Consider the following 109,906-nt stretch of genomic DNA (forward strand, 5'->3'; position numbering starts at 1 on the left):
AACCTAACCTAACCTAACCTAACCTAACCTAACCTAACCTAACCTAACCTAACCTAACCTAACCTAACCTAACCTAACCTAACCTAACCTAACCTAACCTAACCTAACCTAACCTAACCTAACCTAACCTAACCTAACCTAACCTAACCTAACCTAACCTAACCTAACCTAACCTAACCTAACCTAACCTAACCTAACCTAACCTAACCTAACCTAACCTAACCTAACCTAACCTAACCTAACCTAACCTAACCTAACCTAACCTAACCTAACCTAACCTAACCTAACCTAACCTAACCTAACCTAACCTAACCTAACCTAACCTAACCTAACCTAACCTAACCTAACCTAACCTAACCTAACCTAACCTAACCTAACCTAACCTAACCTAACCTAACCTAACCTAACCTAACCTAACCTAACCTAACCTAACCTAACCTAACCTAACCTAACCTAACCTAACCTAACCTAACCTAACCTAACCTAACCTAACCTAACCTAACCTAACCTAACCTAACCTAACCTAACCTAACCTAACCTAACCTAACCTAACCTAACCTAACCTAACCTAACCTAACCTAACCTAACCTAACCTAACCTAACCTAACCTAACCTAACCTAACCTAACCTAACCTAACCTAACCTAACCTAACCTAACCTAACCTAACCTAACCTAACCTAACCTAACCTAACCTAACCTAACCTAACCTAACCTAACCTAACCTAACCTAACCTAACCTAACCTAACCTAACCTAACCTAACCTAACCTAACCTAACCTAACCTAACCTAACCTAACCTAACCTAACCTAACCTAACCTAACCTAACCTAACCTAACCTAACCTAACCTAACCTAACCTAACCTAACCTAACCTAACCTAACCTAACCTAACCTAACCTAACCTAACCTAACCTAACCTAACCTAACCTAACCTAACCTAACCTAACCTAACCTAACCTAACCTAACCTAACCTAACCTAACCTAACCTAACCTAACCTAACCTAACCTAACCTAACCTAACCTAACCTAACCTAACCTAACCTAACCTAACCTAACCTAACCTAACCTAACCTAACCTAACCTAACCTAACCTAACCTAACCTAACCTAACCTAACCTAACCTAACCTAACCTAACCTAACCTAACCTAACCTAACCTAACCTAACCTAACCTAACCTAACCTAACCTAACCTAACCTAACCTAACCTAACCTAACCTAACCTAACCTAACCTAACCTAACCTAACCTAACCTAACCTAACCTAACCTAACCTAACCTAACCTAACCTAACCTAACCTAACCTAACCTAACCTAACCTAACCTAACCTAACCTAACCTAACCTAACCTAACCTAACCTAACCTAACCTAACCTAACCTAACCTAACCTAACCTAACCTAACCTAACCTAACCTAACCTAACCTAACCTAACCTAACCTAACCTAACCTAACCTAACCTAACCTAACCTAACCTAACCTAACCTAACCTAACCTAACCTAACCTAACCTAACCTAACCTAACCTAACCTAACCTAACCTAACCTAACCTAACCTAACCTAACCTAACCTAACCTAACCTAACCTAACCTAACCTAACCTAACCTAACCTAACCTAACCTAACCTAACCTAACCTAACCTAACCTAACCTAACCTAACCTAACCTAACCTAACCTAACCTAACCTAACCTAACCTAACCTAACCTAACCTAACCTAACCTAACCTAACCTAACCTAACCTAACCTAACCTAACCTAACCTAACCTAACCTAACCTAACCTAACCTAACCTAACCTAACCTAACCTAACCTAACCTAACCTAACCTAACCTAACCTAACCTAACCTAACCTAACCTAACCTAACCTAACCTAACCTAACCTAACCTAACCTAACCTAACCTAACCTAACCTAACCTAACCTAACCTAACCTAACCTAACCTAACCTAACCTAACCTAACCTAACCTAACCAGTCTGGGTCGAGCCCGCGTCGCGAACGCACGCGTCCGCAGCTCCCGAGGCCAAAAAACCGCTAAGTTATGACCAAAAAATCATAAGTTATTCAAAAATTGTCGTAGAAAGTTGTGTTATATATCAAAAGAAGCGCGCTGAACTCAACTAAGTGCCTGTGAAAAAACTGTGAAAATCTGTTTAGTGAAAGTGCCAAAAAACTGTGAAAAACTGTATTTTTAGTAGAGAAATTGACTCAAATAGTTTAAATAAGTGTTTAAAAATATTAAATCTCAGTGTATCGAGCTGATTTATCACACATTTATAGTCAGTAAGTTTATTTACATATATATCAAAAAATTGTGGAAATCGGACTATTATTTACCGAGTTATTAGACATTAACCTTCAAAATAGTGAAAAAGTGCAACTTTTAGACTAGTTTTTCGCGTGCGACGGGCAAATAAGATCTGTAACCCCCCATTTTTATTTTATCAACCTGTGAACATAGTGGCCCTGCACGTTTTGGCAAAGTTTCAGAATTTTTGGACTCTCCGTTCTTTAGTTATTAGCATTTTTAGTGTAGTTTGACCTTGAATGACCTTTGGGTCATTTTCCAAACGGAGAAGTGTAGTGTTGTGTGATATACATCATTCGATGCGCCTGGATGATACCTTTAAGAATCTGATTTTTAATTGAAAATCCAGCCGGAAAATCGCGAGATATTCGGGAAAAACTCGAAAATGGACACAGTGCATCAAAAACTTTAACTTTAAAGGTCTGTCATAAATCATTTAAATCGATAACCCTATATTTTTATATTTTTTACGTAAAGACAATTTAATCAAGAACATTTGTGCAAAATTTCATAATTTTCAGACCACAAATTAAAAAGTTATTGAGAATATACCAATAGACTGCATAGTGAAATTTTGTAAAATTCAATTAGTGTACCTAAGAAACTCTAAATAACCCACTTATATACTAGTGACATTCTTGAAACTCTCCCAATATCATTTTTTCGGCCTACTCAACCATTTAAAGAAAACAGTTTTAAAATCCGACCCAAAACAAAAAAGTGAAATTTCGAATTTATTTACGTAAATCAATCTCCATACAATTGTTGTTGTAAACTTAACATTAAGTAATAACGGCATGCAATAGCTCAAAAGAGGCGCCCTTTCGAGAGGAATAATTTAGAGACTTTAGTTTTTGGAATTTTAGTGTTAATTTTAATATTAATTTAATTTTAATTTATATTTTATAATTTTGATTTAAATTTTAAAAATTATTTTTGTTTTTGCTTTCTGTTATTTTATTCTGTACCCTGTTTAGTTTATAATTAGGTTTACATAATTGACGTTGTATATAACGTTATATATTTTATTGTTGATAAAAATTTATTAGTTTTAAATTTAATTTTATTTTTTATTGCTGCAGTTTAATATAATTTATTTTAATTTAAAATGGATTACAAGCGGATGTTTCAAACGCCGCCCAGTAACAGTAAAAAGACTACGTCTCAGCCTACTTCGGAGGCTGGGACGAGTAACCAGAGGGTACAGAAAATAATTAATCCCGGCTCTGGAGACGCGGATGTCGCAGAGAGTAGGTGCAGCACTCCAGACTCTGTTGCACAAATTTTAGAGATGACTCTCGATGGGGAACTAGACCTCGATCTAGATCTGGAACGCCCCACAACTCCCCCTAAAACAAAAGGTAAGTGTAGGTCGAAGGCTTCGAGAGTCGCGAGGCCCCTCCCTGCTGTTGCTGCGGAGGCGAAGGATATCCACAAGATGTATGCTGTCGTCCATAAACTGACTCAGGCCATTGTTTTTGCAATAGAGGAACACAAAAGTGTTACCTCTGAAAATAAAAAATTCATAGTACAGGCCGCTCAGGAGATAAGACTCGCGACAGACATTTATATGGAGGCTGTGCTGGAACCAGGGGATTCGAACCCGACACCTGTGGCCACAGCTCCAACAGATACACCCCCCACACCCCCAATAGCACCCCCAGTGGTCGATAGCACACTGAAAGTGGATATTGTGGCAGCAGTTAGGGAGGAGATGTCGAAATTTAAATCTGAGCTGCAGTCGTTAAGTACAGTTCACACACCCGCCACACATTTTGAAATAGCTGCAGATAAACCCCAGACACCCCCAGCAAAACCACCAAAAAATAGTTACAAGCCTGCTTTAGTAATCACACCCATTGAAAACACTAATAATAGACAAGACACAATTAAAAAATTCAAAAACAGTATCACATTCCGTAACAAATCATATGCACCCACTAGAGTACAAACTATTAAAAACAACAAATTAAGGGTTGAATTTCTTAACGAATCTCATTGCAAAGAAACCCTTGAACACCTTAAGGACTCAGATACAGTTACCGCGGAACCCGCCAAGAAGCTAAGACCTATGCTTATCCTAAAGGGAATATCCTCTGATGTTCCTCTTGATGACATTTCAAAAATAATTGTACAACAAAATCCGACAATTAAAGAACTTGTAAACTCAGAAAATGATCTCAAACTCCGGTTTAGGCGGAACAATAATCGAAATGTTAACTTGTATAATGCTGTTTTAATTGTCAGTCCAGTCGTATGGCGGGAAGCTAACCGACTGGGCCGGCTAAACATAGACCATCAGCAGGTTTATGTTGGTGACTTTTCACCCTTCATGCAGTGCTACAGGTGTCTGCAGTTCGGACACATCAGTAAAAACTGTGTGTCCGACTGCAGGCCCTGTTCACACTGCGCCGACGTAAATCATCAGCACTCTGTTTGTCCTAATTTAGCCATTAAATCCACCCCTAAATGTTATAATTGCGAAAAATTTAATCATAAAACCAATAGTAATTTAAATTGTGAACATTCTGCCATGTCTTATTCTTGTCCTACTGTAATTTATATGCAGAATCAAGTTAAAAATAAAATCGATTACGGTTCCTACTGAACACCAAATGCGCCTTCTATTTATATATAAAATCGAAAAAATTAATATAATTGTTATAATTTTAGTTAGAAAATTTATACACAATTGCTATTTAAAACAAGATGTAATTGTGTCTCAAACAATAAGTTACTTAAAATATCTTTATAAATATATATAGTATTAAGTTTATGGTTTTTATAAATATGTTTAGTTGTAAAATATATGTTTCTATAAATATGTTTAGTTTTTAAATTTGTTTTTATAAATATGTATAGTTTTAATGTTATGGTTTATAGTTTTATTGATATTTGTGCAAATTTTGTTATTATAGTTTAAGCTAAGAAAATTAAAGTATTTCACTGTAAAAAGATATGTATACAAAAAAAAAAATATAAATAAATAAAAATACATAAAAAATATACAAAATAATATACAAAAAAAAAAAAAAAAAAAAGATATTAAAATAATATATAAAAAGATATATACGAAAAATATACAAGAAATATGCAAAAAAGATATTAAAATATTGTAAAAGAAAAAAAGATATGTATATAAAAAATATTATATATAAATACATACATATAGATATAAAAATATATAGATAATTTATAGTCTAAGTACATGTAAATAATTTTAAGTAAGAAAATCGTCATGTAAAACAAGTTATAACAAAAAAGTTATTAGTATTTTAAATATAATTTGTTTAAGAAGTGTCCTAATTGTTTATGTTATGTCATAGTTTTATTTTTTGTTATAACTACAAAATATGTGGAAAACAAAAGTCCTTTTTTTTTTATACGAAGTGTCTCAATTTTCGAATGTTAAATAAATGATTTGTGTCTCAAGCTTAATTTGAAGTCCTAAGATAAAGTAATATATAAATAGTAAAAGTTATTAAAAGTTCCCTAAGTCCATCAGGTCAACTCAATCGACCCCGGCCGCCTGTATCCATTAGCGAGGACTGCGGTCGTGAGAGTTGACTGGATATCAGTAATATAATTTCAAGTCTAGGGCTTCAACACCCAAAAAAAAAAAAAAAAAAAACCTAACCTAACCTAACCTAACCTAACCTAACCTAACCTAGTCTGGGTCGAGCCCGCGTCGCGAACGCACGCGTCCGCAGCTCCCGAGGCCAAAAAACCGCTAAGTTATGACCAAAAAATCATAAGTTTCTCAAAAATTACCGTAGAAAGTTGTGAAATATATCAAAAGAAGCGCGCTGAACTCACGGAAGTGCCTGTGAAAAAATTGTGAAAATCCGATAAGTGAAAGTGCCGAAAAACTGTAAAAAACTGTATTTTTAGTGGAGAAATTGACTCAAATAGTGTAATTAAGTGTTTTAAAAATATTAGATTTTAGTGTATCGAGCTGAGTTATCACATATTTATAGACAGTAAGTTTATCTACATTTACACACAAAAATCTTTAAAATCCGACTTATATTTACCGAGTTACATTACATTTAACTTCAAAATAGTGAAAAAGTGCACCTAAAAGACTAGTTTTTCGCGTGCGGCTCGGTAATAAGATCTACAACCCCCCATTTTTATTTTTCGAACCTGTGCATAAAGTGGCCATACACGTTTTGGCAAAGTTTTAGAATTTTTGAACTCTCCGTTTTGTAGTTATTAGCGATTTTATAGACATTTGACCTTGAATGACCTTTGGGTCATTTTCTAAACGGAGATGTGCCCGTTTATGTGATATACATAGTTCGATGCGCCTGGACGAGACCTGCAAGAATCTGTTTTTTAATTGAAAATCCAGCCAGAAAATCTCGAGATATCTGGGAAAAACTCGGAAAATGGACACTGTGTATCAATAACTAGAACTTTAAAGGTTAGTTACAGGAAATCTAGATCGAAAACCCTACATTTTTATATTTTTTACCTATAGACAATTTAATCAAGAACAAGTTTGCAAAGTTTTAGAATTTTCGGTCTATAAACAAAAAAGTTATTAAGAAGATACCAAGTGACTCCATAGTGTAATTCTGTTAAATTTTATTAGTAAATCTTAGATACCTTAAAATAAGTACTTATACACCAGTTACATTGTCGAAACTTTCCCAATATCATTTTTTATACCTATACAACCTTTTGGAAAATACAGCTCTTCAATCCGACGTAAAATAAAAAAGTGAATTTTCGAATATTTTTACGTAAACCGTTCTCCATACAATAGTTAATGTACTTTTATCTTAATGTAAATATAGCTTGTAATAGTTTGTAAGAATTGCCCTTTCGAGAGGTAAAATTTGGTGACTGTATTTTATAGTATATTAGCATTAATTTTAGTTTATTATTTTATTATTAATATTATAAAATTATTATTTTTTTTTTGCAAATTTTTACTTTTCAGATTTAGTGTAATATAAAGTTATCTTGGCTTTTGTTGTATTCCAATGTAAATAAAATTAATTAGTTTTAAATTTTAACTGTTTCTAAGCTTGTTTATATTTTTAAATTTAATTTATTTTTATTTTTATTTTTATTGCTCTCATATTTGAATTTTAAAAATGGATTACAAGCGTATGTTTGCAACGCCGCCAAGTAACAATAAAAAGACCTCGACTCAGCCTTCCTCGGAGGCCGTGACGAGTAGCCAGAGGGAAAATAAAACTCAAAACCCAGGCTCTGGAGTTGCTGAGGCCACAGAGAGCAGGTGCAGCACTCCAGATTCAGTCGCTCAGTTATTAGAAATGTCTCTCGACGGGGAACTTGACCTCCTCGACATAGAACCCCCCAAAACTCCACCTAAAGCTAAAAATAAGTCTAGGTCGAAGGCTTCGAGAGTCGCGAGGCCCCTCCCTGCTGTCGCTGTGGAAGCGAAGGATATCCACTCAATGTACGCTGTCATCCACAAACTTACTCAGGGCATAATGTTTGCAATAGAGGAACACAAAAGTGTTACCTCTGAAAATAAAAAATTTATAGTACAAGCCGCTCAGGAGATTAGACTAGCCACAGACATTTATATGGAGGCTGTGATGGAACCAGGGGATTCGAACCCAACACCTGTGGTCACAGCTCCTACAGTTACACCCCCCACCCCCCCAATAGCACCACCAGTGGTAGATAGCACACTGAGAGAGGATATTGTGGCAACAGTTAGGGAGGAGCTATCGAAATTCAAAAATGAGCTGCAATCGTTAAGTGCAGTCCACACACCCCCCACATATTGCGAAATAGCTGCAATTAATCCCCAGCCACCCTTAGTGAAACCTCCAAAACCTAGATACAAGCCCGCATTAGTTATTACCCCTAAAGAACAGACTGACAACAAACAGGATACAATGAAAAAATTTAAAAACAGCATTACCTTCCGCAACAAATCGTATGCACCCACTAAAGTCCAATCTATTAAAAACAATAAATTAAGGGTGGAATTTCTAAACGAATCACACTGTAATGAGACCCTCGAACTTCTCAAGGCGTCTGAAATAGTAACCGCGGAACCCGCCAAGAAACTTCGACCTATGCTTATTCTAAAGGGAATATCAACTGATGTTTCCCTTGATGATTTAGCCACAATAGTTAAACAACAAAATCCATCAATTAATACACTTTTAAATGAAGAAAATGATTTCAAATTCAGGTTTCAACGTAATAATAATCGTAATATTAACTTATATAATGCCGTTTTTATCGTTAGTCCGGTCGTGTGGCGAGAAGCTATCCGACTGGGCCGACTAAATATAGACCACCAGCAGGTGTATGTTGGTGACTTCTCACCTTTCATGCAGTGTTACAAGTGTCTGCAGTTTGGGCACATCAGTAAAAACTGTGTGTCCGACTGCGGGCCTTGTTCACACTGCGCTGATGTGAGCCATCAACATTCTGTTTGCCCCAATCTAGTTAATAAAACCACCCCTACATGCTTCAATTGTCTAAAATTTAATAATAAAACCAATAGTAGTCTTAATTGTGAACACTCCGCTATGTCATATTCTTGCCCAACTGTTATTTACATGCAAAATCAAGTTAAAAATAAAATTGATTATGGTTCCTACTGAACACCAAATGCGCCTTCAATTGTATATATATTTGCATAAATAATTATAATATTGTTATAATTTTAGTTAATAAATGTACATAAAATTGGATTTAATACTAGCTATAATTGTGTCTCAAAATATAATGTTATTAAAAATGATTATAAATATGTATAGTATTAAATTTATGGTTTATTAATATGTTTTGGTTTTAAAATTTATGTTTATACAAATATGTTTAGTTTAAATTTATGTCTTTATAAATAAGTATAGTCTTAAGTTCACAGTTCATAGTTCTATTAAAAGAAATGTAAATTAGTTGTAAAAAGATATATATAACATAAATATATAAAAATATAAATAAAAAACACATACAAAAAATATAAAAATATACAAAAAAGATAAAAAATATACAAAAAAGAAAAGATATTAAAAAATTATATAAAAAGATATATACAAAAAAATATATAAGATTAAAAAATATACAAAAAAGATATCAAAAATATTGTATAAAAAGATATATATATATATATAAAAGAAAAAATATATAAATACATACATATAGATATAAAAATATATAGATAATTTATAGCTCAAGTTAATTGTAAATAATTTTAAGTTAGAAAATAGTATGTTCAAATAGTTATATCAAAAAAAAAAAAAAGTTTTGTGTATTTTTAATATTAATTGTTTAAGTAGTGTCTTAATTTTTTATGTTATATAAAAGTTATTTTCATTTCGTTAAACGAAATATTATGTGAACAACAAAATTTCTTTGTAAAAAAGTGTTTTAATTCCTGTATGTTATATTAAAGATTTGTGTCTCAGAATTACTTTGAAGTCCTAAGATAAAGTTAAATAAAAATCAGTTAAGTCATTCAAATTTTCGTAAGTCCATCAGGTCAGCTCGATCGACCCCGGCCGCCCGTATCCATTAGCGAGGACTGCGGTCGTGAGAGTTGTCTGGATATTTGTAATATAAATTCAAGTCTAGGGCTTCAACACCCCAAAAAAAAAAAAAAAAAAAAAAAAAAAAAAAAAAAAAAAAAAAAAACCTAACCTAACCTAACCTAACCTAACCTAACCTAACCTAACCTAACCTAACCTAACCTAACCTAACCTAACCTAACCTAACCTAACCTAACCTAACCTAACCTAACCTAACCTAACCTAACCTAACCTAACCTAAACCTTAACCTTAACCTAAACCTAAACCTAAACCTAAACCTAAACCTAAACCTAAACCTAAACCTAAACCTAAACCTAAACCTAAACCTAAACCTAAACCTAAACCTAAACCTAAACCTAAACCTAAACCTAAACCTAAACCTAAACCTAAACCTAAACCTAAACCTAAACCTAAACCTAAACCTAAACCTAAACCTAAACCTAAACCTAAACCTAAACCTAAACCTAAACCTAAACCTAAACCTAAACCTAAACCTAAACCTAAACCTAAACCTAAACCTAAACCTAAACCTAAACCTAAACCTAAACCTAAACCTAAACCTAAACCTAAACCTAAACCTAAACCTAAACCTAAACCTAAACCTAAACCTAAACCTAAACCTAAACCTAAACCTAAACCTAAACCTAAACCTAAACCTAAACCTAAACCTAAACCTAAACCTAAACCTAAACCTAAACCTAAACCTTAACCTTAACCTAAACCTAAACCTAAACCTAAACCTAAACCTAAACCTAAACCTAAACCTAAACCTAAACCTAAACCTAAACCTAAACCTAAACCTAAACCTAAACCTAAACCTAAACCTAAACCTAAACCTAAACCTAAACCTAAACCTAAACCTAAACCTAAACCTAAACCTAAACCTAAACAGAAACAGAAACAGAAACAGAAACAAATACATATACAAAAAATGTTTCAATATAACATGAAAATTTTACTAATTAAAAAAATATATGATAAACAAAAAAATTATGGGCAATTTCGATTAAAACATTTGTTGAGCTTAATAGTAATTAAAATAAAAAAATATCTATTAAATTTAATTTATAGTTTTGTAATTTTTTTTTTATGTAATAAAATTATTAAAGTATTTCGTATTATTTATTATAATTATTGATTCATTGCCATCTATTATCATAATATGGAAGTTATTGGTATCCGTTCAAGTATGCGAGAGCGATATTGCAAATAGTTCAGTTTTTATATACAAGATGGCGCATTGGAGATGTTTATTTTATATTACGCAATATAATTAAAGTTGACAGCTGTCAAACACTGGTGTTTTATTCGATGATGTCTTTAGTAAATAAAATTAAATGTATTTTAATTCCATTATATGAAAAATTTAAGACTATCACGTCTTAAATTATTATTGAAGTGAAGCTTAAAGTTAAGTGTACTTAGTGCATTGTTTAAGTATGTTAAAATATTCTATACAGAAAAATCTTTATTTTATCTGTATAGAATATAGATACTTCTATAAGATTAGAGTTAGTAATCATTGTATATTTTAAAGTGAATAATGTTCATAATGTTTACTTCTGATGAAAATCATAATAATTTTGTACATTTTTTAGAGTATTCACTGATGAGGTCAGATTTATTAGAACTACAGCATTCTCAGCATGATAGGACATTATCCAGGTATTTAAATGCTTAAAATAATCACGGAATGTTTCTTGCAAGGTAAAAGTAACTTTGTTGATAATTCTTTGTCTGTTATTCATAAACTATCAAAATATTTATTTTACATTGAAGTTAGTCCATTAGAATCATATTAATGTAATTATCAAGAATGCCTGCCTTCTCATCATTATGGCTAAAATATGTATAGCTATATGAAAATAGGTTTATATTGTTTAGTGTTGAATGTTTACATTATTATAAAAAAATCTAAAATAAGAAATGACAAATTTTAAAATATATTAAATATTTCTTTTTTTTCTTTAGGCTTCATCCCGAGAATCATTGTTACAATAATAAGAAAAAGGTAATAAAAAGAATAATAAGAAGATTATTCAATATTTGTTCGATTTAAATATTTACTTTATTTTGAAATGCTATATTAAATAATAATATTATTAAATAATTCCTTTAATAATTTTGAATACTATAAAGATGTTGTACTTTGTCATTACCCAAGTTTTAATATTGTTTTGTATATTATTGTAAAAATCTTTGTTAACTTGTTAACTTAATAAGAAACATTCATATTCATCAAACTTAATGTATTAGTAAAAATTACTTTGAATTTATTTTGTTTTAAAATGTAATAGTATTTTTAAAGCATAAACATTGTACAATTTGTAGAAATAAAGCCTCACACTGTCGGTCTTTTATTTACCTACGACACTACGTCTTGCGTCATACGTCACTACGTCGCACAAGTGTCAAACAAGTGGCGAGTGGCGACATCTGTAGAACTCTATAGTCTTTGGAAATTGTCTCTATTGAGATAGGTTATAGAAATACTAAAATAAAAAGAGTACACTACACAAGAGGTTACGCGCTATTTCAAACAAATAATATCCAAGTCCGTTGTATAATACCTGGTTTGGATCAATCTGTTATTATAACATTTAAGATTCTTTATTAATTTATAGTTAGGAGACTTCTGTGCTACAATATGTCAACTGTCAAATATAGTTCTGCAATGTCAAAATGCCCGCTCTTTTCATTTGTTATTAAAAGTTACTAATTTAAGCCAGAAGGGGTCAGGGATCACTCACTAACACTACTGTGACTATGTGAATGTGGGCTGGACGACGGTTCCCCTTCCCACATTCTTTCTTCCTGTCCTAAATTAATTCACCCTTATATGATGTTCTTCCTTATAAAGTTCCCCGTCCTCTTAGTGTTCAATGTTTGTTAATGCTTGTGTTTAGTCCTCTATGTAAATTTTTATGTAAATATAATAGATATAATAATATTAAACTATAAATTAACATATTTGTAAAATACTATTTACTACTACTTACTACTACTCATGTTCATGTATATATTTATTTTATGATTTTTTATTTTATAGGTGAAGGCAGCACTTTAACTGGACTCTTTTTGACATGCATTGTCCTATTGTGTAATATAATCTCTTTTTTACCGTACAATCTCCTTTCTGTGTTCTCCATACAACGTGACATTGGCGAAGTGAATAGTGCTCAACTGGCACGCTCGAAGCGCCATAAATAAAGAACCGAACCAAACCGTAAGCCAGAAGGCACATTTGGCCCTCGCTTATGTGAGGTTACACGTGTTGTAGTGGATGGGATTTGTTAGTAGGTCGTTAATAGATGATTATTAGCAAATTATAAAGTAATTTAAATGTTTTAATTAATAAATATTGTGAATTGGTTAAAAGTACTGCTATAATTAACACTGAGTAAATACCTTTTATGTGTTTTCGAATGTTGTTGGTGTTTTATACAAGTTTCTAGTATTAGTGTTGTATAGTTTTCTTTTCATATTTCACTTCTGAAACCTAATTATATATTTTTTTTATATGTGTATTTGCCTTGCAGGATATTTTAATTTCAGAAGTTTATTATATTTTTCTATAAATGTATTTAATTTAATATATTTCTTTAATTTATTATGCAATGACATCTTAATATTTTGTTCAACATATGAATCTTTATTGTAACGCGCCACCCGGCCACCCGGCAACCCGGCTAGCGGCTAGGCGAGCTGGCGGCAGAATGACGTGCGCTTAGAATGTAATTAACATTATTATTGTTGAAATATAGCATTTGGAAGTGAATAGGTGTTTGGTTTTCTACTCTTTTCTTTATATTATTTATATATTTTATTTATTAATCCACCAACATTTGTTTACTTCAATACATAATAAACGATACACAGTACATGGACCTAAGATAATAAACTCCTAAACGTAGGCACAAAATAAGTAAAAAAGTAAATTTTTGAGTTTCTTGCTGGCTCTTCTCAGCAGAACTGCCTTCCGAACCGGCTGTAGCGTTCTGTTTATATGTTTATTCGACGATTCAAAAGTGCTTGTAATAGTCTACTTGAATAAATAGAAATCAATTTTTGATATTGCATATTTGTTGTCGATACATCGGGCTATTCCCAGTAATTCTACCGAGTAGTCCTACCAGTAACAAATATTACTTGTACCTACCTACTACCTGTGTGCCGCGTATAGAGGTGTTAACTAAGTATTAGTGACCGACCGCAGGTTCACTTTCGGCCAAACATCGTAGGTTCGACCATAGTTTCGGTTTCGGTCAAAATACGGCCGAACCTTCGGCCAAACCGAAACTAAGTACCTACTTGTTAGGCGTCACTCTGCTAATTATCGTGATCCATGAGTTATAACTCAGTTTATGAATTTCAAATTATAAAAATAAAATAATTTATAACAAATGCGTGTAAATCTTGCGTGGAAAGGTTTTCAAAGTTGCGTATCTACGTCCCAAAAGTACTTTAAATTTGATTTCTTTGTAACAAAAACATTTTTTTAAAAGTATTATCGCTCTAGTAGCCTCTATCGCTTCGGAAATGATGGAGGGATAAGAGCGTGGTTTCTTTTTTTCATTTATTTATGTACCACACAAGAAAGAAAGAACAGAAAACTTATTACAACAGAAAGAATGTGTACAATGGATAACTTATCTCTAATATAAATCTCTAATATATATTAATTCTTGTCTTTTTTGAACAAAAGTTATTTCAAATTCAGATGTTAATTTGAGAGCCCATTTTACTAGTTGAAATATCACTTACTTTATATTGAATGAAGGAGGACAAAACGTTTTTAAGATATTTGGTTTAAATTTTTCTATGTAAAATTTGGAGAAATAAAATTGTTTAACAGTCATTTTAGCATGGTAGCTTAAAGTAAATATCGTAAAAAACTAATGTGCTGATTCCTAGAAAAGTTACTTACATACTTAACTTCACGCTTTACCCCTAACGGAGTAGTCGGAGAGAACACGTCGTCGTCAGTCGTACCGAGTGGACGTATCGCCGTATTGCGTTACTAATAAATTTACAAATGATTGTTGTTTAATAATCAACCCAGTGATATTTCCAATAAGTTTCTATTTTGAGTGCATAATTGTTCTGTGAATAAAGCCGTTACGATCCTGTGCAGGACTCACGCGCTGCTTCACACTGCGCCCGCAACCAGCCTTCACCCCCGCGAAAGGAGCACCGCTGCCGCAAGTGCCGCAAGTGCCGCAAGTGCCGCAAGTGCCGCAAGTGCCGCAAGTGTACGCACACAAGTCAATATGAGTATTGTATTAAAGACGCCTCCTAAAAAAATGCACACTCCGATAGGTGTCGGTGGATCGCAACCGGATCTTTCCAAGCTAAGCGATCCTAGTATGGATATGCCTTCGAATGTGACTCAACGCGGTAAACGCAAATGGACCAATGATTGTCAATGTACTAACGAGCTTACAAATATGCGATCAGAGATGACCCGCATTGGCTCATTACTAGAAAAATATGTCAGCTCAAACGAACAAATGTTGAAAAATGTTCAAGAAAATATTTCAGATATAAAATCGCAAATTACCGACTTGAAAAATACTACCGAGCAGAGTATAAATGGTATGAGGGAGAAAGTGGACGGCGCTATTGCTCAGATCAATGAAATTTAAAAAAGAAAGAGTTTATCCACCACCGCCATGCGCTCGGAACAAAACGAAATGAAAATTACTATGACAAAACTAAATGAATCCATTACTATTGATGTTTTAGATATCATCGCCTCCGTTGGCATAGACGTTCCTAAACCAGTAAGCATTTTCAGAGTTGGTAAATATAACCCCAAAAAAGCCCGCATGCTCAAGGTATGTTTTGACAAGCAAGAGCATGCCAAGACGTTACTTCAGCATAAAGATAAGATCTCTAGTCACATTAAAATATACTCGGATCAAACTCCTACACAAAAGAAGTTTCTCCAAAATCTTAAAGAAGATTTTAAAAGACGCGAAGAGAAAGGAGAAACTGGTTTGACTATAAAATATAGAAACGGAACACCAACAATAATAAACGCCTCACAAAAAAAAACTAAACACTGTCACTTTTGCGAACGAATCTAACTTTAACACATACTCAGTACTAAATACCTATCAAGACTTTCCTGTAAATAAAGCCCGCTTAACCTTTCTCTACCTAAACACTCGGAGTATACGAAAAAAGGGTAAATTCGATGAGCTAAAATGTATCATTCATGCAATTCCAAATACTATACAAGCCATACTATTAACAGAAACTTGGATAACTACAGAGACGCAAACGCATCAACTTCAACTTCCTAACTACACACATTACTATAATATAAGAAATGATTCACTTGGTGGTGGAGTGTCCACATACATTCATAATGACTTAAAGCATAGCTTATCAGAGAGTAAATACGTTGGAGGAAATAACTTTTTATGGATAAAACTGGAAAAATATGGCCTGGAATTGGGAGTTGTTTACAATCCTGGAAACACGAACGACAGTTTCTTTGAAGAATATGAATCGCAATTGTATCGTAGACGTAGAGCAATAGTATTTGGAGATTTCAACATTGATTTTCTAAGGAAAGATAGTAAAACTAAAAAATATAAGGAATTGCTTAAAGGATCTGGACACAAAATTATTAATAAAATAAAAAATACTCACTGCACAAGGGATTGCGATACTAGAAAATCAATAATAGATCATGTAAGCACTAATCTAATGGAAGATACTTTTAATATGATAATAATTAACTCTTCACTATCCGACCATAAGCAAATCTATGTGGAAATAAATAAGACAAAGCCACCACCAAAAACATATTATCAATATGATGCTATAGACTATAAAGAATTTTATAATAAAGTGGAAGAATACATGCCAAAATTAATCAAAGACAACTATACAGAACTAGAAAATGCAATAAAACTATGTCTAAATACTAGCAAAGTACAAAAAACAAAGATACAAAATACTCCGCGGGATGATTGGATTAACAAAGAGGTAATTACTCAGATTAATGAAAGAAATATTTTATGGGCGAAATACAAACAAAATTCAAATGACGATACGTTAGAAGTTGATTTTATCAAGAAAAGACAATATGTATCTAAATTAATTCAAGAAACAAGAGATCGGTATCACTTCAAAGAGTTTATTAAATGCAGTACCAAACCAAAGAAGACGTGGAAATTAGTTAATACCTTAGCTAATAACAAATTTGCACAAAATAGTTTTCCCTCTAAGCTGGAAGTTAATACTCAGTTGGAGACAGATCCAAATATTATATGTCAAATGCTTAACGAATATTTTGCGAATATTGGGCCACAACTGGCTAACCAAATCCCTAAACATTACCACGACAACTATCATCATACTGTGCCGAGAACCACGTTTTCATCAAGTACTATATCATCATTTGAGCCATGTACTGAAAAAGAAATCTTAGATATTATTAGCAGACTTGACTCAAATTGTAGTGTTGGTGTGGACGGTATAAGTACTAAAGCTATTAAATCTGTGAAACATTTATCATCACAGGGTGTCGGTTTTTCCGACATTTTTTTAAATCAATATAATATGAAAAATACATGACACAGATTTTTTTTTATATTTTTCTCATAACTGTCACGACTTGGTCTATCACCTGTTTTCGTTTTATCGTTGTCTCCTGGGACACCCTGTATATACAGCATTTGCAATTTTATTCAAAAATATTTTAATGGGACGATCCATACTAATCTTACGTTCACTAAAACAAGATAAGTCACCGAGCGCAGTAGCCGGCGCGCTAGCTTCCTCGTCCTTCCTCGTTAAACACCGCACGAACTACGGCAAAACTATCGTAACTACTCACGGGGCGCGGCTGTATAACGAAATACCCTCACATATTAAAAATATTACTTCATTCCATACATTCAAAAAAAAATTATCTGGATATTTACTAAACAAAATGTAGATTTAAATAAGCTAAATTTTGGCTAACCTTTAACTTTTAATAAATAAATTATTTACCTTAAAACTAGGAAGTGAGACGTGTAGTTATTGTGATATTTATTTGTATACCTTTTATTTTTGGATAATTAATATATTGTAACGTTGCTATGTATAAACACTGTTACAGTATATTTAGTATTTTGTATTTTTATTTGTTTATTTATTCTTTAACTTTACAGACTAGCTAAAAAAAAAATATTTTATGTATTAACTTTTTAGTAACAGCTATTAAATTATACCGACTAACGTAAATTATTACTTTTATCTTTACTTTACTATTGTCTGAAATAGATTAAATGACTATTGTCTTGATGGTAAATCCTAAGATATTGTTGTTAAGTTGTTATACGCACTAATATTAAAGTAACGACGATGCCTGACTTATATTATAATAGATATTAAGTTAAATTATGTTATTGCATAAGTGACATTGTGTCTTTTTCGATAATAAAGTTTCTTAAACCTTAACACAGCGTCAAACGGTTAACATACCTCTTTCGCCTCGTCCACTGTCATCAACCTCTTCATACATGCCCTCCGGGAGATCTTCATGCTTTTTACGTGACCTTCCTCCAGTATCTTTGATACTGTGTTTTCGGCGGTCAACCGAGGTCTCCCCCTACTCTTACCACTTACTTTTCCATCATAAATCTTTTTTCCCATTCTTTCATTACTCATTCATTCGACTTGCCAGAGCACCTTCTTCTTTATTCTCACTGTGACATCCTCGCTAGTACCTACCATTCTGTGTATCTCTTCATTGCGAATTCGATCAGCTACGCTGATTCCGCATATCCTGCGAATGGATCGCATCTTCACGGCATTAATCTTTCTTTCATTCTTCTTCTGTAATACCCACGTTTCGCTGCCGTATAACAACGTCATTACCAACACTGCATTGTGTACGGTGAAACGCGCAGCTGTACTGACGTTTCGCCGTCTCATCAATGCAGCTAAGGCTCCGTTAACTCTGTTACAGGCAGCAATATACTTTTCCACATCCTTCTCGTATCTACCATCTCTACTGAACATACTTCTCAAATATACCACTCATTCATTTGTTCCTATATCTTACCATTCACACTGACATTGCATTACGTCCTCTCCTCATTTCTTTCAAATACCAGAACCTTTGTCGTACTCGCATTTAGACGTAGACCATTATTTTCATATCCTTCTTTGAGAGTGGTGACCAACGCCTGCAACTCGCATTCTGATGATGCAATGAGCACTGCATCAACAGGCAATTAAAATAATATATAAAATTGATAGAATTGCCAAATTGACAATTGACATTTGTCTGACACAAAAACTTTTAACTATTTATAAAAATAAATTACATAAAAGTACCTTTGAATTTTATAACAACAGATAACAATATAGGGTAACAATATATCGATACCAACGCTATCGACTGTTTCATATTATCTTTAATTATACTGTATACCTTGTTTCAGTCGGACACTACTAAGTATGCGACATAGCTAGGATGAGGTAATCAGGATCGTTACTAAACAAAACAACTACCAAGATTAAAGATTTATTTGTACTGAAAATATTAAAAAATACGTAATATTCAAGATAAAGGGACTTTTAAATCGAAGACTTCTCGTAATAAAAATATTTATAGATATAAATTAATTCTATGTATTTATACTACGTGATCACAACGACATTTATAATAATATCTACAAAAGAAAAAAACAATATTGGTCGAGAGTGAGGACTCGACTGTGAAAATTATTGTCAGGGACAGGGCTAGAAGATATTAACCGACTTTACGTAAATTATCGATCAGAAACATCTTGCATAGAGAAGTCTCGCCGCATGCGGTACCGCGCCAGGGGAGGCCGCGTGGGCGGCGCCCGCAGCGCCAGGGGCTCCTCCGCCGGCGCAGGCGGGGGCTCCGCTGGGGGCCCCGCGGCCGCCGCCGCCAGCACGTCGCCGCGCTCCAGGGACCACTGCCGGCGCAGGATGCGCGCTCCTGATGTGCTCCATCTTTTTGTATTAAAAAGTTTACATATAAAACTTTTCTTAACTTTAAATTCTGAGTGGGCCTAATTATTAATTGCGGTCTTACCGGTCCGATAGTCTTGGTGTATCAAGGATACCGGCGACAGTTGATACCGAGGAACGTAAATATCGACAACGTGGTAAACTTGGGGGTGGAGGACTACTCTCAGCGGAAGCAGCTCCGGATCGTTGCCAAGCTGCAACATACAATACTCGGATATATATAAAGTTACTTAAAGTATATTTACTGACAAATGAAGATACCTAAACACTTTTAATAATATACCAAATTTGTCAACAGACGGCGATGGGTCAGAACGTTGCCTTTCGACGGATTGAGTAGCAGATACGGAACGTGCGTTGTTTCCAGTTGTTGACTCACTCGAGTCAAGATCGTCTTCTGCTTCTGCTTCAAATAATACTTCTTCCGATCTATCGAAGTAAGTTGATATTACACGTTTGCATAATATAGCTATTTTAAGATAATTGTAAAGTAGTTTAATATAGAAAGTAGTGTAATAACAAATAATTACTCCAGAGGCGGTGGTGTCGGTAGATATTTGTCAAAACCGTCTTTCCCCAGTAGCCAGTAGGTGTGCATGGCCCCCTTGCCCTTGACCTGCGTGAGCCCGCGCGAGCGCAGGCGGTACCCCCCGGCGGCGATGAGTCGCTCCGCCGTCGCCCCCGATACCTGGATGCGCCACGCTGCCCCTGCGCCCATTATACTCCTGATCAAAATTAAGGATGCAATTCCAATAGTGTAGGAAACCCGAAGTAAATATAACAATGTGCATATCTTATTACAATGGATAATAATTAAAAATAACTAAGGGATTATTATAATAATATGAAATGTTCATACCAGTAGACTCCATACGAGAGGCGGTGTTGACGGTGTCGCCGAACAGGCAGTAGCGCGGCATGGTGAGGCCCACCACTCCGGCGCAGCAGGCGCCTGTGTGCAGGCCTATGCGCAGGTGCAGGGGGGTCGCGGGCAGATGTCGGATGCGGAACCGTCCAGCGAGGTGCAGGAGATGTAGCGCCATGGTGGCAATATTCTCAGCATGGTCGGAACAACGGATTGGCAAACCGCCCACTACCATATAAGCGTCGCCAATCGTTTCCACCTTTGTATACATATGGTATGTTAATCATAGTAAGATACCGAGTTCATCTTGTATAATGGACATAAATACTTATAAAACTAATGAAATTACCTTGTAAACTCGATATTGTTCAATCGCTGCATCAAAAGTGGTATATAGATCATTGAGCAGGTCCACAACTTGCACGGGCGTGGAGCGCGCGGCCAGCGAGGTGAACCCGACGATGTCGCTGAAGTAGATCGATACTTCTTCGAACTCTTCTGGCTCCACACGAAGGCCCATCATTAAACGTTCGGCTACTGACCTGCGGTTACAAGAACATCTACCATATTCTAATATAGTTACCTACTTGTTAACTTATTATTCAAAACATGAATATCATTTAGTTTCTTCATAAATAATATATTCTTACCTTGGTAACATTCTGTTTAATAATTGTTCCGTTTTTTTCTTCTCCATGTCGAGCTGTTCAGTTCGTTCCTTAATTAATTCTTCTAAATTATTGCTATATTTTTCTAACATTTCGAACATGGAATCGACAATATTAACTTTTCTGTAAAATATGATTCTTGTATGAAAGGTAAACAACATAGTAAATGTATGTATATAAAGTAGAAATGCTGATATTGATTTAGAGAGACAATCGCAATTTAGGAAAGTATTCACATTTGCTACAACGTAGTACATACCGCCCACGATGCATGTGACGGAAGACCTCATAGAGACGATTAAAATCAGGCCTTAAGTCAGGCTGCTCACTCCAGCACTGTCGCATCACGCTGACAGCCTCCGGCGGCGCCGCGCCCATGGAGACGGACGGCCGTATTAGAGGTGGCGGGTGTGATAATTTATCCAAAATTTCTACAAACATGTTGTATGGAAGTCAAATGTGGTCTAGACATTACGAAAACTCTAAATTTGGTTTGTCTTCAGAATGTGACGCACCAATACCAATGCTAGCACAATACTAGTAATAAGCCCTTATTTAAAGTACCTATTATACCTACAGTATATACTTTGAGGCCAGTCGTGGCGCAGGGGCACTCGCCTGCGACTGTAAACGCAACAGGTTGTGGATTTGGTTCCCACTTGAGGGAATATTTTCATATTCTCACTTAACATGCAAATTCTCCAGAATTCGGCAGAAACTGGGGAACGGAAGTGTCTTAACACTAGTGTATGGTAGGCACCATGCCATGTGCGGAATAGAGCGTGAAGCTAAGATAACCATACCTTCAGGTGTAAGAGAAAGCATACAGTATGGTTCACCGCGCACGATCACTTCTTGCATTATAATAGCAAATGAATATACATCTCCCGGTTGCGTGCCTCCTGGAACTGTCGAAGAACTTGTCTCGCGAAGGATTTCAGGTGCGGTCCACAGTAAATCTAAACATGTAATAATTAGTTGACAACCGTTACTAAATATTTTTGTTTCCCCGATCGCGTTAGACAAAGTTTAAATTTAAATATCCACATCGTAAATTTAGGAAAATTAGCAATCTTGCCCTCAGGGACCGAAATGCTCTTTACGTAACCTTCCTTTAGTAATATCTGATACGATACTGTGTTCTAGGAGGTTGACTGGAGTCTCCCCTTTGCTTTTCTTACTCTTGCTACTCACACTTGTTTTTTAAATCTCTTTTACCGTTCATTCGACTCATTATCTCGACGTAGGTACCTATCCAGAACCAGCTGAGCACATCTGTCTTCACTGTGACACTCTCACACATAGTACCTGCCGTTTTGTGTATAATTATCACGTTTTTGACATTTACGTACCTATTTACAAGAAAATAATTTAAACAATAATAATCAATCAAGGTCTTAATTTCGTTCTCTCTAGATACGCAATTTGGCATGTTTCGTTATACAAATAAGCGTATTAACAATAAACATAAACATTCCATACCTACGTGCTGAAGTTAAGCTTTTTAAATTAAAGCTGCGGATTTTCTATGGAGCACATTCCATTTGATGGTGTTCACATGGTGAAGTGAATGCTAACTAGGAACTTATAACTTAATTAAAACTAAAGTGCACATAATTACCGCGTGCAGCTCGAGGTGGATAAGGCAGTGCTTGAGCCGAAGCAAACGCAGGAAGGCCGTAGTCCGTAATACGCAACACCCAACGAGAGTCGACGACGCAGTTGCGCGACGAGAGCCGGGCGTGCACGCGCACGGGCGACGCGTGCAGGTAGCGCATGCCGCGAACTAAGTCAGTCAGCAGGGAGAGCCGGAACGTCCAGTCAAGTCGTATGTCGTCAGCTACGAGGACGTCTTCTAGAGAGCCACGGCCACATGCTTCAAACACTAATGCGGGTCGAACTTCTGTTAAGCAACCTATATAAAGCACAGAAGTTACATTGTCATAAAACTCTATTGAGTATCTACGAGTATATATCTGAGTCATCAACCATATCTAATGTATTTACCTATGAACGGGTTTAGATTTTCGTGGCGAAGACTTTGCATCACTAACAATATGTCGATAGTTTTCCGACGTAGCTCGAGTGCTGCAGCTGGTAAGTATTTCATTTGGACGGGGTCGCCCTAAACAAAGCGTACAATATTAAGTTCCAATTGCGTTGAAAATTAGTAGTAAATAAATAACTATTATTTAAATCATACCTTGTACCTGGTGCGATTGTCGGGTGCTAAACGCGTGACGCTACACGTAGAAGATGGCGCAGATTGGCCAAGTGGCTCCGGCCGTTTCAGTAAGTCTGGCCGCTCTGGTTCTGGTCCAGCAAATTCATGGAGTTGTTGAAGCAAAGAAATCATAGTCTCCATTCCTTCGCCTACTCTGCGACGATCATCTGCTGGAAATTGGAATTCAGCAGCAGCGAGAACAGGGACAGCACGCGGTCTTCGAGGGGTATGCCGGTTAGCGGCACGTTTAACAAATGTTGCTCCTATTACGACCGTCGCACACATTACACACGCCGCACACAATACAACGACAGCTAGTTGCACCACCTGAACACTGTATACAGCTTCAGCATCGTCAGTGTTCTCCATTACGTGGGTCGCACCCCATAGTTTTAATTCTAACTCACCAGGTGTGTCAATAGTTACTGTGGTCGCCCATTCTTCAGATTTGTCTAACAACCGCGTTGAAGAAGTCATGAAGGTAGCCATGCGTCTCCATTTTAGGGTTCTATTTATTTCGTCAATTTTGAATAGAAAATAATTGCTATGAAAAATATCGACTCTTGTGGATTCGGCTTTTATGTATAATGACGCAGATTTAACTAAGTCAGCGTATAAGTCACGGGGAGACGACGGAGTTTTGAAAATATCATCACTTAGCATAAATATACGACTAGTTAGCGCCAGCTCCAAAGGCGCCACATCAATGTACAGCTCGTCAGCTTCACCTGTGTTGTTGTGCTGGAAGTCTCGTTTGCTACCTTGTGCGTCATTGCGCATCTCATGTTTATTTGCAATTTGATTCAGGTTCACTGTTGACTTTAATGGAAACATTTTTTGTAAAGTGTTGTTGACTTTGTGGGACTCTTTTGCACGATCTTCTATGGACATAGTCGCTTTAATTAAATTGTTTCTATATTGAAAATAGTCGGATATGAACTCTGGTAACTCTGAGACTGTTGTCGATTGTAATTTATCTTGTAAATCAACAAGTGGCGTAGTAGTTTCAGACATATTGTTTAAATGCAAAGTTTTAAGTTCCTGTGTTTTAGTAAATTTTAAAAGCAATATTTCAGCTCGGTTTAAATTTTGCGCTATTTTACGCACAGCAATAGACAAATCACAAACTATGATGACTGAAAAGAGTACAAACATGATTTTATGTTAATAAAAAAATAAAATATTGGTAAAATATGTTCTTGTAGTAGGATTTACCTTGCGGATGGAAACTAGAGATAGTTGAGGCTAAAGTCATATATCTCACAAGTACGCCAGCGACTGCCAGCGCGTGCTCCACCTTCAGTAGGGCCGCGCTACACTCGCTGTCGTCCGGGGTCGACAGCAGCAGTGCATTCCGCCATGCAAGGATGTTGGCTATCTCCGCAACAATAGCGCTGCGCGCGCGCGCGGCCTCGCACCCCGCAGGATGCGGGCGGCGCAGCGCGCGCGCCGCCGTCGCGATGCCGTTACAGATTAAAGTGCTGGGTCTCCCATTTGCCACCACACCACCACCGGCTTCTAGTACGCTTAGGGCGTTACGAATCACAGCAGTTGTTCGATTAATTCCACAAGTATCTACAATCATACATTGAAGTGCTAGTTAGGTATAAATCGTCTCCAAAAAAATAATTTTTAAAATACCGTATTTACCTTCGTAATTGAGTAAGCGATAGGGGCGAGATAGTTTCGGTATCTGAATAGAAGTATATTGCTTCCATTGAGTTTCAGAATAAAGCGATGGGTCCTTTGTGTCACAGCCGGAGTGCGCTACGAGCAGAAGCGGCGTGGTGGAGTCGCCGATGGGCTGCAGGGGCACGGCTCGAGCGGTGAGGGCCAGAAGGGTGACTGCCAGCAGAGCGGCGGCGGCCTGCAGGCGCGGGGGCGGAGGCCGGGCCCGCATGGCGCGCGGTCACGTGACCGCCGACATGCTCCGCCGCACCGCTCACTCGCCTGACCGCTCACCGCCTCGCCGCCTCGCCGCGTCAGATCAAACAGTTGCCTCTTGTTCCGTGAATAAGCCGATCGATAACTGACCGGTGCCCTACGGATATACGAATATATCAAAACTTAACAATTACTTTGCAGTTCCGCAGCGTCCCTATTTGGTTAAGTATTTATTAATGCTACTTACAATTACATAATGTATATTTATGATATATTGGAAATATTGATATACTAATGCAAACTAACAAGACGTGCATCTTTTATAATTTATTATTATTGTTTGTATGATGTGTAAATATTGTTTATTTGCGTAATAACGTTAGTCTACTTAACTGTTCCTATTACAACATATTTGTTTTCAAATTGAAAGTGTGATGCGATGCTAACTTTAAATCTTTTTTACGTTATCTTCTAGTGTAGCCTCTATTTTTGTACGTTACATGCGTATTTACTATCATTTCAAAAGCGCTGCAGTTTCTACGTCTTATAGATAAATATGGAGTTATTTACCAGTCAATAAGTTCGAATAGAAAAGTAGGTCGTGCAACACGTTATAAATGAGTTCACACATTTACTTCCGACATAATAAGAGAGATAGAGTGTTTTATCCACTTGGCGGCTCTCAACATTGAAAGTAGCATTATCGAGGCGCAAACAGCAGGAAAGACAAGTTAGCGTGTTAGCTGGAGGCGACAGCGACAGCGCCCGCGGTCGGGCTGGAGGCGGCCGGCAGCGTCGCGCGGCGGGCGCCCACTGGGGCGGCGCGGCTGCGCGGCCGGCGCGCGGTCCCTTGCTGTACGAGTATAGACTGTCTTAACGTGGATCCCAAAGTCAATAAGAGAAAACATTTACAAAAAATATTTTTTAAAATATACATATGGGTATGATAAATATAAAAAGGGGTTTATTAAAACAAAAATACAACATAATATTTGTATATAAAAAATCCAAATCTACAAAGATTAATAAAATATAGAATGTTGTTTAAACTCAAAAAACCCACCAAAAAACCAAACGTACGTCAACGTAGTTGGAATTGATTTTGTATTTTTTTTAATTTAAACCAACTATGTGATTGCACCTGTACTGTATTACACCGTAAAATATTATAACCAATTAATATTATTTCTTATTTACGAAAAACACCATTTTGCTTTGTAGGTGATAAGTGGTAACAGAGTATGGGTTCTAATCGCTCGTTTCCCTGCTCGGGGGCAGGCAGGCTGCAGGCAGCAGGGCCCCGCCGGCGACGGCCTCGATGCGCGGCCGGTCGAGGCGCAGGGCGGCGCGGCGCTCCGAGGCGCGGAGGTCGCGCACGCCGAGGCGCACGTAGAAGCGGAGCGCCGCGGCGTTGCTCTCCAACACGTGCCAGTCTATGCGGTGGACGCCTGCTTCTAAAGCCATCTAAAAATTAAATTTTCAAAGTGCTGTACGTAATATATAAAGCTGTTAGACACTAATTTCTCTATTTATATTTCACTTAGATGTATAATAATAAAGTTATCATAAACAGAAATATAACAATATTGGATATCACATTTCTAAACAACCATCGCTTACAGTTAGCCAGTTTTGACTAAACAACAATGGCTAAGTATGTGTGTAAGCGTGTAGGTTTATCTATTCTCATACTGTTCCTCTCGATACCCGTCAAAAGCAATAAAAAGATATATATTTTAAGCTTATAAATATATTTGTAATACTAAACCTACCTTCGGTTGTCGTGTAACATACTAGTAACATGATACAAGTCGAGCTGCTCTACCTTACAAAGCTCCTGCATCAGCTTGCGAGCAATCCCGTGCCGGCGCGCGTCGGGCTCCACGTACAGGTCCTCGACGTAGAAGGCGTGCCGCGTCCAGCTCGAGTAAGCGCGGTTGCACAGCGCGTACGCGACCAGCCGCCCGCCCTGCTCCGCCACCAGACCGAAAAACCACGAGGGAGAGCTGTTGAAGCCATCGTCTATGATATCTGTGTGAAATTCGTAAGATTACCACATATAATCATTACTTTTTACTACTATTACAAAATATATCGTTTGACAATAAAGCATTATATTTGATTTTACGAAACTTGAATTGCATATATAGAAGTGCGTAAAACAATTACTAAAAACAGTTTTAAATATTGTGAAGAGGTAATAAGTTATTTAAATAATTATTTCATATCTAATGCATACGTGTTCATGTGTTGATACATTTACTGGTTTTTATAATATGAAAAACAAGACTTGCCTTGGACGCTGAGCTTTGGGCCATCAGGCATTCCTTCAAACGCTGCAAGATCCTACACATAAATATTACATTTTTTTTTTATTTTTAAACAATATTTTAAATGTAAATCATGATAAACAAACAAACATATTAAAATGTCATAAGACATTTTTAATAACAATCCGCTTACTTTAAAACAAAAAAGAAACCTATATTTGTTATTATCACATATTTGTTATCTGCATGTAGAGCAAGTACGTCAAAGTGACAAGTGGTGACAAGTGGTGACAAGTGGTGACAAGCGTCTCGAACTCACGTGTATCATGCGGTGCACGGCGGCCGCGTCCTCGCGCCGCATCGCGCGCACCACCACCGCCTCGGGGTGCTCGGGCGCCTCCACATCACATGCGTTACTTACAGATACAGACATTGCCAAACAAACAGAATTACAAATATTTAAACAGATACTATTTTCAAGAAACTTGTGAGTGACTCTCTACTGTATCCTTCGCAGCCGTGAACTGACCAGAACCACGTCGTATTGCAACGTAACTAGAGGTGCCTCGTGCTGAACACAGATGTCGCTAAATAGATGATCATTCACATATTTACATTTATTAAAAGTAATTTGAGAAACGATAGAAATTACTTAATTATTATTTCATTATAATGTTTTTGTAGTACTATTGAACACGAAATATGACAAGTGTATAATTATTTCACATTGACATTATAAAGGGTCAAAAGAAATCTATCGGATTTATAACCATTTCATAAATACAGCTGATTTGAAATTATTGAGGTTTTTTTCTCTAAAAATTATTATCTATATACTCTAAAAATATTTTTTACTTATTTATAAACTATAATTTACTAAATTATAGTTTATAAATAAGTAAAAAATAAGCTCCATCTATTTTTCTTAACCCAATGGTTTTCTTTGATGACGCAGCGAGGATGCTCAAATGAAAGAGTTAGATGGCGCTAGTAGTCACGGGAAAGCTCATATAGATCATGAAACTATGGTAGTAATCCAAATTACACACATATTAAATAAACTTCCTCCAAAGAAATAAATGGTAAGTTTAGTCGCGTTTGTCCAGCACAGGCCGAGAAATCGCATATTGTTTACAAATGTTATCTTTATATCCCAATATGAATCCGAAACTTTAATGTCACATACATATTATTCATAGATGGCGCTGATGATAGCGCGACGTTATCTACGTCCTTATTGCGATATGCAAGCAAACGCAAGTCAGTTACGGATACTTCACTTCTAAAGCACATTTATGACGCGTGGGGGAAAAGTCACAGAAATACAAACAAAGTAAACTATAGAACCCAAACCTAGCTACGTCTAGGTACCAGCTAGCTGCCTAGAACAATTACTCGTAGTGTTGTAGACGATATCTTATCTATGAGTATATTGATGTTTATTGATGAAACCGGAAATGAAGCACTGATTATGAAACTTTTCGAAAAAGTATGGCCCAACTCTCAAAGTTTGGTCGCGAAGCGGAAGAATGTCTTACAATAACTCGCGCCAGTTTAAATTAGCAATAAACCGCCATTGCTTCCTTTTGTCACTTAAACTTGTATTGCCATCATCGTCCTGTCCTTGGTGGTTAGACCTTTGGCTCTCATGTCCTGCATCACGACATACAACCACCGCTTGTGCGTCCGGGTGGTCTAACTCCGGGGACAGACATAGCAAGGCACTTCCATCCGACATAGTTCCTAGGTCGGCGCGCAAAATGGCTATACTTTCTCAGGAGACACTCTTGGAGCTTATCCACTGGGACACGGATCCCAAGACTGCCTCGAATGAATGTGTTACGTATGCGGTCAGACCGCGTGACACCGTAAATCGACCTCAGTATCTTCATTTTCGTGACGTGAAGCTTCTGATATGGACAACCTTGGCTGCCGTATAAACTAACCGGTTGGACGATGCTCTAGTATATATATCAGCTCCTAGACCTTGGTCCAGAGCGAAGCGAAGACATGAAAATATAAATAAATATTTCATTTCATGACATTGTTATATAGCATTATTTACAGTACTGTCAGCGTATTACTCCCATAGTAATTGGGGACGAGCACCGAGACCGAGGGGTATATCACTCCTGGCTTCATTTGTTGTGAGCGAGGTTAGAAAGCAGTACTTGCACTTGCACTTGCACTTGCAGTCACTGTACTCTCAACTGGAACACGATAATAAAAGCAGGGAATGTTATTGTGTTTCACTAACAATACTTCCTCCTACTTCACACCAAATAGCGGTCAAAGCATTGATTTTATTTTTATTTATATAAAATTCAAATAACAAGTGAATTGAAAATTTAAAAATAAATCTATAACGTGAATTGAAGGTCAGCTTCACCAGTGTGAGTGAGTGTGAGTGCCCGGCCTGCAAGCGGGACAGTTCCCGCGTGCCCGTAGGCACTGCCACTGTAGGCAAAGAGAATCTAATGTTAAGACATTTCAAATTCAAATATTGTTATTTCTTTTCAGAGTAAATGCGTGTTGAGTGGCGTAACATGATGGCGCGATGATGTAGATGTAGATGATGATGATGATGATGATGATGATGTCTGGTTGCCAGAGGTTAGTAGTAGGAGGATAGTTCAATGTCCCGAGCGTTGCGGGTCACGTCAGACGCTGAGCCACTGCGCCACGACGGCCTCACTAGCATTTATTTTATGTTTTGTTTAGCTTCACGCTGTATCCCGCACACAGAGGGAAGTGTGAGCGGACGTAGTGTCGAGACACTCCTTTCTCCGTTTTCCGCCAATTTCTGGAGGCATTACGTATTGAATGGCGGAACTAAACGCTGCACTTTGCCTCGACACCAGAGCGAAGAAGTGAAAATATTTCATATTTAATTTCCCCTAGTGGACATCGAACCCACAAGTAGTCGTGTTGACAGTCCCACGCTTGTGCAGGGGCACAAGTGTGTGTCTGTAAACGCGGTTGGTTATGGCTTCGATCCCCAGTGCCGGCGTTGTCTCCAGTACCTACTCTCCTTACGAAGAGCAAACAGGGTATTTTTCCCTTTTTAGAGAAATACGAAATATTAATGATTTTTTAAAAAAAAAAACTTTTTGTTATATTTTTCACTTCAATAATTGATTTTCTTAAACACAGAACATAAAGTAAAATAAAAAAATATTAAAAAAACAAAAACCCGAGTGCACAAAACTATAAACAATATAGGTAAACAAGCCCAATAGTTTATTTGCATTAACAGATTAATTTAAGCTAATGATAAGCATGATATATCTTTATTAAATTCTCTTATTGAGCTCTTGAATTTGATATCCATATTATGGTATTCGAAAGTCCAATGGCGTCCCACATACGCGCGAAAAACATAACCCTTCCTTCTTCCGACTTCTAAGTCAGGAAACAGAGCCTAAAGGAACTATTAAAATCCAAGAGGTGTAGTTCAGATTAGCAACGGACGTAGACAGAGTTACCTCACGGGTAATGAAATATAGAGGTGATTGAATGCGGCAGGCCAAGCGTCTTAGACTTGCTTGGCGTATGTGCAACTTATAATACATAAATAAATAATATAAACAACTTTGTATAAGGATATTCACAGATGGAGCTATCAGCTTACTTAGCTTGGGTACCTTGGACTCTGTTATACGGCAGCGAAACATGGGAATTATAGAAGAAGAATAATAGAGAGTAGATATATTTCATGTTCCCGAGTGGGAATGGAACCACAGCCGCCGCGTTTACAGTTGCACCCCATTATATAATAGTAGAGCATGTGGAACAACACACAAATTGTATATAATAATTAATCAACCCACCACAAGCATAAACGCAACAGGTTGTGGATTCGATTTCCACACGAGGATATTAAATATTTAATATTATATATTTCAGCGCTCTGGTAACAAGGCAAAACCGCGGAGTTGAGTTCCGCTTCTCAACACGCAATACTCTGAAGGTATTGCGTGTCAGGTATTCATTTCTTATATTCAGGTCGGATTTAAGTTTTTCTGCTTTACAAGTAAGTAGTGATGATGTTGGATCGAGGTGCGCGCGGCGAGGGTGTCGCTGGCGGCGCGCGTACGTCACGCGGCGGCGGAGGACGGCCGCGGGCGCCGGACTCGCGCGCCGTCCTCCGCCGCGCGCGCACCGTGCCGAGTGCCAGACGTGCTCGCTAAGCACCGCGGCATGTGCCAACCTGCCACTGCTCACCTGCACGCCCCCAGCCCCCTGCTGCACCACCACCACCAGAACCGCCTCCGCCGGCCATGGCGGCCACCAAGACTGAGTACCATTTCGGTAAGTCCCACCGCGCGCCGGCTACGGCTGCGGCTCCCGACTACTGTACTTACTTATTTACGATAATATCTAATCGTTTTCTAATTGGAAACTTGGAATGGTTTGGTTTGGTTTACTTCACATAAAATCCTAACGGATATCAGATTCTATTGTTGTGTACTTAGTACATTAAACATTTTAAAAAATACGAATGAACATATATTTATTTAATAGCCGTTAGGTTCTGTCGATTATGAAAGTATGTTTCCACTCTTGACGCGTTGTTGATCTCATGAACCATGATCATTTTAAACTGCTCTCCCTACCCGTCGTTGCTCCGGCGCACAGGCTGGTTCGTGGAGGCTACGACACAGAACGACGTATCAGGTAAGCAGGCAGGAGGCAGGAGGCAGGAGGCAGGAGGCAGGAGCCGGCGAGTGGCGCCCGCAGACACGCGGGAGCCGCAACGCTTTATCTTCGAGCGATTAGATAAAGCAAAATCGCTCAAACTGAGCTCGCGGCAGTAGGCACTTAGGCAGTCGCGCGCGCTGCCCGCGAGCCGCGCCCGGCACGGGCTTCCTTGTTATTGTTAGCGAGTGTTGACCGCGGCCCGCGACACCTGGACACCGCGAGACCGCGACACCGGTGACCTCCTTTGCGCTGCACCTGTGCCGCGGCGCGTTATCGGTCTAATGCCATTTTAATTGCCTTAGTTACTTTAGTTTTCAATGTGAAAACGTCAACATGAAGAAATTAGAAGAAATGAAAGTGGTTTCCGGAGCAAATACACCTAAATCGGTGAGTAGCTCAGCTCGCAGACAGCGCGGCCGTCGCTGGCAGCACCACCCCTGTGCCACAGTGCTCTTATTCGATATACGCCGACGTGGTCGTGGAGTAAGAACTCAATCACACATATACATATGTTAATATAAAATTATAGATAGGTACTTCGATAGTAAGGTAGATCTAAATACATTTAAGTTGTAGGTAATTAGAACAATACAATTGTGGACAAAAAATAAATAGTAGGTATCGTCGTAGCAAGGATAAATAAGGATTTTAAACACATTTCAAGATTTGGGAATGCTGAGAGAATATGTGTGAAAGGATTTTAAAACAAAGTGGTGAAGGGTTGTTCTCAGCTTTCATCCTGCTGGAAGTAGTCACGAGCAACGCGAGACGTATTCTAGAGCCTCTGTTATATTTGCTACTCTTTAAACATATGCAACTGTAAGTATCTCTTGTCTTGTCTTTATGTTGATATTTACTTGACAGGTTTATTTTACAATTGTGTATTTCTATAATCCAATAAAAAATTATGATTCTTAGGAACAATAACCTGCTAGTATCCTAAGTGGACAACACATCAACTTACATTTAATAAATGTTACAAGAGACGGTCCTAAATGTTTAAGTATCTTTAAGTCCACCAGTCAAACTGTTGGTATACTGAACTGTTGATTATAAAAACACTACATAGTGACTGGTGCATACTAACACCCAACTTTTCCTTGCGAAAATAATTAAAGTATTTCGTTAGTAAATCGAATGTCCTGAACCTTTGCAAAATGATTGCATTACTAGCATCTTCCTGCGGCTACGCCTGCACTGGTTGCTTAGATTAGATTGAAACAACTAACAAGACGCGGCATCTCCCCGAGGCGGCACTCTCCCACACTCTCCACTCACGTTTCATTCATAAGAGAGCTATACTTTTGGTTTCATGTTTTGATTACATTTCATTCTTTAAAATGTAATTCATACCCGAGCTGAGGTCGTCACGTACTACGACCTAGCTACCCAGCTATAGAGCTACTTACCTACAGCTCTCTTTACCTTTCTTACTTAGCGGTTATTCCTATTGTGAAACATATTTGTCCTTGTAAAGTAACAAATTCCGATTCATTTATGACATTATGTCTAATTTATGTCGGATCTATTTGGTAATTTTAAATTGAGTTGTCAATTTTACCATATAGCATTATTATTATGTTTTAAGTAGAAAAAATGTAGAGCCGTCGACCTGATTCACATTTAACTCAACGGAATAGAGGTTGTCGCGGGCGCGGGCGGGTGTTGGCGCGGAGGGGGCGGGGTGAGGCGAGCGATAAGAGCGCCCTGTGCGCCCGCGCTGACCTGCCCCCCCTCCCCTTCCCTCACACCACAACTCACTCCACTACGTCCTCTGCACTCGGCTCTTTCCATACATTTTCTCTATTTCCTACTACAACCTTATGCCTAAAGATATACAAAGATAAACAAATTTAATTTATAACAAAAATAACATAAACTGGTATGATGTAGAAAATGTAAAATTTTCTATGTTTAAATCTAAAATGATGATATAAATAATATTTCAATATAAAATAAATGATGTATTTGAAATAACACAAGTGTCCACACGCGTCGTACGTGCCGCGAGCGCGACCCTCGCGACGGCCGCGCCGGTTCGCGGGAAGTACGTGTCCAACACAATGTGGTGCGCCTGCCGCGTGCTGCCTCGAGCTGCCTGATGCCTCCTCCTTGTCTGCGATAAACCACTTAGTCAATTGAAAACTAATTCAAAATCCTGTTAAACTATTTAAAATGATTATAACAAGTAGTCAACAAGATGTAGAGAGCTTACGTCAAGTCGGCTGTCGACGCTCTACGACGTGTCTTTGCTGTTGTAATTGTAATTGTGGCGATAAGGAACAGGTTGAGTTTCGCATAACTTCACACAAACAGTTAAAAGTCGAACTAATATATTATTTTCAATTAATTTACGTTACTATTCTGTACCTAAGGTTGTATTTAAATATTTGCAGAAGTTGTAGAGTACTTACTTGTAGAGTCAGGTATATAACTTTATATTGTGCGCTATCAGGAGTCAATATGACAATCATGGTTTAGTCTAAGGACCAGGCGGCAGGAGGTGGCTGGCGGTGCCGCTCGCGTGTTGTCTAGAGCGAGCCACTAGTTATACGCTAAATACTTATCGATATCTCGATAAAACGAGTATGGAGATTAACATTTATGAATGGTAATAATAAACCGTCTCTAATAGCATTATCTGAGGCCCGCTTCGACGTGTGTACGTCGGGAGGTCATGAGATATGAGCTTACGTAACATGTAACGTACATACACAAACATACACACGCTGATGCATATACATATATGTAATCACTCTTTTGGAATTCAATGCTGTTAGAACCATTAGTCAAATAATATATATTAAAGTAAGTAGATAATTAATAAAAAAATCACTGGAAAAAACAATAAAATTATTTCTCTATATGTATTGGCATCTCATATTCATTGTTTAGTTTAAAATCAATATAATAGTTACTTACTTAGAAAACGTACAAAAATTTGATCGTACCGAGATTTGAACCCGCGCCCCTTGGAACCCGTCCAAGCGTCCTGCCCACTGAGCCGCGCCAAGCGCGATTCCACGGGGTAGATTTAACAAGTAGCATTCCTTCTAGCCAACTGATAATTATAGGAACTTCGACGTAACTTGATGAGAAACTTTGCCTCTATACGTTTTCCTAAGTGTGGAATAACACTTTTAATACATTAAAGATATAATAGAATCTCAATTCATAGTTCTCGTTACGCTCGTAGGACACGAGTGCCTGCCTGCAGTAGGTAGTTGGTGGTAGGAGAGGTGGGGGGCGATAACGAGGCCGCGACGCGGCTGCAGCTAGCTGCTACTCCTAGTAACAAATGTAATTGCTTAGACTCAAATCTATTATCAGAAGTGGAATTAACGTGGTGAGGTATGTATAGCCGAGATATCAGCTTTATATACAAATATTCAAGTCCTACTATAGTTTGTCCCGAGGAAACAATGCTCACTTTTGTGCATATAGTACAGCCGAGCCCAATATTCTACTTTCGAATACCTTTTAATTAATTATTTTCAACAAGTTCATATTTTTCATAGATTGAAAATATGACCTTTTCTTAGTGAACTTTATATTCTTTACAACTTACAAATACTCTAACTAGCTTGTAATGTATTGTAGTCACTTTTTAACCGACTTCTGTAAGAAAAGGAGGTTATCAATTCGACTGTATTTTTTTTTATGTTTGTTACCTCATAACTTTTAACTGGGTGAACCGATTTAGATTTTTTTTTTATTTGAAAGGTGATTGAGTGATTCCCGTGTGGTACCATTTTTTTGGTCCAAATCTGAAAATTGTATCTATGAGAAAATCACATAAGTCTTAAATTTGCATTAGGTATGTGCGCGACAAATAGATGAAGAACCCAATGTCGCGTCAACCGATTTTGATGATTTTTGTTTTATTTGAAAGGATAAACTTCAAGAATAGTATGGTGAAAGTTTGAACTGGTCAAAATTGAGAAAGTTTTTTTTTTTGGTAAAAAATTAATTAATACTGTAATAGTTACAAGCAAAAACTTTTAAATTGATATCAGAAGTGAGATTCCTGATCGTTGCTTTTTTTATGTATGTTCTTGTCAATATACTAAAATGTTAGTTTGCATAAAAATAATACCTAAATAAATGAAGTTTTACATAGGACAATCACAACCACTCGTTGACAAGCACTACCACCACCATCACCACTCGTTTAAGAAGCATCATTTTAAGATCCACCCATCACTTAAATTCGTAAAATAAATTAATTTTTAACAAAAAGAAAAACCGACTTCTAGCAACGAACTAAAAAGTGAAAAATAATTTTACAAAGATTTTATAATTTTGAAGTCGGTGTCAAGCTAATGCTATAACACCTTTACTACAATATCTAATTACTAAGCCTGTTTGTTTTACTTGGCACCGACTTCAAAATTATAAAATCTTTATATAATTATTTTTCACTTTTTAGTTCGTTGTTAGAAGTCGGTTTTTGTTTTTGTTAAAAGTTAATTTACAGATATCTTTGCTAATATATTATACTTAAACGATATTAGTGATAATATACTTATAGTACAGAAATATAGTATGTATGCTTTTAGAATTGTTGCAGAATACAGAACAGGCAGTAGAAGCGTCAAAATTATATCATTTTATAGTGTAGAGACAACTTTCTGTAATCTCTAGTAAATAGGTACCTACGGTCGGTCGGTCGCGAATGTAAACACAATTATATGTTTTAACATGGTAGAGTATTTGTAATTGCGAGTGGCGCGGCGAGGCGTGCGGGTGCCGGGGGGCGGCGGTCTGATAACGGCCGAGCGCGACCTCCGGCCCTCGCTTCAAAATATTAATATCTTATTTATTTAAACTGTCGCCCCCACCCCCCCGTCCCCGTCCCCCGCCCAGTACCCCGCGCGTGCCCCCCTCGGCAACAACGGGCCCTCATTAAAATTGTTTTTGTGAGAAAAAGCAACATCAAATATATGTATTTAAGTAGTGATGTAGTTAGGAGTACACACACACACACACCGCACCACCTCGAGCGCAGGGTATGTAGGGTAGTCGTACCTACGCCGTACGGTATCACTGACACTAACGAATTATTCAAACGGAGCAGATGCTAAATAAACTGATGATAAAGATACTCGTAGGTATCGATTATGGAGAAAAAGCTACAGGTATATTAAGCTTCTTACTTCACTTTCGGGACATCGCGTACTGCGTGGCGGAACCCAACGCCGCGCTCTTGCCTCCTAGAGCAGGAAAATATAAATAATTCCCGAGTTGGGCCAAACCCACATAATAACGTTTTGCCTAATAGGTATGCCACGATGGTCTCAAAGGATTGAATCCTAAATAAAGGATTTAATGTTTATATAATTTAACAATGATATTTGTTATTTACACGTCGTAAGTTAATGGCGCAAGATATTTGTGATGAATTGAGAAAAATTAGCGCTAATGACTGATATTTGTGACAATTACTATTGAATTGTAAAAAGTATTAATTATTCCGTTACTCTGCTTAGCTCTGTTAGCTCTGTTAGCTCTGTTAGCTCTGACATTATAATGTGAACAGAATATTGAATACAAGAAGAAATATACATTCGTTATCAGCTCTGCTAGCTGCGCGTGTGGGGACTCGGGGCGGATGTCGCCGTGGATGCCGGAAGTGGCTCAGTTGCTGGCACGGCATCAGGCATCAGCTCGAGCTGCGAGTGAATAATCAAACAAAAATCCGCAGAGGGTTGTGCCCTTTGTCCTATTGTCTTTAGTTTCGTTCCAAAGTAATTAGTCACTAAGTAGTTAAGTACGAGTAGTCTCAAATAATCCTCTTTTTAATAGTAAAAGAATGACGTGTTACGTTAATAAACGTTAAGTCATATCTTTATATAGATTTGTAAAAATATTGCACAATACATTTGTATATAGATTTTAAATAAAACCTTAGAGCTTTCATAAACAAAATTCAACAGCTCTAAAATATAAAAGAAAAAAAAATAGGAAAAATTTAAAAAAACATGATTTATCACCACTAAGCTTATCGCCCATGGGGAGTGGTGGTAGTTTAACTGTTTATACATAATGATTGTAAATTCATATTTCATAACAAGAATTACTTACTTCACTCTATGCAGAGAGAACATAGTGTTAAAACACTCCTTTATATAAATGGGACAAAGCATAAAGCTAAGAAAAATAAATTTATTATATCGTGCCTTCTTCGTTGTTTAACATCACGATGTATATGTAGGTAGGTACCTCATATAACAGGGAGGGTAAACCCAGGGAACCGTCCCAGCACCGTCCCAGTTCCGTGTGTTAGCAGTCAGTACGTACAGAGGTAGGTGCCTACTAGGTACTACCGCGTCCGACCGAGACCTACCTAATTGAATTATCTCCTATCAGTAATTATGAAGTACCTAGTCTATTAATAATTATTGTGGTTTTCATAAATACTACTTATATTATTCAACATCACTTTATGTATTCGTTACATCATATTTGTTTTAGTCTTTAGCTCCGTAGACAGATGAGGAGAGATGAGTGTTAGGATAGGTATTGTGTCTTATTAGGTCTTATTAGGCGAAGAAATAATACTTTCACTCGAGTGTGAATCAAACCCTCAACACAGTCGGGCTCCGTGCCGCTACACTGTTATTTACTCTTCAAATAGGTACCTAAGTTTTACTAGTAATTTTAGTAGCTCACACTAATTAATAATTAACAATTAGTTAAAAATATCCCCGTTACTGTAACATTAGCAAAATATAAAGTAATTAGTTTGTTTTCAACGCTAAACAACATTACTCGACTACTTTTAACGAACAAGTATCAATAAACTAAATACTTATGTACTCTAGTCTCTACTCTCTAGCGACTCTCTCCTGTAGGCTACAGGTATGTCTCGTTAGACCTGGAGTCATTATAATATGAATAAGTTAGGGTAAGTAAATAAGTAACAGCATACGTCGCGCGTCGTAGAGAGACCACTGAGTCGCAAACAAACCATGCGGGCGGTTTTATGTTTTAGTAAACACATTAAATCCAGCTTCACTCCTTTTTCACACAGCAGAGTAAGCGGGGTAGGATCCGGTTTTTGAGGCTTGCGTGTTGAGTGGTGAAACTCAACGCCGCGCCCTGTCGTGCCAGAGCGGAGTCGAACCCATAACCAACAGGCAGCTAACGTCACCGCACGTGGTCACGTGGTCATAATAAACGATCACTGTTGTATTTCAATATCTAAATTTTTTCAATATTTAAAATTTGAAATAAAATAGTTTTTTTCTGTATATTATTATTTAAAGAATTCCCAGATGCTGTTTGTAAGAGTGAATTGTTCTCACTCTCATAAAGTAAACACGCTACAAAGTATTTAATAATGAAAAATTAGAATCAATGTTTTTTTTATTTCTTAAATCCTTAAATATTCTCTGCATTCGTTGTCAATTTCCATATATTTATATTAGCCGAGTTAGGTTGTCTCTCTACACTCTTTGACCCAGCAGTAGTGACGACACTCTCACACGAGTATATTCACGTAGGGCCTTCGTATCTCACTATATGTGTGAGTAGTGCGGTAGTGCACCAGGTCGCACTCGCAGGTAGGCTCTCCTACGGCGATGGCTCAGTGGCGGTTCCCACCGACTTCCGGGTAACTAATTAGCGCATTCTATTTAAAACAAAGCAAAACTCTTCATTCGGCTTAAAATTGCATATTCTTGTAACATTTTAATCCTTTACAAGATCACCGGTTTTGAATGTATTAACAAATACCGACAAATGAAAGTCATACTTTTCAGATTTTTTTAATACCAGATTATACAAAAGTTTTATGTCTGTAGAGCTGACTATATTTTTAGAGCATAAATGTCTTATTTAAAGTAGCATTAACTTAAATGAAATATGTAGGTTAAAACATCAAATTAACACCGAGTAGGAAGGAGGAGAGAGAGAAGGAGAAGTCCCTCATTTATTAAAAGTGAATAGGCGAGCTGCAGGGACATATCTACAGACTGTAACAACAAACTCATGCAACTAACCTGAGTTGCAAGGCAAACACTCTATTGCCATCATATTAAGTTTAAGTTATAAGATGTAATAAAAATATGTGTTTTTTTTTCTAGTTTATAAAGCCATAACATTTAACGTAAGTGATAAATATCGTAGGTCAAGCAAGAGTATTTTTCTTACATTGTTCCCAGTTACCATATTGAAGGTATCTAGTAAAAAAAACATCTTTTTCTATTAAGACATTTCCTATCGACCTAAAAGTGCACTCGTAGAGTGTCATATCTGCGCGCGCGCAGTATCAGGCAGTTGCAACATGTTGCCAAAACACAGATAACGTAAATAGTAAATACGTAGAGTGGTACACACATGTTGGGTGGTTGGGGCACCACTCTTCCCTCGCCGCTGGTCGTCATTGTCTGTCTGATGGAGTCGTCACTGTCATTATGCGCTCATTGTTTTTAACAATCGCCGTATTTTTTGTAGAATGTTGTTGTGGTATAAATCATAGTTGGCTCCGTAATCCGTAACTCAAAACAAAGGATGATCGGCCGTGGCTGTGGCCGTGGGGGTGGCTGTGGGGGTGGCGCGGCGGGGCGTCCGCGGCGCGTCGCACGTTGCGCGCGTTTTTTCTTCGCGATACTAGGAACCGTTAATGTGATACAATTTATAGGTTCCCGGGAGAAAGCTCGCGGGCTGGTGATTTGTGGGGACACGCGACCCGCGGCGGCTCACGCTTCACGGAAACGGCACCTAAGTGTTCTGCAGTCTGATCGCCGATGACAGACGTTATGATGGCCCCCTGTTGTGTTATTGCCTTTTTTGGCTCCTTTTTTCCGACGACGATCAGAGCTCGTCGAAGTCATTCTATTAAACTGTATAATTTAGTAGCCACATTTGATGCATCCATTCGTTTTAAACTCCCTTAACAGTGTGTCAGGAGATAAATATGTCGTATGTCAAACACTTTAGAATCAAAACAATTTAATAGACGAATTTTATATCGGTAATAATATTTGAGTATTTACGACTGAACCGTAGATGGGAAGCCTACGAGTGTACTTACACACCAGGGTCGCCCCAGCACCACGCGTCCCGACCGGGACAAGCATAGTCCCGCTTTTCACGAATTATACCACGTACCTGTTAGAAATCTTTTTTATTACTTTTAATTTTTAATTACTTACTACCAATTCTATAAATATCTATCACCATTGGAAGTTTTATTTGGAGCTTATGAAAAGTTAATAAATGAAATCCTCGTTATTTTCATTTCTGTGACCCGATGTGGTGTGTCTGCAGCAGTAAGGGTGGTGTAGGTCGGCGCGCGATAACGCGCTCGCGTGCTGATTGTGCTTATCTGTCTCCTCGGCGATCAGCTGAGAGCTGGTAATCTACTCCATACGACTGAGGAAAGGTAAGCTTAAACAGTGTAAAAAAAAGAACAATGACCGTGAGAAAATTGCATGAAGTATCTTTATAAATTGAATTAGTAATAGTTTTGTGAGGCCAATGGAACACTCATAACATCTCTGATATTTTTATGCTTAATAAAAGAGAAGACTTTAAAAGAGATAAAATTTGACGTACAAAGTTATCGTTATATTGTTTGGGCCCCGAAACATATCGATGTTTCCTGAAATGAAGTAAAGTAGGGAGTAAGGGGAGTGACTCCAGCCCCCGAGCGGGGCGCGAGCGCCGGGGCGGGCCGCGCGGCCTGCGCCTGCGCCAGTCCGCGCGCGAGCGTCACCGTGAGTGCACGCGCCAGTTGTCTCGCGGAAGTGTGTAGTTGGTATTAGATACGATGTTGCACGACGCGTGGTCCTCCGCCTGGCACCGCGCAGAGACCTTCGAGCTGGACGCCTACATAGACGAAGTAAACAACAATTGCCTCAAAGGTTAGTACTTTGACGCTAGAATCTACCTGCGTGTTCTGTTTGCTCTCATGTCTGTCGTGTGACCGCAGGGGACACTTACCAACTTAGACTTAAGTTTTAGTTTTTCCATATTATAGCGTTATACTTGCAATTCAATGCAACACATATCTTATTAAGCTGTGATTGGATATAAACATTGTAGTCATGAGCTCGCACTACCTCTATGGGAAGATGCTCATTTACAATATATGACCCGCTCACACACGTGCGCGGCCAATGGGCGCCCCCCCAGTAACGGTCCGTTGTCGCAGATGGCGAAGCGGAGTGCGGCGCGGGGCGCGCGGGGGGCGTGGACAGCCCGCCCCCGCTGGGGTTCGGGTACGCCCCTGAGTCGCCGTCCCACTCGCGCAGCTACCAGGAGCTGCGGCCGGCGCACGCGCACGCGCCACACGCGCGCGACATGCAGGCTTACGCGCACCTCGAGGAGGCGCTGTTCAAGGCACCGGGGGCGAGCGCGGCGCCCGGGGGATCCACGGATGGCGCGTACCTGCGTGGGCGCAGCCCCGAGCTGAGCCCGTCGCCAGAGCGCCGCGACGACTACCGCGCGCTGCACTACGAGCCCTACGCGCCCGCGCCGCCGCCCTACAGCCACGACCACCATCACCACGTCGACGGGTGAGTAGTTATAGTACATTTAATTTAAATAATATGTGCCATAGCGGTACACCTGTTACACGGGATAGGATACCTGTAACCTGTACCAAGTGACCTACACTATTGCAGCTGTCTGAGGTACTCTACTCTAGTCAATTGTATCCTTATTACTTCCCGTCCCGGCCTCGAGCTGCTATGCATGAAGGACTATGTACCTACATAATAGAATATAATCTCCGTAGGCGAAGCGACAAAAGAGTTCCACGTTGAAGTATACTGACATTAAATAAAAATTGAAGGAATTTTCAGTTCAGTTCAGTGCTCAGATTATGGCGTTTCGTGCCAAAAATTCTCCTTTGTTCTCCTTCATAACACGTAATTAGTCATAACATTTTTTAAAATTAATTATTGATAACTAAAAGAAGAAAAATCTTTTCAAAATCCCATATAGGTATTTAGGTAAGTCACGTGCTTAATAAGCTACAAACATAGGTTTTATCGAAAGGTCGTTCCTGATAAAAAAATGTCAATATCCACATTTACCGGGAAAGACATTTCTATTTTTCTCTTTGAGGAGCGGAGTGCTCCGACACTAATAGTGTAATACATTAGATGACGCGCCGTCGTTAGCTGCTACTTGCCAGTCAGTGTTGCTACTTGCCAGTTGAGTCTTATCTTAATGGCTCCTTCGCAAACTATTTCGAACGCTCACTTATTTGACTTTCCCCAAAATTATCATTTGTCTATCTTTCCTGGAAATTCGACGCGACACGAGGCGTCAGCGGTTACCGTTTGTAAATTATATTACCTACATACAGAGGCGTGGGGGGGGCAGGGGGGGGGCACCATGCTCCAGAGGCTACTCTCAAAGGGGCGCCGAATGGACCGCAAAACTATTTTAATATATATATTTAATCAAATATAAAATATGCATTTGATTTAATTATGTAAAGACCATTCATTTAAAGCTAAGCTTGAGCCTAAGATTTTATTCATTTATTAATTTGGATGTATATTTTACATATGAAATTAAATGGGTTCGTCTGGGGGGCGCTGAAGAAGCATTCTGCCCCGGGCGCGAGTTAAGTTAGTACATATTTATAGTTTAAATATTCGGTAACTCTAAAGAATCACCGTCCAGTACTCCTACAATTAGGCACCTACTGGTGCACATTGACCAATAATTAGTTCATCTTTATCTTATAAAAACTTATTTGAAATATGAGTAGATATAAATGAAATAACATACAATCATAATTAAAATAACTTCATTTATAATGTAGGTATAAATAATCAGAAATGTTATTATGTACAATGTGGTGGAGGTGCAGAAATCTAAAATGTCATATAATTTCGTCCAGAAACAGATAAAAACTAAGGCATATTTAGACTAAACCGAAAAAAATATTGTTTCAATCCTTAAATATCTCACTTATATAATGTAAGACAACGGAAAGTAAAGCGGCCTCGAACGAGCATCGAACAAGTAACTGCAGAACACAACACGTAAGGAATATTTGTTATTTTCCTTCAAGTTTATTTTTATTAGTTAGTTAATAAGTTATCCTCATAGCTAATGTTGTTGACGCTGGCGGGGCTCGTTAGTGAATGTCCACTTGTTTACTTATGCACGATACGGTAACAGAAACAAGTTTCAAACGTATGTAGTTAGTTGTAGGGATTGAAGATTAAACTTGAAAAATAATCTTTATTTACGGACTTTACACAGTTAACTTACAAGGCAGTCCCAGTAATACCGCTGACAGCAATAACGAATCCGAATGTAATGGTTCGCGGGCATCGCGTGGCTTGCGTGGGTTACGACAACTTACCACTCACTGGTTAAGTCTATCAATATAAAAATGATCTAAGTATATATTCCCACCTCCTACTACATATTAATGATGTCAAAATAACCGAATTTTAGTAGGTCCGTAGGGTCCGGTTGTCTCATTCAAATAATTTAAATAAATAAAATTTCCTCCAATCGTCTCTATATAGATAATACGTACCTACCTATGGCGATGGCGATGGCGATACATTACTCAAATAATTACGCGTAAAATTATGCAACGCTGATAAAGTAACACAAGTGTTACATCTGGAGGCTCTTATCTAACAACAACACTACTGAACTGTACTACGATCTGCCCACTCGATTTAATCTCATTTTAAAATGTTAAAAAATAAACTAAATCTAAAAATATATACATTCAAATAAACTAAGTACCTACATCATTTCCATAAAACCGAAAGGCTTATGCAATAAACATTTTAATTTTAGTAATGACATCTACGAGTATGTACTATAACCGGTACACCGGTGTGTTTCTTAACTCACTTACTAGGCAAGGAGCGGCGTTGAGTTCCGCCACTCAACACGCAACAGTAGGATACAGCGTGAAGCGTCAGCTTCACGCTATAAGTCATTACTAGGTACAAGAACCATCATCCACCTTTACTTATCCACCAGCAAACACCAACTGAGCTACTTTATCAATACTTCCATGTAAGTTGTAGCACCATGTCCCGCGGCGGCGTACTGGCGGGTACAGGCGGGTACGGGCGGGTACAGGCGGGTACTGGCGGGTACAGGCGGGTACTGGCGGGTACAGGCGCAGACGCTACGTGCCGCCGCCCGCGCTTGCGACACGCCGCATTCCTCGCCGTCACGTGCGGTGCGCGCTCTCCGCAATGTACAGTAGTTTTCCATTATCAAACACATCGGACATTATACTTATTTATAGTCATTATTTCGATATGTTCGTTTGCTGGAACATTTCATAATTTATAATCGCAAACACCTCGCGCGAACCCGTGACTTCGCTTGAGAGACACGGCATAAATCTCATATAATGTTGTTTACGCTCAAACTTTTCTTACTTATTTAAAATGGATAGATACAGGAATTTGATATTTTAACGGCAGTGAACATTTCTCTAATGGCTTTCTTCGTGGATTGTGTTCCAATAAACCTGCACCCACCACCCAACACCCACGCACAAAGTGGTTCTCTGCGGTCGCGCGTAACGGCCTGCGGTCGCTCAAGTGTTCTTCTTGTTAACTACTCTAATAACTAATTAAAAGTAACGTTACTGCGGTCGCGCGACATCATATTTCGATTATTCACGTCACTGAGTTACTCATTTGTTTATTATAAAACAAGAATCTTGTCTACTCTCTATAAATACTTGTAATTTATATAAATTCTATTTTGTAAATAATACTGAATATACTTATTAGGTATATATTTATTTTGTTAATTTAATTATTTAGTTTCCAATATAAGACCGTATACCAGTGTATACAATTTTAAACAATCACCTGTAGGTATGTTACAATAGGAAGGACGACATATGTAACTTATTTCTGTTTAATATGTGTTACATCTGAAGCTACCTGTGCACATAGTATATCAATTAGAGTATCCATTCACAAAACAATAGTTTTGTAGAGCTTGTAAGTTTGGTGGAGCGCTGTTATCGCGCAACTAGCGGCGCCCGACGCGCGTGTGTGCGGGTGCGCGTGTGTGCGGGTGCGCGTGTGTGCGGGTGCGCGCGCGCAGCACGGCGCAGTAGGTAGGCTTAATTGCTCCGCTCGTAATAACGCGAGCATTGTTTACACAAGCAAAGTTTATTTTTGTAATTTTATTGTCATTGGAACGGAACTATCTAGAACCGTTCCCTAATACTATGAGCTTACATGTGTCGTCCACAATCATTTTGTTGATTTTTTATATTAAACCGTCCTGCGGAAAAGAATACATATATTACAGAATCGTATGGCTCAGTGGTTGAAGTGTTAGGTTCCTAAGTTTAATTTTTTATACGCTTCATAGAAAAGTATTTTTTTAAGTAAAATATTAAAAATCGAGGCCAGTTGTGGTGCAGGAGCACAAGTGTGTAGCTGTAAGTGCAAATGGTGTGGGTTCGATCCCCACTCGAGGAAATGAAATTATTATTTAAATTTGTAATCTCATTTCTTCGTTTTGGCGTTGACTTCCGCCACTCAACACGCAATGCCTCCAGGATTCGGCGTAAAATGGAGAACGGAGTGTCTTAAAACCAGGTTCCAACTGCCTAACCTGGTGTATGTGGGGTGCAACAAGAAAATGAAAAAAAAAAAATGTAAAATATAAGTATTTTTTATGTCAAAGTTAAGTAGAGACTAAAGGCGTAAATTTTCTATTAAAACTATGTTCCGTACGTATTTTTTGTTATTAAGTCATTAGAATATTGTAGACGCTTTGTTATTATTGATAAGTACAGGAATAAGGAAGTCACGTCTGAGAAGTTTTACTCAAATGATATTTACACAACAGTCGATAGTCCGTTTTGTCGCGTTGACTTTGACTTCCTAGAACGATTGTCAAATGAATCAGTGCTCATTTGAGTCACATTCGCCTCCATAAGTTACGTGACAAAGACCAGATCGCGCCATAGAAATGAGTTTAAATATAACTAATGATAAACTAATGTAATTAGTTGTATCAGCTATCTGTACGGTGGGCGTCTGCTGCGCGCTGCGCTGAAACGTGAGAACCGAATAAGTACGTATGTATTCCTTTTCAAATTATCGTATTGATACATCTATAAATACCCATAAATGTATAGACGGGTACCTATGCGATGGTGACGTTGACACAAAGTGTTTGCCATTGTTGGAAATTTAATGAGATAATATCTAACAAGGAGATGTTAGGAAGTTCTCATTGGATTTGCTAATGCAGTGAAATGCGATCGTCGTCTGTCTGCGCGGTGCCGGGGCCGTTACAGCGCGCCTGTGTGCGTGTTCTACGAAGTTCTGAAATGAGTCGCACTTCCGTCCGACTGTTAACCTACTAACGCGTCGTACCTACTGCTAGGTACCCGGCCCCCCCCCCACACCCACCACACCGCACACCGCGCCGCGACGACTGCAGGTACCTACCTGCAGGTATTTTACGTTTTATGGCCAAGAATAACTCGCATCGTCATACCTACTCGTGTAGCGTAAGTAACGTAACGTAACGTAACGTCTATCGACTTACCGCGAACAATATACTCGTATAGTGGGTCGTGTTCTAATAAGTTTGTATTTACGCAAGTTCGCACATTCCTCTTTTCACGCTTAGACCGACTGCGTGACAACTGGCACCGAAGTAAACTGTACCTATTTATTTGGCCGAAGTAGGTAAATTACAACTAGTTATAAAAAAAGGAATTCTGTACCTCGTTAAATATATTTACATATAACGACCCACTTTTTGTTGAATGCCAAACAAAAGGTATTTGACGATCTGAAGATTAATTTATAGCAAATGCGCTAAGTAGTTGAGCAAACGCGGGCGGTCGAGAACACCCTGTGCCTGTGCCTGTGCCTGTGCCTGTGCCTGTGCAAATATGTATGAAGGTGCCGTGAGGGTCTCCTCGAGGATACGCTTTTTTCATTTAGAAACAACGGAAGAGTATAAAAACAAACCGATTGTTTGCAAAGCAACGCGCCTCGCGAGAGTAGAGGGGAGGGGGGGGGGGAGAGAGGGTTGGTGTGGTGTGGCACTATGTACATCTATAGAGCTTATTGTTAAACAGCGCTTACCACATTAACCACAAATTAAAAATATGATTTGTTACAATTGCTTAGTTCTCATGAGAATAGCAAAATACCGACAAGTGGGAGCTGTTATTTATTTAAAATGAATTATTTCTATGTTTTGATTCATACTAAACTTCAATGATTCTTTGTTTATGTATGAAAAAATGGTGAACTTACAAATTGATAAATCGCTGAAACAATAGATATCACACGGCGATACTGAACTTGGCTGTCTCTGAACTGTCAAGGCCGTTCTTCTTATACGGTTGGTATTGGAAAAACTTTGTTTTATGTGTATGTGGGTGTATGTGGTGGATTAGGGGCAAAGGTTACGGTAGTGGGTTCGATCCCCACGCGACGACGGGGTGACCAATTATTATGTATTAATATTTACATTTCTTCGCTGAAAGAAAATCTTAAACATCAAACTCTAAAATTCAGTGGAAACTAGGGCAGAAGCTGCCTTCCCTGCTATACGAGTATGCGGGATACAGCGTGAAGCTGATGTATTTATTTTTATTTTTATATCTATATATATAAAATTTTAAGACATTCAATTAATTGACATTTTTCTAAGACTATTTTACTGTATGACTTTTATATTACTTTAATTTACAGTTACAATTTTTATTCTATTAATCTATATGTAATTAATACTAATTGTAATGTTATTAGTAGGTACATGCTGTGATTGTCTTTAATTGGAAAAGCATTTAGTTTATAAATAGACCTCGATGTAATTTGGCCATGTTTCTTCTGTTGACGATCCTAAATAAATAAATAAATATTTATGCATTTTTTTTATCAAAGAGCCAACGGAATTAACCTTTATTCTTTTAAAATATAAAAAAGGACAAAATAAATACCGTCAGTCCCTTGACCATTTATTAATTATAATTAAATAATACAATTAAACATACAAAACATTATTAATTATAATTAAAGTGAAACGATTAATTGACTATAACTAGGTATATGGTTTAAACAAGTTTATAGTTAGTTTAGCAGGAGGTATTATACTACAAACCAACGCAACTCGGACTAGTAGTGTGTGAGATAAGAGCGTCCACTAAACAAACCTTTGAGCTTAGCATAGCTATAGTACACGCTGCAGAGATGCTGGTGCCTACTGCCCACTGCCCACTGCCCACGCCTCGCGTGAGAACTAAAGCGTTGCGCATTTGTATCACTCGCCCTTGATCGGATGTAAACAAATGAAATGTGATGCTCTGTTGGACGACATACGAGTAGGTACTGTACGAACTATTACCCAACATTCTGTCAATTACGTTAATTTACTGGACTATTAGCTTCATACTTGGTTTGGTGCTGGCTGCCTGGCGGGCGGTAGGACAGTGTGCATCATCATCAGTGGTCCGGTCGTCGGTTTTCCTCCTGTAATTGAAACAATAGGCAGCTGTGTGTTTACTTAAACAGGAAAACTCAAATATTATTGTATCAACAAACTAATTACGCCGCGGAGTCACTACCATTAGGAACGAAGTATGTAACGCCTAATGTTGACAACGCGACGATCGCGAGGGAGTGAAGCCAGTGTAGGACGGGGCGGCGCGGGCAGGAGAGGCAGGAGAGGCAGGTGAGGCAGGTGAGGCGCTCGCTTGTTTGCACGATCCTCCTCTTTTTTTATGAACTAACGCGCTATTTTACACGTTTTAAGGGCGCTTTGGATCGTTTCTAAATTTGTACTATTTTTTGTGAGCGTCGAGTGACGAGTTAAGTGTCTCGAAATGAGGTGTTTGTATAGGCTCTTGACGGACTTGTTGACCGAGTCCATATCGGAGTAGGTACCTACGACTCTTTGTTGCTATACTGCGGGACTTCCGTCACTAATTGCGATTCCCTAAAGAGTTGAGTTCTGCGAGTCGATGTGGGCCGTGGGTCCTGGGGAGCACGTGTGGCGTGTCCGCCCGCGTGTGCGCACGTGCGGCGCGCCGGGACCCCGAGCTAGGTGCAATATGCTGTACGGACCTACTTCCTGCCTGGTACCCGGTACCCGGTACAAGAGTGTGCTCGTAGGATGCGGGCTTCTCATTTATTTTCCAAATACACACGTAGGTAGGTAGGTACGTCATTTGAAACTTACAACTTTCTCTTAAAAATAATAGCATTTTACAGTAGGTACCACCATGCACGGTGCGGAAACTATTTGTCCTTTAAAAAATAAAATATTACCAGTGATTTCAAAATGCAAGAGTCTATACTAATCAAATTATATGAAGTTTTAATATAGCTCTGCTTACAATTCTAATTGAAAAACGTATATCCAATATTGATATTTTCAAAATTAATGATGTCAATGTTTTAAAAAGAATTCTAATAAATTGCTGTACTTGTGATTAATTTATATAAATTATGTATATTTCATTTTGTATAGGGCAAATTGGATTATTTCATTTATATATATATATATATATATATATATGTGTGTGTGCGTGTGTGTGTGTGTGTGTGTGTGTATGTATTGAATTAATAAATTGAATTTTTTTTTTCTTAATGTAACTTGTAATTTTGTAGTATATTTTATCTTGTGTTCATTGTTTGTATCTATAAATTGTATGTGGAAACTTAATTGGATTGTGTGTCATCTTTTATATTTGTAATGTTTGTGTATTTTGTATTCTGTGTGTTTCCCTAAAATATAAATAAATAAATAAATAAATAAGTATGTAACAATTAGATACAGTTCATTCTGAGGATGTGTCATATGACTCGTCAAATCCATATTAAAACAATAATAACTAACAACGTCTATTTGTAAGGAACTAGACAGGAGTGAGCATTGTCGCAAAATGTTTACATAACACGAGTGGGTACATCCGGGTTGGAGACTCGCAGCCTGGCCTCGGCGGCCGGTCTCTGCGGCGGACCTCTGGTGGAGTCTACCTCATCACCTCATCACCTCACCAGACACAACTCTTAATGACGATGCCTGTTACTTTTTTTCGACTTATTTATATTTCATTAAGTACGCATGTGAAATGTTGTATGACGTCATTGTCGCGCACTCGTGTGATGTGTGTGTTGGGACTACTGCTTGCGAGACGTTCCGAGCCATTAGGCGCGCCCGCTTGTACTCTACCCTAACTTAACGGTACGAGTATGTCACGTCAACTAGGGCTGAGCTATGAGCTTATCACTAGTCTTTACATAAATTTGTTTCATACTTTAGTTGATACCTCATAGTTTAAAAAAAACATTTGTAAACCAAGAGAAATAGACTCCACCATTTTTAAACTTATTAAAGATTTAAGTGTGACAGCGAGGCACACTGGTACTGCCTGGTCTTCCATCGCCTCGCCACAGTTTGATGGATGAACTGGTATTGTTTCCGTTACGTAGTGTGATCTGTGACTTCCGTACCTACTTTAAACTTAAACCGCTCTCTAATTATATTAGTAATTTATTACGTCTTTAGTTTTTTAAAAGAAAGTTACAATGTTTAAGTTGAAGGCAACTAAGACATTAAGGTATAGTCTGTCATGCAGATGATATCGCAGTTATAGGTTGACACTGAAAGCCTGACGTACAATCCCTCCCTACCTAATAATGATTTATTAGTTTTATGAACCTCAACGTATTTACAATTTCTCAAAATGTAACGAAATTAACCGTGTTTTAAAATGATCTTTATATCATTATGCAATCAGAATGATATAAACTTACTTTTCTTTTTTAATTATTTAATATATTATTTATCTGTTGTAAAACGAGTGTCAACATTTTCGGATTTGGAACCCACGATACAGGAATCCTAGTGTGGGTAGTTGGGTACAAGTGGGTTGTAAACAGTATGCTGTTTGTTAATAAATATCTTTATTTATTATTTATTATGGAGTTCTAATCTCGTCGTAGCGTCCGTCTGTTCATAGTATTTGAGTGTCGTAGTTAGTTAGTTGAATTAATTCGAAACAAACCTATTATGTTCTAGCTGGCACCTAACTTGTCTAAAATGAAAATATGTTTATACGCCCGCGTCGCTAAGCGCCGCTATAAGCGAAAGATAAACGATAGAAATTATTTTATGAAAAGATCTAATAATGTGTATATTGTGGCAGTGGCGGCGGTGGAGGTGGCGGCGGGGGAGGGGGCGCAGTGTACGCGCGCTGCTCCTATCCGGCCGCCGGCTCCCCCTACTTCAGCAACGGAGCCGACCTCACGCAGCCCCAGATATGGAGCAATAACGCAGGTAACGCAGGTAACGCAGTAACGCCACCAACATGAAGATGTAATATGAGAGAATATTTAGCGACGGTTGTGGGTTCGATCCCCACGCGAAGGTAAGAAAGGAACGTCATACAGCGGAAAGCTGATTTGATTTTTCTGGATGAACTTTTGCCGAATCTGGAGCTTGGTGTGTTTAACTTTTCCTAGTAAGACAACATTATAAAATATTGATGTTACGGTTGCATTAATTAGCTAACCTCAAACTAAGCTACCTAACGCCTGGTCTCCTAGGCGGCTCTCCCAGCTACGGCACCGGCACCGCGGGCGCGGTGCTCGAGGAGTACCCCGAGGGCGGCGAGGCGGGCGAGGGCGGAGGCGCCGGGGCCGGAGGCGGCGCTCTGCCCGCCTTCAGCGCGCGCTTCGGGGGCGCCTTTGCCACCACCTCGCGGCCCTCTACCGTGTATGGCGCCTCCACACTCACTACCAACTACACACACCCGGTAAGTAACAAACAAAGTTTAATGTCACTAACTTTAAAAAATGCATGCAACGATATTTTGATCAGCTTATAATCTACTTATAATTTACAGGTTTAATATCAATACATAAATTCGTATAAGAAGACTAACGCCACCACCAGTAGCTAGTAAACCTACTTATGTAGAGTCAGTTTTTTTAATTGCACATTATTTAATTAAAGTTTTGAACTTCTTTACTAAAGATACCATTACGTTTCTGACGTAAAAGGCGGGTTTTTTTTTTTTTTTTTTTTCTTTTTTTTTTTCGGACTTGACTTTAATGCTGTTAGCCTTACTGGCCTTTACAGCGACACCGGGTGGGTAGGGAAGAGGGTACTCTGTCCCTGAAAATATGCAGGCACTGTGTGGCTGCCTGTGGGGAGTGCCGACGACGCAAGGGCGCCCCCTGCGGGGCTCGAACCTCGGCTTGCGGTCGTCGAGCGGGCTGGGAGTTTCCCTATTCTAAGCAAAGCCGGCCGCGACACAGAAGCCGCGACCGGGGGATAAAATTAGACTAATCTAAGGGAGCTAACGGTCCCTAACCGCTGGACCCGACGGCGCCGAGGCGCCGCCGGGCCGTGAGATAAGCTAGACTACGTCGTCGGTTCCGGCGACGACGGTGTGTGTGTCGTGCGTGTGTAGTGTGTTTCCTACCTACGTACGGGCCGTTTGCTACGGTAATGGCGTCATCGGGGTCTAAGAGGACGCTACGCGGGCGTCTACGAATCGCGTGAGGCGTGTAATTACACGCCTCAGCGACGAGGGGGTTCGCGTGCGAGCCTGCGCGCTCAAAGTAGCGCTTCGCTAAGCGTTTGCAGTGCTCGTGAATCGATTCCAGTTCAAAATCTCTATGTAGGTCGACATTACGCACGTACCAGGGGGAACCTGATGCGATGCGCAGGAATTTATTTTGCACTTTTTGCAAGGGAGCAAGCTTGGTGTGCGCGAACGCTACGCAAGCGTAAGTAAGGACAGGTCTAATACAAGCTTTGTATAGTGTCAGCTTATTTCTAAGTGACATTTTACTATTCTTGTTTATGAGATAATATAATCTATTGAGAATGTACTTTGCTTTATTGCAGACTTTTGTAATGTGGGGTTTGAAAGTTAATCTAGAGTCTAGAGTGACACCTAGATATTTGACCTGTTTTTCCCAGGGAATGGGTTTGTCTAAGAGATGGATGGTAGAGACTCTAATATTTTTATTGAGAGGGAAGAGTATTGCTTTACTCTTCTCGGGATTGACTTCGATTCTCCATTGGCGGAACCACTCACCGAGTGCGCGGGCCGCTTTCTGGAGTCGATCTTTTAATAGGATAGTACAACGCGAGGTTGTGAAGAGGGCTGTATCGTCGGCGTACATAGCCAGGTGAACACCCGGAGTGAGCGGGATATCACTGGAGTACAACGAGTACAGGATAGGACTTAGCGTAGAGCCTTGTGGCACGCCTGCGCGGAGGAGGCGGGGGGAAGAGAGAGTGCCTTCGACTTTATAGCGAAAGTATCTATTCGAGAGAAAGTCCCGCAGGATGTGTACGAGACAGTCTGGCAAGCCGTAAACGGCGCGCAGCTTGTAAATCAAGCCGTTATGCCAGACTTTATCGAAAGCTTTCGCTATATCGAGAAAAATAGCAGCTGTATTGCTGTGAGAAGGATCCCTAAGGTTGTATCGAGCTATATGCTCTACAACACGGTGGACTTGATGTATGGCGGAATGTTTCTTTCTGAAACCGAATTGCTCATTGCAGAGCAGAGAGTCGGCCTCTACCACCTCTGAGAGTCTAACGAGAATGATTCTCTCGTAAATTTTACCTAAACAGCTGAGAAGGCTGATAGGTCGATAACTGGACGGGATATTCCGCGGCTTATTAGGCTTGGGAATGCCTATGACTATGGCCTCCTTCCATTCGTCGGGGAATGAGCACGACTTAAGAAGGGAATTGAAAATAATGACCAATAGAGATATGAACTGAGCCGGTAGGGACTTGAACATTCTATTAGACAATTTATCGGGCCCCGGGGCCTTCCTATCTTTGAGGTTTTTGATGATGACTTTGACCTCGTCTTCAGAGGTCGGGCGGAGCGGTTCCCCTTGCGGGGGCGTCAGCGCCCATTCTGCGACCGCGGAATCCACACGCGCAATGTGGCTCGGATCGCAGGGCTGACTACTCGGGGTACATTGAGCCTCTAAACTGTCAGCGAGACATTCCGCTTTTTCGGTGTCATCGGCGGCAATTGAACAATCTGACCTAACTAGAGGAGGCATAGTCGAGAGACAATCGACTCTAAAAGCTCGCGACAGCGCCCAGAATGCCTGGTGCGATGGAGCGAGCCCCTCGAGCTTCTTATCCCACGACTCACCGCGCAGAAGTTCGAATTCGAATCGAACTCTCCTCTTTAATCTGTAAAATTCCCTACGATTGTTGTCAGTCGGGTAGGCATCGTGTCGTCGCATAGCTACGTTCCTGCGTCTAATCAATCGCCTGAGCTTTTCTGAGATATCAAACCTACCGTCGGGCAAGTTTGTTACCTCTTTCGAACAACTCTGGATTGTATTTAAAATATAATCGGTAAATTTATTCGCCGCGTCTATCGCTAGCGCCGCGGAGTCGGCGATGCCAGGTATTAATTCCTTAAGAGGGGATTCATTCGAGCGGAGGAGCTTTGCAAATCTCCTCCAGTCGACCACAGTTTTGGTGGGAGGGCCAGAGGGGCGCTCGTCACCTAACTTGAGAATGACAGGACGATGGTCCGAATCTAGGTCGAGAATGGTATCTATTGAACGTTGCGACAGTGCAACGTTCGAAAGTATGGCAATATCGAGTACATCGCCTGTGCCGAGGACACTAAAGCGAGTGGGAGAAGGCGGGCCTATAACACAAGCGTTATATTTCTCAGTGAAGGCTAGAAGCCTCTTGCCGCTGACATTAGTCACCGACGAATTCCAAAGTCTATGTTTGCAATTGAAATCCCCGATCAGAAGGACCGAGTCTCCCATACTAAGTAGCGCCAAAATGTCGCTTTCTAATAATTGCCTAGACGGCGAACGATAAACAGAAGCTATAATTAAAGGCTGATGGCCTGTGAGGAATACCTGACACACCGACGCCTCGGCTGCTTCGAGAGACGGAGGGTCGAGTGGTATACAGTGTAAATTCTTCTTGTAATAAATCATAGTGCCTCCACCGTGGGTGGCTCTATCATTTCTTACAATCCTGTAGTTCGCAATGCCAGGACTACGAACAGCAGGTTTAAGAAAAGTCTCCTGTATACATAAGATATCTAATTGGTGGGCGTGCGCGAAGGCGCTCACAGCCTCTTTTTGGCGTTTGACACCGTTTGCGTTAAAGGTCGCTATTGACAGGGCTCTAGGTTTAATACGCGCGAGTTGCGAGTCAGCGGGCCGTAAAAGGCGGGTTATGGTGAATGCCTTATCAGTCCCGCAGCCGCCCCGCCCCCGCCGCCCGCCCCCGCCCCGTCGCTGTCGGTGCGCGGGTGGGGGTGGGTGGGGGCGGGCGGCGGAGGGCTGCTCAGTGGCGCTTGACGAGCGCTTTCCAAATCGCATATTTCATATTGAAATGTATACCTAAATTAAAAGCACTATCTATTCGGTTTACGTCACTGAGCGACTTCGTTTGTTCCAAAAACGTTATCTTAATGTTGACTAAACTTTATTTTTGAAGTATCCATGTGACTTATGCTTATACGAATACACACTTCGTGGAAATATTGCACTAAAATAGGTGTTTCTTTTAAAGTAAGTACAATAGAACCGGAGTTGACCGACGTGTCCACACGATAGTGTTATTCCAGTTGTAACCATTTTGAAAAGCTCGCAGAATTAGTCATTAATAGGTAGTTTGTCCAATTATCTGACATCCTTATCATGACATCACCAGGACTGTACAACTTTCAGTTAGTGTTATAACTCTTTCAGTTATCAACTAGATTGGCTGCAAAACTATTTTTTAACCGACTTCTGTAAGAAAAGGAGTTTATCAATTCGACTGTATTTATTTATTTTTTTTATTTTTTTTTTATGTTTGTTACCTCATAACTTTTAACTGGGTGAACCGATTTTGATAATTTTTTTTTATTTGAAAGCTTCCCGAATGGTCCCATTTTTTTTTTTTGGTCCATGTCTGACAATGGTATCCATGAGAAAATCACATAAGTCTTAAATTTGCATTATGTATGTGCGCGACTAATAGCCGAATAACTCAATGTCACGCCAACTGATTTTGATGATTCTTTTTTTATTTGAAAGAATACACTTCAAGGATAATTTCGTGAAAGTTTGGTTAGGTTCCAATTATGGAATCCGGTGAAAATTGAGAAAGTTTGAAAAAAATTGATTATACTGTAATAATTACAAGCAAAAACATTTTAAATTGATGTCAGAAGTGAGATTCCTGATCGTTGCACTTCTTTTCAACCAATATCAAACAAGAGGATGTTCTCATTTTTAACCGACTTCTGTAAGAAAAGGAGGTTATCAATTCGACTGTATTTTTTTTTTTTTTATTTTTTTTTTTTATTTTTTTTTTTTTATGTTTGTTACCTCATAACTTTTAACTGGGTGGACCGATTTTGATAATTTTTTTTTATTTGAAAGGTATAGCTTCCCGAATGGTCCCATTTTTTTTTGGTCCATGTCTGACAATGGTATCCATGAGAAAATCACATAAGTCTTAAATTTGCATTATGCATGTGCGCGACTAATAGCCGAATAACTCAATGTCGCGCCAACCGATTTTGATGATTCTTTTTTTATTTGAAAGGATACACTTCAAGGATAATTTGGTGAAAGTTTGGTTAGGTTTCGATTATGGAATCCGGAGAAAATTGAGAAAGTTTGTTTTTTTTGGTCAGAAATTAATTATACTGTAATAGTTACAAGCAAAAACTTTTTAAATTGATGTCAGAAGTGAGATTCCTGATCGTTGCATTTCTTTTCAACCAATCTCAAAAAAGAGGATGTTCTCATTTTCAACCAACTTCAAAAAAGGGAGATTCCGAATTCACCCGAATACTTTTTATGTTTGTTCTTGTCAATATACCAAAATGTAACTTTGCACAAAAATAATAGCTAATTAAATGAAGTTTTACATAGAACAATCACAACCATTCGTTGACAACCACTACCACCACTATCACCACTCGTTCAAGAAGCATCATTTTAAGATCTACCCATCACTAAAAATCGTAAAATAAATTAATTTTTAACAAAAACAAAAACCGACTTCTAACAACGAACTAAAAAGTGAAAAATAATTATATAAAGATTTTATAATTTTGAAGTCGGTGTCAAACTAATGCTGCAACACCCTTACTACAATATCTAATTACTAAGCCTGTTTGTTTTACTTGACACCGACTTCCAAATTATAAAATCTTTGTAAAATTATTTTTCACTTTTTAGTTCGTTGTTAGAAGACGGTTTTTGTTTTTGTTAAAAATTAATTTATATATTGTTGCTATGCTTTTCTTAAACAATGGACGTGACGACTCTTTTAAATATTGAATTTATTGTTTGGTTCGCTTTTAACATTTTCTAGGACTTTTTGTTATGGTAGGTAGGTTAAAGAAATGATAATAATTAAAACATTAAACAGTGCACTGAGATAATAACTTCTTTAACTAATAACAAGTAACTAACATGGAATATTTAATAATGCTACAAAGCATGATTATGACAATAACAACATGTTGCTCGGTTTCCAGGAAGTGTGGAGCTTGGACGGAAGTCGGCGGCCGCAGCTCTCCGCCGCCGCCAGCCTCTCCGCCAGTGAGTCGTTATCACTACACACTACTATACATTATACAAATGTATTATTATTTATATTGTAACTTTCATAAGACAAGATTTTGTTCGGCGGCTTCGCCCGCGTGTTCAAATAATATGATATGAGACTACTCTCGACGAGACACAGTGGTTACATCGAGACGATAAACGCCATGCAATATATTTGTTTGATTCGAACCTGTACTTCCCAAGGTTACCGCGTTTAACTAAACATTACTCTATGTATATTCTTACATTTTTATTATTTTTTTTACTTTTATGGTTTGATATTAAAATGAGAACAAAATCTTCGAGCATAATGTCCAGTGCACACTAATTAGAGTAAACAAGTACTCGAGTCCGAGGCAGTAGGCAGTAGGTACGAGCGTGACTCAGCGCCTGTTGTCGTCGGCGGTCGGACCTCCTTTACGGAATATTGCAAGACAAGGCTTGCCGCCGCACGCCTCTCTATGTAAGCACGTGATGAGTATGTTGCTGTAAAATATATCTTTTGTTGTAAGTCAAGTTAAATATTTAATAACTTGTTGTCATATCTCCCTGAAGTTTGTTTTTAATAGGTACATACTATTTACACACATCAAATATTCAACAAAGTGAAAACATAGAAAAGTAGTTTTGCTCACGTAAATGAATACACACACATACACACACACTCGTACATACATACAATACAATGTTTGGTCCCATTTGCCGTCACAACCTGCATTTCACATTACGGGTCAGTGCAAACATTACTCTAAATAATATCTTTGAATATTTTCCTTTTCTTTTAAGTGTTAGAGATATAATAAAGGATTTCATTAAAATTATAATTATATATTTTTGTGTAATACAAAACAAACATCATTATTAAAGCTAAAAAAATGTAAAATAATAATGACAAGTGTTAAGTATCACGGATCCATCTATATTTAGTGAGGCGATAGGCGATAAGGACCGCGCGTGTGTGCGCGTGTGTGCGCGTGTGTGCGCGTGTGTGCGTTACGTGCGCACACTGTAGGCACACGAGGCGGCACGCACACGGGCACACATTGTTTTTGTGTTGGGGTCACGCGATAACGCGCTGTCAAAACTCATATTTTTAATGGTATAAAAAAATATAGTTTCCATATATTGATAACTCATCTCCGCGGACCGATAAGTGTTGCTCATTGTCTAAAATAACTGTCTTAGGGAAGTTTTTTCATCCACTTGAACCTTCGTCCGTCCTCGAGGCTGAGCTCGTTCCAGTTTTGTGGACCATTAAATAATTAATAGGTTTTCTTTGAAAGGTTGCGGCAGTTAAGTGTTTTAATAATCATTTGTGCGTTCTACGAGTCGAGTGTTGTATTGAATTTATGTTGTAAAAACCATAACGGTGTTTATATTCCTACCTAAGCTTATATTGAAATTAAATTTATTTACCTATGTCCTACACACACGAGGTGGGGTCCTCCGCAAAATGTTATAGTATTACTAAACGTTGAACGTGGACCGTGGTGGACAAGTCCGAGGCGGGCCCGGACGCGCTGTTTGCCTAGGTCCCGACAAAAAACGATGTCCTCTTTCAAAATAAACTCGTTCCTTTTAAGCGCATTAAAATCGCATTCCATATACGGCGTCGGATAAGGCACGTGCCGCCCGCAAACAGCGCGTCCGGCCTCACGCGCCTCACACCGCCTCACCCCGCCTCACCCCGCACGCCTCACAGGGGACCTCACAAAAACACTGTGTTGTCAAACAATCGCCTGTGCCCATTCAAAAAAGAAATAGAGACATTAAAATAAATTTGAACATGTATTTAGCGATTGTTGACTTTAGTGATATTCTTTTATTATCTATTTAGATATCCTCACAGAAACACGTTGTGTACCTCCGTCCGAGGCCGTCGTGGCGCAGCGGCACCAGGGTGCCTGTAGTGACTGTAACGCGACGGTCGTGGGTTCGATCCCCACGCGAAGAAGGGAAATAATTATCTACGTTTATATTTCCATTACCGGACCAGCTATTTTTTTATGCCATCTTCCCCCCTTTCCGGTTGTCTGCCTTTATTTATTTTGCTATTTCTCGGGTACCATTCCGTTACTAACTTAGTCCATTTGTCTTTAGTTTCCCCTGACAATAGACGGACATACGTCCAACACCATTTAAGGCGTCTGTAAGCTGTGTGTACATTTTTAAAATTTGTTTTCTGTTTAATTTCTTGCAAGTTCACTCTGTCTTTTCTTATTATACCTAAAACACTCCGTTCCATTGCATTTTGGCAAACTTTGCTTTCTTGTACTTCTGTCAACGCCCATGTCTGGCAACCGTATAGTAAGCATGGTATAATGCATATTTCATATATTTTCTTTTTTCCTTGCATTGGCATATCTTTATCCTTCATTCCCCTAAGCTCGAAAAGAAGAATAAGAAAGAAAAGAATTCGCTATTCTTCGTTCTAATTCTTTTTTCATGCAATCATCTGTAGATATCAGTTGGCCCAAATATATGTGTTCTTTTACATATTCTATACTTTCGTTATTTATTGTTATTTTTTCATTAGTTACTATTTGTTGGGCGTTCGTCATTTTTTCGCTCTGGTGTCGAGACAAAGCGCAGCGTTGAGTTCTAGCACTCAACACGCATTGTGTGGAACAGAGTGTGCCCAACACAGAGTGAAGCTGATTAATTAAAAAACAGATGACTGACTTCTAACAATAAATCGTAATTACTAATCAAAAGAAAACTATGATTCATATTCCCAACCTTTCAAAGTAAATACAGATACATAATAATCGAAGTACGAGGAGGTCGTTAGTTCCCACTTCATTAGCCGATTATGTTTGCGTTGCTTTAAATGATATTTGTTAGAACTGTAACAACAGACTTTTAACTACTAGTCATTTAGTGTATAGCTGTGGGCGCTGTGGCAGTGCTGCGTCAGCGCTCTTATCTCGGCAGAGAGTTGCCTTTAGAACAATTAACGCCATTACCGGGCACTTTAGATAGGGGAATGTGCTCGACTACCCTTTCAAGTAATCGTTAACATTAATTTGAGTTCCATACAAACAAGTAAATGTGTCGTTTAAACTCATATGACATGATGAATATTGACTATTTAGTATAACGTCACCCGGAGACCCCTCTCGCGCGCGGGGCCGCACTCCGCACATGGCCCTCCGCGGTCGAGTGAGGGCTGAGGGGCCGACGCGGCTGTGAGCGCTGCAACGCGACACCGACTGTCTGTTATCTGCCAAAAGCACTATTAATTCTAATTTTATTTGAAACATATTTCAACGCTTTCTCATCAAACGTATCTGGTCGATATGTCGTCATATAATACATTATTTTATAATGTGTGATATATTGTTAGTTGCACTAGGTAGTTGCACAGCTGACTATAACAAGGCGAGACAGTAGGTTGTACGTAGTAGGTCCAACGTCCTCGTAACTGTGAAACATGAAACTGTGGCGCACTCTCGAATGGAGCGCGCTTCCGAGTACAGCGCGGCGGTGTGCGCGAGTGACCCACCGGCCCCCACCGGCCCCCACCGGCCCCCGCCGGGCTCCCTGGCGCTACCGCCGTTGTCCGGAGCGCGCGGCGCCGGCCCGTGGAGCGTGCCTGTTCTCTCGTGCGACGCGATGTTGAGATCGCGAGTTATGCTCGAAGGTTTTGCGATCGATATAGAGTAGCTATAAGTAGTTGTAAGTGTGGGGCCTCGGGCGCCTTGGGACGCGACGGGGCGAGGCTCAGCCGCGTCAGTGACGGAGTGGTGGTGTGTTGTAGTCGAGATGGCGGAGTTTTTCACGGAGGGGCGCGAGTGCGTGAACTGCGGCGCGATCCACACGCCGCTGTGGAGACGAGACGGCACCGGCCACTACCTGTGCAACGCGTGCGGTCTCTACAACAAGATGAACGGCATGAACCGGCCGCTCAAGCAGCCGCGGCGGCTGGTACGTCAGCGCCACGCCGCGCACGCGCCGCCCGCCCCCGACGTACGAGCCGCCCTCGCGCACTAACCCGCCTCCGCCCTCGCCCCCGCCCTGGAGTCCGCGCCCGAGCGCCCCCCTCGCGTCCCCTCGCGCACACCCGCTCACGTGCTCGCTCCTGTTGCAGTGGCAGAGGGGGCCCCGCCGGGCGCGGATTTCTACAAGGGCTTCCTGTTTAACGGCGTCCCGGCGCACGCCTTGCCCGCCCCCGCGCCGCTCTGTGCGCCCGCGCTCGCCGTCTCCACTCCCCCCGACTACAAACAGAAGAAAGGGGTACGTCCGCCCCCACACCCCGACCTCCTGACCTCCCTCCCCCTCCCCTAACTAAATGTGCACTCCTGCTATCCCTATTATATAAACGATTGAAATTATTAGTTTTCCATTATACCAATATCCAGTACCTAGCTGTATTTCTACCTTGTACATTAATGTGTCGTTTCTTTCCTTCTAATATATTTTTTAATGATTTGAAACTCAATCCTAAAGAGTAATCGTACACGCCACCTACCTTCTCTACCTTCCCCCTCCCCCCCCGGACCGCTCCCTCCTCACACTAACAATAAATCCATCTCAACACTAACAATGTTCTGCTTATATGCTATTTTCATTACCACAAATTTTGCTAACTAACCTCATCTGAGTTTTTGGGAGTTTTAAAATTATAATAATATAAGTATATTTAAAAAACAATATGTGAAATATATTCTTTTGTATGTAATTCCATCAACATGTACGAAACTCCGAAAGGCACAGATTGCTTCAACTTACATGATTATTTTACATCATTTTCCATTTACAAAACATGTTTAGGTTTCAATCCAATTTCTATATAAAATATACAGCTACAGTAGCTACAGTAGTTTCAAATCTAAAAAAGATTTACTAAACAGAATAACATTTTTTTGTTATAAATATCACGGACAAGGTGACACCACCGTAACGATGCTGATATAAGATATTTAAACCTAGAGTAAGATTCGTATGAATCGTTTGAATACTATTATATTAGTGAAGTATTAGTAGAAATTGGATTGAAACCCTTCCAACCGCACATACGTAACGCTGGTGGTGGTGGGTGCGCAGATGGGCACCAAGCGGCCCGGCATGTCCTGCACCAACTGCCAGACCACGGCCACGTCGCTGTGGCGCCGCAACGCGCACGGCGAGACCGTCTGCAACGCGTGCGGCCTCTACTACAAGCTGCACAACGTCAACCGACCCATCACCATGAAGAAGGACTCCATACAGGTGACACACTACTACTACTATTTCAACTATACTTCGATTTATTCAACTGATTTTCTATAAAGTTATACCATGAACAGTTTATTATATTTTTGAAATTATTGTAATTTCAGACTAGAAAGAGGAAACCTAAGAGCAGCATCAAAGCCGAAAGGAGTCTGAACAAAAGCATCGGGCACGCGCTGCACGCCAGCTCCGTCGGCGGCGGCACCTCGGTCAAAATAGAAAACCTATGTAAGTTACATGCACTGCACGCATAATGTCTTACTAAATAATTTATTGCTATTTAACCTTTAACTATGGACGTGATTTTTTTATAACACACATATGGACGTTGGGTCTGTCAGACCAGTGTATTTATTGGTCATATTCCGTCTGTTTTTTAAAGGAAGAAGACAATTTTATGTTTTAGTTTACATGAATAGCCACAAATCAAGCAAAATCAATAGAAATAAAATCCCTTTTTATTAAAGTTTACGCATCACAACCATTTAAGTAACTTAAAGTCACAATTTCAGTCTTTGGCCACATGGGATGACTCTTAAGAAAATATTACTATAAAAAAAAGACAGATAATAAAATAATATTTTTTTAACAAAATATAAAGTCCAACAAATAAAAAATTCTTTTTTATTACATTACAAAGAAATTACATCTTATGTTATAAAATAAAAATTTTGACAACACCTCAAGATAAGGTATTATTGAACATCGATACACAATGGCTTTCAACATTGTAGGCAAACAGGACGATTGCAGTCAACATAAATATGTGTTGTCTTTCTATATATCTTTTGGGAGCAAAGTGTACATGTTTTTCAAGAACCCAAAACAATTTTTTTAGCTTCATGTTCAATAAATGATAGATCAGATCGCGAAACGCGAGTCAAAGTCATTCTCAATTCTTAGAGTAGTTTAGTATGCGAAACGCGTCTTTTTATTTGATAAAGAGCTATTTTATTTATATAATGTCGTTGTCCAATTCTTTTGTTTGATGTTGATTATAAAGTACCGATATTTTTGTCCCTGACGTGCTTGGTCGATAATTTTTTTTCCATTTTATCATAAAAACAAAAAAATTGAATCTTTTTTAGGTAAATAATATTTATATTACTAAAATATATAACAAACAATGCAAAATAATATATGATATATAACAATAAACACATTTAAATACAAATAATACAATTAAAATATTAAAGTATATTTTGTAATATTATAAAAATATATGGTGTTTTGAAATCATTATGTATGGGAAACATGGACGTCGGGTCTCACAGACCCAGGCCCCGTTTAGAAAGATAAATACTCACGTGTTTTGAACCCAGAGACACAGCCACTGCTATCTACATTCATTTTGTCATTAATATGAAAGGTACTGAGCAACTCAGTGGCGGAGGTCACCGAGAAGTGGCCGATTTGTAGAATTCTTAGAACTAGATGGGTCTGTCAGACCCGACGTCCATACTTAAAGGTTAAGCTACGTTCAACAAATATCTATAAAAAATATAAATATTTGTCTGTATGTTGTTTATAAAATCGTTAACTATGCATTTGATCATGAGACCAACTTTAGCTAAGTTGCTGTGTATCAGCTACCAGCCGGCGAAGGTTTCTAGTTTCTATGATTATTTCGATTGCTTCGATTATTTTTTTTTCCAATGATTTGTATTTTAAATGATCAAAATCCTGATGAAAATGACTCAAAATTAATTGAATATTTGTGTAATGTCTTTCCTTCAAAATTATTTAAATCGATGTATGGTGTAGAAACGCGCGCAGGGTACCTACAGCTAGTTGACTTAATATACTCATATTACAATTGATACTTTAAATGTTCTATTCTTAAATTTCCAGTAGAAAGCAGCGGCGTGAACGCAGGCGCCACCTCCCCCTTGACGCTGGGGTTCTACGTGCAGCAGCACGGTGTGAAGCTGGAGGAGCCCCCGCCGGCGCACGCGCACGTGCAGGGGCACCTGCAGGGGGGGCACGGGGGTCACGCGCACCACCAGCCCTACTGCGGGGACACGGAGTTCCGGCGCGCGGAGCCCCAGGAGCGCCTCGACCGCCCCACGGTGGTGTCGCTGGGCAGCTGAGCGCCGCGCACATAATACATCTCAATAATCATAATAAGAATCTCACTCGTGTAAGCTTACGTTAGTCGCCAGCGCTAGTTGACCAAAGAGCGCCGACGTCTGTGCGCGTCCCGGGGCCAGGAGGCACTGTTACCAAATAATTAATTATAAACATGACCACGGGACACATACATATGTAAGGTAGAGATATATAGGTCGGTAGTAGGTAGTTGCACCGAGAGGCTGTTAATAAGAAACAAAAAGTACATTTTATTCTATGTTATTGTGTTGATTTTATTATATTCTAAAGCTCCATGACTTGAAGATGCATTCCGAATTTATAGATAATGAATATTTACTTGTTAAGACTGTATCTTAAGCACTATGTCGTATGTCGATATGTTACATCGGCAGGCGCCACTCACACGCACTTCCGTTGCGAGTGGGATCAAACAAATCTATTTAATGAAATTACACCTCGAACAAACAATTGCCCAACGCGCTTTCTTTTCGCAATATCAGCTGGTAACGGAACTGTGTATGAAGCTATAATAAATAAATAAATATATATTTTACTTTTTTTACAAAGAAAAGCTGTACAAAAAATATTAAAAATATTGTAAGTACAGTACTTTATAATAAATAAATACAAGAAATTGGTCAAAACTCGTTCAAAACACCTGGACATGTCAGACGGTCAGCGATTTTCTTATGCCACTTGCAGAGCCTCGGCTACCACTTATAGGACCCTGGGAACCCAAGTGAAGTGTGTAAGAGAGTCGCTACGCTGACACCGACGATCTCCACGTACGTTGAATAGATCTGACATAAATAATAATAAATAAGTATAATCTGACTGCGAGATGTAGTTTTAGAGGAATTTTATATGAATATAGAGTGAAATAAATATATAGTGTTGCTCACGCCGCGCGCCTCGCACTCGCGGTCTTACACAGTTTATGTAAATATAATATAAGCAAATTACATTTTAATAAATCAATTTATTAATTCAGTTCTATTTGTTTTATTCTTAATATTAATTAATAATAACTAGCTATTGAAAATTAGTTATGCAAAATATAATTTATTTTCCAACAGGAATCAACAATAACAACCTCACTTTTATCAAATCTCTAATACCTCAGCTCTCAGATTGTCAAAATTTATGGAATTTTCAGGGAGGGAATGATAGATAAACCTGAACGTATTAAATCATACCATTGAGAAGAATCAAAGTAAGTTGTTATATGAGTAGGCTTCATTTTTTGAAAGTTTTGACGTACGTTTAGTGACGTGTCACTACAGTGGGCACTATATCTATGTATATAGTTGCAAACAAAAGCGTTATCTTAATAAATGGATTTATGTTTGGTATTATTTAAACATGGAACTTTCATCGCCAGGTAGCCGGTAGCTAATGATGTGTAAGTGTTGTAATTCTCTTCATTGCCTTAATATTGTCTAATACCCGAGCCAAATAAACAGTGTTAGTGAAATTATGGGATTGTCAGATTTCACTTTCTTCTTTAAAACTATTTGTTTTCTATTTGCTACTATTTATTAAAATTGAACTTATAGTAGGTACCTATAATGCAAAGTTCTGAGATGAATAGTTTTAGCAACGATCATTACATTTGATGAAAGACCTGCAAAAACAAGCTAGCTCTGACGTCGAGTATACGAAAGAGAAATTGAATGCTTCAAGGTCAAATCGAGAACTAGAGAAAAAGATTTAATTACTTTTCCATGTAGGTGATTAGAGCAAGAAGGTAATTGCGTGAATGCCCGTGTAATTATATGAGTTTAAAAAGTAAAAGTCAAGTGCAACCTTTATAGGATATGTATTGTCATCTAGAACAAGCCAAGGCTTATCGAGAAACTTATCAGAAATTCTTCAAGTAACTAGAGGTAGGTCTGCTGAAGTGCACGGCGGCCCGCCCGCGGCTAATCTTCGTCAGGTATCTTCTTATATGATTTTTTACTCAAAATGTAATGCCATCATAATTCTACTCGATTCATTCTTCCGGATAGTCTGTGGGTTTGTTCACGCCAATGTCATTTGGCTGTTATTTTTTAGGATTTAACTACAAATGTACAATTTTCAGATTTTTTCCTAAACAAGTACTATCTGTAAGTGCTAGCATCCAAATTTCATAATTTTAGATCAACCGGAAGTACCCTATGAATTTTGATTCCCTTCATAGTGTCGGAATACGCATTCTTTGCTATAAAAACGGCCATATGTTGTTGCTAATTATATATAAAAATATGATTTTATTACATATTCTTTATTGCACAAAACAAAATAAAGGAAATTAGGAGAATTAAGAATAAAGAAAATTTATCAGGAAATCATTGGGCCGTAGATCTGAGTAGGTATATGGTTTTTCATATCTCTCACCAATTTCAACCCGATATCTCCAAGCGTTCCTAGACGGACGGACAACAGAAGAAATCTTATAAAGGTTTCTTTTCTCTTTAAAAAGGACGGGACCCTAAAAAAAGAATTATCCAAATCGATTCATGTATTTCCGAATAATCGGTGAACATACATTAAAAAAAACGCTTTATTTTGAAAGTCGGTTAAAAATAGCCTAGTACCTAGTGCTTACGGAACGACACCTTGAGTGACATTTTTTATTCCATTAAATAAGTGTTTGTGCTCTCCGAAACTATTTAGTACTTGCTAGTTACAACATTGTAATTCTCTTTCATCCATATTACTTACACCAACATGTTGACCTTGTGAGTTTAGCGCCGCGCACAGTTGGAAACATGGCATCGTACGAGTATATAATATACCTAGGAATTGGTTTAGCTTTATGTGAGCTAAAATTAATTAATATATTTCACACAGAGTATTAAATAAAATTAATCAACATTAAATTTAGATAAGTGAGCTGTAGGCGCCTCTACCGACCTTGCTAACGGCCAACTCTCTAGGTAGAAGCACAGAGAGAAGCATTTTAACCGACTTCTGGAAGAAAAGGAGGTTATCAATTCGACTGTATTTTTTTTATGTTTGTTACCTCCATAACCTTTGACTGGGTGAACCGATTTTGATATTTTTTTTTATTTGAAAGGTAATGCTTCCCATGTGGTCCTATTTTTTTTGTCCATGTCTGACAATGGTATCTATGAGAAAATCCCATAAGTCTTTAATTTGCATTAAGTATGTGCGCGATTCGAATAAATTAATTTTTAACAAAAAGAAAAACCGACTTCTAACAACGAACTAAAAAGTGAAAAATAATTTTACTAAGATTTTATAATTTTGAAGTCGGTGCCAAGTAAAACAAACAGGCTTAGTAATTAGATATTGTAGTAAAGGTGTTCTACCATTAGTTTGACAATTTATTTTACGATTTTTAGTGATGGGTAGATCTTAAAATGATGCTTCTTGAACGAGTGGTGATGGTGGTGGTAGTGGTTGTCAACGAGTGGTTGTGATTGTTCTATGTAAAACTTCATTTAATTAGCTATTATTTTTGTGCAAAGTTACATTTTGGTATATTGATAAGAACAAACATAAAAAGTATTCGGGTGAATTCGGAATCTCCCTTTTTTGAAGTTGGTTGAAAATGAGAACATCCTCTTTTTTGAGATTGATTGAAAAGAAATGCAACGATCAGGAATCTCACTTCTGACATCAATTTAAAAAGTTTTTGCTTGTAACTATTACAGTATAATCATTTTTTTTCAAACTTTCTCAATTTTCACCGGATTCCTTAATCGGAACCTAACCAAACTTTCATCAAATTATCCTTGAAGTGTATCCTTTCAAATAAAAAAAGAATCATCAAAATCGGTTAGCGCGACATTGAGTTATTCGGCTATTTGTCGCGCACATACCTAATGCAAATTTAAGACTTATGTGATTTTCTCATAGATACCATTGTCAGACATGGACCAAAAAAAAATGGGACCATTCGGGAAGCTTCACCTTTCAAATAAAAAAAAAAATTCAAAATCGGTCCACCCAGTCAAAAGTTATGAGGTAACAAACATAAAAAAAAAAAAAAATAAAAAAAAAATACAGTCGAATTGATAACCTCCTTTTCTTACAGAAGTCGGTTAAAAAGTATTCGGGTGAATTCGGAATCTCCTTTATTTGAAGTTGGTTGAAAATGAGAACATTTTTTACATGTATTCTATAATCTTTTTTATTACCGGTCAATTTCCTTCGTGTATTTTCCATACAACGTGACATTGGCGAAATGAATTGTGCTCAACTGGCACGCTCGAAACGCCATATATCAAGAAATCAATCAAATGAGAGCATCCTCTTTTTTGAGATTGGTTGAAAAGAAATGCAACGATCAGGAATCTCACTTCTGACATCAATTTAAAAAGTTTTTGCTTGTAACTATTACAATATAATCAATTTTTTACCAAAAAAATAAACTTTGTCAATTTTGAACGGATCCCATAATCGGAACCTAACTATACTTTTACCAAATTATCCTTGAAGTGTATCCTTTCAAATTATGAGGTAACAAACATAAAAAAAAAAAAATACAGTCGAATTGATAACCTCCTTTTCTTACAGAAGTCGGTTAATAAAAAAAGAATCATCAAAATCGGTTGGCGCGACATTGAGTTATTCGTCTATTTGTCGCGCACATGCCTAATGCAAATTTAAGACTTATGTGATTTTCTCATGGATACCATTGTCAGACACGGACCAAAAGAAAAAGGGATCATTCGGGAAGCTTCACCTTTCAAATAAAAAAAAAATTCTAAATCGGTTCACCCAGTCAAAAGTTATGAGGTAACAAACATAAAAAAAAAAATACAGTCGAATTGATAACCTCCTTTTCTTACAGAAGTCGGTTAAGAAGACGAATACCTCAATGTCGCGCCAACCGATTTTGATGATTCTTTTGTTATTTGAAAGGACACATTTCAAGGATAATTTGGTGAAGGTTTGGCTAATTTCCGAATATGGGATCCGGTCAAAATTAAGAAAAAAAAATGTTGTTTTTGTTTTTCTTTGGTAAAAAAATAATTATAATGTAATAGTTACAAGGAAAAAACATTGCTAAAATTGATGTCAGAAGTGAGATTTCTGATCGTTGCTGATCTGATTCTGATTTCTTTCAACCAACCTCAAAAAAGAGGATGTTCTCAGTTTCAACAAACTTCAAAAAAGGGAGAGATTCCTCAGAATCCCGCTTTTTCACTTCAAATTTAAATCCCGCTTTTCACCGAAACAAAATCTGGCAACGATGATATACACGCTTTTTTTATATGTTCAGAATAAGTCGAGGATAGGTAATTGTATTTAATTATTTATACTTTAAGTACTTGATGTTTTATTAAAGTTGGTAAAGAAGGGTGTGATCGTATAAAGTCAACGTGTTAAACGTGCGTGTTGGGATATGAGTGCTAGTGAGTGTTAGATACCTGTGACTGTGTGCCCGCGAGCACGGCCGCCGGGCGTGATACGGCCGGGCGCGAGGCCCCGGGGGGGTGGACGACTGAAAGAGGGGAGGGGGGAGGTGGCCCGAACAAACATGGCCGCCTACCGCGTCACGTGCCGCCCCGCACCGCACCTCAGATATTAGCTTTTCACGGAAAATACACAAAAAAACAACTGATAAGATCCGTGATGAGGTCGATCGGCCATCAATAATCCGCGACGTATCTATCAGATCGCCGGCGGGATTACGACACCGACACTTCCCCGCACCGCGCACTCCGCACCCCGCACTGTCGACCACTGAGCCATCAGCGACCACCACTACCACAACCACCACCACGACCTACAGATGGACTAGCTCCCTACAGTGTATCACTAGTAATGAGCGACGTCGAGATACACGCACTCTCGTAATCAAATCTGTGTGCCTATCTGATAATTACTCCATATCGGGGATGGTATCGCGATATCTCAGCCACTGTAGATAGCTTGCAGGACGCCAGCTAGGACGAGGGGGACCCTGGAGGGGGGGGGGGGGGGTGTCAGGGGGAGAGGGCACGCCGTCTAATGTTTGCTGACGTTATCTTTAGGCTTGGCGGTTGAACAGCTTGTACCCTATGGCGTGTCCTTGCGTGACCTGTACGCCTTAAAAATTACGTGAAAATTATAAAATTTGGGTTGACTTCAGCAGTTAGGAGAGGCACGGGGCGCGAGGGCGAGCACTCACAGCTGTTCTACTAGATACTGTATCTGCCAGATACGATTATCAAACTCTAAGATATGCAATCTCACATTAACGGCTAGTTAAGATAAATGAGATAACATTTTGCATATCTAAGGAGCGATAGGAGCCACACGCGGGGTCGATGCACTCGCCGGCTTATCTGCAGGACTCCTGGCTGACGTGCAGGTTGGGCTCCGCCAGGCGGGTAAATTAAAAGAAATGAATAACACTTGTAAAGACAAAAATATTAATAAAATGAAGGCAAGAGGGCTTTGGTTGACCTTCGAGAACACAGTTTCAATTATATTGGAAGAGAGTCACGTAAAAAGCATGGTACCTACTCCGGGAGGGGTGTATGAAGTATTGATGACAAGGGATGAAGCGAAAATGGACATGGACTTTTAGCGTTTTGCGCGAGAAGAAAAATCCAAATGATAAAGCATGAAGCTAAAAGAATTATAATAAAATGAAATATAATATAATTGTGAGTATATAAGTAAGTACGTGGGTATGTATAACATTATAAGGACATTCACGTCTTCAGTACGTACTGTATGTGTGCATGTATGCATGTGTGCATGTATGTATGCATGTATGCATGTGTGCATGTGTGCATGTATGTATGCATGTGTGGACCCACTCACAGATAACAGACCGATAACGTGATTAGCGATAAACCCTCGTAATTAAAACTATGTTAGATATGTTATAAATAAGTGAAGGAATTATATTAGAATATATATTTGGTATTTGAGCTTAGAGTAGTAATTCTAGGTAGGTATATGACGTGGCTCTTTTTTGACACTTTCATAAAAATATATATATGTATAGTGAAAGTCGGGTTTTTTTTTTTTTATGGAAGAAGGACAAAGCAAACGAGCGTTCGGGTCACCTGATGATGATCACCGCCGCCCACGACTCCGTGCAGCACCGGAGGAGCTACAGGTGCGTTGCCGGCCTTTAAGGTGGAGATAGATGCGCTTTTTGAAGGTACCCATATCGTACCGACCTGGAAACACTGCCGCGGGTAGGCCATTCCACAGTTCGGTGGCGCGTGGAAGGAAATTTCTACGAAACCGCACAGTAGTGGAGTGCCACGTATCCAGGTGGTGTGGATGGTATTTAAGTTTGTGACGTACTGTGCGGTTGGAAAATTCGGCGGCAGGTAACAGGTCGAACAGTTCTTCAGAACACTCACCATGAAAAATGCGATAGAGAACGCACAGCGAGGAGACGTTTCTACGCAGAGCCAAAGTGTCAAGCCTTTCACAGCTTACTGGGTCCTTAATGATTCGAACAGCTCTACGTTGTATGCGATCAAATGGGTCAAGCTGATACTGGGGTGCACCAGCCCAGAGATAAGAACAGTACTCCATGTGTGGCCGAACCTGGGCCCTATATAGGGCCAATCGGTGTTTTGGCGTGAAGTACCGTCTCGCTCTATTGATGACCCCCAGTTTCTTCGAGGCCAACTTGGCCTTGCTTTCCAGATGATCGCGATACTGGCAGTCACTAGAAACATTAAGGCCCAATATGCTGATACTGGGCGCGGCTAAAAGGGGAGTATTCTGAAAGACTGGCGATACGATAAAGGGGGTTTTTTTAGTGGTTAACGCGCAAACCTGTGTCTTCAGGGGGTTAAATTGGACCAGGTTCTTTTCACCTCATGAAGAGACAATCTCGAGGGACGCCTCAACAGAAGACACAAGTTTATTTCGGTACTGTTCAGCGTTTTCCCGAGAAAGACTTGCGCGGCCGGAGTAAACAGCGTCCACCGTGCTGTCATCTGCATAGCAATGAATGCTAGAATCTTCCAGCATGTCATTGATATGCAGAAGAAACAGCGTGGGGGACAGCACGCAGCCTTGGGGAACGCCAGCGTTCACGGGCATATGATTGGAGCAAAAACCGTCGACAACGACCTTGATGCTGCGCCCAGTGAGAAAGCTGGCGATCCACCTGCATAAGTTCTCGGGAAGCCCATAGGATGGAAGTTTGGCAAGGAGCGCTCCATGCCACACTCGATCAAAGGCCTTCGCCATGTCCAAACTAACTGCCAGGCCCTCTCCCTTGCTTTCAATAGCCGCAGCCCAACGGTGGGTAAGGTAAACCAGAAGATCACCGGTTGAGCGACCATGGCGGAAGCCATATTGACGGTCATTAATCAATCGGTGATCCTCTAGATAAACCAAGAGCTGGCTATTGATGATGCTCTCCATGACTTTTGAGAGTAGGGAGGTGATGGCAATAGGCCTGTAGTTAGATGGATCGGATCCATCGCCCTTCTTCGGGATCGGGTGGATAAGAGCGCTCTTCCATGAAGCTGGGACTACGCCGACTGAGTAAGAGTGCCGAATCAAACGCGTTAGCATCGGTGTCAGCTCAGGAGCACAAGAACGAAGCACTAAGGGGGAGATGCCATCTGGTCCGCTCGACTTATGGATGTCCAAAGAGGACAGAGCTCGCCTTACAGCTTTTTGGTTGAACTTAACCTCAGGCATTGAGCTCTGGCACCGCGGGATGGTCGGTGGCGTTGATCCTTGGTCATCCAAAGTCGAGTTCGAGGCAAAGAGAGCGCCCAGGAGATCGGCTTTCTCCTTCGCCGTATGGACCAAGATGTCATTCACCTTGCGTAAAGGCGGAAGCGAAGGCTGGCTGAAGTTGCCGAGTGCCGCCTTTGAGAGCGCCCAAAACTGGTGAGTTCCGGACGGGTAGCTCTCAAGCTTCTCGCCGATTTTGGCGATATGCTGGGACCTTGCTTTGGCAATTTGCCGCTTAAAGGACCTAGAGGCCGGGTTATACTCTCTTTTTGAGGCTTTCACCTTCGGGTCCTTAGTAACCAGTGCCTCGGCCCAGATTTGATATGCCTCGCGTTTGCTAAGGGCAGAAAGTTTGCAAGACGTATCAAACCAAGGCTGTGACTTGCCACCGATGGGCACTACAGTGCTAGGAATGTAAAGTTCCATGCCCTACAGAACCACGTCGGCAACAGCAGCGGCACAGGTACTAGGATCGTCAGAAGAGAAGCAAACCGGTCCCCAGGGATAAGATGAGTAAAATGTACGTATCCCATCCCAATCTGCTGACTTGTAGTGCCAAACGCGACGAGTTGCGGGTGTTCTGCGACTGCCGCGCTGAACGGGCACGACACTCCGTACCAGGCAATGGTCAGAAGACCCCAAAGGAGCATCGACGACCACCTGGTACTGTTCCGGGTGCGAAGTCAGCAGAAGGTCCAATAAGGAGGCATTGTGGTTGTCCACGTCCGGGAGTCGCGTAGGCGACTCGACCAATTGGGACAATCCATTCGCCGTAGCAAGGTCAAAAACGGCCCTCCCAGCGTGGTCGGTGGTGCGTGATCCAAGCCAACTGGCATTGTGCGCGTTAAAATCGCCAAGTATCACGACCTCAGCAGAGGGGATCTGTGAGAGCATATCGTCGATGGCCGATTGCATGTGCTCCATGAGCCGATCCGTTTCCGCATTGCCACTGTGGGACCTGTAAAGGCATGCGTAGACTCGGGTTCGATCGTCCGAGTCAACACGGAGCCAGATAGTCGACAGGTCCCGACCTTCAAGATTAGCAAGACGACGGAAACTCGACCCCGGCATGAGGCATAAAGTTGTGTTCTATTTTATAGCCGGGGTATTGGAGGTAGGCTGTGTCGCTCGGTCGGACAATTTGAGTCTCCGTCAGAAATAACAAGGCCGGCCGTGCCGTCTCAAGATGGTGGTGGACGGCATTCAGATTGGAGTGAAGACCCCTGATATTGGAAAAGTCCACGTTTAGTGTGGTAGGGGTTGCCGTGGGGCGTACGTCTCGTTTGCCTTGTTTGCAATTTGGTCTTGTGCGCGGTACGTTGCCCTCCCCAGAATTCGAAGGGCAGCCTGAGCTTGAGGACTCAGGGAGGGATTCTCCAGCATCGGAGGTGCTGGTACCCTCCTGGGGTAGATTCTCTTTATGTGCCGCTTTCATATTCCAGGGAGGGGTGGGGGTTGGGCTCCGGAGCCCGGCATTACCTAATGCGAAACGCAGTGGCATAAAGCCACTACTTAACGCCGGTTTTAAATGCCGGGGGTGGTATTGATCCGGTCGAGTCTGCCCAAACGTGTTGCCATTGCTGGCGACGTGACTCTACCACACGTACTTTAGTCGCCTCTTACGACACCATCAGTACCAGGGTGATCCTATTCTAGGCCGGGATCACACGGCCAAAATTTTTATTACGTTGTGGCTTATGATATAAATAAATATAATGATGTTTATAATAGCGCGGCACACCTTGCGCTGCAGAGTGTGCTGGTTGCAACTTGCTGGCGTCAGCGTGACTGACTGCTTATTTAAAGTGATATGAACACACAATTAGATTTTACAAAAAATATGAGTTGAGGGCGTGTGCTGTGCGCCCCATGCCTACTTGACGCTATCATATTTCACATATTTTGTTTTAAGAAAATACTCTCCTCCAGCATTCTTGATACTTTGGGGTTTTAGCTACACGAACGCCCTCCCATTGAGCTCTGTTGCTCATCTCGCGGTGTTCATTTGGGTGGAAGAAAACTAACCTTCACTAGCTAATAGATAAAGATAGATAGATAGCCTAGATAAAGTAAAAAATTATAAACAAGCCAATCGTGGCGCAGCACCACAAGCGGGTGGTAGGTTGTGAATTCGATCCCACTCGAGAAAATTAAATATTTATTTTTTAACACTAGGCTCCCTCTGTCTATATGCGGCATAAAGCTAGACGCAATTTTTTTAATATTTTCTTAAAATAATTTAATTATATAGCCATGTTATAGCCAGTTAATCCTGTAAAGTTACTCCCGCTTTCAACTAATAGGTGTTGTGTAAATGACATACTTCAAGTAAGTATGAATATTAAGAATGGTCAAACTTTTGCTTACGCAGACGACACTGCAATTGTCTTTTCGGGTCCTTCTTGGAACGAGGTAAAGCAAACCGCGGAAATAGGACTCGCAAAAGTGTCTCTCTGGCTTAAATCTAATGTTCTTACACTTAATATAGACAAAACTAACTACATTTGCTTCACTATAAACAGTAGAACTCAACCCGGAACTAATTTTATACTAGAATTGCACAACTGCCCGTATAGTAATATTTCTGTATGTGATTGTGCCCCTTCGATATTGAGTAGAGTTTCTACTACCAAATACCTTGGTGTAATGCTTGATCAGCGTTTATCATGGCATACACACGTAGACTATACAAGCACGAGAATTCGAAAACTTATATGGGTTTTTAAAAATCTGAGACATGTAACAAATAAAACAATACTAATCCAAATCTACGTAGCTTTAGCGCAGTCAGTATTGGGATATTGTATCTCTGTATGGGATGGAGCATCTAAAATAAAGTTCCTTCAGATAGAAAGAGCACAAAGATCCTTGCTGAAAGTTATGTTTTTTAAACCTTTTAGATTTTCAACAGAGAGTATATACTCTAGCTGCGACTTATTGTCTGTACGAAAGCTATATATATTAAATTGTGCTTTGAAGGTTCACAGAGCTGTAGTTTTTCCAAACAATCTGGAGCAACCTAACAAAAGGAGGTATGTCCCAGCTTATACTCCTCTTATGAAAACTAAATTTGGTAACCATCAATTTGCAAACCAGTCGAAGTGTTTATATATTGCAATAAACAAAATATTAAACTTATATTCCTTAAACTTCTTTGAATGTAAAAAAGCAGTTACTGCTTGGCTGCGAAGCCTAGATTATGACTCTATAGAAGCCCTGATGCGACGTTGAATTTGCACTACACATACACACACACAAACACACACACACACACACACACACCCAACCACACACCATCCACGAACAGACAAACACATGCACACGTTTTAGCTTATATTGATCTATATACATAAATTTAGTTATTTATTATTATTGTTTATTTTTTAATTTCTATATATTTTGTATTGTAAAGTAGCTATAATTATATCCCATTTATTTTTGTCTTTGTTTCCATAACGAATGTATGAAGTGTTATGGAAGAGCGGGGCCTCCTGTTACAAGTACTAGTATTATACTAGTTACTTACTAGGTTGGTCTCATTACTTTCTATGTAGCTATATAATATGTGGAACTGAAATAAATATTTTTTATTTTTTATTTTTTTTTTAACTGTAGGTATACATATACATAAATAAGGCACAGAACTTGCATGATACGTTTCGAAACACTGAAATGTTTAGAGGTACCTATAGTGAGAGGTCAAGAGAGCGCCGACGCCCTCGCCACCTGCGTCGTCCCACGGCTCACGGCCCACAGGGCTCGACAGACCGTATATAGCAGGGTAGGCAGAGGGAACCTAGTGCCATTGTTGAGTGATGGAACTCAACGCCGCGTTTTGACTTGTTACCAGAGCGAAGAAATGAAAATAATTCACTTCATCCGCTGAGAAGGTATCGAATTCACTAATGGAGAGTGGACTGTCTTAATACTAGGTTCCCTCTGCCTACAGCCTACTGCTGTGCGCGGGATACAGCGGGAAGTTGATTATTACACCTTTAATTATTACTTATACCTATTTGTAAACTAAGCTTAGGAAGGTATAATATTAATATATCTTGTTATATTCTTTTAAGAGAATTCAAGGGTTGCATTTCCTAAATAACTAAGTTAATATTAAGTTTTGTAAATAGAATATAAACTTAGACTTAGGAAAATAGACTAAGTTAGCTTTCTTGATGATAAAAAGTGTATATTTGTATCAGTCACTTTGACTTGGTTTGGTATCATTTGTATACAGATAGAACAACAAGTACGAGTGTAATATACAAAATCCTTATTTCTAATTTTGTGTCTTATCTTTATGACCAAAAAATGTTCTTTTATCACAAGTAGGTACGACTATACAAATATAAGTAGATATATATATATATATATATATATATATATATATATATATATATAGTTAAACCTTACATGTAACTCCGGCATATTCTACATTATAAAAGGTCTTTTTTTTATTTATTCCTTTAGAAAAGAGTCGGAGTATATTAACTGTAGTTTCTCTCTGCGTAAGTATTCTGCTGCTTCTATGCAGAAAAAGGCGTGCACTTGCGTAAAGCACCTCCTGACACACTTTTGCCTAAACAAAACACATAGTTCAATTTCCTTCGTGTGTTTTCCATACAACGTGACATTGGCGAAATGAATTGTGCTCAACTGGCACGCTCGAAACGCCATATTTCGAGAAATCAATCAATCAAAACACATAGTTAGATCGTGCGACGCGGAACTGTATCAAATTATTATTATTATTATTTTCCTATATAATATATAATAATCGTATAAAGTTATTTTGATGAAATATAACATAAACGAAGATGACAGGATAAGCCGATCTCAGGTGAATCATGTGCGCAAGTCACGTCGCTGTCGAACACGCCCTTATCAGTGGAGTGCCGGCGAGATAACGGCAACGCAATGACAGCTTCGATACGAGTCCTCCCGCTAGCTCATACTTCAATAACGTGATAACTTGTGGTTCTTAGGTAAAATAATAATAATGATATGATGCGGCCTCTGTTCTGAGGCACTGCCTCACGGTGGTGCACGACGGTGGTAGGTTGCGTTGAGAGTACAGCGGTGAGTTTCGTCACTGTATCAAACGTCACGAAAACAATGAATATACCCCTATACCCTCGACCCGAGTATTTTGCTAAAAAACCTCGGCCTGTCCAGTATACTTTATGATCATTTCAATTCAAGAACGTTTTACATGAAAGGCGCCACTATCGCATTATTTCCAATTTGGTGTCGTAGAGAAAGATCTCAGACAGTGGAGGTAAACCAACACTGGGGTCGCTGGGGTCTCGGCACCGCTCATCTCATCGTCTTCGAACAAATAGCCCAAACTACGCTTAGAACCGGAAGGCTAGTACATAGGCAGCCCAGCCCAGCCCAGCCCAGCCCAGCCCGGCAGCGCCTCCAGCGTCGTCAGTATCGACAATATCGACAGTAATTAGAGCGATGATCGATGTCTCAAGTAAGCCGCGATAAGATATCGACAGCGGCTTATCGAACGTTTTTATTGTTCGAATTATTGTTATAAACCAAAATGATGCCAAATAAAACGATATTGATGCGGAGGATTACTTGTATTTTAGGCTCTATATGTCTACTTCTAGAGTATACCGAGTTCGAGGAAATCTAAATACTTTTAACTCAAATATTACAAGTATTGAGGTAGGTACCTTCTTTTGACTTAATCAGTACTGTATTGGTCGCTTAACTTTTAAGTCAATTAAGATAAAATGTCATATTGTAATTGCTATCGGAACTTACTACCGGTTCATCTCGATCGTTCACGAAGGTGGTGGGTTTTTTCAGTTTCAAGCATTTTTTAATGAATTTATTACTAAGAATATAATAGAGACTGTGCACCTCTCTCTCTCTCTCTCTCTCTCTCTGTGTTGACAGTCAGACATTGCTTGTATTAACAAGCATTGCACACGTGAATATATGCGAAGGCGGACTTATTGCATCGAGCAATCAGGCTGTGAACAATGCACAGAGGAACGACGTGCACTCATCATGTTACTTGCTTAGAGCATGCCGGTATACCACGTATAACCTGGGACAGAGATCTATTACATTTCAGACAGACATTATGTTAAAACATAACAAAAGTTGAATAATCCATGGAATAGTGTTGTCGTCAAAGATTAGCTTAGCTACAGGTGATGTATAAACGAGCCACATTGAGCAAACGAATGATGTGGAACCTATTGTGAACCTGCGTGGTACCAGTACCACCTACCAGGCACTTACGTCGTAGGTACCACTCAGGGAGGAGTGAAGTGCGTGACGTACCTTCCAGGTTTGTAATAATAAACAATCTTTACCTTATATGAGGCCGTCTCACCACAGACGTGATGATGATGGGTGTCTCTCTGGTAACGAGACAAAGCACAGCATTGAGTTCCATCACTCAGTGGATGGTATTGTCTCAACTCTGTGCGGAGAACGAAATGTCTCAACACTCTCTGAAGAAGGGTCTATATGCGGGATACAGCGTGAAGCTATAAAAAAATAATACATGCATGATGAGTTGGGTTATTAAAGTGTGGTGCCTTATCATAATAAAAAATATAGTAGAAGGCAAATTAACTCTTATCTTCAATTTAAGGATTATTGTAAAATATATTTTTGTAATGAATTATAATAAAAGATATAATCTTGGAAATAATATGGCGATTATAGCGAGTGTTATTGTAATCGAGTGCGACCCTCACTGCGGAACTCACTATTTATTACAGTGAGAATTTAGTGGAATCCTTTCTGAGTGCTCGCTGACACTCCTCGAATAACTTGCAATCTAAAGGTCAGCGTTCTGCGCCGCGTCGTCTGTCAGTCGCTCAGTACTAACGGTAGAGTTTAACTTATATCCTTCACATATAGGTACATAGTAATGTTCCGCTAGGGCAACTAGACGCGAGCGTAGATACCTGTTACATATAACAAATATTTAATTTCCCCGCTATATAATAATAAGTATGTAAAATACAAACATATCCATGGACTTGATATTGAATCACTTCAGATCTATTATAATAGAAAAAAAAGTAAGAAAAAGAAAAATGAAATTATTTATAAAATTTAGCAACGGTAGACAGCAACTACTATAAAAAGAGGAAGAAATGAAGTCAGTCGAGCTGTGAGTTCCACAAAAGCATAAGTGTGCGTCTCTAAACGCGACAGGCGTAGAATTCGATTCCCATTCGAGGATATTTGCTATTCTCATTTCCTCGCGCTGGCTAAGCAAGGTAAAGCCCTCCGTTAAGTTCCGCCACTCAACACGCAATGCCTCGGTGGGAAATGGGGAATTGAAGTGAATGGGAGTAGAGTGTCTTAACATTAGGTTCCCAGGTTCCCTCTGCCTACCCTGCTATGTGCAGGGTACAGCGTAAAGCAAAAAAAATGACTTTATAAAAAAGTTCAGTTTAAAAAAATATTAGTGATATTATTAGAGTCAATGACGTAGGTGGGTACCGTGTGGTACCGTGCTGGTTGTTTGTGGAGCTAACATTAGTCAACTGATAAGCGACCAGCTCCGAATTATATCTCACTATTTGGTTCATACAGCTGTGAATTTATGTATCCTTATATTTAAGTAGGTAAAGGTATATAATAGTAATAATAATAATAAAGTGTAACAATCAAGTAGCCAAGATAATACACCAGCAACTTGCTCTTCAATATGGCCTTGTAGAATTGGAGGTGCCTTACTACAGGTACAATCCCATGTCTGTTCTTGAAAATAGCTGTGCTTTGCTCTACTGGGATCGGTCTATTATTACTGACAGGTATATTGTTGCCAATAGACCTGATATAGTACTAGTAGACCGAGCGGCGCGCCGCGCAGTGATTGTTGACGTTACTATCCCACATGATGAAAATCTCGTGAAGGCCGAAAAAGAAAAACAATCTAAATATTTGGACCTAGCCCATGAGATTACCGCCATGTGGGATGTCAATGCGACTATCATTGTGCCGATAGTGGTTTCGGTTAACGGTCTAATAGCGAAAAGCCTCGACCAACACCTTAAGAGGCTATCGCTTAGCTGTTGGATCAAGAACCGGATACAGAAGGCAGTAATACTTGAGACGGCACGTATTGTGCGGCGGTTCCTCTCTCTGGAGCCCTAGCCACCGATGGCTTGGACCCTTGTCCCGCCCTCGGAAGTGTGGTTTTTTATATTTTTAAATGTATCTTTTTTATAATAATTTATATTTAAAAATGTAAAATTGATTCGCTTATTTAATAAAAGTATATTCTGTGAAGTGTAATACTGATATTATAGGTGGAACCTTCCCAAAAATATATTTATTATCCTGAAAGTTAAAGGCATAAATATTGTTTTTTATCGTCACTGTGTATTCAGCGCAAAACAGGGTAGGTAGAGGGAACCTCGGAATCCAATTAAGACCATTCTAGTCCCCATTTTCCTGCGAATTCCTGAATTACGTGTCAAGAGGCGGAACTGAACTTACTTGGGCACTTGTGTCTCCTGAGGCACGACGGCCCCAATAAATGTAGGATCATTCATTAATATAAATAACAACGGAAATATGTATGTAGTAACGGGAAAATGGAAAAATATATTCAAGTTAAAAATAATTTTATCCAAAACAGATATAAATCAACAAGCAAGGATGAATCACTACGGGTCCCTGAAAGAGCGCGAGTCGCGCCGCAGCGACTCAGCGAGGGCAGAAAATGGTGAAAATGCGGTCCACCAATGAGAGCGCGCCGGCCCTCCCGCCCGCTCCCCCCGCCTCCTCCGCCACCGCCCGCCTCCCCGCCTCCCCGCCTCCCCGCCTCCCCGTCTCCCGCCTCCCGCCTCACCCTCCGCAGATAACACTCGATTTGACGATTCCGTGAGTGATAGTGAGGTGCAGCGATGCTCCGCTCGCGCCCGGCCCAGTCGTAGGAAACACACCAGCAGCGGGGATTAGACCAAATTACAGGTGTCGCGTCGGTGAGTGTATGTTACATTCTATGTTTTAATTAAATATAATTGTTAAGTACTTATAGAAGGAGATCCGCCGGTAGCTCTCTTAGGTACTCGCAAATCACGTCTCGTAGTATTAAGTAATTAAATAAAATACCTACATACATATTTTCTTTTTCTTACATTTGCATAAATTGCTAATGAAAACAGGAAAGTATGTATGTTCCTTATGATAATTAGTAAATAATGAAAATTATACGTCACTGCGGCGGGAAATTCATATTGTAATCAAATGTTAAACTGATTTGTAAAATATGTATTCGTGTAGGCTGTCACTGTATAAAACACTAGTCTGTCCTTAAGGATCGAGTAAACGAATAAGATCGGTCAAGTGCGAGTCGGACTCGCACAAATGCAACATGTAAATATTACTTACTTTAAATAAGTAGTTAGAAGAAATAGTAATAGGAAATATTACTTTTACAGTTGACATATTTAAGTTGGCATATGCATTCAATCTGTGTAAAATGAACTTCAAATATAAGTTTGTTATGATTTTATTCTGTGAAATACCTATAAATTTTCACTTGTCAGATTTTTTGCTTTACTTATGTAAGTTCCCACTTTATGCCAAAATTTTATAACAGACATGAGGTCCGCGGGAAGTAGATACTCTACCTATACCTGGGTATATGTCTCAATGACGCGGCGAATTCCATACAAAATGTAGCGAAAACGATTCTGTTGATTACGTTGACTTTGATGCTTGATTTCTCCCGAACTTGAAGGGGGAGGGACATAGAGCTGAATATTCATTATATTATTAAATTCAGTTCGATACCTCAATGCGGTCTCGACAGATATTTAAATGTAGCAACAACATGTCGGAATATTAAGGAAAATAAAATGCTTCTGAAATATTAATAAATGTGAGAAAATAAAAAATCATATATCATTATTATTGATATCAACTTTATTACAACCTCTGTACCGTATTACTAATACAAATAGGACCAACTAAGTGTTTGTAATTGTACGACTGTTACTAAAACTGTCGAATATAAGTAATTGCGTTATAAGTAAATTGACAAATTAAAACATGAAGTGGAACTGCGTGTTTAGACATAACAAATACACACACAGATGCATAGTGACAGTAGACAACGTCCTCCGGGTCTGAGTTTTTCATCACTTAATAATAATATTTATAATATTTACCAAAATATCTCCAGATTAATAAAAATAGCACATACGTTATTAAATCCAATATTCTAGTACACCGGGAGCCGCCTCCTTCAGTGCTACTCTTTATTACAGTTCATTATAAATTCTGTAAAACTTTCAAAGTAAATATTAAATTATATGTAGACCACAAGTTGTGAACATTGCATGTCCCTCTGAAGTGAACCTTCCCTCGCCTCCACCTGGAGTGTGGTGACATGGCGGCGTCGACGGCGCGGCAGACGACGGCTCGGAGCTACGATAAATATTTTATTAATACGGCCGTTATCAAAGATGTAGGGCCCGGGGCGGTTATCGCGGGATCAGTGTGTACAGCAAACAAGCTCGCCATAAAGTTCCACGAGCTCCGCAGCGCCGGAAACCTGTGAGAGAGAAGAGAATCATGCTCTATTACGTCACGTTTAGGTCCAATATGATTTTCCTACCCTTCTTCTAGACCAAGGAAACAAAAGCTGTCGTATTGCAAGCGGCAAAGGTACAAATTACCGTGAAAGCGCCAATATTTGTTCACGACGAGCACACCGCGCCCGGACGCTATGTGTGCTCAGAGTAACGCTGCTGCGACCGACACGTCGTCGGATTACTTTATACTGTTATGTTATGTTACCTTAGTAACATACAAATTGATTTAAAAAACCCTTTTCAATTATTTCAATAATTGAAATACTTTGTAACCATCATTCAATATTACATAAAATATATGTAGATTGTAGAAATAGCCCGCGTGGAGCTCGGTCGCCTCGCTGCGCCGCCGTCCACGCGGCCGCAGCGCCGGCGCCGCGTGGACTTGTTTCCTATTTGTATTTTAGAACCGACTCGTGTCTTCCGGTTCAAAGCCTTTTGTCTTATTTGCTCAACGTCTGGTTAAGGAAGTTTGTCTTATTTACTCAACAGCCAATTTTAAACTAAACCAAAAAAATGTAAGCTTACATTTGTATTTTTTTAAAGATTCAACATGGAGAATGTATCAAGTATGCCGCAAAGAAATGAAGAGCAGCGCGACTCGGATAACAATGAAGCCCTACAACTAGTCAAAAACGAGGACCGACAGGAGATAGCCGCGGGGGAGGCGAGTTCAAACGGTAACAACGAGAGCGCCTCATCAGGTGTCGCCTCATCAGGTGTCGAACACAGTGCGGAACAGCATTCAGTGATCACATCGCGTCGAGCTCTCAGGACTATCACCACCGCAGGACATATCACCGACGCTAGCGACTTGAACGATGAAGGAGTCAAAGATGAACCTCCTGAACCACCATCGCTGGAGCACGATCAGTTACAGTACGCGCCCAAACTTGAAGACGTAGAAGGTCGGGCCCCAGCAAGTCATTACGACGAAGAAAGGTTGCGATTGGCAGAAGCTGAAACAGCACGATATTTAGCATTTAAACAGGAGACGTATCGCTCATTGCAGTCTCCTACTTTAGCACAACAGGATAAACGAGCACAGCCTCAGTACGCACGGGGACCACCGCCGAGACCAGCCTACGGTCGAGGACTGGCTCTACGCTATGGGGCTCCCCATCACGTAATAGTGGCACAGGATGGTGAAAACGATGAACACGCTCACGAAGCTTTCCTTCAAAAAGAAAAGGCTGAACAATTACAACAAGCTTACGCCGCGTCCGAGGCTGCGAGCGCTCAGGACGGGCGCCAGTACGCCGCGGTGCTGGGGGAGCAGGTAGCTGTCTCTTCTGCATTAGAAATGATACAAACAACATCCTTAAGTAATCAACAAGCAGTAGGAGTCGCTTACCAACAGGTTAAATAATCAAATAAATATAAGTGAAATACTTGTATGACATTAATAGCAGGTAGGTATTAATGTGATTCAAAATTGGTACAGGTAAAATATGAATCCCGGGGCGAGGGCGAGCCTCGACCGACTACGTACGCCAGCCTGCAGCCGGTCACGTCGGTCCACAGCGCGAGCGGCTACTCGTACGCGGGACAGAGCCCGCAGTACGCGGCGGCCGGGTACAGCGCGTACGGCGGCGGCAAGGAGCTGCTGACCCTGTACGGCGCGGGCGCAGCCGCCCCTCGAGGCGACGACTCACCTCCCGGTCAACTGCTGTATCGTAGTGACCCGACTCTCTCTTCTTCTTCCCTCAACACACGCGCCGGTCACGTTGTGTACGGTTCTGTTGTCCCACAATCACAGGCAGTTTATGAAACTCCACCTAGTCCAAATTCTCAACAGGTACGATCTTTAAAGACTAAAATATTTTTAAATGTTATAGCCATGCACTTTAACATGTACCTAACCATAAAGCGATAAAGAAACAAACAATAACATTTTTTTGCATATAAGATAATAAATAAAAGTAAAAAACAAATGTTATTTTTTTTTCTATATCAATTTTAAACAGGTAATTAAAAATGTGTCGATTTTTCTTTTGTGCAAATGTGATTTTCCAATCAGAACTTTGACGTATGTAATAGGTGAACGTGCTGTATACCCACGGCAACACCGTGCAGTACAAGGTAGGCGGCGAGCACTACCTCGGCCAGGGCGGCGGAGTGGAGTTCGTCCCCGTGTCGGGCTACGAAGGCGGCCTGCTGGTGGAGAGCTACGCGGCGCCGGCGCAGTCTTGGCAAACGCATAATATATTGCCTATTGACGATGGGTTTGATCCTAGTAAGGAACATTATGAGCAGTAGTTTAAAGCAATAAGTTTAAACTTCCTAAGATTTATATAAATTACAACGCCTACCTTTCCGTAGGTATGGCAGGAATGGGTGAAGTGAAGGAGTGCGTAAACTGCGCGGCGGCGACCACCCCGCTATGGAGACGCGACGGCACCGGGCACTACCTGTGCAACGCGTGCGGCCTCTACACGCGCATCAATGGCGTCAACCGGCCGCCGCTCAAAGGGCAGAAGGCGAAACCGCAACAGGCTCTCGTAATTGTCTTTCAATACGTACGCATATAGCTTAGAAGTTGTCGAGATAGTATAGTTGGTTAATGCTGTCCTCTCCTCTTCCTGCTGCAGCCCACCAACGGCAACCGGCGCGTGGGGGTGACGTGCGCGAACTGCCGCACCTCCAACACGACGCTCTGGAGGCGCAACAACAACGGCGAGCCCGTCTGCAACGCCTGCGGACTCTACTTCAAGCTGCACAACGTAAGTACTGCTTGTTGTTTATTTATTGTTTTATCTATTTACTTAATGAATGAACGTAGATGATATAACACTGGAAGTGTAGATACTGTACTTGGCTCCAATAGTAATAGATAGTTCCGTATCGGTGTACTGAATGAGTGCGAGCGCGATTGTGCATCGATTACAGCAGGTTACGCTGATTAGACGCCACCAGAGCACGGCAGGTATCTGGCAGGTATCTGGCGGGTATCTGGCAGGTATCTAATCGCAGCTCTGCAACGCAGTTATCAGGGAACTCCTCGGCAAATATTGAGCCTGTATAAAAAATCAAAACACAGGGTCTCATCTAATCTCTCGAGATAAAACGACCGGGGCTACCGACTGATAGAGAATTATCATCGCGTCCACGAATATTCATAATGAGATAAATAATCTTTTATCAATTATCTCCTCGCTAGTAGATACGCTTGTTTAAAGGATGATAGGACCGCGTGTTGGCAGATTACGAGGAGTTCCCCCGTCTGTCGAGGGCAGGAGAGACTCGCGAGCGGTCGCCTGGTGTGCTCTAACTCTTGTAAATTGCGAAATTGAAGTTGATGTTTCATTTTAAATCTAGAAAGAAATGACATGTCTGTTGTTGAACAGGTTAACCGTCCATTAAGTATGAAAAAAGATGGAATTCAAACTCGGAAACGAAAACCCAAGAGCATGGGAGGTGGCGCAGGAGGCGCCGGCGTGTCCAGAGGTGGTGCGCTGTCCGGTATGTATCCACGTCACGTGCTGTAGTCGCTTATGTGCCGATATCTGAGCTGAATGTCCATTGAATACATATCACCATGCAACATTAGGAAATATTATTTTTACATGTTGCTTTAAAAGATGCCGAGCTTTATCAACTAAAGTACATTAGTCAGTAGCAGTGACGTGTGTTGCGTGGTGCTATGTGTTGTTGTTAACTGTGTGTGTTGTGCGCAGTGGAGGCACACTCGCACAAGGTACTGCCTCCGCTGTACGCGGCGGTGGAGGGCGGGGGCGCGCCGCTACTGCTGCTGCCCGCCCGGCACCACGACCTCTCGTGAGTACCTCATCCATCATATACCACTTCTGTACTCCTTGCCCACTAACCTACGCTTAATGTCTACAACTGTTCCCATATACTTAACAGTAAGTGATTTCTTTGTTCTATTTTCAATGTTTATTTTGTATATTATAGCACTCTACTCTCTACACTCTACTAGCTCTACTAGCTCTACTCGTACAGTACACAGAATGTTGTTTTCAACTTACGCTTGCTTGCTCTGCCTCAACCTGTCGCAATGGCGCGACGTCTATTTGCACGTGTCTTACGTTATCTTTGCCTCACAGTGTCGGTTACAGGCGCACACTCGCAGCAATAGCTGTTCCGTATCAAATGATTCAAGGTTCATGTATGTTCCAGGGTACCAGCGCTAGAGCGATCAGGCGCGACCTCCTCCCAGCACTACCGACCTCCGTAACTAAAATTTGGAGCAAATTCATACGAATGTCTAGAATATTTAATAATTTTAATTATAAATATAGTTAGTTTAGTCGGCCATCATCGGCCATCATCGGCCATCATCGGCTTATCGATTCCTTTTCACCAAAGCGCCACCAAAATAGCATTTGTAATTGCGATCCAGGTAGGATTATCTAGCGATCGACGCTGATAGCGTTATCAGCCTTATTGTAATATATTACTTTCAAGTTGACAAATATTATTCGTTTATAAGTAAATTTTATTCCAGAAATAACAAAAATATAACTTACCAAAGATACCTTTGACTCTACATTCTATTAAATACATAATATGGCTGAGAATTTGGAAACGTTGAAAAGGGAATATTCAGAGAATATAACAAAAAGAGGGTGTCCTTGTGCCTACAGTAAAACTTTTAGATTTTGAACAGGCGAATGAAAATAAGTAGGTAATAACAATTATACGAAATATGTGTACTTATATAATAAAAGTAGAGTATATTTGCTGTAGGATGCGTAGGAACTGTTCGTGTAAATAAAAATGTAATGTCGCGTTAGATAAGACTCTTTGTAAATTGTAACATAATGTTAGTGTTAACAGAGAATATACAGACAGTTTAACTTATAATTAAAACGAATTTATTAATATATTTTGTTTTATATAATTATATAGGAGAGAATTAAATGTGTGTGTGCGTGTTTAACGTAGGTGTGTGGATTGTGTACAGGTTGTTAATTTATGTTCGACGAATCACGAATAGTTGCGTATGTGTGTGTGTGCTTTTGGAAATTTTAAATAAAATCATATCTTGCCAAAATAAAATAATAAATTATAATGAGTTTTTTTTAACCTCCTTATCATGTGAACTACATATATTGCCTCTATATTATATATATATATATATATATATATATATATATATATATATATATAATTTTATCGTCTCTTGTAAAAAGCCTCTATTTTTCTTTTGCTTATAAAATATTATAAATTATATATATAATAAAACTTCAATATTAATTTGTGACAGTTATTAATAAAAATATCTGAGAATTTAGTACAACGCTACGTAACCTAACGCCATACCTAGTGTTACCAGATATATATGAAAATATTTATTATCTTAAATAGAGTATTTTCTCTATATTGTGAAATCGAATCCACAACCGTTGAATATAGTTGATTTACACATTGTCTCATTACGTCATAAGATATATAAATTTATGTTTATTTTCTTTTATATTTAGTTATTTTTCTTAATTACTTGTAATTGAAAAAAATATAAATTGCTTGAGATGACTATAATGTTAAGTTTGTATGCCAGCGCCATCTAGGAATAAAAAGTGACAATTAACATTTTTATGTTATCATTCATGTGTAGATGGCGCCCATTTTTTATTTAGTATTTAAAATATTTGTAATATTTATAAGAGGTTTTGAAATAATTTAAATGTACATATATTTAAAAAATACAATAAAATATTTTTACATAAATATTTTAATAAAAAATGAAATAACATAAAATTATAAGTTACGTAAGAAATTACACATAAACTATTATTATTATCTCACATAACTTATGTACGATGAATGACATGGCATGAGTTAGTAATAATAGAGTCAGAATACGATTAAAAGTACTAAATAAGCTTGAATCTTACGCTAAAGCAACTCTGCAATAGTTAAGCTGTGACAACATAGATGTCGCTAGTAGCGATATAGAGAGCTCCTTGCAGTTCCACTTGAGTTGTCGGTCTGGTTTCCGGATGGGAGTTCGTAACAAGTGTAGGCTGTAACTTAGCATGATTTTACATAGTTTTTATTTTTCTTAGCATGAAACGTGCGACACGAATTTTATTTATTCGGCCGATGAGAAGAAAATATATGTAGTTTTAAATGAATTAAATTTATAATGAATACATTTTTCGTATTTTTTTTTACATGACTCTAATTCAACAATTGTGGGTTCGATCACCATTCGGGGGAACGATCTAATGTTATATATGAATATTTTCATTTCTTCACTCTGGTACCAAAGCAAAAAGCCACTCGGCACGCACTGCTTCGAAATTCGGTAGGAAGTGGAGAACCGAGTGTCTTCTCTGATATATTATAATAAAGATATAATTCTATTATATAATTTTATAATAAAGATATATTTCATTAATAGAAAAATACGTATGTATATAAATGTAATTTATATTTCTTATATCATACATAATAATGAATTACAAGTATAAAATGTCTTTATTTTGCTGATACATAATAATAATTGAACATATAAGAGTTTATAGTACCTATTCATTAGTTCGTTCGACGTTCATTAGACTACCTCAGCGCCGTCCGCACATATATAACAAGTTATTGAATAAATTTGTTAATAATGAACATAATACATTACAATTTAATATGAAGAAACGAAACGCTATATTTTACCTATACCTACATAAGTATAAATAAAACTAAAATCTGTGATTTCAAAATAATTTTGTCAAGTACTTATAATTATTTACACGGCACTAAAATACAAACAAATAATTTTAAATCAGTAATAAGTAGGTATGTCGGTTTGTCTTTCTGTTCAGTCCGGTCTGTCTCCGGAACAGCTGAACCGATGGGGACTTCCACTCAAAGATAGAGAGGGTTGAATGACGACATATAGGCATTAGGCAGTTTATCCCAGAATTCAGAATATGGGCATTTTATCCAAAATTTGTCGTACGCGCCTACTTATTTACCTATAAAAGTAGAAAATTTTTATGAGATAATAAAATGAAATCTTATAAATATTTTTAATAGTTCATAACAGTATAGATAACCTTACTAAAATAATCAACCAGTTTTTTCTAAATGCGTTTAAATAATAATAATAAAAAACCGTGTAGTTCAAGCGGGCGAAGCCACGAGGCTCCCTCGCCAGTTATCAAATTTTATCTAAATAAATATATCTAAATGTTCAATATTTTTACATATTCTTAAGAACTTTTTTAAACATGCAACATGTAGATATAAGTGGAATGAGTCCGTATAATGTCGAAGCTGTCTTAACACAGCGACACAGCTGCTACGTGGAAGCGGACAACCGACCGCGGCGCGGGTTCGATTTCCATTCGGGGGAATAAAACATTTTCAGTTTCGCTTTGGTACTAACACCGAGTGCGGTGCAGGTCTCGAGTATTTGGCGGTGCGTATTAGTGCGTATCTTAATTAAGAGGCCATAGAGCTCGTGCCTTTAACCTAGTACAAAATCATCAACAGCCAAGCATAATATCTACATCTATATTCACATTCATTGTGGTTTAGATATAAGTATATAAACTATTTAAATGTGCTCCTAAAATATTTAAATAATGAAATATTTACTTATATTATAATATAAAATTATATAAAATTTGTCTAAATTAATTTATCTTACTTCCAATAATAACTTTTAAAAGTAATATAAAGACAAAGATAATATTTTCTTAGGATACGTATCAATTGTGTATAAAAATGATAATGTAATTAAAATATTGATATATAAGAAAATTAGGTGAGGCAATAATAAGATAAAAAGGATACAGACCTAATATAAATATTAAAGACATATTACTTATAGATACTATTAAAATAAAATAAAACACTAGGTTCCCTTTGTAAAGAAATAAATAAATCAGCTTCACGCTGTATCCCGCACACAGCAGGTGGAGGGGAGGCAGAGGGAACATAGTGTTAAGATATTCCGTTCCGCACTTTCTGCAGAATTCTGGAGACAGAACTCAACGCCGCAAACAAATAGAGATATAAACGTAAATAAATATTTCACTTTCTCAAGTGGGAATCGAACCCTAAATTACATAATTACATTTGATTTCTGATTTGTTTATAATTTAGATAGTTTATTACAGAACCCACCGATGGCATCTGGCATCACCTATCAGACACAACTATGTTCCTGGAGTCCACAGAAGCCCACTGGAGCCCACTGACGTGCAGGTACACCAGTCTATTAAAAGCCGACCCGGTCATTTAAGAAAAGTAGTTTGACATATTTATTTCATTTCCCACATGATTATTAATTCCTCTCAAAACAAAGTCTAACAACTCCTGCAGTAGTCATGGCTATAGAGGTAGGCAGTAGAGGTAGAGGCAGAGGCAGAGGCAGAGGCAGAGGCAGAGGCAGAGGTAGAGGCAGAGGTAGAGGCAATTAGCCGGCAGCGGCGCGGCGTGACCGCCCGTCGGCCGCCGACAGGTTATCATCTACGATAGATATCAATATAAGGGAGCGTTAAACGATTCCTCCCTATCGCGTTTAATATGAAAAAACTGCCGGAGCTCGGGAACTAATGACGACCAAAAAAATGTCGCACTAAATGTATATCCACTTTGTTTGAGGCTTCGACGGCTCCAACAGTTAATGACTCAGTGGAAGTGTAGGTCGTCCGCTATTGAATGTGAATATAAGAAACAAAACGTAGAGACGGACATAAAGAATGTACTATATATGCATTCTACTAACGAATTTTGGAATATTTCACTTTTATTTATTTTCTCAAGTATTCACTAAACAATTAATTAACAAAACTAATTTGAAACATAAATTTATATTTCTATTTTCTTTTTTTTATTATTGCTATTACTAAAATACTTTTTGTACGCACATATTTTATTCCTTCCTTATTTGTAATTTGTTAAAGTTTATCCGAAATATGGCAGTGATTATTCGTAATTAATTCCTTTGATATCCGAGCAGCACTGCAGCAGTGTCACCTCGTACAATGTGTTATTGAGCTTTTCCGCCTCGGTGGAACCCGTCATATAAAAATTAAGATAACTCTTGTCTTCTTCTTGTTAATTAATTAAAGTAAATTATTATATATTTAAAATAATTCGACTACATAATATCAAACAGGTAGGAAGGTACAAAGAATATTTGTATTAAGGCGCTGTAATTTTAATATTACAGTGGTACATACACAGAAATAACGTATTAAATCGTATGAAAACGAGTGGTTCATTCGGTAGAGTCACTAAAACGGCAATTAAATAGAATATTTACATACACTTCATTGATAAAACACGTGCGAGCTTTTTAAATGTATGTCAGGGCGGTAGAGCTAGTCAAAATAGTATGTTTTACAAGTGAAGACATGTGTGAACCCTAGTGAAGGCTATAAAGATAGTTTGGAATACGAGGTCCCAGCATTCTCCGGCGCAGTGTCGTCACCGGCCATCAGTGGTCAGCAGATAAGAGAGGCGAGGCCCCCGGGCCGGCGCGGGGCCCCGCTGCCGGCCCCGGCGCGCCGTCGGGCTCCGGCGGACAGTTCATTAGCGCGGAGGCGCGGGCGATTGATATATTATACGTACACACGAATCGACTAAATTGTCCCGTCGATAAGTGGGCGTGAGAGTGGCGCCGGCACAGCGCTGTATCGCGCTACTCGTCTACAAGCTAAAACAAGCCTTGACCGGACGTGATAGATGCGTGTTTCGGTTGTGTCAATATGTAGATGTAATGTTTTACTCGGAGCAACTTTGATAGAGATTAATATTGGATTGATTTAAGTTGACATGTTTGTTAATAGAGTTGATATTGTAACGTACTCGTAATAGAGTCTATAATGGGCAGTGAGCGTGGAGCGAGGTAGGTCTCTGTCGGGCGCGGCGGCGGGCGCGCAGGGCTAATGTGTAAGCGGTGTCTCGCGGGCACCGCTAATGCGGCCGGCGCCGGCGCCCGCCTAACACAAAAATGTACAACATTCCTGCGTTTAGGCCTTTATTCCTTTTTTATCATGAAATAATAGAACAGGCACAAAGCGCCGCCGCTTATCGACGCTATTCAATTTATTAAAGCATGCCATTACTGCGGCGAGCGGGCGTGAGGCGTGAGGGGAGGGGGGTCTGGTGGGCATTACGCAACGCGGCGGACGGTAGACCACGCTACAATGTTTCTTACTTCAATTATATTATTCACTAGTGGGCCCGGACGCGGTTACGCCCGCGAAAATATAAGCCTAAATAATTAAAATAAGTTAAAAAATAATTATAAGTGGAGATTTATTATTAGAAAAAATATCTGAGTAACCGAAATGAACAAACAAAATGCGCGCGTACTAAACATTTTTCTATATTAAATAATTATTAATTTTTGCGAACAATATTAAATAAAATCTCAAATTATTAAAATTACGATATTTTAAGTGTATAACATCGGTATAGATAACCGAACTGAGATAAATTAATTATAAGCAGCAAATAATTACATAAAAATAATAGTAATTCGAAAATATATAAAAATTTACAAAATCATCAAAGTCATCTGTCCGTTCGCGTCGGTCATACTATACCACTCGTAGGCTAGGTCATTTGGAATCAGTGACATCTTAATTATTTATTAGAATGTTATACAGTAAACTATAATTTCCATCTAGATGAAATGCTAAAAGTGACTTTTATATTTATTTTCATAAGGATGAATATCAAATTATAGAAATCATCTAATTTTTGTTAATGTATACAAATCTATATCGGCGCGCGCTATGTACGCGTTAAGCAAACTCACTTTGGGTGACGTTTTCTTAAAACAACAAACTTTGCAAGCCGTTGCTTAGCAACGCGTAGCGACAATTGTTATTAACATGGCGGAATAAATTGCTTGGCAGACCCTGGCAATAGCCGGGATTAATGCCAGGAGGAAGAAGATGGCGGAATAAATTGCTTGTCAAATTAATTATTTTAATATATTGGTATATATCGAAAATATTACAAATATGAGGAAAAAAAGTATCCTATGTTCATCCCAGGACCCTCAAGTATCTCTATATGAGTATTTTATCACAATTAAATTAGCGGTTTGGCCCTGATTGCGTAAAAGACAGACAGAGTTACTTTCGAATTTATAATATAGTCGGTGCAAAGTAAAACAAAAAGGCTTAGTAATTAGATTTGACACCGACTTTAAAATTATAAAACCTTTATATAATTATTTTTCACTTTTTAGTTCGTTGTTAGAAGTCGGTTTTTCTTTTTGTTAAAAATTAATTTATTGTGCTCCAAAAACGGGCTGTCCGAGCAGTCTATAAAATGGGTCCACGGGAGTCACTAAGGAATAAATTCAAAGACTTTAACATCCTCACACTACACTCCCAATATATTTACGACAACTTAGTGTATGTGCATAAAAATATTAATAAATTGAATAAAAACAGTGATTTCCATCAACATAATTTAAGAAATAAAAATAAGCTTGTTGTGCCCTTCTCTAGGCTCCATAAAGTGTCTCACTCATTCGTAGGTCAAAGTATACACTTTTATAACAAACTTCCAAACGACGTGGTTAATTTATCACTGAACAAATTTAAAAAAGTGGTAAAGCACAGGCTCTGCCAAAAAGCATATTACTCTGTTAAAGATTATGTTCGCGATAAAGATGTTTGGAAATGAGTTGCTCTATTTCTACAATTTTAAAATTGTTAATTGTTAATTGTAATTTGTAACAAATGCTGGCAGTTAAAAAGAGTGGCCATGAGTTTCTTTGCCTGTATGTTCTCATGAGCTCAACCATTTGAAAATTGCACTTTTTTTTTTGGTTATTTTGTTTTGCGTTTTTCTAGAGTCTAAATTTCAAATTTTATAAAAATCGGTGGCGATTTAAGAATTTTTCCATACAAACTTTCAACGCCTTATTTGTACCCTTAGGGGGACAATTCTAGAAAACAATGAAACACGTATTCAATTGAATATTTTTTAAAATCAAAATTTCAAATTTTATAAGAATCGGTGCCGATTAAATTTTTCTTCCATACAAACTTTCAACCCCTATTTCACCCCTTCAGGGTTAAAATTTTTCAATGCTATCTTTGCGTTTACTAACACTCTTATTCAATTTTTAATTTTTTAGATAAGTTTTTTAGTAAGTAGTTTATTGTTCACAATCTTCAGAAAAAAATTGGGTTCGATTTTTCTGTAATTGTGTACATCAATGAATGAATCGAAATCGAATTCAGTTTTTTTAAGACATTCTGGTATTAAGTTTATAGAGTAGATAAAGAAAAAAATACCCATAGTGGAAAATAATATGGGAAGTCAGCATTGCCAAGTGTCTAAATTACATATGAGTAAGTATATGAGTCGAATAATTATTATTAGTTTTTCAAAGTCAATAATAATTCATATATAATTTTTTGTTAGTAGGTACATAATACATAGCTCGCACACCCCTGCGCTGTCCAAAAATGAGATTACCTTTAAAACAGACTTATATAACAACCAGAATGTTCAAATTTAAATAATATTTTGCTTTAGATTAGATTTTGCTTTGACCTTGAAGTGAATAATTATAAAAGTAACTACTATTGTGGTAACTTAAAGTATACAATCTAGAAAATTAAAACATACCGTTTGATGATATAACTTCAGTTCATTTTATTACCGACTGGTCGACCATAACTTGTCCCGGGCTTAGGTACAATTCGTAGGTAGGTAGGATATTTATTAATTTTTAATTAGGGAAACGCCAACTAGTTTCAACGAAATATTATTTAATTTTTAAGTTTAGAACTTGGAGAAAGAAATAATTTCTTTCTATATAATTTAATTTTATTCTATATTATTTACTTTAGTTTGATCCGAGGATGACTTTCTTGCGTATAATAATTCTAATTTAAATCAACCGAGAGATTTTTGACTTTTATAAAAAAGTGAAAGGCCACCTTCGTCTATAAATATTATGAATTTTAATTGGTTTTTATACTGCGAGATGGTGCGTAAAATCTAAAAAACTAACAATCTAACATTCAGAATATTCCTACTTCAAAAACAATTTCAGTTAAAAAGACGTTATGCCCGTACAGAAATGTTACAACTTGTTGTTCAACCTAACTCTCACTAGATGGCGCTAACGAGTACTTTGGTACATTTTTTATTTCACTTCAAACAGACATTGACAACATTGAAGTATTGTAAAAGTGTGTCTGCAAGTGGCAGAAATATCTATTTAATTGCATATAAAAGTATGTTGAAAGTAGCTAAAATGCTAAATTACGTGGTACTCTTTGCGAAAATACTATAAAATATAATATATCTCTTAAAAGTTTAGCTTTTGTGCGTGCAGATCCCTCTCAGAAAATATCTATAGATACGCTAATGATATATATTTATGTGTATTTTTATGCACAAAATTAGTATGCAAAAATAGATATTGGGCGAGCACAGTCGCGGTACAATGTTGGTAAATGAATTACTTAATAATACTCTTTAATGCTTCATCAAGTGTAAATATTAATTTGATATTCTATTTAAAAAATACGAATATTTATAATATTTCGTTAATTTGACGCTTTTGGAAATAAAAAATTGAATATATACTACGGTAACTTATAATATATCATAGTTTTTATCATGCTAAAAGTAAAAGACTAAAAATATTAATTAAGAAATTAATCTTTGCACAGTTTAGATATATTTAGTTAAATATACATCATTGACTGCATATAACCTTCGATTTCTTGCGCCAACAGACATGTAATGTTGTTCCACATTCAGGAAAGAAAAACATATGAAAAAGAATTTTACATGAGCTTATAGCATCAAAAAGTATTAGAGCTCTGAGGAGCACCGCCCTTATGGGACACGGTGTAAACTCTTACTTTATAAGTTTTATATTCCGAATTAATTTATTTAAGGAGTCGTAATGGACTCGGGATCTTAAAAAACATATTAAATGTACCGAATCGCAGCGACTCTAACGATTTGTCTTACAAAAATATATGGCTGGTGTAAAAATAGAGCCTTTAAACTTCACGTATATTTTAAATTAAATTTTAAAGGATTTAAAAGTAAATTGACAACAAGTAAAAAAACAAAATGGCGTGTTGATTAAAGTTTATAGCTGAGAATAATTTAATTTTATATTTGACCCTTACATTTCGGTTGAAGCTTCACAAATATATATAATATTTGTTTTATTATTTACTATGGACCCACCTTTAGTTTAGTCTTGTAAGTATAGGTAGGTATTTTCTCATGTAGGTATCAGCTATGGTACTGTAAAGTTGCATCTAAATCTGTCCAGTAGACTTTGCGTGAAAGTGGAGTTCCTTCCTAACTCTGTTTTACTGGTATGGTATACTGATGATTCCGTAATGTCGGAGCGCACTACTCGCTCAAAGGGTAGCACTACCTCCATACCCATCCACTGTCCTCCCACAGGAGAACCCGGCACCGTAAAACGGGAACCAGGAACCGACCATGTTTTTGAGATATTGGCAGATACTGGCAGGTTTATGCAGATAAATAATATGAAGTAATTGCTGCTTTTTAGCATGAATACTTTACTACTACAGTGCAGAGAGGAGAGTGCCGGAGAGGTGGCAATGTTGAGTGTATTAAGGATGATGAGTCAAGTTAAGGTGAAGTGGGTCGGTAGCAGATCTTTTCAAGATTCTGTGGTGTCGGACCCTGATTCAGGGCGTTGCCACGAGGAACAATTCGCAGTTTTCGATGGGTCAGCCTGTCTGTCCGTCACATCACTTTGGTGAAGGGGCGCAAGGACGGGGGGATTCCGAAACTAGATGTGGTTTATAAGGAGTGAGTATGGCTGAAGCTTATCGAAAATTAGGTGTAATGCAAGAAAACCAAAAACAATAGATTTTGATTATTTGAGTAATTGTAAAGAAACGTAATTTTCGTACGTATTTCGTACGTTTCGAACGTAATATTTCGTTTCGTTAATTTAACGTTCGTTTTTCATAATTACTACTATACTATAATTATTAATTTATATATAACTCTATAACTGTGCTACTGACGGACGACACCTGTGACAACGCACAGACGCACTATGGGAAATCGAGGTCTGTATCAGATCAAAAATCGATAACTTTTTTATTTGTTAAGATAAACAATTGAAATTTTGCACAAGCATAAAGTATGAAATAGTGCGTTAGGTGAAGTTCAGATATTATACTTTTATTGGAGAATATATATATAAAAAAATAATGAAAAGAAAAGTTTTCAGTAAATAACAGTAAAAATTAAAGGAATAATAGTAAAAATGTATTATTAAATTAGTTTATTATTATTCCCGACTGCTAAGGAAGAGTTATGTTTTTCGCGCGTATTTTGTATGTATGTATGTACGTATGTATGTATGCAATATTCTTTATTACCTTGTATCTCCAGAACCGCTGAACGGATTTACATAATTGAGGTATCGTTATATTCACTTTAGCAGCCCAAGTGTTCTTAGATAGGTGACGTTAAAAAATAATAATCATGGCGGCTGTGGGACGCCATTGGACTTAGTGAAAAAAAAATATTTTGGTTTCGAATACCACAATATGGGTATCAAATTCAAGAGCTTAATACGAGGATTTCAAAAAGGTATATCATGATTATCATTACCATAATAAATGCTAACAATAAATTTGAAAAATAAAAAAATATTTATTAAAAAACAAACACCCCGACTGCATAAATCTGAAAAGAAATTAACAAGCCCAATAGTTTATTAGGATGAACAGTCGGGACCTATAAGTAGTTCTTCAATCAATAAAATCTTTACCAGGAACCTCAAATAATTTAAAGAGGTGCTAATTCTTCTTCTATTGAACGTAAACCCTGCACCTTCAATGTATGGGAGGAATAATTCACGCTTGAAACACTAAAAGTATTCGTCATTTTGAAATTTAGTGAAGACACTTAATAATCAAACGTCTGTTAGTAATTTTATTACTAATTTGTAATAGTTTTTTAAATTAATTCACTCCTCATATAATTTCATAAATGAGGGTAGTGTGAATAAATGATTGTGCAAAATGTGTGCAAAATGAAGATAAAACGTCCTTTTATTAATAAATAACAATAATTTTATGGAAATTTAAAGCAATCTCATCAATTAAATAGTAAAACATTAGAAACTACAATAGATAGAGTTTTCGTGTCCCCTGACTTGTGTCATAGTTTTCGTGATAACTTCTCAGTCTGCAGGTCTCTGCAGCTGATTTTTGATAAATGTTATTTATGAATATCTGGACTATAAAACAATATCAAATATAACGCGTCGGGAGACGTCGGTAACTGTTAAAAGTCTCGATGAACTTTAAACACGTACCTTTTTTCTCTTCACTTATTGTTAATATTTTTTATAAAAATATAGTCACGATATCCACAATATAATAATTGTTTTAAAATCTACATACTATGGGCTCTTCAAAAAAATATAACACTTTATACCTACTTGCACATTTTTTTAAGGAAATTATGTTTAAAGTATCAAAGTGAACAACCTGAAATAGACATTCTCACGAATGACAGTTTTTCACGATGAATAAATATATATTCCAAATGTAATTTACGAAAAAATAATTCATAACATTAAAGTTCCACTCTTATACTATTAATTTTAAAAAAAATAGTGCGTCAGGGACGACTTTGAAAAAATGAATTTTGATCTGCCGTTGTTCTACCATTGCCCATAGTGAGACGTGACTACGGGACTTGGTAGGTTTGAGTGGAGTGGAGTGGAGTATCGGAGAGCGCTGAGAAGGATTGCTTAAATATCCTATAGAAATAGGAAAAACCAGTAATTTTCATTTACCGTTTGACAAAATGAGATAACTTGTAGGTTCGTAGTACAAAAATCATAATGATGTAGATATACATACTTATTTAATTACTTTTTATAACTTAAATATTAGTAAACATTTTAAAGACCTCTTATCCTTATATGACTTCTTAATGTAAAGTATAATTTGTGGAAAAAAGCTTAATTTCCGTGCGTTAATAAATCTTGTTTAACGCGACGCGTGAAGGTCCGTCTCATTTACGAACCTGTCAATCACATTAATCACTGTGAATATATTACTTATCACCAAAATGCATATAATAATATGTTATTAGTGTTATAGACGTGGTAGGTAGTATGTTTGTATATCTATCATTCGACCACGTTAGGAACACTGAGGTCGTGGTGGCGCAGCCGCGCTATGTCAGGCTGTAAACGCGACGGTCGTGGGATCGATTTGGTCGTGGGTTCGATAATTAAAAACTAAATGACTTTTAAATAAAACAATTACACGTATTAAAACCAATAGTAGGTAGAGGTAGGTAGAGCGCCGCCGGGACATTTTATTTATATTAGCTTTAAAGATTTCCGCCTCGAAGGCTGAGCGCTGATTTAAATTGGTTTGCATATAATAAATATGTACTAAGTTCGTAAATTTTTAAGGGCTTTTTATATAATTTGCATCGGAGTACGGGAGACACACAGACAGAGAGAGGAGGTAGGTAGGTAGTCACTTTAAGTTTGGTTATACAAACATAAGTAATGTTAATTGAATTAGAATAGCTTTCACCTTCATCATCATTTTATGTTTATAAGTATAGATACAAGTGTACATCGCAGATCCTACGTCTAGGATTTAATTTGTGTCGTTAAGTAGGTATTTGGTTTTCTCAATTAATTATTTAATTAAAAAACTTTTACAACACAGGTTTAATAAACACAGTGTTGCTTTAGCATGGACATATGACATAGAGTGGCCTCGTGTCTCACCAGTCACCACCCTACACTAAATAGGTATCAGAAAGGCGAAAAGACTATTATATGAAATTATGTTTGGAAATAAAAAAAACTATTAAAACTCTCCACATTTGTCAGCCGTAGAATGTAAGAACAAAGTGTATATTACTCCACCACCGCAACACAATGGCACTCGACATTTTAACAAATATATTAAACGTTTAATTTCATTTAAATATTTCCAAAACACTTAAAGCTTCATTTAATCCGATTAGTGATTTCTATTTTTGTAAAACACAAAGTAAATAAAGAACAATACGCAGTGACATCGCTCACTTCTGAGGACCCGTTATCGTTATCAGTACCGAGTCAGTGCTGAAGATGAAGATGAAGAGAGAAACAAAAGGTCGCTCTATTGTATTTGATATTTTGAACATAACAATAACACGCTTGTACTCGTACGTATGAGGTTAAGCCGACTTCAAAGCATTTTGTTTTAAGTAAATTGCGAATTGACGTTCCCACGGTTCGAGTTTTTGGGATTTCGCTGTTTTTTTTAATAACAAAGAGTCTTTGCAAAATTATTATTAATATTCGTTAGATAGGTCTCCTTGATGAATGAAACCCGAAATAGGAACTGCTATTTATTAAAGTAAGTAGTTATCTGTATATCTAGTTGTAGCTGGGAAAGTAAGTGGAGTGAGTTCTCTGTAATAGTTCCCTTGTCGCAGTGTTTGATGACACTGTTGTCTATTTTTTTCATTTTCACATATAGGTGCCTGCTGTATTGCAATTGCACTTAAATTCGCATATTTGTTTCAGCTATAGGTTTAATACAATATATTGACAGATCTGCTACATATACTCGTATAATATCGCTCATTTGGTGCAACAACGACGTAAACTATTTCAGGAAACAGTAAAAGTTTATTAAATTAATAATAAAAGGGTCAAATTTCATACAAAATACAGCAAAAACGATGCATATATGCTTGTATGTTTTGAGTGCGTTGACTATGTCAGCTGATGACGTGACTGTAGGTACTCCGTGGGACCGATAGATGGTCTGGGCAGACGTAGGTACGAGTAGGTACGAGTAGGTACGAGTAGGTACGAGTAGGTACAGCCGGACAACCGACATTGACTTACAGAACCCTAAACACAAAACCGAATATTTGATGACATTATTTTTGTTCACCGCAAAAACTTTATTAGCACAGCATATATATATATATCTATATATATATATATATATATATATATATATATATATATAGCGTAAAGCAAAAATTTTATTTTCATCCTATCATTTACATCCTATTCCTTATTTTCAGTGTAGTGGTTGTAGATTGTCTCCTTGTACGCGTGTATGTAGCGAGTAGGTAGCTTATTGCAGAGTATTTATATTTTATATTGACTTGCTTACCAAATCGAACGCTCAACTGTTAGTGGGTAACACAGACGCCGTCGAATGTTATTGTCAAAATTATAATTGAACCAAATATTATTTAGTCAAAACGCGGCAATGAATTACGACACTCAACACGCAATGCCTTCAGAAATCAACGGAAAATGGTGAACGGATTGTATTAACACTAGGTCCCTCCGCCTAGCCTGCCGTGGCCCGTGGCCCGTGGCCTCGATAGAGCTTGACGCCCGCCCTCGCCTCGCCCCGGCGCCACGGAGGAATGCAAATGACACTGATACCAGCAAGCCAAGGCAAGACGAGGAAAGGCATGCTGTTATCACAGAGATTAGAGGAGTACTGTCCTCCGCAGCTCGTAGGTCCACTCTATCTGCTTTTAATTAACAGATTATATTTATGTATCGGTAATTACTTCATTATGTTTTAACTAACTCGGATTACCGTTAGTTAAACAGAAGGCGGCACCGGCACCGGCACCGGCAGCGCTGACGCGTGTGTTGAATGAAGGAGGTATTTATAGAACAGTTTATTGTCATCACATATTCTGTATGACCACAAACATCAACATTTTCAGTATAAATTAGTGCATAAAAAGTTACAAATCTTTTATGGGTTTGAGGAAACGTGTCTGTAATAAAATCAATACAGAAATTTAAAGTAATTATAAAAAAAACACAAACAAGTAGGTTCAATGCATAATATGTAGGAGGTACACCGTTCTGGAATAATTACAGATAAAATATATGGAATTAATATAATATTTAGGAATCTCTTGCAGGCGAAGCAAGTACGTATCTATCTATCTACATACAATTAATTATAAATTAATTGTTCTAATCTTTTTAAAACAAATTTTATTCAAAAGGTAAGTAGTGTTAAAGTGAAAATAACAATTTTATGCAATTGCAAGAGTTTGTTGAGTTACAAGAAATTTTAACCTAAGCTTATTTACTGATTATATCATTTTTTTTAGGATTTATGATAAAAAAATGGTATAAACTTCCAAAAAATTCAAAATGGCTGCATGAACGGTACCAGGCACGCGCCCCTTCGTGCAACAACAGGGGTCCTCTCCCCTATGCTACTTACTACGCAATATATTGTACTTTACTAAGTAATTGATGGAAGTGATATATGGGTTACTAATGAAAGAAGCAGCTACACGCTTATAAGGTTTTTTTTCTATATTAAAATAGTAAAATGTATTTGAAACATAATTACTGGGTTCCCTCTGCCTACCCTGCTGCGTTGTGGGATACAGCGTCAAGCTGACAATAAACTAATACTTAGCTTAGTAAAGCCAATTTTAGAAAACGTATAAAACTTGCAAAATTTTCAAAAATCACGGGTTAGAGTCTGTCTACGTTCCAATTTTCATACGTTTTATAATAATACTCTTTTGTTTTATCTCTAGTTTGAAATAACATTTTAACGATATAAGTGATTTACAAAACCTTCAAAAAAGACATCGAAAAGTAGAGATGATGACATGCCGCGTGTTGCTAATTGGCCTCTTTACTTAATTTAGTTGACTTGTTTTTGCAGTCATTAGAAAAGATACTATAACATGTTTGAGGAGGTACAGCCTATTGTCGTGAGTAATTACATAGACATACCTACTCGATAGTCTATACTATAATTTTCAATCAGAAACTAAATTTATTGATAAGTTGCACAAATAAAAATAAATTCACGACTTCATATGCTTACTGTGTAGATGAATATCGACCAGAACGGGAACGGGCACGCGGAGTGTTCTAACGCTATGCTCCCTCTGGCTTCCTCTGACTACCAAGATACAGCATGAAGCTGAAAAACGAAGAATAATATAAAAACGATACGCTGATCTATTTTAATAAAGGATAATTATTAAATTCGGTGTATGTAAACTTGTTTATTTCACGAGCCGCGCGGGCGAGGTATACAGAAAACTGCCTATTATTTATGGTGAATGGTGATGATGATGACCATTAAATAATGATAAATGATAACCAATAATATTTTTAATAATTAAATCAAAAAAAATCACAGTCTTGGCGCTGGGGCACAGCGTCTGACGGTAAACGCGACGGTTGTAGATTCGATTCCTACATGGGGGAGTTACCTAAATTTCCATATACCTACATTTGCTCTGGTAGACAACTCGTGGCATTCGGTTTGACATTCAAAGAAGGGGGAGCATAGTGTCTTAACACTGGTTCTCTTCTACGTAACCTACTATTTGCGGGTTGGTATAGAGTGATTAAGCAAAATACTATATTTCGCGTTTAATTTTTCAAAATCATTTATAAGGTATCTACAAGTTACAAACTACAATGGAAGCTGAAAAACAGCTTTTTAATTTTGTAGGCACCCATAATCATGCGCACTGTTGCTGACGAACTTTACAAAATAAACTTTAATTCAATAAGATAAGTGTCAAAATTGAATGTCATTACTGAAATTTCTTTGTAACTTTGATAGGTAGTGATCTAATCGATAGTTTTTGCATTTAATGCTTCACAAACGTTTTACTAAAGTTGTTATTAACACAACTGACCTATGAAACCGTTGTAGTGAGTCGTGAGTTCAATTTGTAATGAATGAATCATTTCTCATGTTATGGGGACTATTTCCTCGCTCTGGTAACGAGACACGCAACAGCCAATGTTTCGAAAATGGACGGAAGTTCAAAACGGTTTGTTTTACCGCTACAAGTAGGCTCCTCTTGCCTTCTCTGCTATATGAGGGATGCAGCGCGAACTGAGAAGAATATCCTGTTATAAAGACATTTTGTACGTACGTGTTTTACGTACTTCATTAGGTATACCTGGTAGACTGGGCTCAGGTATATAAGTGTCTTGCCAAAAGCACGACTACGCGACGCGTTTTTTTTTTTCAAAGTAATGATATAAAGTAAAGATTTTTTTAGTTTCATTTTGTACTCCGCACGTGGCACGTGGCAGGGGAGGCTGAGGGAACTTGGAAACGTAGTGTTGCGCCTTAAAACTTCGTTCCCATTACAACTGAGAGTGCGAGGATCAGAATAAATATATTAAATGTTTTGTTTCCTCGAATGGGAATCGAAGTCACAACCCACAACTACCATTTCCGAAACAAATCTCGACGATGAGACAACCTGACTTAAAATAAAAATAATAATAAAATTAAATATTAATTAGCAAATGTAGAGTTATTTACAAAGTAACCCTCGTACAGATAAACATGTTACTCAGGTATCTTAAAAGTAATCTACATTGAAATCGTCCCTTCGATACGAGCTTTGAAAGGTGAAGCTAATATACCTCAGATACCTACAGGCTGCAACGACTCGTCGTCGATGACATTTACACTGGCAGAATAAAACGCAATAATTGCGGGTTCGATTGCCGTTCGGGGGAATTAATGGTTTTCATTTTTATTTCTTTTGCCTACTCTGCTACATGCTATGTACCTACGCAATGTCTCGAATTCAATGGGAAAGCATGTATCGGTGTGTCTTGGCATCAGTTCTGCTCTGTCTACCCTGCTGTACCAGGCAGGACACAGGATGAACCAAAAAAATCCTGTAAGAGCCAGTCGAAATCGCCCACCGAGGATTTTCCGTAGCAATGTCAGGATTGTAAGGCCATGGAAACTACAACTTATTAAAGTTGTCCAACTTAAGTTGGCGAGCATATGCGCCAATATTGTATGAAATATGCTTGTAATGTAGGTGCTGTAGTAGGTATAATGTTAGCGAACAGAATCTCTTTCCGAATACTTTAGAAACATATACACGATATGTATTTTTATCTTGTTTTTTAAAAACATTAACCGCTTCCGATTTCTAAAAATATTATCATTTTTTTCTATTTAATAACTATGAATTTTCACTTTTCAGATTTTTCCTATATTTTGCTTCATCCGAAAAATAAGGACCTACTAGCAAAAATAGTGTTTGCAAACTGGACATTGTTCTTCGGATAAGTCCATTTATACTGTAGGGTCACGGATACGGAATACAAAACACAGCAAAAATGATGCATAAATTAAATAAATAAAAGAAGCCAGCTTCACCCTGTATCCCGCACACACCAGGGTGTGCAGAGGGTATCTAGTGTTAAGACACTCTGTTCCCCACTTTCCCTCGGATTTTGGAGACACGGTGTGTTGAGTAGAGGAACTTAACGTCGCGCTTTGCCCCGACACCAGAGCGAAGAAATGGAAATATAAGTTTAAATAAATATTTCATATCCTCGAGTGGGGCCCGACCAACCAACCAATAAAAGTAAATTAAACAATTATGTTTTAATATTGTAAATAAATCATGAGCTGATAGTATTTCTCTATAAACCATAAAGTACTACTAGGCACGTACTACCTCGTCTTTAAAGAAATTATTCTTAAATAGTAATATTCCTTATTAAAAAAGCGTATAAACTAGATCATAAGTAACGCTTCTCCCAATGCAAGCCTCTTTAGCTCAGTGGCAGAGCACTGGTCTTGTAAACCAGGGGTCGTGAGTTCAATCCTCACAGGAGGCAATTCTCTTTAAAACGATTTTTTAATCTAAAAGATTCCATTTTATTTTATTAAATTCTATTTTATTATTTATCAATAATTTTTAATACCTCAATTAATTAAAGTAGATCGCTTGGTTTATAGTAGATATGCAAAATGTTATCATAAGCTGGATAAGATTAGATAAAACAAATAGATCGATTTGAAAGGATTTATTTTGATGGACGAAAACGTGTAGGATATAATTGTAAGGTATAGGTATCCATACCATACTATAAATATACCGTACAATTATATTGTGCACACTTGTGTGTGTTAGTTTATATAATAACATGATGCATGAACAGTTCAGCTCCCGTAATCTACGTAACATACATTTATAGCGTTTAACTAATTTCATTTCCTTCGCATTGATCATCATGATCTTAAATATAGTGAAATACTCAGGCTGTGGATATGAAAAGTCGGTCACTGCTATACCTAAACGAAATAGACCAGAAGAAGACTCAAAGCTAATTGGGGGGCTGTTTTGGCATAAAATTTTAAAGTTCAGGGTTCAGGGTTTAAGTTCTCGATATCTTCATAGTAGAAGTACGTACTTGTTCGAGTCTCACAGGAGATGTCATTACAACACTGTGAATATTATAGCTCTCCTAGCTCGGCCTTCCACTGGCTTCTATAGCACCCTTCCCCTTCATCCTTTGAAGGG

At 38.5% G+C, this 109,906-nt stretch overlaps 4 protein-coding genes, 1 long non-coding RNA gene and 1 other non-coding gene across 14 annotated transcripts; 4 read left to right on the forward strand and 2 right to left on the reverse strand.

Annotated features, from left to right (window-relative positions):
* The first annotated feature begins 11,149 nt into the window (after window positions 1-11,149).
* Window positions 11,150-13,515, forward strand: LOC146534215 (uncharacterized). Its single transcript, XR_014878432.1, has 3 exons — window positions 11,150-11,345; window positions 11,433-11,541; window positions 11,806-13,515. It is a non-coding gene; the product is annotated as an uncharacterized LOC146534215 (long non-coding RNA).
* A 5,835-nt stretch (window positions 13,516-19,350) lies between these two features.
* Window positions 19,351-26,318, reverse strand: LOC146534216 (uncharacterized). 2 transcript variants are annotated; one of them, XM_085192801.1, is made up of 15 exons: window positions 26,054-26,318; window positions 25,250-25,640; window positions 24,815-25,174; window positions 23,579-24,735; window positions 23,383-23,500; window positions 22,997-23,290; window positions 22,179-22,334; window positions 21,635-21,806; window positions 21,358-21,498; window positions 21,057-21,249; window positions 20,702-20,966; window positions 20,373-20,550; window positions 20,126-20,271; window positions 19,907-20,036; window positions 19,351-19,824 (listed from the first exon to the last, which is right to left on the reverse strand). In XM_085192801.1, the coding sequence occupies exons 2-15, from the start codon at window positions 25,497-25,499 to the stop codon at window positions 19,614-19,616; spliced, it is 3,771 nt and encodes a 1,256-aa protein (XP_085048927.1). In that variant the 5' UTR covers window positions 25,500-25,640; window positions 26,054-26,318; the 3' UTR covers window positions 19,351-19,613. The 2 variants fall into 2 exon arrangements, with proteins under 2 accessions (XP_085048927.1, XP_085048928.1); XM_085192802.1 differs by lacking the exons at window positions 19,351-19,824; window positions 19,907-20,036; window positions 20,126-20,271 and having other exon boundaries at window positions 20,427-20,567.
* Window positions 26,319-26,462: 144 nt separating this feature from the next.
* LOC146534217 (thialysine N-epsilon-acetyltransferase-like) lies at window positions 26,463-28,464 on the reverse strand. The gene is made up of 4 exons (XM_085192804.1): window positions 28,073-28,464; window positions 27,778-27,829; window positions 27,309-27,514; window positions 26,463-26,947 (listed from the first exon to the last, which is right to left on the reverse strand). Exons 1-4 carry the CDS (start codon window positions 28,184-28,186, stop codon window positions 26,732-26,734), a joined length of 588 nt encoding a protein of 195 aa, XP_085048930.1. The 5' UTR covers window positions 28,187-28,464; the 3' UTR covers window positions 26,463-26,731.
* Window positions 28,465-31,874: 3,410 nt separating this feature from the next.
* On the forward strand, window positions 31,875-67,322 carry LOC146534218 (transcription factor BCFI-like). Of its 6 annotated transcripts, none has more exons than XM_085192422.1 (9): window positions 31,875-32,064; window positions 42,614-42,977; window positions 52,607-52,737; window positions 53,007-53,215; window positions 58,958-59,021; window positions 62,788-62,996; window positions 64,074-64,238; window positions 64,349-64,469; window positions 66,093-67,322. In XM_085192422.1, exons 1-9 carry the CDS (start codon window positions 32,034-32,036, stop codon window positions 66,329-66,331), a joined length of 1,533 nt encoding a protein of 510 aa, XP_085048548.1. In that variant the 5' UTR covers window positions 31,875-32,033; the 3' UTR covers window positions 66,332-67,322. The 6 variants fall into 6 exon arrangements, with proteins under 6 accessions (XP_085048548.1, XP_085048551.1, XP_085048550.1 ...); XM_085192425.1 differs by lacking the exon at window positions 31,875-32,064 and adding an exon at window positions 32,615-32,841; XM_085192424.1 differs by lacking the exon at window positions 31,875-32,064 and adding an exon at window positions 39,992-42,323 and having other exon boundaries at window positions 66,096-66,236.
* Window positions 67,323-83,812: 16,490 nt separating this feature from the next.
* Window positions 83,813-89,879, forward strand: LOC146534219 (uncharacterized). 3 transcript variants are annotated; one of them, XM_085193054.1, is made up of 9 exons: window positions 83,813-83,971; window positions 86,135-86,948; window positions 87,033-87,386; window positions 87,629-87,824; window positions 87,911-88,089; window positions 88,180-88,311; window positions 88,936-89,050; window positions 89,266-89,365; window positions 89,729-89,879. In XM_085193054.1, exons 2-9 carry the CDS (start codon window positions 86,142-86,144, stop codon window positions 89,784-89,786), a joined length of 1,941 nt encoding a protein of 646 aa, XP_085049180.1. In that variant the 5' UTR covers window positions 83,813-83,971; window positions 86,135-86,141; the 3' UTR covers window positions 89,787-89,879. The 3 variants fall into 3 exon arrangements, with proteins under 3 accessions (XP_085049180.1, XP_085049182.1, XP_085049181.1); XM_085193055.1 differs by having other exon boundaries at window positions 83,838-83,977; XM_085193056.1 differs by lacking the exon at window positions 89,266-89,365 and having other exon boundaries at window positions 89,729-89,878.
* Window positions 89,880-109,148: 19,269 nt separating this feature from the next.
* TRNAT-UGU (transfer RNA threonine (anticodon UGU)) lies at window positions 109,149-109,220 on the forward strand. Its single transcript has one exon. It is a non-coding gene; the product is annotated as a tRNA-Thr (tRNA).
* Window positions 109,221-109,906: the final 686 nt, after the last annotated feature.

This window comes from Heliconius melpomene, chromosome 11 (assembly GCF_056956725.1).
Source record: "Heliconius melpomene rosina isolate 202511_hmr_F chromosome 11, ASM5695672v1, whole genome shotgun sequence".
NCBI lineage: Eukaryota > Metazoa > Arthropoda > Insecta > Lepidoptera > Nymphalidae > Heliconius > Heliconius melpomene.

What these genes read in the sequence shown, in the direction of transcription:
- LOC146534217 (XM_085192804.1), bottom strand. Translation starts at nt 28,186, where the DNA reads ATGTCTGTATCTGTAAGTAACGCATGTGATGTGGAGGCGCCCGAGCAC. An exon ending in CCCAAAGCTCAGCGTCCAAG is followed by an intron (nt 27,515 to 27,777) that starts GCAAGTCTTGTT and finishes AATTTCACACAG; the next exon opens with ATATCATAGACGATGGCTTC. An exon ending in TGATGCAGGAGCTTTGTAAG is followed by an intron (nt 26,948 to 27,308) that starts GTAGAGCAGCTC and finishes TTTAATTTTTAG; the next exon opens with ATGGCTTTAGAAGCAGGCGT.
- LOC146534218 (XM_085192419.1), top strand. Translation starts at nt 42,230, where the DNA reads ATGTTGCACGACGCGTGGTCCTCCGCCTGGCACCGCGCAGAGACCTTC. An exon ending in AAACAACAATTGCCTCAAAG is followed by an intron (nt 42,324 to 42,613) that starts GTTAGTACTTTG and finishes CCGTTGTCGCAG; the next exon opens with ATGGCGAAGCGGAGTGCGGC. An exon ending in GATATGGAGCAATAACGCAG is followed by an intron (nt 52,738 to 53,006) that starts GTAACGCAGGTA and finishes CTGGTCTCCTAG; the next exon opens with GCGGCTCTCCCAGCTACGGC.
- LOC146534219 (XM_085193054.1), top strand. Translation starts at nt 86,142, where the DNA reads ATGGAGAATGTATCAAGTATGCCGCAAAGAAATGAAGAGCAGCGCGAC. An exon ending in TAGGAGTCGCTTACCAACAG is followed by an intron (nt 86,949 to 87,032) that starts GTTAAATAATCA and finishes AAATTGGTACAG; the next exon opens with GTAAAATATGAATCCCGGGG. An exon ending in GCCCGGCACCACGACCTCTC is followed by an intron (nt 89,366 to 89,728) that starts GTGAGTACCTCA and finishes TGTATGTTCCAG; the next exon opens with GGTACCAGCGCTAGAGCGAT.
- LOC146534216 (XM_085192801.1), bottom strand. Translation starts at nt 25,499, where the DNA reads ATGCGGGCCCGGCCTCCGCCCCCGCGCCTGCAGGCCGCCGCCGCTCTG. An exon ending in AAATCTAAACCCGTTCATAG is followed by an intron (nt 23,291 to 23,382) that starts GTAAATACATTA and finishes TGCTTTATATAG; the next exon opens with GTTGCTTAACAGAAGTTCGA. An exon ending in ACACCAAGACTATCGGACCG is followed by an intron (nt 19,825 to 19,906) that starts GTAAGACCGCAA and finishes TAATACAAAAAG; the next exon opens with ATGGAGCACATCAGGAGCGC.